General features: G+C 36.1%; 4 protein-coding genes across 6 annotated transcripts; 2 read left to right on the top strand and 2 right to left on the bottom strand.

Annotated features, from left to right (window-relative positions):
• Positions 1 to 10,652: 10,652 nt before the first annotated feature.
• Positions 10,653 to 24,911, bottom strand: RpL14 (ribosomal protein L14). Its single transcript, XM_081765389.1, has 4 exons — positions 24,766 to 24,911; positions 18,497 to 18,598; positions 16,179 to 16,373; positions 10,653 to 10,879 (listed from the first exon to the last, which is right to left on the bottom strand). The coding sequence occupies exons 1-4, from the start codon at positions 24,766 to 24,768 to the stop codon at positions 10,718 to 10,720; spliced, it is 462 nt and encodes a 153-aa protein (XP_081621515.1). The 5' UTR covers positions 24,769 to 24,911; the 3' UTR covers positions 10,653 to 10,717.
• Positions 24,912 to 44,474: 19,563 nt separating this feature from the next.
• On the top strand, positions 44,475 to 93,232 carry smid (nuclear valosin-containing protein-like smid). Of its 2 annotated transcripts, none has more exons than XM_081765387.1 (15): positions 44,475 to 44,571; positions 51,629 to 51,752; positions 53,359 to 53,468; positions 56,148 to 56,224; positions 62,055 to 62,265; positions 68,297 to 68,449; positions 71,008 to 71,142; positions 72,830 to 73,049; positions 74,796 to 75,078; positions 76,224 to 76,995; positions 79,130 to 79,297; positions 83,875 to 83,997; positions 85,782 to 85,988; positions 86,909 to 87,136; positions 91,459 to 93,232. In XM_081765387.1, the coding sequence occupies exons 2-15, from the start codon at positions 51,674 to 51,676 to the stop codon at positions 91,519 to 91,521; spliced, it is 2,829 nt and encodes a 942-aa protein (XP_081621513.1). In that variant the 5' UTR covers positions 44,475 to 44,571; positions 51,629 to 51,673; the 3' UTR covers positions 91,522 to 93,232. The 2 variants fall into 2 exon arrangements, with proteins under 2 accessions (XP_081621513.1, XP_081621512.1); XM_081765386.1 differs by lacking the exon at positions 44,475 to 44,571 and adding an exon at positions 44,578 to 45,030.
• A 7,998-nt stretch (positions 93,233 to 101,230) lies between these two features.
• Positions 101,231 to 102,586, top strand: LOC145689364 (uncharacterized). The gene has a single exon (XM_081763517.1). It carries the CDS (start codon positions 101,231 to 101,233, stop codon positions 102,584 to 102,586), a length of 1,356 nt encoding a protein of 451 aa, XP_081619643.1.
• A 2,658-nt stretch (positions 102,587 to 105,244) lies between these two features.
• Positions 105,245 to 135,742, bottom strand: LOC145690471 (LETM1 domain-containing protein 1). 2 transcript variants are annotated; one of them, XM_081765384.1, is made up of 5 exons: positions 135,434 to 135,737; positions 125,639 to 125,995; positions 122,883 to 123,171; positions 115,328 to 115,471; positions 105,245 to 105,657 (listed from the first exon to the last, which is right to left on the bottom strand). In XM_081765384.1, exons 1-5 carry the CDS (start codon positions 135,520 to 135,522, stop codon positions 105,481 to 105,483), a joined length of 1,056 nt encoding a protein of 351 aa, XP_081621510.1. In that variant the 5' UTR covers positions 135,523 to 135,737; the 3' UTR covers positions 105,245 to 105,480. The 2 variants fall into 2 exon arrangements, with proteins under 2 accessions (XP_081621510.1, XP_081621511.1); XM_081765385.1 differs by lacking the exon at positions 115,328 to 115,471 and having other exon boundaries at positions 135,434 to 135,742.
• Between the last annotated feature and the right edge of the window lie 8,437 nt (positions 135,743 to 144,179).

Raw genomic sequence — 144,179 nt, 5'->3', positions numbered from 1 at the left:
TATATTCCTTATAACGTACGGTAGAATACTTCCTACATAAAACGTTAGTGGAACGCTTTCGTTTAAAATGTGGGTAGTAGAGTTTTAAATCTGCATAAATAGTTCCCCGCAAAGTATTATAAAAAGTTTTTTTTTTAAAGTTCAGACGTTTAGAACATTTTGTACTTAACACCTTTTAAGCAACAAACACAGGTATGTTATTTTTTGATGATGAATTGTTCCCAGTGAGCTCCGGGTATAACCCCTGCCTCTGCATCATGAAGGAAAAGTCTTATATAGAAATTATTTCTATATAAGAAATACAATCTTTTTACGTGCAAACATATTCGTCAATTACTGTATATAAAAATGGAGTTATTAAAGATATTTATTTAGCATCTACTCTCCAGTGAGGGTATGTCTTGATCATTGAAAAACCAGAAGTAGTATGCCTTCATCACTGAGAAACCAGAGGCGGTATGGCATACCACCGCATACCGTCTCACTTCGACCACTGTTCAAGTGGTACCTGCTTCGCACATAGAATCCTCTCGAAAAATAATGGATACGCCCAGTAATACGAGAAGCGAGATCCATTTCCTAGTTACACCGCTGGTGGAAAGTACTCTCCTAGCGAGAAGGAGTATATGAATATATCCAGTATCAATGTTGGAGCATTAAGGTAAGTTCACTTTCCCTTTTGGTGCCGAAGCTCCTAAAGATATCCCGCCTTACGCAGAGTCGTTTTGACCTATGATTAACGTAATACTAAAGGCCTGAATACTGCAGGAAACATGTTAGTCGAACTTTAGTACGGCACTAATCACACGTCAGAACGACTCTGCATAAGGCCCATCAAGTCTCACCATGTTAATCACAACCCGGCAGTGTCTAACACATTTCTGGGAAGACCTACCTACCTCAACTTGATACACGTATACTCCCAGGCGAAACATGTGTTAGTCACCCATTTGAGACATGGGATAAGCCTCTCTTCCCTCGTAAGGCCCTGAAATGATTATATAGATAGCACGAGTCTCTACAGCACCCTCTTTATAATTAAATGTTCTGCCTTTTGGGAAGTCTGGGACTATTTTTTTTTTTTTTTTTTTTTTTTGCCTGGAAATATTTCCTCCACGTTTCTCGTTCTTCAGCTTCCTTTTAACTCCCAATATTTCCGTGTAATTTTCAAAAAATCAATTAGTTGTGTTCTTCCTACTCGCTTTCCCTCTATGGCAAAATGTGTTCAATTCAATTGGCCTTCCTACGAAGGATGCTAGCTGAAAGCGTTCTCTTCTCCCCTATCCGTTTTAAAACATCTTTGTTTGTTACTCTTTGTCAATTTTATCTTCTCCATCTTCCTCCAATACCACGTTTCGAAGCTTTTTAAATATTTCTTCCCTAACTTCAGTAATGTCCTAGTCTCTGAACCATACAGCCCAATGCTCCATACATAAAACTTAACCAACTTCTTCCTTAGTCCAATATTAAGCAGCTACTTAAGGGTGATTATTTCTTGTTGAATGCTTCTTTGGTTATGATAATTCTTGACCTGATCTCTTTGGTGCAGCAAGCGTCTTTCGTCAAAGTACTTCCCAGATGCTTGAACTAATCGACGACTTTTTCAAATTAATTCTCTTTGTTCTACTCTGACCCGTAAGGGCACGTTTCCACGGGATATTCTCATGACTCGATTTTTTGATGTTGATTACCATTCCATATAGTTTCCCAGTGTCAACTATTTTGTCAATTATCTCTCGCAATCTTTCTTCGGTTCTAGCTATAATAACCGTATCATCTGCATACTTGACCTTGTAAATGATCTGTCCTCCAATCTCGAAATCTCTAATTCCCTTTAATGCTTCCTTCATTAAATACTAACCGTAAATGTTAAATAATTGCGACGAACTACTACATCCTTGTCTGACTCCTCTTTCAATCTCCACACTATTGTCTCCTAATTCCTTAAAGGAGCAGTTCGAGTTAAAAACAAGTTTGGTGCAATAGAAAGAGTAACAAAAAATAAGAGACCCGTATTTTTTTATATCTTGATAGGCCGTCTCGTTCAGCTTCTACAGACATGTGTTTTTGATGAATCGTAAATAGTGACGTCATTGGTGGGATACACGAGAAACTCAATGTGAGTCAGCAACCACTCCCTTGTACGCAGCTGATAAACCTTTAATAGTGCATTGGATTTAATAGATTGTGTTTTGGATTTGTTAGTAGTCTTGCTCTGTTGAATTCTTGAGGGAAGTTTTTGTTAGTTGTTTTTCCTATAGCATTAGTATAAAAAAGAGTAGAAAGAGAGCAGTAATTACGTTTGTTGTGCGAAACAGTGTTTCTTCCAGACATGTTTTTAGGGTGGCACTGTCTCCCGGAGCTCTGAGAGATTCCCCCGGAGGAGACCAAAATATTACGTCTATAATGTAATAAATATAATAGTACTGTGTAAAAATAATGTGCCTCGCCGAATACTAAGTGTCCCTTCCCCCCCCTCCGGATTTTTTTCTGAAAGAAACACTAGTGTGAAGTAGAAAATACGTGTTAGTACAGCGCGTGCTGTGTCTATGAAGTAAAGTAGAAATGCCTAACACCTGCTGTGTTTTCGGTTGTAATTCTTGTGCAATTGAAGCTGAGGACGTAAAGTATCTTTTCTTACGTTTCTAAATCGTGAGAAATCACCAGATCGATATAAATTATGGCTCAAGAAAATCAATGGGGAAAAAATGCACCAAATAAAATCACTCGTGTTCCAAACATCTTGAAGAGCTTGCCTTCGAGAAGTCAAATCTACTGAAAGAAAAGTTAATGCCAGTAGCGGATCTAGGCTGGGGCCTAGGCCCCCCAGTTTTTGAGTGACAGAATTGATTTAAGCTATTGTTTAGATATTTTTGAAAGTTTTTAGTAAACATGATATACACATCATAGTCTGGGTTCTGACTCCCCCCCCCCACCTGAGTTTTTACTGTCTAGATCCACTTCTGGCTAATGCCAGGAGAATTATTTACACGCAAACTGAGAAAGAATGCTGTTCCAAGTATATTATTGAAAGGTTTAAAATCCGAGCCATTGAACAAACACCGATCTATGTCCAGTTACCAACGTACAAATATCGTACAAGACGCAATTGACGGTTGTAGTCAAGACGAGGCATTAGAGGGTAATAGAGACGATGTCACTCATGATTCTGAAGATATTGCTTTAAAAATAAGCTATACAATGTGAATTAGGGAGTGAAATATACCGGCTTGTAGAAGGAATCAGTGACGATGACTGTTCCTCAAAACATTGATTCATCGTTTAATTTCTCTGTATCATGTGATAATGATGAAACGGGTGATGAGAGTTGTTCCGCGGACAGCTATGAGAATAAAAGAAATTTAACCGGTGAAGTGTTTTTCGTATTCTGGCAAACTTTACAGATGTTATTTCATTTTTGCCTCATATGTTGCGCTCCTGTACATACCTTGAAGCACAAAATTATAGGATCAGCGTTAAAAATTGCAACAAAACGTGAAAATGAACATACTTATGTTCGGGAATCGGAAGAATGCTTAAAGAAAAGGTACTTAGGTGTTGCAGCAATCTCGTCCGCCATCTATTTACATATTGGTTTCGATTTTTTTTTTTTTTAACGCTGAACTCATGCTTTATAGGATACGTTTTATATTATAAAAACGTTTGTACAGCCCACCATCAGATATCATTTTCTACATGCAGATGATATTTGTAAGTCTTTGCAATCAGTTCTGGAAAAGGAAATCGCACTTAGAACGTACCACCGCACCTCTCACAAACGAAATGCTTGGCACTGTGTAAGCCTGCTCTCGCTACTTGCCCACCTATGACGTCATCACAAAATCTTTCTTCCTCTGTTACTTGCTAACGACTGAACGTATCGCGATCAAACAAACACCATTCCTTTTAGAATTTTCAACTCTACAAATGGAAATAAATTGTAAAAAATGCATTTCTAAGTCGAACTGCTCCTTTAAGCAAATCCAGCTGGCATGTCGTCGTCTCCAGTAGCCTTCCTTCTTCGCATGTCTTTGATGTCTTGTACTACTTCATTTTTTAATATACTGGGTCCTTTTTCTTCATCATCCACCTCTTCCTCTGATTCGATCGCAATACCTTTGAGATGGTTCTTCTGATCATAAAGATTTTTATGTATTCCAGTGATTATATGACCTTGTTGATCTTCGATTCCAAACGTTGGTATGCTTTTGTTAGCTTTCCCTCCTAATTCTTCTGCTTTCTGATACATCAGATTATATCTGCCGCACCGTTGAAGTTTCATTATTTCTTCACATATCTGTTCCATATACTTTTCTTTGGCTTTGTCTGCCTTTCTTCTCAATTCATTATTCAGCCTTCTATATTCTTTGTCGTCTATGCTTCTCGTCCTTCTGCGTTCCTCGAAGCATCGCTTCAGTTATCCATGGTTTTCTCAGTGCATCCTGCCAATGGTTATTGTGGCGTGTGTCTAGGGAATGTTTTAACTTTTCTCCAGTTATTTCCTACATTGCCTGCCATATCACACAAGGCACATGATTTTTCTTCAATTTCTTCTTTCACATCACTGTCCATACTCCTTACTCTCTGTCCATATTCCGCTTTTGATTTCTCCTGCCATTTTTCTTGATTGACTTTAATCAGGTTTGCACTTCCGCCACTAGCAGATTGGAATCCGATCTTATTACTTATGGCTGGTCAATTAATCCAGGAGAAAGCAATGTAAACTTCCCTATATCGTAAAATGTAGTAGTATAATGTTTTTCTTTGCTTTTTCTTATGAATTGGAATGTCCTCTTTCAAATTCTGCGTGATACCACCTTGGCATCTTACTATGACGTCTGTTTTTTTTTTTTTTTTTTAACCCTTTACCTACGTATTAAACGGCGACGGATATGTTAAAATCCTGTAACTCAGCAACCATACACCAGTAGGAAGACAATTTTTGCCAGGCTACATGTAATGAGATCTTTCCACAATTCGGTAGCCATTACTGGAAAGATGATGATGTAGTGATGTCATAATTTAAAAAATAAATAAACAAACATGCACTTTAATGATTCGCTATTAACAAACTATTGAAACAAATTGGATCAAACTGAAAGAGAGAGATAAATAATGTTCCCTCATCATGAAAGCATTGCAGCAAAACCTTTACAAGATAAATTGAGGATAAGGACATTTACGTTACGATGACATGTAGTTTTCTTTTTAAGCGATTAAAAAAAAAATCACAATTCGAATCATATTATATATACATATATACCTATCGAGGTGTGACATTATTTAGCTCCAAAGACTCTCGTTACGTCCTAATGATATGCAAATGGAACCACCAGGAAAGCATACTATTTCAAACAAAAGAATCATCAAAATCGGTACACCAATATCGAAGTTATGCGTGAACATAACATATATACAGTGTGTGTGTTATCTGTACGTTCACATATAACTGATTTTGATGATTTTTTCTTTTGTTTCAATCATTAGGATGTAGGAGTCTTCGGAGCTAAACTATATCTCAACGGGTACATTGTTAAAACCGCAATTGTCCGACTTCAAATACATTTGTTTGCATGCAGCTTCAACATAGGTGCATCGATTTTGATATGTTTTTCTTTGTTTAAAAGATTATACTTTCCCGGGTGCGCTATAGAAATTTCATTAGGATCCACTGAGAGTCTTTGGAGTTAGCCCATGAACATCTTAAAGGGTGTAATGTGGAAACCGTAATAACTGGCTTCAATATGTTTATGTTCACGCATAACTTCGACACAGACACAGGTGTACAGACTTTGATTGCTCTGTTTTTGTTTGATGATGTATACTTTTTCAATGCTCCTATATAAATATCGTTAGAATATAATCAAGGTCTTTCCAAGTAGACCAAGAAAACATGTCAACAGGTGCAGTTTGACAACCGTAATTCACAGATTTCAATATGTGTATGTTCACGCATAACTTCACCATTTTTTTTTTTTCATTCTGTAAAAAGTTATACTTCTCCGATGGTCTTACATAAATGTCAGTACTATATAGTGAGTGTCTTTGGAGCTAGATTATAAAACATGTCAGCCGATGCAATGTGAATACCCTATAACAGACTTCAATACATGTATATTCATGCATAACTTCGACACAGGTATACTGATATTTTTTTTTTTTTTTTGGGATACATTTCTGGTGCTCCCACGTATTGGTCTATATGTATAATTAGAATGTAATAAGAATCTTTGAAGCTAGAGCATGAAACACTTCAATTTGTGTAGTGTGTAAACACTAATTTAATGACTTCAATGTGTACATCCACGTGTAACAGATACAAATGATTTTATTTTTATGATTCTTTTCTGTTTAAGAGAGTATACATTTCCGATAGTTCTACATAAATATAATCAGTATGTAATGAAACTCAATGGAGCTACCACATGAAATACCCTAACGAATGCAGTGTGAAAACTGTAATTAACAAACTTCAATGTACGTATGTCCACGCGTTTCTTCAACATAGATGCATCAATTTTGATTATTCTTTTTAGTGTAAGAGAGTATACAACAATAAATAACATCAGGATGTGATGATAATCTTTGAAGCTACAGCAAGAAATGCTTCAACGGTGCAGTGCAGTGAAAGCCGTATTTACCAACTTAAGTATGTCTACATACACGCATAACTTCGACACAAAACACGAGTTTGACGATTCTTTCTTTATTCAAGACACTCTTGGTGACCTCACATAAATTTCACTTATAGGATTTAATGAAATGATGAAGTTAGATTATAAGAGATACAGTGTGAAAAAAGCAATTAACTGACATTTATATGTGTATGTTCACGCATAACTTCCACATAGATGCACTCATTTCAATGTTTTTGCTTTTGTTTGAAATTTATCTTCTAGATCAGCGTTTCCCAACCTTTTTCAACTTGCGGCACACTTCAGGGTAACTTGAATTCTCGCGGCACATATATTATTATTATTATTTGAATATATAAAATACTGTAGTATTTTTTTCTGATTACTGACATCCTTCTCACAGAGAAGAAAGCTAGACCACTGTTTTTCCCCCGTGGTAAATTATTATGCTTATTTTTCATTTTAATTTAAAAATAGAAAACAATTACAATCAGATATAGGGCTCAAGTTGTTAAAAATACACTTTTTTATCGAAAACTGTATCCAACCTTTCATTAAGAAGGAGGATCACTAAATAACGAACGAACAAACGAATCTCTTTTATTTTTAAAACACAAATATAGGTAATTCGTATGCATGTTTACTTTGCCGGAAGGATTGAATAATATTTTAAAATTTCAAGTTACGAAATAGTCTGCAACAATCAAGAAGCAATAATGGTCATAACAATGATAACAAATACTTTTTTTCAAAATTAGAAATGTACAGAAAAATGTTCTACAGAAAAGTAACACAGTATGAAACTTTAAATTTTAGATTCATAGTAGTAATTTGAAATACAAATATACCTTTTTCTGTATGTCTTGCAATTTGATTTTTATAGAATTAATAATTTTGTTCCGATTTCCTCGCGGCACACCAGCGACCCATTCGCGGCACACCACTGTGCCGCGGCACACCGGTTGGGAAACGCTGTTCTAGATGGTTCCATGTAAATTTTGTGGGAATCGAACCATAATCTCGGGAGCTTTTCAATAGGAAACAGAGCTAATATTGTAATTAACAATTTCATTGCGTACCTGTTCACGCATAACTTTAACACAGATGTATCGATTTTGTTTTTACAGGATATGGTGAGTCCTTGCAGCTAGACCATGAAACTTCGTAACAACCGATAAGTGTTAATACTGTGTGTATGTTCACGTATAATTTCGTAACGCGTAGAACTCTCGCAATAGCTACCAAAATGTTCCAAATTGTGGAAACGTCACAATACATATAGCTTGGCGGAAAAAAAAAACTCCTGTGTACGGTTGTTGAATTAAAGATTTTAACTTATCCATCACTACTAAATACGTAAATTAGATAGGTGAAATCGTGACGTCATGCTAAAAATTGCCCAAAAATGCCAAGGTGGCTCACCGGCAATCGGAAAGAGGACATTTCATTCCATAACAAAAAACAAAGAAAAAAAACTTTATACCATCTGTTACAGTTCCCCTCGAAATTTGCTAGACTAAATGATTGCTAGAACTTCTTGCTCCCGCCTCACAATACGATTGGGTTAACCAACCAATCAGCCTAGATTTGAACCCTCTTTGAAAAGAGGGTAATCGGTTCTGCCCATTGAATTTGATGGCCCTAGTGTCCCAACCAGCAAGCTCTACACTTGCCTTAGTATCTCCCAGCTGTGTACACTAGTTGAAGAAGCCTCTCTAGCGAGTAGAGGCCTCCAATATAAGCCGCTCATAGTCAGGTGTTAGTTCTTGACAGCCTACCTATTGGTCGTTCAACCTGCGCCTAACTTTCACCTACCGCATCCAAGAGCACGCATTATCCACTTATGTGGGAAGTACCTCCAAGACTTCCCAGTATGAGCTACAGGGTGTAATGTTCTGTTACTGGAACTAATGGTTGATGTAGACTATTTGTACCTGTCGGGTATTGCCATTTGGGAAGCACTTATCTCTTTTCCTCGGTAGGGGCGCCAACAATAGTCTACCTCACAACCATCAAAGGTATCGTGTGAGGTACCACTCCCAGACCCAATGATCCGTCTTAATGACCCGTTTGGGAAGCCAGTGACCACCCTAATACATCACCTCTCCTGGTAGGAGTTGTTCTTTATCACCATCTTCACCTATATCCTATTACCCTATAACGGAACACTGAGGAAATACCGTCTTTGTAAAGTGATGATTTATTTCTCCGAAGACGTCTGATAAATAATGTAATGTAACGGAAAGCATTACATTAACGAAGTGGGCCCCTCGCCCTTTCTAAGCACGGGCCTGGGACCGTACATGGCACGGTTACTGACCTGGTGACAGTTGAACATTTTTCAGGCTTGTATCCCTTTATTTTATTCTCAGTGTATATTAAACGCCAGTTGTTAATCGTATTCTTTTACTATTGAAATAATGGTTTATACGCACATTCATTTTGCACACGTTTATTAATATTCCTTCGATATACGGTACGTTGGCCTCTTGTAGTGACAGAATAAAGATGTAAAGAATAACGAACCCAAAGAAAAATTCGTCAGAAATTCTAAGTAGATTTACACCCCTGATATTTCCTGTCCAACGCAAGTGAAAAAAAAAATCATTAGAAGGGACCGACATTCTGGAGATGATATCCTCTGATATCCTCTCCTATTGGGAAGTATGCTATGCTTTAGTTCAAGCTACAACTACAGTATCTACCACTGAGGTATTTACGTTTTATCAACTTTCCTCTCTTCGATCCGTCTTTCATGCTTAATTCGTGTAAGTTACCCATATTCCTACTCTGCATCCCAAAAAGCCCCATGAACCGAAGTTCGTGCTTGTACGCCTCGTTTCGAAACATTTAATCTTATTTATAAACTAGGATTTACGGAGAACTTCCTTCAAAATGTCAGTCCTACACTCAGAGGTTTCGGAAATTGGTGGGGTCGGATAGAATTTTATCCTCGCTTCTCCCACACTTAAGGACAAACTTCCGTAAAACATCATATAATAGGGTTTGAGACCACCACCACCTTAAAACCACTTGCAAAAATTTCAGATGTTACACTCAACCGTTACCGAAATCCGTTGATGAGTGACTGAGGCAATGTGTTTACTCTAGACTATCTTCAGGTAATGTTGAGTATTTTGTTCTAATAATGTTGAGTATTTTGTTTACTGATGTACTTCGCACAGACACTAATTCTGTTAGATTTAAAAATGTTTTAATTAAAGTGATGTGGGCAACTATTACCATCTTATACACAACTGTTATCAAAATAATGGAAACATATTAGTTGGCAGCGCGTTAAGATGTGTGAGATGGTAACACTGACGACGTGCGGACAGCGCTTCGCCGTTGATAATCTTAGATAATGGTTTGCTAGTAAGTACGTCAGGCGGGGAAGAACGAATGTATGTTGAAGCAGGTAGCCGGTGGTTACGAAAAATTGAACAACCTGTTGGGACAAATACAGATGTGAATTGCATCAGTAGCTGGATTGCAATTTCCAACCGCTGATCATTGCTAACAACACTAGCTCAAAGATAGTATCAAAAAAATGCGAGATGGACCGTAGATGATCGAAAACTCTTACAGGGTCCGATAAGTCCTCTTTCACCTATTTCCAACAGGTCGTGATTAAATATGGCGGACATGCGAAGTTTATATACCGAACGTCTCATACCTACTGTGAAATATGGCGTCCTACCATAGCCCTGTGGGCCGCACCTTCCTGGTATTGCATGATTCCTGTAATTACATTCACAGGACGCATTATTGTCAATAACTATATAGGTGATCACGTGCATCGTATGGTTCCGATATTGGTCCGGCCAAGGACTCAATTTTTCGAGATGACAATGCGCCGATTCGGATTACTGGATTTGTTAAGTCGTGATTTCAGGAACATTGGGATGAACTACAAATCCCTAGGTCTGGCCAAACCTCAGAACTCAACACTGAACACCTGTGACTGACACTGGAAGTATTTCCGTAGGGAATCAGCACAACACATTGACAGAACTGTTGAAAATTTAGAGATTTTTTTATTTACGTTTTTTGCATTTTTATACATCGGTTGGTCACTTGCTTCAAGCTATGGACTTTCTTGGTTTTGGATTCTCGTTCCACTTCAATGTCCCAGCCTTTTTGGCCGCCTTTCTGAGTTTAAAGAAGGCATCTCTTCGGAGTCGGTTTCTTGCTCTGCGGGCTCTTCTTAGCTTGTATCTATCAAAATCGGTCATTGCATCCCGCTGAAAAGACAACAAAGGGTGGGCTAATTAATGCAATACTTCGAAACTATATTACTTTATTGCTAAGTTATTCTCGAAAAGTAGCAAATAAAGGAGTCATTTATATTAGAAGTCATTATTATATAGGAAAACAAGAACATTTAAATGGACGTAAAATGCATAAACACAGGAAAAATACATTTTGTGATGGAAATACATGTACAGAATAACCAATTTACGACGGTGGTTTGATAAGTAACTTGGTTCGCATACTAATAGATGGCACGAACATCATTCTGTATATGTAGTCATAAAGTTTTCTTTCTATGAATAAATAATTACTATGGTCTCACGTAATTTTGACAGTAATTCTTGTTTAACAGTTGCTGAGACAGAAGTGTTTCGATTAACAGTGAAACGTGGAATTCGTGATGATCCAATTACTTCTTCTGGAAGAAAAAAGAGAAAAGGAAATTCATGGGAGGATTTTTTTACCTATATTGGATGATCCCTAACTGTTCGACTATGGGTAAATGAATTTCAACATGACAGAAGCGTTAAAGATGGATTGGAGCCGCAAAATCAGCTATGACATCCGAAATCATAGATAAAATCCATGATTCGATTTTAGCAGACAGAAGAGTGGATGTGCGCGAGTTAGCAGACGCCACAATCATATCAACTGAACGAGTTTTTACTTTTGCACAATGAATTACACATGAAAAACTTAATGCAAGATGGGTGCCGCGTTAACTCAGTCCAGAGTACAGAAAGCCGTGTCGAAGAGCAAAAAGTGCCTAAGCTACGAACTGCTTTCGCATTCTTTTTATTTACCAGTTCTTGCTTCCTCGGACTGTTTTGAGTCAAATCAAGGGGTCATAACAGAAGGTAAACGAGTATTTTGAAAGCTTGAAAAAACTCGCGAAGCTGGGCTATGAGATTCCGGAGGATATAAGAACATCGCAGTAACGTGAAATGGCTCGCCTTTCAGTGAACTTACGTTCCGCACCATTGCAATACTCAATCATTGAAAGAAAGAAAGAAAGAAAAAAAAAAAACTTTTCAATGATGTCGCATCGGTCCCGAACAAATGCCGTTACCACAGTGTTGCTTATACTAGATTCAAAATTTTTCATTTCCGTGCGCCACCCTTACCTCAAGCAAGATAAAGGTCTTCTACTGCTAATGACTTATTTATTTAAAGAATTATTTCAATTTGTTCTGAGACTTATACTAGTATATTTTAGTCTAAAATTTACAAAAATACTACTGAAGAAAATTGAACAAAATTATTTCTGAAACAAGACATTGTTCTACACATTCACGAACAATGAACTTTTATTATTCTTTAGATATGCTATTGCGATACAACAGTAAAGAATTTAAGTTCTGATTATTGCATAGGCTGTACCAAACTTATTACACACCATTAATTTTCCTACATTTAGAATGGAACAAAAAGTCAGATACAGTGATCAATGTTTTATAGACTGGAACAAGAAGTCCTCCATAAAATGTTCGAACACCTCCACTGTCCTATTTCCAATACTATATCAATCTCAGAAAAGAAGACATGCCTCCTTCACACCGCAAAAAAGAAAACTGTCAAATATCCTCTTCTCTGCACCAGTCACGTTCACAGTAAAAAATAAGTAAAAAAATTGTGGTATTAAAACAACTTTCTGAGGATACCACTTGATTGTGTTATTTTAATACTTTTATGTATATATAGAAATCTAATAACTGATAGTGAGAATTTGTATTAGTTTCTACTTTCTGCAACGAGCAAAGCTTTATGGGATGTATTTGACATCTATACCAAGTAACATACAACGTATTATGTAGGATGGGCCAAAAGTAGGTATACAGTCCCGTACTGATCAACTCATTACATTTTATCATTTCTTATTACTATTTATCAGGTAGACTTAGTTTCTTTATTATTTGTTCTTAATGTCTTTTTACTTATATCTTAAGCTCGGAATGGCCAAAGCAAATAAACCTATAAGCTAGAATGTTATCTTTGATCAATGCAGGGATGTATACCGACTTTTGGGCCACCCTGTATTTCCTGTAACCTTTCATGAAAATGTTGCGAGGATATGAAGTTTCTAACAACAATTATACATGAGCAGCAGTGCTACCATCTTAAGTCCAATATGTTCTCAGAACAAATAAAAGCAAGTGATGGTGGCATTGTTATCCACGAAAATGCTGTCAGAAAATTCATACACAACACTATTTCCATGAATGATTGCAGGAAACAGAACACGATGTATGTTACTTGGTATAAATGTCAAATATACGCGCAAAGCTTCGCTTATATATACATATATAAAACCTCACTGTCGGTTACAAAATATTTCTGATATGGGGAGTTGTTTTTAACACCACCTTTTTTATATTTATTTATTTATTTTTTGCTGTCTATGTCTATATATTTTATTTTATTTATTTCTTTATTATCATTTCCTAATACGGTTTGTTTGTCTTTTTGGCACTGAAGTGGGATAAATCTCCCTTGTACGCTAGAGATACAGTTTACGCACTTTCAAAACCCATGTCATGTTACCATTTTTGGAAATCAATAGATCACATATTGTTATTTATTATTCGAATTCGACACATCTCTGTTTAAGTTATAGTACACATTTTCAATTGGTATCTGACTTGGCAAGCTTTATTACCATGTACAACGAAAAGATATACCAATGTTAAATCCGTAATCAACGTCAGAGACTATTTAGTTTACACGTATTCCTTCGGTCTGTTCTGAGCGGGATCAATGTCATCAGTTCTCAGTTTCCAACTACTTTTCTGTAACTACTTTCATCGGAGAAGGAAAATCTAATAAAAGAAAAGGGATACACGACAAACATTGATCGCTGTTCCAAAAATTTGTTCGCTAACAACTAATCCGCTGAAATAATACCAGATACTCTTGATAGCATCAACATCCATAATATATTAAATTTGTGTTTTACCACAAACAGAATAAGACCATACTTACAGAAATATTACTGCTAATTAAACTTACAACTATTTTCCCGACACTTAATTTTTACTATACATGAATTACATTGAATGAGAGAAAAAAGAAAGAAAAAAAATGTTCCCTTCATTTCTCAAATATACGTACTTTAGCTGAGATATTCATTCAGAATAGTCACTAGGTTCGTTCAAGCACAAGAAAGCATGCAGCTGGTTTAGGAAGAGTTGGGCTGCCTTACAAGAATCACTCAATATTGCTCCACGGATTAATTATATATCATATAATATGTTGGGCAACGTCACGTGCTATTCTCAGCTTACATTGAGTTTAACATTCCTTTTCATCATCTAAACTATACGAGATGGGACTTACTATCGCGAGATCCCGAACCTATGTAGCAAAAAGCACACACGTTTGCCACGCATTCATTTTCGCTTTAGATCTGCATAATTCAACAACAAGTAACTTTCACAGTGTACAGCTTATTTGGTTCCTTTAATAAACATTTTGTTTTCCCATCAGCTCTTTGATACAGCAGCTTAGGATGTTTGTCATTTACACAACTAAATACGGATTGGAAGGTAATGAAATTGGAGACGAAAATTATTCATCCGAGACTTAGCTGTTCCTACTATCATGTCTCACAAAACACACGAAATATACGAAAAGACATCAGAGCGGCTTTATCTGAAATACTTGGGAAATGAACCCGTTTTCAAGTTAGTGTCGATTTCAGATTTCTCCCGGCTGAGACTTTCAATACACAATGGGTGAAAATAGTACTCCTAAAATACTGGTAAACCACGTTGAGTACGATCAGAGATATGCCCCGGGACCCTCTGAAGAACCCACCTCCCCGTCTGATGGCCAACCCCTAAAATCAATGTTCATGCGATGGAGAACTGTTTTTGCAAATGGAAATTAAAATGTTTTCTGTTTACAAGGAGAGTCGACAAAACTCAGAAATTTCAACTGATATGACGCAAGTGGCTGTGTAGAGACCACAGAAAGTGTTCAAAGACGATTAAAAAAAAAAAAAAAAAAAAAAAAAAAAAAAAAAAAAAGAAAAATCCTGTTTTTGAACATTCTGTACATCAGATAAACTTCGGCTCCTTCTATTAGATGCTCAAGGCCAGAGGCGGCTCTTGACGGGAGCTAAATCGGTTTTAAAAAATATCGTTACAAGCTAAGGCGAGAAATCTTAAAAGCTTATTTAATCTTGTATGCGGCTTGTAGCGATTAAAAAAAAAAAAAAATCCCTTAGATTGTAGCAATAAAGTTAATTTCCAGCTATGTGACTTTCATTAACAGCAGCCACTTTCGGCAGTGACTTTCATTAAAATAATGTATGTTGTACACTCCAAATTACATAAACGAACATACAATTTCTAATCAAGCAACCCAATAAAAGTGCTTAGAAACCAGTTTCAAATGGGTTCACTTAGGTCCTCCACTACTCTGCTGTTCGCGTAACTTTTAGGGTTTGGCCGCAGAAGAGTTAAACAACAAGACACGATTGCATCCTGAAAGCTAATTACAAATTTTCACGAGTATTTGTCTGTCATTAATATTTTTCCCTGACCTGTAGCCACAGAATATTCTACTGTGCTATCGATTATGACAAATCAAATGATTTAATACAATTTGAATTAGGACCATTGGCTTCAGGAGTAGGTCTTAATGCAACACAATCAGTTAAAAATAATTTTAAATGTGCTAATTTAGATCCATAAGAAGAAATGTTAAATGAGTTTATAAAAGATTTTCGCCGATTCTCTTGTAATTAGGAGAATTTCCATTAACTTACTAACTCTACTATGACGATTGTAGTGACTTTATACTAAAGGTCTCAATAATAATAATAATAATAATAATAATAGGCAATTATAAATGAAATGAAATCTTTTAAGTTTTACGTCCCACAGTTATGCCGGTTAGGCTACAGGAGACTGTGATGATGAGAGAGGAATGAAGAAAGTGGGAGGAAACGGGAGAACCCCGGGAAAACCCATGAGCACGGTGTTTGTCCACCACAAAGTCCACACAACGCGAGCTGGGATCGAACCAGGGACCCCAAGCACCGGAGGTGAACGCTCTACCACTGAGCCACCGTGCCCCCACAATAATGGACAATTAGTTTTCTCCTTTGCAACTAAGTAACTAACAAGACAAGATTCTCATCAGTCTCACCAGCAGAATACTGAGGATTTCTTAAAATATAGGTCATGATCCTTTTACTTTAAAACTTCCCACGTTTATTTTATTTGTGTCAATGTAAAATTCATGTACAACAGTATCTGGAAATATATTAAAATATTAATAACTTACCTTTTCTCTGTCTTGGATGCTTTTGGACCATCTGCTCTCAGCCCACTTCTCGTCTATCTTTTCATCTACCCATGCCTTTCTCACTGTGCGAGTGGAGCCAGTGAAAGGAAACTTTATACGGAATTTTGTCAGAAATAGCTGGTTTATCCTAATCTGCATTCGAGGGACTCCAGTCACTGGACCATCTACAAGAGCCTAGAAGGTGAAAAGTAGTTACTTATGTGACTGTCTCTTTCCTCCGGTAGATCACCTTTAGTAAATATACAAATTATTAGAAATTTATGAAACAAGTCCCATTACATATCAATAACAAGTCTCATTTGCTTTCTATCTGCAAGACAAATAAAATGTTGAATTCAGAAACAATCAACCTGAAAAAGTTCCCTCAAGTAATCTTTTATTCCTTTGCTTTTTCAAAATTTCCAAATATGAAAAACGCTTATTCAGTATTAATAATAACTCAAAAAAGCATCCGAACGATAAAAGTGTTTCTCTTGATTATAGAGGATTCAGTAACTATTTGTTGCCATTATCAGAACAGGTCCTTTAAGGAATATTACGTTGGTTCTAGAATCATTATCGGTAATATTTTTGCACTATAGACAAAAACAACTGAGATATCTCCTTATTAACTATGTATGTCTTCTGTACTTTAGAAACAATACTTAAAGGATTAATGAAACACTATTCTGAGTCTTTCGTTCTACATATTTGTTGCTTTTCCTTTACCAGGTTCCAACTCGGGGATGAGAAACCAAGGTCCTGTTAAACTTTAAAGTTATTTGGCATAATTGTTGATTATATCGGTTTTTCATCCCTGAAGTTGAAACACAGGTAAAGGGAAAGTAACACATACGTAGAACGAAGGAAAATCAGAAGTTTCATTAGCCCTTCAAGTGTTGCTTCTGAAGTAGACATGCACAATGGCTAACAGAGGGAATGAAATATATATTACAAATAAAATAGGTGCGATACTTTTTTGGATTCCTAAAGAAATAATAATATCCAATATTTCGGAAACTTTTTCCAGCGTCCATTTTCAAGGAACGTTAAGGTTCTTAAAATATTCAGCAGTAAGATATTCACATGCCCAATGCGAAATGGAAATCTTCAATTTTACAAAAGTAACGTATATTTAGCCTAGTAACATTTTTCGTAGCTCACTTTATTTCTGGCTATTGCATTAGGACGAAAAATCCGAACTTATTCCGAAAAACGGAATTTGGTTAGAAGATTAGCTTTAATTACATCAACAAACATTAAACACTCGAGTTTTCTTTCACATAATTTTTCTTATTTTTAATATAAAGCAAGTATATATATATATATATATATATATATAATTTGAAATTTCTGTACACGAATTCTGACATTTAGTGTAATTACAAATTATTTTGGTGATGGATACAGGATATGGAAACATCGTACTTTGGATTTCATGATAGTGTATATACGTGGCAGATGGAAGATTACATCAAAGAGTGGATAAAAGTTATCGAGTTACTAACTAATAATAATTCTATGGCCTACGGGACAGGAGGTTCGCTGCTGCGTTTATAAAAGCTCTCTATTGACTTCTGTTCCTAGCCAAACGGATCCAGTTTCTACTTTGTATTCTTATTTCTGCGAGATCCATCTTCATATTGTCCTCCCATCTGTGCCTAGGTTGTTTCTGCACAAGTCTTCAGTGATGACAAAACGTCGTCCACTTCGTTCCTCATCATGAACATTCGTGTAGTCATCTTGAAAGGCTCTAACCTATTTCCGTACTATTCCATCGCTAATAATGTTTTCTCCACGTACATCAATAATCTTGCGATGAATTTCAGCCACTTTCACGGGCTTCCGGGCTTACGCCCCCCCCCCCGAAACAAAATCGTGAATACGCCACTGTATATATATATATATATATATATATATATATAAAACTGCTCAGAGAAGTTATATCAAATCAATGCGTTTCTTACGTTCTTAATTAGATAGTGAACTCTGTCGTAGTTATATGATTAGCGTAAGCGCCCTTGGTATGGGTGACCCGAATCTAATTCCCAGTGGAGCTCGTGCGATTCGGATCTTACGTTAAACTATAAGTCAACATCTCATATAGCTTCGGAGCTGCAAAAGAGGTAAACTCCAAATCAACCAAAAATTAGGTAGTTTTGTTGTCTACATGGATTTCTCTATATACTGCAAGACCATAATTGAGGAACAAAGATGATTTCGGCTTTTCTTCACGTAACAGTTTAAAAAAAAAATAGAATCGACTTCCAAATGTTGCAGTTAAGTAGTTCATATACAGACACAAGAAAGATACTCACCCTAGTTTGATCAATTACGTCCACAATAACACATAGTTTGCCTTGGTATGGTCCATTAGCAATATAGGCTACGCGCCCACACTGTACAAACCTCGTGAAAGGCTGTGGAAGAAAAAGGTTTATTAGTTATTGACTCATTTTTCATTTCTATAATTCATTTATTTATTTTTCGTTGGAACAGAATATGAAAGACCACACACTAAAGTTACAGTCGACGCTTAAGCAAAAGGAAGTTACTGATGACGTTCACTTATAAAATTAATATTGAACTGATACATACTTAATGACATGTAATTGATCTTGGTCTTTCATTAGCGCAAACCACTAATAATGCTTCTTTCTCGTGTTAAGAGATTTTCCGAAATCTATCTAGGTACGTAGTTTCATTCTACTTTATTATTTCACCAATAATTTCAAACCGAAATGATTTAATTGCTTCGATACCATAGTTTGTTAGCCTGTAAGTAAATCACGTGCTTACGAATCAAAATTCTTAGGATACTACTCCGGCTTCACTAACTTGGACTGAGAACAACACTGGAACATACCAACTACCAGTGAAGCATTTGGATTAGTAAAATATTTCGTAACTTATTACATTCATTTTGATATTTTGCCTTTCTTTGAACTTCGTTTCATTGTGCATAAAAGAGGATGTTAAAAAAAAAAAGAAGAAAAAAGATACATTATGCATGATATAAGGACTACAGAAAAATTCGTAGTCCAACCCAGGAGAAATGCAGGTAGAATGACGAAACTGTACAGTTTTAAAGAACACGTCTCTGTATGTCTATGCACGTTTCTAACTTTCACTTTGTGGTATACGTTTATGGAACATCAGAAAATACAAAACATAATTAACCTGTAAACATTGTATGTTAAAAACTGGCTCATGATGTAAACACACTGTTATACAACCTTGTTTGTGAATTCGTCTTATGCGCTGATGACAGCTTCCCTTACATAATTAAAACTCATTACAAAAAGCTGACACAGACTTCCTAGATTCTGACTTCCTCAATTCCACGTGGCTTTACGTTACGCCCACGAGCTTATAAATTACCAACTTCAGAAAAGAACCTGATATAAAATCTTAAGTAATTTAAAAAAATGGGATCTAGTGGTATTTAGAGTAAACGACGCAAGAACTTTGATTGAAACAGTATTCATTTCAAGTTTAAAGCCGTCGTAACGGAGGGTGTTCGGCATAACCGTTACAAAACTAGTAAAATAATAATAATCCATCATCGATCAAGACTATACCAAGATTGGAGATAAAAACAACAATCAAAAGAACGGAAATGAAATATTCACCATCATCAGAATCTACCAGATATGTGTCACAGAAATCTGCTTATGCTAAGCTTTTCCCAGTGCATAAGACTGTGCACTAACAATCACAAACTCTTAAATTGACTCTAAAATAACTCTATTAAAACTCATTTAAGAAATGTCATTGTTGTACCTCTCGCAAATACTCCCAACGTAAAACCTAGAATTAGTACAAATCTCATATCTCCGCAATATTAAAATTCTCACTGTGTTGTTTAGGCCCCTGAAGTGATCATGTGTGTCCAACCAGCAAATTTCACGAACATCGAGATCAGAGCTATCATCAAATTTTTGTTCCACCACAGAAAGCAAACGAAGCAAATCACTGAAACACTACGGGACTATCCTGTCATATGCAGTGGTGGGTAGCAGAGTTAACGTGACGATTTCTCAACAGATGATGCTCCATGTGCACCCAAAACAGTGACTGACCCCGAAATCGTGGATGAAATTCATGACATTATCCTTGAAAATCGCAGCAAAATATATGGCAGAGATTGTGGGTATTTTTCGGGAACGAGTCAGTAGTATAATTCATAATGACTTGGACATGCGCAAGCTCTAGGTAAAAAAGGTTCCTAAAAACCTGTCAGCAGATCAAATGCTTGAAAGAGTGTAGACATTAAGGAAGTCATCTCTCCCATTTTGATCGCAATGCCGACCAATTTCTGTCATGAATAGTAACCATGGACGAAACACCTGTCAACGGAGTGGCGGTATTGAGATTTCCCTCGCTCTAAGAAGTTCAAAGAGTTCTGGAAAGTGTTTGCAACACTCTTCTGGGATAAGAATGGAGTTACACTCATAGATTTCTGCCCAAAGGCCAGTTATTTATTGCAAAGTATTACTCTTCATTACTCAAAATTTAAAGACAAATTGAAAGTACAATGGCGCAGAATACTGAAAAAGGAAGTCTGCTCCTTTAAAACAATGCCCTTGTCTATCGAGCACTGCACACAACTGACATTAAATGATTTAAATGTCTAGATCATCCTCCTTATTCACCACACCTAGCTCCGTCAGACTATTACTTATTCCCCAAACTCAACGCTTGAAAGGAACGTCATTATGAATCTGATAAGGAGCTGATTAACGCTACGGGACAGTCTTCAGAATTTCTTTTAACTGGTTTGCAAATATTGAAGCACAGTACAAGGAAGTATACTGAACTTCGACAGGGGTATGTAGAATTACTATAAAATTTTCTCTCTCCACATGGGTACTTCTGGGTTGGGCTACGAACTATTCAGCAGCCCCTCGCAACAACTGTAAAATTTTCAAAGTACAAAAATACGAAGTTTCTTTCGTCCAGACATGATATTTTTATAAGCTCTAAAGTGTAGGCTAAAGAAGATGGTGATTGACAAATGGATGAAATTAAGAAAGTAGGAGGAAACGGGAGAACCCATGCACACTGTTTGTCTACCATTAAAGCCACTTGACACAAGCTGGGATAGAACTCGAAATCCCATCTACCAGAGTGAACACACTACCATTGAGTCACCAGGGTCTCTTTCCTGCGACAGAAATAGATGCACTTTGCTCACCCTATAGTTCACTATTTACCGTTTTTTTTTTTTTTTTTTTTTTTTTTTTTTTTTTTTAATTGCGTTCCGCAATATTACTTACAAATGTTCGGGAAACAATAAAAAATCGCTGACCACATGGTCTCTTCATACGGATGCACATGGAGACGTATTCTTTTAACTTCACTATTTAGAACCATGTCAAAAAAATTTTAAAAAAATGTTCTTGTGCGTATGGAACATATAATAATACACAACTCATCTTCATAGTGTTCATGTACTTTTTTCTAGCCTATTATTTCACGTACTTAGGATTAAGTTTTCTTTTATACAGGTCTTCACGCAGATTTTGCAAATCTGTTAGGGAACTAACTTTTTTTTTTTTTAAATATATATATATATATATATTTTTTAAATACACTTAAGCAGCCGCACTTCCCGTTTAGGGAAGGAAGAGAAACGCCATAATTTTAGGAATTATTCATTGACTATCTAGCATGTTAAAAAGTAGGTAATAGAGTGAGTTTAACTAGTTAACGAGTCATGGAAGAAGAAAAGAAGACGTGTGTGTATTCCGCTCTCGTTGGGTTTCGAAGTTTTTTATTTACTTTGAAATGTTCGATACCACGTCACTGAGTGCATGCAGGTGCGTCTGCGCAGATTGATATAGATGGCGGAGAGTGAACAAGAGGCAGAGAAAGATGTCGACGGACAAGTTTGTTTGCACGTGTGTCGTGGTGTTTGAGTTGTGGAATTGTGTTTGTGTTCTATATATTATTAGATCTTTTTCATGTGTCCTGAGCCTCTAACTCCGAATACAAATAGTGTGAAAACAAATCTACTTAGAACAGGCGAAGAGAACATGGTATGTCCGTGGCTTGGATCGTCCGAATAGTCGTAGAGGGTACGTATTTTTGTCTCGGCTCCTGGGTTCCTTCGTATGGGTCCCAGTTGTCGGAGCATATGTATTAGAAGGTCCGAGTGTAGGCCGTTGACATAGCCGAAAGTTGCTAAGACCATTCGGTCGTGGTAGTTAAGATTGCTTATGCAGAAGGCAGTTCGGATGAATTGCGGAAGTTTCCGTGCGGGTCCGATGACGTGCCATTGCTTCTGAATAGTGTCGGCGAATGGAACTTGTACATGGGTCTGCCTACATTGACGTAGTTGCCCTTGTACTTAAGGTGTTTTTCTAGGAATATCTTTTTATATCGTATGGGAAGAATAATAATGTGCCCTTGTACTTAGTGTATGACTATATGGATTTGAATACACATATCGCATGTTCCGTGCACGTGAATACTTTTTACTGTTGCACTACTTAGAAAAATGATTCTATTTGATGTAGAAGTGGTAATACAACACATAAGAAACGCAGATCACAGTGTATTCTCACTCCATGTTGGAGTGTGAATACAACATGATCTGGGTTTGTTCTGTGTTCCATTACCACTTGTACATGATATAGAATCATTTCTGTAGGTAGTGCAACAGTAAGAAGTATCCTCGTGCACGGGAGATGAGAAGTAGCTGTTCTTAAGTTTTTTTTATTTATTTATTTTTATAAAGAAATCTTATCCTGTAGATTTCTACGTTGCATATTATTATGACTTCCGGGCGATAGATGTTCAAATTCAATCCTTAATCGCAATCTGTAATTTTTTGTAGGCCTATGACATAAAAAATTTATGATAAAGTATTTTGATCTCAAATTTTGTTTTCATAATACGGAAAAAATCTTAAGCATAGATCCTGATGGAAGGCGACCGCGGGAAGCACTTGAAATATAGGTTTTAAAAAAGCACATGAAAGAAACAATCTGAAGGTGAGATATTAATTATTATATAGGACATTTCCAAACTAGTCAACCTGTTAGAAAAAAATGAAACTGCTGGCATCCACATGTGCAATACACCATTTGAAAGCTAAACTCATCGCACAAAAATTACATATGTTTGAGTACGTGTAATAATTTCACACTTACTACTCTATGCTTGTAAACATAAAATACAGGTGTACTATATTTTGCAGAAATAGCATGAACACTTCTGCCGATGGAAATTAGTATGTTACAGTAGTCTTTGATATGCATTCATCATTTTAACCCCAGTATAGTTCTTGTTTCACACTTGTAAATATGAAATAGGCCTACTGATTTCCTATTTTATGAAAAATTGCCCCAACAGTTCAATTTAATATTCTACATAATCTTTCATAAGCACGCACTCATTTTAACCGGAAAATTACTACTCTTATGACAGACTATTCTCGATTATACCAATTAAATAAGTTCAATTTTGCAACTTTCAAGGAAAATTTACACGCTCCCCCTTCCAAAGCGAAAAAAAAAATCTGGGCATAACCTGCGAACTAAAATCCGATTATTGCATCTCTCGTCAAGAGTAAAATATCAAATTATCAGCAATTAATTCTGGAGTAGATTTTCCTCCACGGAAACATTTTAGAATGCGGGTCCGTCCTACATATAGGTAAAGGTTAGTAGCCAGGTTAGTTCCTTTTTCAAAGTTTATTAATCAATTCACAGAGGCCTAGGAATGCCGGATTTAGCGGCTAGTTTGATTGCTTTCTATATTATGACTCAATTGGTATGCAGACCACTCTTCTAAAACCATGCCTACCTACCTGCAAGTGGTGTATGTACGAATGCGGCAACAAAGGAGTAAACTTACTACGTATTAGGATGGAGTTTGTACGAGGAAACAGAAGTTCCATTGAATGTGTTTAAGGCAAGTCTTTACTTTAGGCAAGGCAGTGACAATAATCAATTCATCTGAACCACTTCCCAAGGAAAGAGAGAAAACAACGTGCTCTGCGGAACCCGCCTTCACTCGCCAACGCTCACTCGGCAATACTATGTACTGACACGATACCACTGCTTAACCAAAGTAAAGAGTTACCGGGATGAATCCCGACTTCTTAATCTGCATAATTGTCTCGCACCTTTAACCTACATTACGTCTTTCTTAGACATGCGCTAGGCACAGCTTGACCAAGTGCCTTTTATCCTCAACATATACTATACTCAGACGTCAATAAGTATGGGTCATTGTAATTTCAAACATGCAAAACATATGTTAGAACATTTATCTTGTAACCTCAGTTGTCACTGGAACTCACAGTACTGTAATTATAACTTAAATCCACACTATATGTTTCGAATAGTATGAAAAAAAAGAATATGATCTTCCGAAACCAGTTGATACACGTGCATCTTAATTTCCAGCTGCGTGATATTAACCCATACTGTAACTGTATTGATAAATTTCAGTTTCTTATTCTCTCTAACAAAAATAAGATCTATATTACTTTTAGTTACAATGAAATTTATCATAATTAAATAATTATTATGACAAACACATTATTTATCTCAAACATAGTACTAACGCAACTTACCATCGTGAGCTCATGTAACAGGAAGTGAACAGCTTATAGGAAGTACTGCTGGAGATAGATCAAAAAAATTACTAATAGTAAATAACTATAGCAATCATCTAAATAATAAAAATATATACAACTGAAATAACAGAAATATTTTATAAAAAGTACTCCGGCAAAATTATATTCTTATAGTATGTTAGCTTAAGTATTTTCAAAACCAACAATATTAACGTAGTAACTAAAACATCTAGGAATAAAAATCCTTCTTCTTCTTCTTCTTCAATTACAAAGGTCTTCTCGTTATTCCCTCTCGCGCTCTTCTATCTTCTATTTTACCCTTCTTTCGCCGACATTTCATACCTCCACTCACAAGATTATGGAAACACACAAAATACTCAAAAACTGTTTTATAACTGCTTATCCGTTACCACAATATAAAAACGAAAATTTGCTTTGCGTTAACGCAAAGTGTTAAGGAAAGTACCCACAAACATGACAAATACCTTGTATAAATAATAATAATTATTATTACGGTTATTATAGGAAACCTCTGTGGTTATACTTAGGGGTTCTTTGAGATACTTATCTCAAGCCGGACAATGAAGATAAATTGGCGAAAAGAAAATCGTTGAAAAATAGAAGAGAATATACAAAAATCGAAGGAAAATATAAAATTTGAGATGCAGAGAAATAGCAGGTTTTCAATTCACAGCTATTTGAGTCTGAATACACATAATTTCTGATTTAGAATTGAATATCCCATATTGTATACTGATTTTTCAATGTAACACAATCGACCCAGTGCTGTCAATGACGTTTAACCCTTTCGGATCCTTGTCGTTTTGGGCGTTTTCCTACATTTTCGTTTAGTGATTTATTGCTCAAAAACTATTCATCCGATTGATATGGTTAAGGTCTTGCTTTTTTAAAGAGGGATGTGGCTATTTTTGTGTTACATTGCAGTGTTGCCGACAGGAGGGATATGATTGAGGAAAATGTAGGGAGCTGGCTTCACTGTTGCCACATGGGTCCAAGTTACCTAAAAATATTCTTTCGTGTGTTGACAAGCTACATTGAAAACTTGAAGTCGCTGGCTGCCATCCGGAGAGAGACAAAAAAAAAATTCTGTCATCATACACATGAAATTTGACTCTTTGTATTCCTCAGAAGCAGAGATCAACAGATATGCCGCTGCTACAACTTTCCTAATTATCCTATTGAAACTTTTAATGGTGCGTGGTGCGTTGTGTACGCCAATGAGGTGATAGTGGTACGTTTGTTCCAGTGTAGAAAGCAATAGAGAAAGAATAGAGGGGAAAAGGGAAATTTTCTGAATTTTTCACTTAAAATCAGGAATTATTTTTTGGCTGGAAACACTGCCACCAGACAAAGGCAAACTGTCTGAAAAAAAAACCTAGGTATCCACTAATACAGGGATGCAAATAACCAACAAACTTGTACTAGCCCAATAATAAAGCTACTAGCGCACATCTTACAATAGAAATCATTTACCTATCTTCGGTATTTTAATAGTGATATTTAAAACTCGCCCTCACCGATGAACCACTTACCCGGGCGAGTGGTTATTTGCTTCCCTGCACTAATATATCCTACAAGTATCAAGGCGATATAAAACGAAGAAAGCATGGAATTTTAAAAAAAATACCTCATTGTACCTCAGAAATTTACCAATTTCTTACAATTTACAGAACATGGTTTATTATAAGCCTCAACTGTACTTCCTCTAATTATCCTACTGAAACATTTTATGGTTTGTTGTGTAGGCTAAGGAAGAGGATTTCAAATAGTGGTGAGTTTCAAAAAGAGGGAAACAAGAGACAAAAAAGGATTTTTTCGAAATTTCCCCCTAAAATCGATAATTAAATTTTTCTGTAGCTGTCAACCCTGCTACCAGACAGACACAAACAATCTTAAAATAAACATTGGTACACCTAATCCTAAAAGTATCATGATATTTAAGAAATAAAGCTTCTAATTACAAAAAAAAAAAAAAAAAAAAAAAAAAAAAAAGATTACTTTAAACAGAAAAGTAGGGAAAAACTAGAAAAATCGTGAATTAGAACCCCAATTCGAATTTTTCGTGCTTCCCGTAATTACCCCATTGTAACGATTTGTATGCGCTTTTGTTCAGCAAGGACCAATGTTCGAATGATGTAAGTTGACTTGTGCTCGGACATATAGGTACGGATTTATGCAGCGGTAAAAGTAGATCTGAAAAGGTAGGGGATGGTAGGTAGCGGCAAGACGTCTCGCCGTCCCCCTACCTATCTTTGCCCATAGTATTCTTTTAGGAACTGTGGGGACGCCCTACATATTTTTGGAGGTGGGGCACGACATCGCCTGCGTTCCCCTCTCATTTATCCCTGGATTTATGAACAAAAATTTGGAAAATTTCGAGTCTTTCTGCCCAAATATAGGGAAATTTTAATTTCCCTCGTTGACAATCACTGAGCGCGGTCCGGTCCAATTGATGTCAACAATTAGGTTCTCATCCGAAGTATCTACCTGACAAGTCTTAAAGGGACCTCTTTACAACGAAGGAACCTACAATGAAAAAAGAAAAATGAAAAATCGAAATTCGAAAATTCTCGATTTTTTATTTTGGGCTGAAATTTGAGAAGGAAATTCGACACCCAGAAGAAATTAATATGATAAAACTATGGTCCAACCATATTTGGCCCCAAAAATATCCCGATATCTTAGTGTCCACACAAGAGCGGATTAAAAAAGTGAAACACCCGTGTGTACCACTTTGGCCATCTGGGGTCCAAAAGGGTTAACAATCACTTATCAGAAGCAAATCTTTTCAGAGAGCACCACCAACGCATATAAATGCACATTCGTAACGAATTGCGTCATCGAAACACGATATTTGCAATTTAGCAATCAGGAACTTGGAAAGACAGATCCCCAAATGATCTAAACAGATATTTTATCTTCTTTTTTCAGTCCGCAAATTTTGCATTGTTAGATACGAAATAATGGCTCTCGTTCTGTACAAATTCTCAAGTTTTTCGGTCCGTTGCACAACGCAAAAGCCAAAGCAAGTAATTAAAAAAAATGCTATTTCGATTTTCGCAAACTATCACTCATATTTTCTATATCCGTAAAGAGAAAACCACGAAGACAGTTGCTATAAAGATAGGTTGGAAGTATGAAAGCAGTTGAAATGAATGTGTAGAAGAGAGTGGAAAATGGAATATTGAAATTCTTTGCTGCACTACTACGAAAATTTTTCCTTCACTGTTATTATGTTCTGGTTCCTCGTACTATAACGACCTTGCTCAATTGCCTTAAAAGGTAAAGTTCATATCATTTTACACTTGATTTTATTAAACATGAATAACTCGAGAACCAATTTTGATAGAATCGTCAGATTTTGCTTTTCTGAAAGAGGTAAGGATAAAGTTTTATATCCACGACAAGAAAAGTCATTCAAATCACCTCAGTGCACCTTAACGTTTGCCCTTTTGTTGTTCGGCAAACATCAAGACGGTGCTCAACTTCCCTCAGGTGTTGCGTAATATTTGAGGTGTCACGGATTCAGAAGCATCGGGAATTTTTTGTCTTAGAAAAAAAATAGGTCATTCAATCTTGAACTTGGGTCTGGTACACAAAGTCTCCACTTAATCGCAACGAAGTCAGACGATCTCAGGGGTTATTGAATGGAATCCTTCATATCCTCCATTTATGTTCTTTTCTATTGCCTTCCTTCCTCAATATCTTGCTACTTTCCATAAATTTTTTGTGCTAACTAACAATGCAATGACGGTCTGGTGGTTTCCTGTCCCTATGGTTGTTTAAATCTTCTCGTGGGATTACAGGGGACTTTAACTCTGCAAACCAAAATAAGCTCTCCACTACTTACGAACATTGGCGAAGGGTGGTAGTTTCAACAAGTTATGTCCAATGTTATAATAATAATAATAATAATAATAATAATAATAATAATAATAATAATAATAATAATAATAATAATAATAATAATAATATCACCCAGATTACACACATCAATCTGTAAATTAATTGCAAGTGTCCGATTTTCTTTTCATCAAACGTATCTATTAGTTTCTCCTTTAAACTGGATCTATGGCTAATATACTTAAGCGTTCATTTCTATGGCAATTGAGCTAGCGCACTAAATCTGCCGTTATTGATTATATTCTTCAGGAATGCATTTATTCCAGGGAATGCAAATAAATACTCGCCCGGGGCGAGTGGTTCATCGGTGCGGGCGAGTCACTATTATTTATTTCAAACTGTAAAGACTGGAATCAGAGCTAGTAGTTTTTTCCTTGGGCGAATAAAATTTTTTTGCTTATTTGCATCCCTAATTTATTCTATTCAGGGCATCCATGCTTGTCTCACATGCTGCGTGGTTAACTGGAATACTTAAGCTTACATGTAACAAGTAAAGACATTTTGTGTACATTTCTTGCAGGGCGTTTGAAGTGATGTATTGATTTAATTAAATAGGTCTAAGAGGTCGTAGTAAATGACTGTCAACTCATTCTGCAAATTATTACCGTCGAAAATGATATAGAGTTAAGAAGATTCTCTAATTTCTTCCTAAGAAATCACTCTTGTAATCCCCAAACTGTTCAAAGTCAACTAGTCTTACAAATTTCACAGAGAACAAATTTCTAAAGCTCATTTTCTTCTCAATTGCAAGTACCTAGGTATATCCAATGTTTCGTAGGAGAGTACTTTGAAGCTTTGCTTTTTCTTATTACCGAACTGCAACAAACTAATATCTTAACAATTCATGCACAGTTCCTTCTGAACACAGACAATGCTCTACTTGTCTTGCTTGTCTCCTTTGCAACACAAGGTGACTAGTACAATTCCTTTGCAAAATATGAAACATTTTATGTAGACACAAATATATTGCTACAAAAACACAACAGAAAAATAAATTCACTTGAATTTGAACGTAATTGTAGACCACCGACAGCATTTGCTGAATCCGGAATCAAGTTCACGAATGTGAATTTTACTAGGGATGTCCTTGAACCTGAACCAACAAAGTGGAAGTGATGTATATATTTCCTGAAAATTTGGGTCAAGGTAAGATCACAGTTACAAATTTTGGGGAGGTCAAGCATTTCGCTTGAGGGCAGCACGTTACTTATTTTTATTAAAATCTTTAAGCGTGTCCATAAAGTACGTTGCAACCCCGAAAAATCTGAAACGTTGAGACAGATTGAAAACACAAATTCATGTCTTTCATCCAGGGCCGTGCCGTGGAAAATCAGCGCCCTGGGCGAGAGTATACGACGGTGCCCCCATGCATATATTCCAAGTAATTTTTAAATCTTGTTTCGTTTTTTCTCCCGAATTTTTCGCCCCCCTTGCTTCAGCGCCCGGGTCCGTCGCCATGCTCGCCCTCCCACGGCATGGCCCTGCTTTCATCCTTTCAAACGTACAGCGTATTAAAGTAAAATAAATTGTCCCATGGTTTCTTGCAGGGCCCCAGAAGAAAAACTCAAAATTTTTAAATGGAAAGGAGGGTCAACTTGCATATCGTGTGAAAGTTGGTGTTAAATAAAAGAAGATAAATCAAGTCGCGACTCTCTACGATAAGCCTGTGCAAAATATCAACACAACCTTCATTGCAAAGTCTATGTGGCCAGTCGTATGAATCTGTAATGGTGGGATAGGTGTAGAAACAAAAACATTGTAGAGATATCTCATTATTTCAAAAGTATAAGGATTCAAAAAAAAAGTTCCATGGCTCTCGAAAGGTCACAGACGGGGCTCAACTCAAAATGTTGAAGTGGGAAAGGGGTTAAAGTTGAGTATCGTATGAAAGCTTATGTTAAGTGAAATAAGGGGAAACAAATCTCGACTCTTGATGATAAGCCTGTGCAAAATGGCGGTGGGTCACAATGTCAATAGAAGTATCATTGAAAAGTCTATGGCCACTCCTATTAATCTGAAATGGTGAGACAGGTGTAAAAAAAGAATAGAATGTAGCAAAGGTAAAACGAAATATCCCAGTTTCAACCACAGGATCCCAAGACGGGTCCAACTCAAAAGTTTCAAATGCCAAGAGGAATAAACAAGCACATCATGTGAAAGTTCGTGTTAAATGATAAAGAATTGGACATTGGACAAGTCTCGACTGTCGATAAGCATATCAAAATGGCAGCTGGTCATGTCTTTTGATACATAGTAGTTTTTTTTTGTTTGTTTGTTTTGTTTTTACACCTATCTCAACGTTTCAGAATAATAGGAGTGGCCATAGACTTTTCCATCAAGAGTCGAGACTTGTTTCCTCCTCTTTCATTTCATACATAAGCTTTCATAAGATACTCAACTTGAACCACTTTCCATTTCAACATTTTGAGTTGGACCCCGTCTGTGACCCTGCGAGGGTCCATGAAACATTTTATTTTTACTTTGAATCATTATGCTTTTGAAATAATGACATATCCCCGTTTTTGTTTCTACAAATATCCCACAGTTTCAGATTCATACGAGAGGCCTTAGACTTTGCAATGAAGATTGTGTTGATATTTTGACCCACCACTATTTTGCACAGGCTTATCGTAGAGAGTCGCGGCTTGATTTATCTTCTTTTACTTAACACCAACTTTCACACGATATGCAAGTTGATTCCCCTTTCCATTTAAAAATTTTGAGTTGGAGCCCGTCAGGGACCCTGCGGGGAACCCTGGGACAATTTATTTTACTTCCATACGTTGTACTTTTTTCGGGGCCGCAACGTACTTTATGGACACGCTTAAAGATTTTGATAAAAATGAGTAACGTGCTGCCCTCAAGCGAAATGCTTGAGACCTCCCCAATTTTGATAACAGGTTTTGATCTTACCTTGGCCCAAGCTTTCAGGAAATATATACATTTACCCCACTTTGTGGGTTCAGGTCCAAATACATCCCGGGTTAGTTGATCTTATTTCGCCGTAAAGTGATTTAATTCTTTCAATTGTGCCCAATCGGTTGAGAAATATGGAAATCTTGTTCTTCCAATAGTTCAATTTTCTTTGTTGATCGTTAAAAAAAGGAATAGATCGCAATAAAGACACAAATAAACGTTTTATTTTTTTTTCACTGTGTGTTCGTAATACAAGGAGTGAAAGTAAGATTACAAAGCCTGCAGTGAAATGTGTGTGGTATCTTATTCCATACAACCAATACAACCTACAGATAGTACATAGCCTACGTTAGGTGATTTGTTGACATAGTTTCTATATCGGTTGACGCACTTATCGCATCATAAGATGAGTTTAAGGATTCCCTTCTGCTAAAAATCCTGTCCTTACGTGTTCAGCCACGTTGTAACGAAGTGCCTCATCTCATCTTCTCAAGCAAGGCGACAGCCTCCGAGTTGCTCCTTCAAGTGCGGGAACAGGTGAAAGTCCCTTGGAGCGAAGTCTGGGCTGTATGAAAGGTGGTTGATAATGTTTCAGCGACACTGCTTTAACAACGTGATGGTCTTCTGGGCTGCATGCGGACGCGCGTTGTCCTGAAGCAAAATGAGCCCTCGGTGAGAAGTCCTGGCAGCTTCCTGCTGATTGCTTCTCGTAATCTTGTCAAGGAGTAATAAATGGAACACTTCCTCGAACTTTTATCTAATTGGCTGAGGAATATCATGTGACCTGATCACGTGCTATGACTAGGGAGGGGCACGTGTCGAGCTAAAACTCGGACTCGAATTCCAGTCGAGCCAAAGGTAATTTTGTCTAGTCGAGTTCCGAGCCGAGTTTCTTTTTTTGAGGTCAAGTTTCGAGCCGAGTCGAGTTTGATAAATGGCTCGTTCGTTCAGTTCGTTTTAGCTCGTGTTGAAATCATAGCCTGATTAAGAGATTAGACTGGAAAGCGAAAACTATGAGAATGTCGAATGTAAGTAGTAATGTCGAATAGTTTTAGTATTGTTCACAAAAGTGGACTCTGCTCGCATCTCCTCTCATTTCGATAACGAGACGACAATAGATTTTATGACGAGACATTCTCAAATATCGTGAGCAACAATATAAGTATATACTGTAGTTCTTACAAACAAGGCTGAGACCCAAAAGTATTTGTTTTATATTTTCCTGTAATCAACTCGAGCGCCGATTGGCTATTGAACGCTCTTGAATCGGAATATTTAGAACAAAACCGAAAAGAAATCTCTTGAACGAAACTATTAAATTCAAGACAAAATGGCGTCAGTGCTGACGTCTTTTTCATCAAATAGTCTAGAATGGTCTTGAATAAAAGTATTGTTCAAGCAGTGGCGTATTTACGATTTTGTTTCGGGGAGGGCTTTGCTAACTTTCGGGGGGGGGGGGGGCTTTGCCTGAAAATGTGAAAATTTTGCAAGATATTTCATATACTTTACTATAGTAAGCAGTGGCGTATTTACGAATTTGTTTCGGGAGGGGCTTCGCTAACTTTCGGGGGGAGCTTTGCCTAGAAATGTGAAAATTCTGCAAGATATTTCATTTACTTTTCTATACTAAGTAAGATTTCAGGGGGGCTTAAGCCCGGAAGCCACCCCCCTAAATACGCCACTGATAGTAAGTAACATTTCGGGGGGGGCTTAAGCCCGGAAGCCACCCCCCTAAATACGCCACTGTGTTCAAGCTTTACTCGACCTTATGTGGAGATACACAAATGACCGTATATGGAGTTTGAACATCAATTTCAGTGTGGGGCTGAGGGGTAAGTTACGCACTCAGAATACTTTTCGCTTTCTATCTGATAAGTCGGCGTTACCATGTTCTCACCCTACCCTCCTTGTCAGTTCCATCCCTCTTCCGGTTACCAAAACGTCAAAAAGTTAAGGACGAACGAGTCTTTTTACTGAGGACAATTTAATATTGTGTTGGTAGTGGGTACAAAATTCAATTTTAGTTTATTTTGTAAATCCATTTTCAGACTTCTACGTGTCAGTTAGTATCTAGGTTCCGTGTAGATATTTTTATGAGTTATTTACTTTTTATATATATACGGGCATGTTTAAGTATGCATTCTACTGTTCCATTTTTGTAATAATTAATTTAAATTCTCTTTACTTCGTTAAAACGTTGACCACAAAAGATAAAAGACTAGGAAAGATATACTAATGATCAAGTTCTTACAAACTAGGCTTCCTCAATGTATTTTATATCACATCTCCCTTTTATCACACCCTGTTGTCTGCGACTCCCACAATTAATTTCCAGTTTGTCATTAGTTTTTTATTATTGCTGCCCATCGCTTTCAGTTGTATGTTATATCTGTATGAGTATTTTTATTAAAAAATAATTAAAACTTCTGACCAGAGTATATACCATATTTATTAAAACTAAATTACAGTGTAACGGTTTCGACATCTTAACGTTATCTTTATCAGACACTAACCTCTCAGAGTTGGTGTCTGATGAAGATAACGTTAATTGTCGAAACCGTTGCATTGTAATTTAGTTATAATAAATAAGTGTATATACTCTGGTCAGAAGTGATAATTATTCCTTTAGAGTGTTCCAGAGTTGTGAGTGATAGAGTTGTATTTTTCTTGTATTTCAATCTGCAGATTTTAACGAGTTTCATTACTCTTTTATCCAATTTTTTTAAAACCATTTTCTAATTTCTTTGTATTCTTTTTTGTATTTGGCGACCAGTGTACAAATAAAACTACGTCTATCAAAAGAAATTCAAAATATTTTTTCTGATACTAGACACTAATTACATTATCTTTTTCATCTCCTTCCCCAAGCTTTGTATTCTTCTCGCAAGTTCTAGGTTGAGAAACTTTGCATTAACCAAAGTGGACAACTTATTATGAAAAATGATGTCCCACTACTATGAGACATTCCATTTTCCTTTAGGCTTAGGGAGATGGATAATTGATGAAAGTGAATTATTATCAAATTATTTTTGTTCTCTCACTGTAAATCGAACCATGGATTATGTGCACCAAAGCCATACGCTCTGCCTACTAGACCAGTGGGAAGGGCTATTTTACTACTGAATAATGTTACAGCCGTACAGTCGGTTAACTGAACAAAATGTCGGTTCCGGCAGCGATGTACGTTATCTTATAAAAAGTTTTATCGGTTTACAGGACTTTCGGTTAGCACGAATTACGAACTCAATTTTGGTCCGTTGCGTCATTAGAGATTTTAATTTAACACGAACTTTCAACATTTCTTTCATTTTTCTCCAGCTCTGTTTTTTCAGATTTTACTCCAGATCAGTGTTTGCAATACAGTATTTATACAGAAGAAAATCGCCTAGTAAATAAGAAAGAAACCAGAAGTGCATGCATATTTTTTATTTATGAGCTGTCAACTCTTTCCTCCTCAAGTGCTGAACATTACAGTTGCTTGGCAGACGAGCTGGCGACAGCATAATGCAAAACAACTCCTGTACTCACCCCTGTGATTTCAAACTGGTGACAGAGTAGTGAATAATTCACTTGGGTCGGGCGTGGGAAAATTTTCAAAAAATTTCCCGTGGGAACGTTCCCTGGGCGCTGTTGCTAAGATGGTATACGTATGCTCATAGTCTTGGACGCCTACCAGATGTAGAAACAAGATGAAACATGCCTTTTTCGTGTTCTTGTCGTGTATTGGCTATTTATTTGAACCCCAAACCCCACCCCCTCCTACAAAGAGCGTAAGCGGGACGTATGTGCTTGTGTAGATCATTCTATTATCAGCTGCTGCAAAGGAAGAAACGTCAAATTTAAAGACGTCATCGTCAATGAGTTATTAGATAAGCTTAATAAGCCATCAATGGTACCCTTTACAAAAATGCGAGATTTGGAAATTGGAGTACCATTTCGTATTGTAAACTGTGAGATAATTACAACGGTATATGGTAGGAAGGCATGTGTGCCATTTCCAGAAGGCGAAAAAGTGATTTTACCAGGACGTTGTGCTGAAACATTGGAAGCAGATAATGGTGCATTATTAACGTATTTACAAAGTGGAAATGTCTGTTTAATATATATAAAGGAATGAAGATTAATGTATCTTGGCGTAACATGCACGATCTTGAATTTACTGAACTGGTATACTCATCGTAAGTGTATGGTGACATGTACAAACAAGATGAAATATGAATTTTCCTCTTCGCCCCCTCCTCTTCATGCATGCGCAGTCATCTGTATGCATAGTGCCGTTATTCTGCGTTCACCAGCTACTGGAGTAACATGTCTTTGAGTGATTGTGCATCAACTATGGATACCAAGAAAGAGTACTTGTTAAATGTGGAATATGGCCTTAATTCAATGAAAACCAAATTAATTTGTATTGGACTGGATAGTGATACATTTGAGCCAGTGATTCGTGTTCGTAAAGGACTTTGGAGTGGAGTTAAATTTGGCAGAGTGGGAGAAACTTTTACATTTGACCCGTTTGTTACGGACTATTTAAATTCCCAAGTGGAAATTACATTTATAAAATTTCTTGGCCGAAAAAAACGAACTGGTAGTGAGAAAAGTAATGAGTGAAAAATTAGTGATGTTAGAGAAGAAAGGAACACTTCATGCTCCTCGAAACACTGTGTACTTAACTTCAAGTGATTGGCTTTATTTCTTGGAAATATTACCGTGTATTGAACATGCTGTGAAAAACAATAAAGTTTGTAGTGTTGTGCTACGTGAATATTTTGATTTATGTACAGATACTATTCGCAATCATGTACAATCGCAGTGTCTTACATGCAGAGGACTTGCCGGAATCCATACCTGTGTAGATGAACTGAGTATTATTAATGGTATGAACATTAGTTTTCCAAGTGTCTCTCTTAGTAAGAACAGTGATGTAAACATTGATGGTGAAAGATTAAAATTGGAAATGAAAGTATTTTGCAAACAAAAACTCATAAATTAAATTATGGATGATTTATTTGATAGTGTACCGACACAGCCATGGTGGGGAAACCGATACTCAATCTTCGGAGGGTATTAATGAAGTGAACGTCTCTTCATAAAGAAGAAAACTGATTTGTTTTTTCATGTATACTAAACAACGTAATAACAAATGTAATAAAAATATAAGTGAAAGTGAAATGTTTTATTTACGTGTGTTTGTGTTCGTTTCATACACCTCAATACGATAGGATTTTTAATTTGTGTACTAATTTTTTTATGATAAGAAAAAACATTTTCCCTCGTATACTATAAGTGATATGTATAATAATGATAATAATGAATTCAAATTCTTGAAATGAATGTTAAAATAAAAGTTAGTATTTGAAATTATTATTATTATTATTATTATACAATTGTCTTAAGTATGACAGGACTTTTTTATTTTAAAAAACGGAACTAAAATAATTAATATTAAATTTTTAAAAACAAAGTCCTATCATAATATTGAATTCACATACTTGGTTTAATTTACGAAAGAATAACTGATTAAGTATTTGAATTCATTGTTATTATTATTATGTAGTTATGTGATTACAACATTGAATTAAAAATCAGTTTTAGATTCTTTTTTAAAAACTATAAAATTCTTTAATTCAATGAGTTTAAAAATATGTTTTATGATATATATTTATTTAATTACACAATTGACCATAAAACATATTTATTTATTAGGAAATGGAAAAATAAGAAATAAAACATTTGTTTTCAAAGAGAAAAAGAAGAATACAAAGTTTTTATTGATGATGATACTATTTACACAATTAAAACGACGGTAAGTATAGTGCATTTTTTTTAAAAAAGGATTTCATCAATTCTTTCTCTTCGTACTCACTGTGCAAATGATTTTTAAAAAGTCACTTTTTTACACAATGCACAGGTTCTTGAAGTCTGTTTTTTTTACCACTTGCTGATGACTCTACAGATGACATATATGACGATGCTGCTGCTGCTGATGATGATGGAATGTAGATAGAAGTCATACTGTACAATGATGCTGCCCATACACCCTTTGACGATCTTTTACTCTCTCAAATAAAAAAATTGAAAACCATAACTTAAAATTTATTTTATCTATAATCATGAACAAATAAAACAACAAATGATAATATATACAAACACATTATAATAAAGAAAAAGAAGAAGAAGAAATTACTACCTACAATAATAATAGCTAGAATTTTATCTATAATAAAAAAGTATTCAAAACAAACGAAGAAGAATGAAGACATGGTGATATGTATACAGGAGAAATGATTACCTGTAAAAGTAAATACAGCAAGCGGCGATCATTTTTTTCTGGAGTTGATGAGAAAGTGTAATGAAAATCATTTAAGGACTTTCCTTTAGCTTTGAAGCAAAAGAAAATGTATGAATAATGCCCACATAGGGACGATTTCACACTTTGAATTTGTTTATTATGAAATGTATAAGAAATGGAATTACTACGTAGAAATTGAATATGTTGCATTACATATGGATGAAATCCAAATGTGTCGAAGTAGTGGGCACGTCCATCAGTATGAATATATACGGAAATCCAGTGTGTGCCAAGTTTGTTCGAGGGATCTGTATTTATAATGATAGCTGCAGGTAGTGGAACATGTGTTGGTAATTGATTGGCTACATATACGCCAACGAAATGATTGTGAAATAAAAAATTTGTTTGCAAAGCATTCAATAAATCTATTGTAAAGGACATCATGTATAAAAATGCAGACATGTACATATATGATACGGTATTTAAATAATAATAATAATAATAATAATAATAATAATAATAATAATAATAATAATAATAATAATAATAATAATAATAATAATAATAATAACGTACCTTTAAAAATCCATGATGATGTTCCTCTGATGAACCACTTCTAAGAGAGATTAGAACTTGTCATATGTGATGCATGAGACAGGTGCTGGTAGACGATTCTCAAAATGAACTTCCAGACGAACTCATCCATGTTTGATGAGATTCCAATGCTGCACAGCGCTGGCTTCTCCATCTTGGGTAATGTGGAAAACGAAAGCCATGAAAAAAATGTAAGCTAAACAGTAATATGGAATACTTTTAGTGTTGCTCACGGGAGAGGACACTCCTCGCAGCTCGTCTCATTTCGATAATGAAACTACAAGAGATTTTTTTAATAACAAGCTCAGCTCGGCTCGGCTCAACTAAGAAGATGACTCGAGCCGGCTCACTTGGGGTGAACCATCGGCTCGAGCTGGCTTGGTAGGGATGAGCCATCTGCTCGGTTCCCTTCAACTGAGCCGAGGGCTCTAGCCGAGTCGGTTGGGTGAGCTGTTGGCTCGGATCACTTCTCGGTTCGGGTCGATAGTGAATGAGCTGTGAGCCGAGTTGCTCGAGTCGTTGACAATTCTAAACCCGGGCCGAGCAGTTTTGAAGATATTTAGCCAGTGCCCTATAACTTTTAACAGTGTTTGGCTCGAGCCCAAATACTCAACTTAGACCCTCAACCCAAATTCACAAGCTCGTGTTGAACAATGTCTTTGACTCCTAGACTTCACGACTACCGAGGTTGGCAATCAACTACTTTTTAGTATTCAAATACAAACCGCCTATTTTTCTTTTTTATATACAGTCTTGTTATAATAAATAAATAAATAAATAAATAAATAATAATAATAATAATAATAATAATAATAATAATAATAATAATAAAAGTTGTAGTAGTGTCATTGATAATAATTATACTATGTAATATACTTGAAGAATGTACTCGAAACTGCACACCGGATTTGGTTCAACTCGACTCGTAACTCTACCCTAATTCGAGTCGAGTTGGAGGAAATTTTTCGAGTCGAGTTCTCGGGTCGAGCTCAAAGATGTCTGTTTCTAGTCGAATCGAGTTTCATTTTAAGAGAAAGTAAAGTAACTTGTAACGCGTTACATTTTTACAAGTAACTTACCCAACACTGCTTCAAAGAATATCAGTGGTGTTCTTCTTCCAAAACTATGTAGTATTCAACATCGGTAATTTCGTACACCATAGGTGCCAACTACATGGGTATGGCCTTGGCTCCGAGACTCAAGCATACGTTGCAAATTTTTAATGTGTGCTCATAAAATTAATATTGAAATAACATTTTCATGACATTGACAAAAACTTAGTGCAAGTGACCGCAAGTTTGATTTCATGGGCGGATGCTTATACGCTGAATAATTATTTATCAATATAACTTTTAGCCTCCTTAGGTAGGGGACGCGGTGGCTCAGTGGTAGAGTATTCACCTCTGGTGCTTGGGGTCCCGGGTTCGATCCCAGCCCTCGCCAAGTGATCTTTGTGGTGGACAAACACCGTGCTCGTGGGTTCTCCCGTTTTCTCCCACTTTCTTCATTCCACCATTTTCACTCATCTCTCATCATCACCGTCTCCTTTAGCCTAACCGGCATAAGCGTGGGACGTAAAACTTAAAGATTTCATTTTCATTTTCCTCCTTAGGTATACGGCACATCGAGAATTGAGCGATACAACATTATCCTACAGCAGTAAATCTATATTATAAAATTGAAAGTGACTATGTTTGTGACTCCTAACCTCTTGAACCACGTTTTCAACATAGATGAGGTTCAAGCCTGGAATGTTATTTCTCAGTTCACTTTGACGGAGCAACATAGGGTTTGAGGAGGAGGGGGAGATATACGAAAATCAATATAAATAAAAATAAAAGTACTAAATTTGTGACTTAATAATTCTTGAACCGCCCAACCGATCTTATTGAAATTTTAAACGTGTATGAGGTTGGGGACTGGAAAGTCTTTTATAGTTTCACTTTATGGTAGAACCTAGGGGAGGTATATATAAAACTAAATAAAACTTAACTCTTGAAACACCCGACCGATCTCGATCACATTTTCAACATAGATGTGGTTCGGACCTGAGATGGTTTTTGTCATATCACTTTGACGGTGCAGTTTAGGGGAGGGGGAGGTGAGAGATATTTAAAAATGATCGAAAACGACCGATATTAGCGTGGAATCAATAGCTTTGGAGGTCGCTGAGATAAACAGTGACACTTCCGATGCTGTTTAAATCAAAATTCAGCCCCGTAGCTTGGCGGACGAGAGGGGAGATATATAAAAATGATCGAAAATGACAAATATTAGTGTCGAATTCATAGTTTTTGAGGTTCCTTAGTTGAGTACTCACACTTCCGTTACTATTTACGACCAAATTTAGCCTCGTAACTTGCGGGAGGGGAAGGAAGGAGATATATATAAAAATTATCAAAAATGACCATTATCAATGTCGAATTCATGCTTTTCGAGGTCATTGAGATGAACAGTGGCACTTCCGATGCTGTGCCTTGCAACATGGGAGAGGAGAAGATATATAAATTTATTGAAAATGACCGATATTAGTGACAAATCCATAGTTTTCGGGTTCTCTAAGATGAACAGTGACATTTTGATGCTGTTAAAATCCAATTCAGCCCCGCAACTTGGGGAGAGAAATAAAAAAATCACCGAAAATGACCCATATCAGAGAGCGCTTTAGTAATAGTAAAAAGTGACTGACTAACGAAACCTATTTTTTAAAAATTTAACCCAACGTAGTGGGTAATCCATATTGAGAAGTGAGACTGATTTTGTACAGTTATTTCAAATAACTTGTAGTTTGATGCCGTTATTTTGTATTTCTAATGTTGATCAAAAGTATTTATATAAATTGAGTTTACAGCAAAGACATAGACAGTTGAGTCGTTTTCAGTTTTCACTCAAATTATTCTAAAATATTAAGAGTTTTGATTATAATAATTATTTTATTTTTTCTCCTATTTTGGTCAATATTGTTAAACATATCATCATCATCATCATCATCATCATCATCATCATCATAGCTATTCTGCCATTATTGGCTGGTTACTTGCTGCAACTGAGAAACTTCGATGTACGGTGGTTCTCAGATAGTCTCTTTGCTTTGACGTAGCAATTTTCTGTTTTAATACCTTACTTCAACTACAATCTCCTTCGCTCTCTCCCTCTCTTTCCTTCCACCATACCCTCTAGCACGTCTTCCTCAGCCAATATCCCAACCAGTTTCTCTTTCTCCTCTTATCGATATCTAAAAGTCTTTTGTTTTTCCCTACTGTTAATATTTCTAACACCTTCTCATTCGTTTTCCGTTCAACACAGTTAATTCTCTCATTTTTTTTCTCCATGCTCACGTTTTGAAAGTCTGAAATTTTATCATCGCTTTTGTGTAATGTCCATGTTTCTGCTCTATAATGAATATACTGGATACAGTAAAGAAAATCTCAATATTTAATTGGAAGTTTGATTAATACAAGGATTAGCTAATCGTGGTTAAAAAGAAAAAAAGGACGCCTTTCGAGTATAAAAATAAGTTTACAATTCATGATAATCTGTGCCGTCTTGATTTTCTTTCATGCGTTTCACGGGTAGTCTCCCCAGTTTGGGAACCAGTGGAGTGTTGGATCTGTTAAAAAATATAAAAAGTTTACAAAACGTTGTGATTTATCTTATAAGTAGTGAAGCGTGGACACCCATTAAAAAATAATGATCATCACCTATGTTGTACACTATCATCATACACGAAGTTAAACTATATTACATTTAGAAACATTGTATTTCCGATACTATTGGCGGATTGTAGAATTTATTATCCCTTATATCCAGAGTAAAATTTACCTATGAAAAGCATAAGATTTCTTAAAAACAAGACTTGCAAGACTCTTGCAAGCAAGACCAAGACCAAGACAAAAACTGGGTGTGCAAGAACAAAACCAAGACCAAGACCAAGTATTCGAGTGCAAGACCAAGACCAAGACCAAGATCAAGACCAAGACCAAGACCAAGACCAAGACCACCCCGGTCTTGGTCTTGCATTTGCTCATCACTAGTTCCTTGGGTTTCGTGTTGATACGTGGGTGTGCTGTAATAACTAATTGAAACAAGAACATTTTAAGTTCTTCGTTGTGAAGAAAGTTTAAAATGCGTTTTTTTCTAAAGAATTCTTTTTCAAGTTTACCGTTACTTCCCGGAATGTTTTATGTTTTTAAAAATACTGTACATTGAGTTTGTATTGAACTCTAATATTATTTATTTATTTTAACAAACTTCCTGATACAGCCTGAGACGCCAATTTATACTGATAACAGAAACAATCTACAACAATATAAGACAAAGTTGAAGGAAGTTGGCCAGTGGCTACCCTGAAAATTATAATTTATTTGCTTGATGGAAAAAGATCTGGAGTAGCCTCAGACAGGATAAATAGTCTTTGGATTTGAACCTGGAATCATCACATGAAGACAGAAGATCGCTAACCAGTAGCCTACACTTTTGATTTTTTTTAAATTAATGTTTAGCGTCCCTTTTAGCAGGCAATGTAGGACGTAGACTTAGAGGTTAATGAGGAATCCGAACCACATGAGCTTGCGTTGCTAGCCGCTTATCTACGAGGGAGCTACTGCCCTACATTTGTTTGATAATCATTTCGTTTTTAAAATCTCGGGTATCTTTCGCATTCCTGCAAGTAACATGTATCAAGCAGGTTTTCTAATGGGAATTCGAAGGAACGAACAAAATATCTATATTTACCACAATTCTATTTTGAAATAACTATCCGTATGCACTGATATAAATATATAGGCCTACATATTTTTATTTCTTGTTTTTTTTTTTTAATGAAAAATCATATTTTCGTTGTGAATGAAGATTGTGGATAATCTTTTATCATGTAGGACGTTGTTTCATTTTATCTTTAAAAACCAATCAAACACATAGTGGAAGATACGTAGCTACGCAGAAAATCAAAATTCAAGTAAGGGAAGCAATATACTCTATCGTTGCTATATGTTTTTCCTTCCACATTGTTTTTGTATGTAATGGGTTGACTCCCTGTGGGAGCTGGTTTTCGAATACTAAGTTAAACTGCCTCATGATACTTGATTACGTCGCTTAGTTTCTTCTCTGGCTAGAAAGCAAATCTTATTGAAACATACGAAGTGAAAACAACACGTTAGCTATAGGATGATAGAGTTTTCAAGTTTAGAACAGCCTGGCGGCTATATGGATAGCGCACGCGTCTTTAGCGCTGGCGATCCCGACTCGATTCCCGGCAGGAGCTCATGTGGTTTGAATCCCATGTTAAGCTGTAGGTCCGCGTCTCACATAATCTTGCTGCTGAAACGGACGCTAAACACAAATCAACACAAAACCATATCATAACCAACTGTATTTATATTCATTATATATAGACCTCTTCATAGACAAAATATTTTTCGAGTACGACTCGACAATGAAAGGAAAGGGTAAACATGGCACAAGAAAATTAATTATTTTTCTTTCTGCATTAATAGCACAATATAGTGCTTATTACAACAGAAACCACCAGGGTTCACAAATTTGCATCCTTGTTTTAGTTCGCATATTTTTCGTCGATCAAGTCATCTGTGACACTCTGTAGAAACAAAATTAAACTATTTTCAGACATTTGGAGTCTCATCCTGTAACGATTCCCATCAACAGAACACCTTGCTTTTTGATTTGCGAAAGCGTCATAGCAGTTATAATTATTGTTTCATTTTTTTTCGTTGGGGTACTGTAAACAGAAGTTTGAGAACACTTTGTACGGGAAGCCTTACACAATCCAAATTAAGTGATGTGTTGGTCGGAATGAGGCCATGAATGATGTGTTTTAAGTATATAAAACTTAATTTGAAACATTTATTCTCAAGCACTTTGTAATGTGATTTTTTTGAGTATGTGGACTATTAATTTTAATTTGTAAAACCCTTCATGTGAGCTACATATTTCACAATCCTGATTTTGTAGTAGCCTCCTTGATACATGTCTGAGGCATTTTAAAAATAAAAACCGTTAGTGCTTTAGGAGAAGAAGAAGAAGTATGTCGATCTATTTCTCTAACAGGGTTTTCAACTGCTGTAAGTTTCTAATGTGTGAAATAAGAAATTAGGTGTTCTTTGAACATGCGATTATTTGTGTGATTTGTTCATTTATTTGACTTGTGAGAATTTTGTAGTGAAAGGTGACTGTTAAGAATATATTGGTTTTGCAATAATATTGATTTAGTGAATAGTATTCGGAGTTCTTTTCATGGATTGAACCTCGGATTGTGAGTTTCTGCTATTTCTCATAGTGTGTAAATGTTATAAGAAATCCTAATGTGGCTTTGTAATTTAATGTAAAATATTATATTTAGAAAAGTAGCGTTCATGGGAAAGCCAGAAGATATGACAGCGAATATGCGTTTTCCTGGAGGAAGCAATCAATTTGGCGGTCGAAGGAATGACTTCAAATTTAAAACAAATATGCAATTTAAAAAGAAGTTCAAACGATATCCTTACTTTGCAGATCCTCAAATGGTACCAAGAGTTCATCAGGTAAGAATTGTTGAAGGATGATTTTAAGTAACTTTTTTTTTGGTGTAGGTTTATGTTAGGTTCTGTGTGTTCATAACCAAGGAATAATGATAATGTCTGGTAAGATTTCAAGTAGAGAATTAATATACACCCATAGAAAAGGATACCATATTATAAGAGAGTGAAATCGGAACATTTTTTCTGATGCTTTCCAACTGAATAATAGGAAGGTAAGAACACAGGTAATTATTTGCTCTTCGTTTAACGTGAAACTTGGGCTTATAGTGGACCGGAACATCGTGCTAGGATATCTGTGTTCTACCTGAACTATGTTTATGTAGTAGCAGCATATGAATTCTTTTCATTTATGCAATGTTTTACTGCTATTTATATGTTATTTTGGGTTAACTGCCGAAGATGGCGGTCCCAAAATAAAAAAATTTAGGGAAACAAAAATGAACAGAATCAGACGAAATTCAGTGAGAGTAAGAAAGGTTAGCTTGAGGGGAAGGTTCCACGACACAGGTCCCCCGATATAGTTGAGTTGATTTTGAGTTTTAACGTCCCGTTCAGCAGCGAGGCTATATGAGACGTGGACCTACTGATTAACGTGGAATCCGAACCACATGAGCTCCCGCCGGGTCCTCTGATATAGATTAGTAGCTAGGTTGGTTCCTTTCTGTACCAAATTTTAATATTTAATTCACATAGTACCGCCGAGCGAGCGTCAGCGAGTACAGGCGGGTTAGAGCCACGCAAGACACGTTTTTTTCTGTCTTCGTTATGAATAGTTTACTTTCTTATCGTACATAAGTCGCTATAAAGTTCAAGTTGGGCAACTGTTTGTAAAAGTGTAAGTATTCGTAAAATCTTGATGAGCTCACATTTGTGGATTATCGCGTGTCACTCCCGCATATTATTCGTATATTCAGACCTAAATTTCCCATTCATTACTGAAAGAGATTATACTACAAAAACAACTTTTTTTTTTTTTTTTTTTAGATATATAAGTTTATGAATGTTTCTTTTTTGATTTTTTAGAGTTTGTTATTATTGTTATGCAATTGCAATCAAAGAAAAGTTCTAAATATTGTTTCGTTGTAATAATGTTTACTATTGTTAAAATACATCGAGATACCGTCCTTTTTTTTGGGGGGGGGAGGTCATACAAACCCCACGAGAAACATTTACTGAAATCAGAAGTATCTTTGGTATCTATTCATGGGGAAGTTTCTAGAACACAGATCCCCCCATATAGGTTAGTAGCTAGGTTGGTTCCTTTCTGTACCAACGTTTAATATTTAATTCATACAGTATTGCCGAGCGAGCGTCTGCGAGTGAAGGCGGGTTAGAGCCCCGCAGGGCACGGTTGTTTTCTGCCTTTATTACAGCTAAATGGGAAGGGGGACCTGTGTTCTAGAACCTTGCCCTATTCAGGTATAAGTGGGTCAGAGCCAAAGTGTACTCAAATAATTCTTTATTCACTTTTGTTATTAATAAGCAAATTAAGTCGTTTAACTTGGACTAATAAAAGTCGTAGTGAACTAACTTAAACTTAATTACAGTGTAGTTGTTCTGTACTCTGCAGTATTTTGAGGCTTGTGTATAGCCCGCTCCCCCCAGTTCTTTGTCACCGGAACTGGAAGAGTCAGTACTACTACTACTTATATCGAGAACAGAACCAAACCAACCCCTGCGGGGCTTCTAACCCGTTCCTACTACTATTGGTACTAACTACCACCGCCACTACTACTATTGCTACTAACTACTACTACTACTGCTACTATTACTACTACCGCTACTAAAGCTACTACTACTACTTATACTAAAGCTTCCTTACCGCAAGATTTACATCTTAAATCTTTATAACATGCGATTCCGATTCATTATGAACTAGTATGAATCGTTAGAATCACTATGATTCGTTAAAATCACTGGGGGGAGCGGGCTATACTAAATCCTATTTTGAAATTGTCCATATGTAATTCTGTATAATGGTTTCACTTGTGCAACTTTTTATCTTTTTGTCCTTCTCAAATGACTCTTGACAGTTAGACAATTATATTAAATATATGTAAAGAGCAGTACAACGTATGAGTCGTCTTCGTGAATGAGTCGACAGGCGTATCGCATTTGTGGTCAGTTAGTCCCGGTTTCGAGTTCAAATTGAGGATAATTTGTTTCGGATATAATTCGAGAAACAGTTTGGACTCCGCTTTAAACTTATGCGCTCCCTTCCAGCATAGCCCAGTTGTTGCATAATAACGCCAAGGTGGAGCAAACTTATTTCTGTCCATATGTGATATAAATACATAGAGCAAATTATTTAAACAAAAAAAAAAAAAAAAAAAAGTTTTTTTTTTCCCCAATAAAAACCATGGTTTTTGCCAACCCTGCAGTGTACTCAAACATCGATTGCCAGTCTCCACTATCAACTTATTTCTACTGTAAATCACTCTGTTTTTTGCCAGCTATATCCCCTCTTCACTAAACTGTTACCAGGATGTGTATGGTATTGTAATAGAGGGAAATCCATAAATGTAGAGCGGAAACTACTAACATGTGAATTGCATCTGAGATAAATGTAGTGAAATAGGGCAAAATTTCGGGTTAATCAAATAATATGGAGAAATAAATGTTGAAAGTACACGGAAGAAGTTTTGTATTTTATTTATTAGAATTAAAGAAGTAAAAATATCAGGATGTTATATATTAAATAGCTATATAATAAGGTAGAAGTAGGAAATGGAAAGTGTGCTCTGCACCTTGTAATGCTCAATAAGAAAGACATGCTGAAAGGAAGTGCTATGAGAAGGCAGTATGCGAATGGATAATGCAGCTATTGTTAAGCTTTGCGACACACGATCCACATGTTTTACACCGTATGAAGTGTCAAGTGTTTTTCCACAATCCTCATTTATGTGTATACCCACCGTCGCTCGCTACGACGCACCCTCTCGCTTCTGCGCTCTTAACCTGACTCGGTAAGGTGTCATTCGTACTTTTTAGTGGCCACTTGGCACATGCTGTATTTATACTCAGCCCCCGTGAAGTCAATCTGCACATTCTGTTAATATAGCTCTTCTTTTAAGAAACACTTTCTAAGGCAGTAAGAGTACATGTGATGCTGAAAGAAGTTCATTTTTCACGAATGTAAATGTTCAACCATTGAATGATTAGCACGTAAAGAAGTACTTCCCTCTGTGTTCCGTAACTTTTAAAGTCCTGGCAACATGTCTTTGATAAGGGACTCCACACCCAAGTGTCCGTAATAAATTTATTTACGTAATACTTAGTAATTTCTGAGTTCGAGGGTACTGATTTTACGCAGTAATACTATGTGGATGTAGGGAAGAGCAATGGAAGAATGAAATTAAGAAATATTATTGATTGGCAGCGAATAGGGAAGGACTGAAATGAAGCAGGGGTAATTGTAGTTAGGTGCAATAAAGTACTAACAAATAGTACAGTAATACAATGTTGAAAAGAGGCTCAGGGTATTGTACGGGCCGCCATCTGCTGCAGTTTAGACGTTATTTTAATATACCTTACATAGGTTTGCTCCTGTTTCATTTTTAACTTTTAAATCAAGTATTTCTTACTTTTATGTTTTCTTTGCTCATCACTAGATATATACTCATCTGTATTGTTTTCCTACATAAGATTAGTACTTTCTAATTGTTAGGTGTTGCAAACCACGCACTATTCAGAAGTACGGAAAAACTCAATTTTCAGCTTTTCTTGTTTCTAACTGCAGCATTATAAACAACACTCTTGTATAGCTTTATGTAAATAAACTTTATAAAAGGGGGGCGGTGATAGCGGAGTCCCGTATCAAATGTATGTCCTGGTGGGGTGAAGCGTTGTGGCATCACAAATATTTTTCATGATTATTATGGATCCTGGTGAGAAGAACAGGGTACAACATATTTTATGATCCAACTTTTGGAACTTCAGACAATCACAATTCCTTGGTACTTTAACTTCCACTTTTACTTGATAAGCGTTGTAACATCAAAAAAGTATTTCGCGAATACCATAAATCTCTATGAGAGGAACTCACTGATTACAAATAGTTTATGACTCGACTTTCGGAACTACATATAATCACAGTTCTTTGGGTGTTTCTTTTATTTTCACATAGAAGTTTTATAGCATCAAAATTATGTTTCACCGTGCAGGTCAGGTCATACCACTCGAAATAATAGTTGAAAATTACAATCAACTGACCATAGTTTGGGTATAATAAAGCGTCCAAACTTATGCCATAAAACCACAGTACGAAAAGCATATGCCAAACTGTGCTAAGTGGCCATTAAAAACACGAATGCTATCTAACGGAGTGAGGGCAGGACGAAGCTGGCGGGCCAACGTGGTATCACGGGTTTGCGTCAAGGAATATGGGTATACACTTAAGCGAGGGTAAGAAAACATGATTTTTCGCAGTGGTACGAGAAAACAATAATACAAAGAAAAAAATCTGATCCCACTTTCGGAACTTATACTTCCAGTTCTTGAGTGTTTTCACTTTACTTTAACTTGAGAAACATCATGACATCAGAATATTTTCCATAGTTATTATAGAACTCGTTGAGAGGAACACAAAAGGATAAAAGTTTTAAAAAATCGGTCCGATTTTCTGATCTTGAAATTATCATAATTTTACTGTAATTTCACTGACACTTGAGAAGGGATTATATGAAGTTCAGGAAGTTGGATCATGAAAATTGGGTCCGTTGTGTTTCTTTCATCGAGAACTAGGTTAGTTGTGATGTCACAACGCTTAGGCCAGAACCTTGTGTCCTCGGTATATCGACACAAAATGTGCAGGGTACAAAAATAATTCTTTCCTCTACTACGTTGCCACACAAGTGGATGTTTATCTTTATGAAATATGAACTTCTCTTAGCAGGAAATGCATTCTTACTGCCTTACGAAGCGTTTGTTAAGGGAGAGTGGAGATTGACTTTAAAAGGTCTGAGTATAACTATAACGTTGTATATATGGCATAAAAACTGCAATGCATATGGGTCTAACAATTAACTTAAAACACAATCTAACTTATGCTAGGTGACCACCACAAATCACGAATGATATCTAACCCAGTCAGGATAGTATTAGAACAAGGGAGCCGAGCGTTAACGAGAGCGTGCGTCTGTAAGGAAGGGACGCATCATGGGTATACGCATGGACGAGAAAAAAAAAACTTGATATGGCATAAAACACATGCCATGTGTGTGGTGCAGCTTTCCTACACTTCGTGTTTACTTTGTACACTCCCTTCATATATCATTTTATTTTATTATGTCTTTCTTATGGAGTACTACGGGGTAAGCAGCACAATTTCCATTTCGTATTTCTACCTTGTTATACATGTAAGATCCCGATATATTTTAATTATTTGTTCAGTCCTATTGTGAAATCAAGTATTTGATTTTTTCCATAGATTTTACTTATACTCCTGTTAAATTTGATAGCATCCAATACTTTGCTCCGTTTCACCACATTTAGTTCATATGAAACTCTCCTCTTTGTACTTTACGCTCTATATTTCTGTATTTCCCTCCATTACTGCAGTATATACGTCCTTGATTAGCGAATACGGAGGAGTCCCAACAGTAAAACCTTTCTTTTCTTAACTACACGATACGTTTGCTTACCTTTTGTATCTAACCTTTTGATTAGTAACAGTTAATTAGGTTTCGCTTCGCTTTGCTCCAACATACCGCACACATTGCTCGGATGTCCAGGACGCGTCCAGGTAAAGCAACAATATATGACACCCAATGACCTCTTACCTGTAGGATGCTATACAAGGAGTGCGTATCTCGTCTCATGGTTAGAGGCTTGCGCGGGGAAATAGAGTGCGTACCGTGCATCGCAAGCAACTGACGGACCTTCGGTATTGCCGGTTTACCACCAAGCCACGTAGTCAGTGGAGAAACTTTGCAAGAAGTCAAATAATTTCAGGACACTTCCGTCCTTAAGGATCCCAACTGGCATTCCTAAGACGTCCAAGAGATGTTATGTTACGTGTAATGGATATCCCTGTGGACATTATCTGGATATCCATACGTCAGATTGTTTGCAGAAGATGTAATTTCCAGGGATTTCTATGGGATGTCTCTTGGTTCATGGTGGAATAATCAAACGCTGGCTTTCTGGCATTAAAATATTGTCCCATCTCAGCCACAACACACTGAATTCAATTAAAGTAAATCTGTACAAGTGTTGGATTGACGTAGTGAGTGTTTTCAGAATACTTGGAGCTATTTTCTTTTACAGAACTAGGAACGAAAGAACAAAATGTAACAACAGTGGTATTCCGGCTTACATTTTATAGGTCGCTTACGTGGCCACAGAGAAGTCCGAAAAGTGAAATCCTAACAGGGACCACCGGTTCGGTTACAAGGAAAGATTTCAATTTTAATAAATATTTCCTATGGTGTCTTACTACCTTTAACAGATCATATTATGATGCCCGGATATTGTGTAAAGTCTTTTTATGTCGTGGATTTGTGGTCACGAAATTGATATAAGTTTAGCTTTTAAATATTTATTGTCCTTTCTGGTTTGCATTCAGTTGCCATTTAAGATTCTATTTTTCTTCTATTTTTAGTATTTGGAGGACAATAAGGATAAGGTATACATTGATATTGATACTATGGTCGATTCTCTTCAGAGAAGGTACAGAGATTATAGCAAGAAAAAGAGAGGCCCATTCAAAAAGTGTGTTGAAAAAGGTAGGCTTTCATATTTAACTCGTCACTTAGGATTGCAAATAAGTGAGTTTTGTTGAAATACCTAATATAAGCCTTCATGCCTTTGTGCTACATGTGAGATCAATACAATTGGATTGAAAGAACCTTTTATTTTTTCCCATAGAGAGCTCTTTTATTTCATATACGGACGAAATTTGTTCCAGGTTCAAAGAATACAATATTTAACTTTTGTTGTGATAGAAAGTACTGTTAAATTTGAAATCGTTTTAGCACAGTTATGATAGGGCTTAGAAGTAAAGTCCATTGACTGCATCATATATATATATAAACTACACTTTGTTTATCTTACAAGAAAAATGTACCATTTTGAAAGCATTGTGTTAAGATTAAGGGAATGTGAGTTAAAGAACAAAGTAATAAATAACTTACTGTTGTATATTTGCATTAATCTTTGAAGAATTTGATAGGACCATAGGATCGTATCTCAACTCGATTTCGTTTGCGGAACGAGTACGATGAGCTTTAAAACTGAAGATCATTCGAACGTTATATCAGAATCAGAGTTGATTAATTTAAATCAAATTGATTTTGCTTAAAACAAATAAATGCAGTTTTTCCGATCAATTTTGGACCTAATCGACCTGGAACTGTTAGCTTATTCCGTATTATATGATGGTCGGATCTTAATAATGCAAGTATTTAATTTTTTTAGATTAAATTTAATGCCATATGAATTTTTGACAATGTACTTAATAATTTAACCGTTTCACATTGCACAAGAGACTTGAGGAGAAAACTTGAATCCATTTAACATTCAGTGCTCACAGTCTTTTTAGTTTAGAATTTTATATATCACAGGAATATATATGTTAGTCTTTTTACATATATATAACGGCGTAAACAGTTTGAAATTAATTTTTGAACAATGTTAGTACCAACCTTTAAGCTGTTTTTTTTTAATCGTATCATTTTAATTAAAATGCGTATCCTAAGTGGGGAAGGGTGTTTAATATTTATGCCGAAAATAGAGGGTCTCAGGAGGCTCTTAGATTAGGAAGATGAAGCTCGGCGTGTAAGATAACATTAAAGATAATTTTACATGTGTCCTAACACTTTCGCAAATTCCAATTCTAAGAGGTGAAAGGGGAAATTCAAATCGATATTGTTTGTCTCAGAAAACAGCAGAACCATTTGAAAGACATTTTTGAACATAAAACTTGACTTGAGCCATATATAGTCATGTCACTTTCATAAGTGCTTATTATAAGCTGAATGAATAATATATGCCAAAATAGAGATCTCACGAGTCTCTCACGTTCGGAAGATGAGATTTCGTATATTAACTCTTATTGCAATTAAATGGACACATTTTAGAAAATTCTTTTTGTCTTAGGTGAGAGGGAGAAGGCAATTTATATAATGCTTTTCTTAATTTTGCACGATTAGCTCATAGAATATGATAAAACATTTTGGACTAAAATATGGATGACTTGGCTGTGAACAGGAAATTAAATTAATTATCGTATCAAAATTGAAATCAAATGTGTCGTTAGAATAATAGAATGCGTTTTGAAAAGCAACAGGTTTTGGTTTTTCTTGTTTTATTATTATTACTTTTTCTTTATAGCATTCTCTGTGGTACTTCAGAATTTCGGCTTTCCGCACCAAGGAGGAGGGCATGAATCTTCGGAATTAAGTGATTATGCAGAGGATGAGGAAATCCCAGAAGTATATGAGGTATTTTTATTCTATTGATTGGAGTTTTTAATATTTAAAAATGAAAATAATCTTTCTCGTTTGTTACTATTGGGGAGGAATTGAAGTAACAAGATTGCAGCTTTTGTAGTAGTCAAAGATAAAAGCTTCGCTTAACATCGTAGATGTGCGATGCCAACCTTCATCTTTGACATATAATATTCCTCTGGACTAACGAAAACTTAAAATGTTTGAAATCAGCCGAATTGCGAAATTACTGAGATTCTTTTTTAAACAACAATTGCATCGATGCATTCAACAATGCACATTCGTATAAAAAATTGAAACAGGATTTCTTTTGTACTTAGTTAAATAGAAAATAACAAATTCTGCATCCAGTTTCTAGTATATACATTGCTTACTTATTTTAGGTAAAAGCGAATGTATAGAAGAGTTGTTTTTATGGAGTTTTTAATGTGAAACCATTAGAGGAGCGAGCTCATTTGCTGAAAATTGACGAGTAAATGAGTAGCGCAAGGAGAAAACACTGGCAACCTAGTTTTAAAAAAGCGTTGAAATGCTCTCTGTATAAATAATAATAATAATAATATAGTAATGAACGTGGGTAGGAGGACGCGCCTAGTGAGCTTTGTGTTGGACAAACAGGGTATACGTGGGTTTTCTTGGGGTTCTCCCATTTCTGTCATTCCGCCACATCCATCTCATCGACTCCCTTAAAATCGATGCATAATCGTGGAACGTTAAACTGATAGTAATAGTAATAAAAATACGCTAAATGGGTAGGTATACTTAATCATTACAGAATTACCCTAAGTTAGAATACATCAATGAAAGAAATGGAATATCATACAGATATGTCAAACTTCCTTTGTATGGTAATTAGTTGCTTTGTTCGACTTTCCTCCTGGATTGCTGGCAGATTTTTTATATTACCACTCGTTTCATACAAAACTGATCATTAGTCACAATGTCTTGTATCTTACATCTTCAGAAATCAACTTCGAGTTTTAAAATTTCGTGAGATCCTTTGGGAAAAGTGTTTTCATTTATTTGAAGTGCAAGTTAACTTAAGGTTTTTTTTTTTTTTTCAGTTACTATTGTTTATGTCTGTTTTGTTTCATGATTTTGCCCTAAATTAGAGAAGACGAAAAGAAAGTAGGGGTTGGTGTAGCAAATTTTCCTAATATTAAGTTCGCGTTTAGCATTTTTATGTAAAGAAAAAATATAGGTTAAAAGATGTGTACAATTGTCTTTATGCACTGGTAGAAACGCATTTAAGAATACCGGTAGAATTCATAGATCTGGCACAAAGTTGGTTCACAAGAGGATGACGACGGTAGGTAGTGATCCCAACATGGCGTCCGTGAGACATCTAAATATGTTACAATGTTTTCAAAATCATACAGTACTTAATACTGTAGCACTTATAACCACATCAAACGCGTATACAAGTAGATGTTTGGGCAGATAGCTGGTTTTACAGATATGGGCAGATAACCGATATTACAGATACTGAATCTGTGTTTGGTGTGTGGTATTAGACATTTGCGTGAATCTTGGTGTAGCTGGGCAATAGTAGTTGACCAAATGCAGCTGGTGGTCCGACGCTGTCCCACCATTTTCCACACTTGCTTGATTGAGCTTTATGTCTTAGGGACCTAGTAGATTAGGTGGAAGACATATGCCTAGCACATTAGGTAGACTTGGTGGTATGGTGACGCTTCTTACCTTGCTAAGAAGTCACGAATGTACGATGTACTAGTCAATAACCCCCTAAGTGAAGACTAGAGGAGGGAGAAATGTTTGAGTTATTGCTTCCCTTACATCATGATGATAGGTGTGGTTCCTGTATGGTGTGTGGGAACACACGCTTGATTTTCCCTTTTAACTGTACGTCAACGGATACGCCGTCATAGTATCCAAGATAGCTGTCGTAGCCGTCATAGTATCCAAGATAGAAACTACTCTTATTGTTGAATACCACTGCAGTGTCTTTCGAGACCACCAAAGACATGTTTTCGACGGTGAGCAGGTATCAGAGGAAATTCTGCGAGAGGAACGTGAGAACGTAGCCCTGCCTCACACAATGGGCCATGACTACTGATTGCAATATTGATTGCCGTTCTGTCAGTCCAGGCAATCCTGTTTAGGCACTCCCTTGTGCTTTGCATAGGCACTGGTGATCAGGGCCACTATGGGAACCTTTTACCTCCTGACGTGTGCACCACAGATGAACCACTGACACCTTACGACCTATGCGGGCGTAAATTTCGTAGAAATATCACCTCACAGCGTCCCTATGCTGCCTCTCTCGAGATTACTTAATTGTGTACTAGGAGTGCGCTTGCGCCGACTTGGCATTACATACTCAGATAATGATTCAACACAACAGAGTCTCATGCACATCTGTAGTTGTCATGTGTCCGACCTCCAAACAATTATTAGCTGTATACCGTTTACTGGCAGTTCGATCAGCTTGTTCTCTTCGATGTTAGGTGTGTATAGAATATCAAACTAAGATCGATCAGCATTCCTTCTACAGACATTCTATGGTGTGAATTTCATTCGAATCGGGCAGTATACAGAGATGTTCTTAAATATGTTTCCACCAGTATGAATAGTGTTCAGAAATGTAATTTCATGGTAAATTACGTTACTTACCATATTTATTGCTATTAATGTGATTATTTTTCCCTACAGGAAGGAACGCCAATGAATAATAGACTGGTAAACATGTATAAGAAAAACACAGGGAACTCATCAAGTAGTAGACCAAGGTATGTTAGTCTAACGCAAACTTAATTAAAAACGTATCCCAATGTTGATTAGTTTCGCTTTCGTGGTTAAGTGGGTTAAGGAATAACGCTTCAGTAAATACGTGGCTGATAGCGTTGTTTAGGCTGCTTTTCCATTTTAGCGTTGTTCTTAAATCGCTCATTGATTGTGATTTCCGTGGCTGCTTGAAATTTATATCTTTATATACGGTACACCTGTAATCTAAAGGGAACAGGTCCTAAATGGGAATCAGTCAGTTGGTAGAATAATTACGAACTGAGAGCAAATCGATGTTCCGGAAAAAACCGTGAATAAAATAGTCAAATTTAAAATTCTCTGTTTGGATAAAACTGACACGGCTGATTTTTTTCCCGTGGAATCAAACTAGTTGTTACGTTGCATTTGGTCTTACCTACGAGGATGTCCCAAAAGTTACCCGACCTAACAAAGAAAACACAAAAAGTGTGGGACAAACTATTTTTTTTATTTCTCAATATAGTCTTCTTTTAGCACGATACACTATTCCCAGCGGTATTCAATAGTTTCGATACCCTGTTCATAGTGTGAACCGTCGAGCTCTTCAAGATAGCCGTTAACTACCGACTCCACCTCTTCATTGTTGGCAAATATTTTACATCCGAGCCAATTTTTTTTTTTTTTCACTTTTTGAAAAAGAATAATTCGAGGGGGCTAAATCTGGCGAGTAGGGTGCCTGAGGAAGCAGTTCGAACTTTAACTCAGTGCCTTTGCCCATCTCCATGACCTTGCCAGCAGATGGAACTCTTCGCCTTCTTGGGAGCGGATTCTCCCATTCAGTCCATTGTTTTGACTGTTCCTTCGTCTCAGGTGTGAAGTGATAGACCCATGTTTCATTCATGGTAATGAATTGACGCGAAACTCGCTTTATTGTCGTAAAACACTCGATTGAAACATCCTCATGACGCTGTTTATGTTCCATTGTGAGCAAACGGGGCGCCCATCTCGCGCACAGCTTTTTCATCTCCAAATTTTCAGTCAAAATGCGATGTACAGCGCATTCAGAAATTCCTATCATATCTGTTAGTCTGTGCACTTTCCGTCGACGGTCACCCAATACCATTTGTGGATTTTCTTCACCATATTTCGCTTGGGTACTTTTTTTAACCATTGCGATGTTCGTCTTTGCAGCTCGTACGACCTTGTTTAAACTCTTACACCCAATATTTTACTGTTGCAAACGAAGCAGCGGACTTCCCCGGAGTAGAATCTAGTTCGACTTTGATATTGAACCCGGGTCTCCCACGCCAGACTTTGATATTGATTGGACTGAGATTTTTCCAAGGAAAGTACTGTATCACGTAACGATAACCTATTTTTCCTATGTTTACAAATTTACTGAGTGTTCACTATTGATGGCTGCCAAACAAATACTAAAAAACGTAGTGTCTTCAAACTGCAAACTTAAACTTTATAAGGTTGGTACTTTTAACTGTAGTAGTGTTTTTCAAACAATCGCCGTCGATACGTCAGGTCGGGTACTTCTGGGATTACCCATGTATTCGAGACCTTTTGTTTTGTGTAAGAGTTTAACTTGCTAGTTTACCTTTCTATAGACATCCGAGGTGCTGCATGCCAATATTTAAACGTATTAATATTGTTTTTAAGTTAGGGTAAGCTGACGGATATGATATGATAATAATATATTAAGATATTCGCATGCAGTAGCTTGGAGTTTTAGGAAAAATGAAATTAGTCAGAACCAGGTTCTGACTCAGGACAAAAATAGTATTCATAAGGGCTTAATAAAAATTTAGATGAAAGAAAATCGTTTGTTTGAAGTTTCTATTTTAAACCATGTTTAAAACCTATTGATACTGAAAAAGAAATACTTAATTATAAACAGTATTTTGTTAAACAAGAAATTTTTTCAACTGGTTATGAAGTTAGATGCGAATACATCAGTTCCTATATAGAAATGACTAAACAAACATAAAAACAATTAAAGAGCGTATTAGAGATTCCAAGGAAGAAAAGTCAGCCATGTCAGGTGTATCTAAGCATTTTTTTGTTTCCCCAAAAGCATAATGTAAATAATATGCTTATCAATTTAATGGAAACAGCTAGAAATTGCAACTACCAAATTAGGATTTAGGATTGAGATTTCTGGGCTTCCAGCATCTATGGCCATTTAGCCCGTCACGTATGAGGGATGACATCTCTTGGCAATCACACTATCCAAGGAAAGGGAAGGAAAGGAGGTGCCTGAGACCTGTATGTTAGGTACCATCCGACATTACGTGGTGTGAATGAGGAAAACCCAGGATGGCAGGCCTGAAAAAGCTTTTTACACTTTTTCGACCGAGTGTCCCCACCGGAGTTCGAACCCGGAAGCGCTCGCACCGAAGGCGAGAGCGTTAGCGACTAAACTACCAAATTAATTTGACGTTGGATCATCTTTCGCTCTCAGAACATCTCTGGTGCAACTTGGAATGGAGTTGTTGATTTTGAGTTTAACGTTCCTTTCAACAGCGAGGCTATATGAGACGGGACCTACTGATTAACGTGGAATCCGAACATGAGCTCCCGCCGGGAATCGAACCCGGATCTCCCAGTCCAAAGGCGCGTACGTTAACCGCTTAGCCACGAAGGAGCTCAACTTGTAATGGAGTCGTAAAGAGTGGTTACAAGTGAAATATTACATCGTTCCACGTGTAGTGCATCACTCAGTTCCATTAGAGAGGATGAAAGCAGAAATCTGCAACGGATTGTCTCTCCAAAGTGGATCACAGATGTTCAATTATGTTCAGGTCCGGGTATTGGACGGGCCAGGGGAGGTGTTCAACTTCATTCCAACGTACCTCAAACCACGCGCAACAGCTCCAGTTGTATGAATGGGAGCGTTGTCATCCTGGAATATGGTGTCACTGCCGGGAAACTGCATTTGGACAATAGGATGTACATGGTCCCCTCAAATGGCGACACAATCACAGGCAGTGGTGCGACCGATAACTGTAGCACAGGACCCACTGAAAATCAGGATATTGTAACTCACAGCATCACAAAGCTGCAGCAGTGTTTCACGATTGGACGAAAATACTGCGGATCACACACTTCTTTTTCTATCCGCCACACACAAACGCAGCCCATGGTTTGAAATAAGGTAAACAATGACTCATCCGACTATATCACACGCTTCCAGTCATTAGCGGTCCATGTTGCATGTTCGTGGCACCATTGGCGTCTTCCTAAAGCGTTATGGTTCCGTATCAGTAATTTCCTTCGTGTAGTCCAGCCCTGTATGTCCATGTCATGTAACTCGCGCCAAAGTATGATTGTTGATACAGGCTGTAGGATGTCCTGCTTGAGTTCCTCTGTCACTTGCACCACAGTCGCATAATAACGGTTATGAGTGATAATTTGTTTTAATGGTCGGCAGGACTTGTCACTATCATCTACTCACTATCACCCAAGAGGTCGTCCATTTTACAATATCATCTAGTCAGTTCACTGGACATGCCGTTCTAATACCCTTCACGTAGTACGGAGTTCGCCCTTACACACCACCACCAAAAACCCGGCACTGGGTCGCCGACCGACCGTTGCTAACGTAGACATCTGATGTGTTACCGTTATATTGATAAGTATCTGTATTTTTTCACATAAATCGTCGTCGGAGATTGAAAAATACAGTTGAATTGTTTTTATACTAAATATTCAAATCTCGATAGATAAATGAAATTTAAGATTGGAATACTATCATAAATAGTTGCATTATTGAAAATTAACATCACAAACGGCATTGGTTCCCCTAAGTAAATTACGTGCAGTTTTGAGTCAGTGACGTGTTATGTGCTTAAACTGAACTAAGACACTACACTAAACTATATCAAGATTTGGTGATATTGAAGTTAATTTTAAATAATCTAATAAAGGAGACCTCTTTATTTTTTGAACCGTTTGTAGTTTCTAAATTCCAAAGGTGCCCCATAGAACCCAATATAAGCAGTCGAAATTGCTAGCTACTTTTACAAGATTGAGTACTACTAAGCTAGTAGACATTCATATTGAACACTTCCCTTTATACCATGATGACATATTAAGTACAATAATTTTCACGATAATGTGAACTAAAGTTATGTACTGTATAATAACATAGTGATACAGAGGTAGTAGTTATGGATATTTTTTTATGAATTGCAGTAATATGTTATTTATTAAAGTTAGAGAGTAATCAGACCCCCCCCCCCAAAAAAAAAAACCTCCCAATCACTTTATTATTATTATTATTATTATTATTATTATTATTATTATTATTATTATTATTATTATTATTATTATTATTATTATTATTATTATTATTATTATTGAAATGCTTGCTATTGGTTCAAACTCTGTTTCTTTAAATTATGGTAGCACACTAGAACCGAGGACTATTTGAGCGTGACCTCCTTGTAGAAACCATTTGTTTTTGAAAGTTACTTCTATATAGGAATGAGTGATGTTTTTATCTTTAGTTCTATTTACCTCTCTCTTTTTCTGTATACCTGAAAACCAATCTCGCGTAGCCATACAATTACCTTCAAAAACATGAGTGATATGAGGAAGGTTTCTCTTTTAGTTAATCGTAACTAGTTAAATTGAATGGCATTCTAAAGGGAGGATAGGGAGCAAGAATTTATTAATTAATAAAGCTCAGTTATCGTATTATATTCAATGGCTTTGCAGTTTTGTATATATAGAAATAAAACTAGAAAAACATATTTTCGACAAGTTACTGTGAAGTGGTAACTGAAAGAAATAACCAATTTTATAACTCAAGAATTCCTCTTGAGATGTGAATTCAATAATATTACAATATACAAAAAGTGAAAAATGCACGACTAGACCAGGAACGGAGTCCGTCTCTGGTTTACCGTTCCGATCATTACACTACTCAGTCCATTTGATTCTTGTTTTAGTCGTTCATTTTTTTATTTTTTTTTTTTATTTTTTTGGTATATATTGAATTCACATTTAAAAAGGAATTGGTGTGATATGAAATGATTTTTTTTTTCTCCAATTATCACATCGCATTGCAGGAGAACAGCTGAACCATTTAAAATGATTTTTTTTAAAATTTAGTTGATACATAGCTTGAGCTGGGCTTTCATCATGTTACTTCGATTAAAGTGTTTATCCTAAGTGGGGAAGAGGGGTTTAAACTTTCTGCCAAAAATACAGTAGCCCCTCAAATTAGAAACAAAACTCGACTCCCCACACGTGCCCCGGCGTTTTCAAAATTATTAATTTATTCGTATTCATAAAATGGTGGCAGTGAGGAAACGGTTGAACCACTTAAAATGAATTATTGAACACATTTTGCACTTGAATTTACGTAGGTTTTTATAATTACACTTTGATTGAAATACGTATCCTGAAGGTTAGGACGGGGTTCAAATGTTGCTTTTCAAATATTTTCCATAAACCTATTCTTCCTGTGTGAAGACCAGACATTTCAGCCATTATAACTTAACTACTAAATTGTCCAAACGTAACAGGAGGTATACAGTCCCAGGAGTGGAATGAAAAGCAGAGCACTGACCTCAAGAGTGATAGACTTTTGGCTGTTCAGGGGGTGGACTGAATAGCGTATTAATTTACGCATCGGCACGGCAAGAAGGCGGAAATCTGGGCTCGATTAACGGTTCAGTCGCGGATGTTTTTATTCTTTGTATATTTCTAAGTGGTTCATTTTTCTAGTAGTTGATTCATATTATGGTTGTATTTTTCAATCTTTAAACATGCATCTTTATTGAAGAAAAAGAATAATCAGATGTGAAAGAGTATTGATTTATTTTTTTTAAATCCTTGAAGAAATAATGCATCAAATGGAAGACCTGATGACAATGAAGATGAAGAGCTAATCGATATAAGCAGTGATGAGGAAGAAGAAATAAATGTAGACAAGATGGATGTACAAGATGATTTGCAGTCTGTGAAAGAGGACAATTCAAGCAAACAAGAACTTCCCAACTTAGTCAATAACAAGGAGAATGCTGCTCCTTCAGAAAATGTAAATGATCAGGTATGTACAGCTTAAGATGTTGCTTTAAGTATGCATGTACCCAAATTAGAAACGAATTGACAGTTTAAAGCCACGGGGAAATTTGTGTTGAGAAGGGAATTTCAACACGAGGTTATTAAGGTCATCAAGAGAGAAACTAATCATAAACGTCGTAGTCGTATCATTCTACTTACAGATTTCTGTGATTCCTGAATTTTTTAGGGTTCCAAGCTTTCCGACTCTAAAGAATGGAAACATCAAGGAATAAAAAAGGAACGGATTTACCAAGGGGAGAACTGTGTTGTACAAAAAACACATTGTCAAGTGCGTCAGCGATCTCTAGATGAGGTTGATGCGAACTAAAGTATGGCGGAGTCAATTTGTGTGCCTTATTCCTTGTTGGAAGGTTGCCAACTTATTACAAAATTTTCACAGCATTGGCATGACCATAAAAACAATATGACAATAAAATAATAACTTGACAATTCAATTTAATATCTCACAGTTTGGCCCGTAGGCTAAAGGAAACGGATGATTAATATAAGTGTTAGTGGACGCTTGCTCAACCTGTTTCATATTAGACCTCCCTTGTACTTCATCATGTCAGTGACCTCCATAAATAATTTCCGGTATGCAATAAGCTTTTCGATTATTGCGTTTTCTTTATTGTATTCGCATTTTTCTTGTATTTCAATGACGTGCCTGAAGTTGGCCCCCCCGCCTCTCCCAAATTACACCAAACGTTGCACATCGTTAGTGCATCGTTAGTGCACGTTAGTGCATTTAGAACTAACGTTAGTGCTATCAGCGTTTACGAGATATTGAAAATTTTTGGTGGGGGGGCCTACTTCATATGAAGTTAGCCCCCCCACCCATCTTTATGCAGACAGATTTTCACAAAACTTGGCGCATCGTTAGTGCATCGTTAGTGCACTTAAACGCACTAAGCACTAACGTTAGTGCTACCCTATTTTGGGATTTATTCAAGATTTTTGGTGGGGGGGCCAACTTCAGAAATATCAAATTCTATGCAAATTGACGTAGAAACATGCGGTTAACGGCAATCGTTAGTGCATCGTTAGTGCACTTAAACGCAATAAACAGCACCGTTAGTGCTACCATATTTTGGGATTTATTCAAGATTTTTGGTGGGGGGGCCAACTTCAGAAATATCAAATTCTATGCAAATTGACGTAGAAACATGCGGTTAACGGCAATCGTTAGTGCACTTAAACGCAATAAACAGCACCGTTAGTGCTATCATATTTTGGGATTTATTCAAGATTTTTGGTGGGGGGGCCAACTTCAGAAATATCAAATTCTATGCAAATTGACGTAGAAACATGCGGTTAACAGCAATCGTTAGTGCATCGTTAGTGCACTTAAACGCAATAAACAGCACCATTAGTGCTATCATATTTTGGGATTTATTCAAGATTTTTGGTGGGGGGCCAACTTCAGAAATATCAAATTTCATACAAATTGATGTAGAAACATGCGGTTAACGGCAATCGTTAGTGCATCGTTAGTGCACTTAAACGCAATAAACAGCACCGTTAGTGCTATCATATTTTGGGATTTATTCAAGATTTTTGGTGGGGGCCTACTTCAGAAATATCAAATTCTATACAAATTGACGTAGAAACATGCGGTTAACGGCAATCATTAGTTTATCGTTAGTGCACTTAAATGCACTAAGCACTAACGTTAGTGCTACCATATTTTGGGATTTATTCCAGATCTTTGGTGGGGGGCAACTTCAAAAATATCAAATTTTATACAAATAGAAGTTGAAACATAGGGATAACGGCAATCGTTAGAGCGTGATTAGTGCACTTAAATGCACTAAGCACTAACGTTAGTGCTACCACATTTTGAGATTTATTCAAAATTTTTGATGGATCCAACTTCAGAAATATCAAATTCCATACAAAGTGTCAGTATTTTCAGGAAGCACTAACGAATGCACTAATTACTTTGTTAGTGCTTGAAGAGGGCGCAAATTCACGCTGAGCACCAAAGATATTTTACTTGTAGTACCCACACTAATTAAGCACTAACGATGCACTAAGGATTGTACTAGAAGTGATCATTAGTGCTTTTTTAATTTGGCAGAAATTTGACACAGTGAAAAACTCCCCTTAAATTTCTTATATGATTTTCCTGAGATGTAACTGGCCATAACTACACTAATATTGAAGCACTAACGAAACTGAAAGTATTTTCTAGAACCACGAACAATGCACTAACGAACGGTTCTAATTTTTTCGTTATTGGTTGAAGTGGGGCGCCAAGTTCATGAAAGCTTCCGAAGGTTTTTTTTACTTGTAGGACCTACATTAATGAAGAACTAACGTTACGTGTTAATGCACTATGAAGCACTAACGATTTCAGAAGAAGAGGTCATTAGTGATTTTGATTTTGGCGAAAATTTGACGCAATGAAAAATTCTCCATGAATGTCTTATGGGATTTTTCTGGCATATAATTGCCCATATCTACATCAATAGTTAAGCATTAACGGAACTATGAGTGTTTTGCAGAAGCGCTGATACATTAACGACTGAACTTATTTTTCGTTACTGCTTGAAGTGGGAACCAAGTTCACGCTGGCCAGCAAATGTTTTTTATTTCTAGCACCTACACTAATGAAGCACTAAACTTAGGTGTTGGTGCACTAGGAAGCACTAATGTTACAAGTAAAGAAAACTTTCGAAATTAGCGTGAACTTAGCCCCCACTACAAGCACTAACGAAAAAATTAGTTTTATACGTTAGTGCATTGTTAGTACTTCTAGAAGATACAAATAGTTTCGTTAGTGTTTCACCATTAGTGTAGAAATGGCCAATAATAAGTCTCAAAACTCCCATAAGAAACATATGAGGAATTATTCATTGTATACAATTACCATCACATTCAAAAGCACTAATTACGTCTGTTAGTGCAATTGTTAGTGCATCGTAAGTGCTTCTTAGAGCACAAACACCTAACGTTAGTGCTTCATTAGTGTAGGTGTTACAAGTAAAAAATCTTTGGGTAAGTCAGCGTGAATTTCGCACCCACATTTTACGCACTAACGGAAAAATAGTGCAATTCGTTAGTGCATTGTTAGTGCTTCTAGAAAACACAGTTTAGTTAGTGCTTCAATATTAGTTTAGTTATAGCCAATTACATGTCACGAAACTCATAATAAATTTATTGGGAATTTTTAATTGTATCAAATTTCCGCCAAATTCAAAAGCACTAATGATATCTTCTAGTGCAATTGTTAGTGTTTCTTAGTGCACCAACCCCTAACGTTAGTACTTCATTAGTGTAAGTGCTACAAGTACAATATCTTTGGAGGGCACGGTGAACTTGCCCCAAATTCAAGCACTAACAAAAAATTAATGCCATTCATTAGTGGATCGTTAGTGCTTGTAGAAATTACTAAATGTTTGTATGGACTTTAATATTTCTGAAGTTAGCCCCACCGAAAATCTTGAATAAATTCCAAAATATGGTAATGCTAACGTTAATGCTTAGTGCAGTTAAATGCACTAACGATGCAATAACGATTGTCGTTAACTGCATGTTTCTACCTCTATTTGTATAGAATTTGATATTTCTGAAGTTGGCCCCCATCTAAAATCTTGAACAAATCCCAAAATATGGTAGCACTAACGTCAGTGTTTAGTGTTTTTAAGTGCACTAACGATGCACTAACGATTGCCTTAACCGCATGTTTCTACGTCAATTTGTATAGAATTTGATATTTCTGAAGTTGCCCACCCCACCGAAAATCTTGAATAAATCCCAAAATATGGTAATGCTAACGTTAATCCATAGTGCATTTAAGTGCACTAACGATGCAATAACGATTATCATTAACTGCATGTTTCTGTCTCTATTTGTAAAGAATTTGATATTTCTGAAGTTGGCCCCCATCTAAAATCTTGAATAAATCCCAAAATATGGTAGCACTAAGGTCAGTGTTTAGTGTATTTAAGTGCACTAACGATGCACTAACGATTGCCTTAACCGCATGTTTCTACATCAATTTGCATAGAATTTGATATTTCTGAAGTTGGCCCCCCCACCAAAAATCTTGAATAAATCCCAAAATATGGTAGCAATAACGATAAAGCTTAGTGCGTTTAAGTGCACTAACGATGCACTAACGATTGCCGTTAACCGCATGTTTCTACGTCAATTTGCATAGAATTTGAAATTTCTGAAGTTGGCCCCCCACCAAAAATCTTGAATAAATCCCAAAATATGATAGCACTAACGGTGCTGTTTATTGCGTTTAAATGCACTAACGATGCACTAACGATTGCCGTTAACCGCATGTTTCTACGTCAATTTGCATAGAATTTGATATTTCTGAAGTTGGCCCCCCCACCAAAAATCTTGAATAAATCCCAAAATAGGGTAGCACTAACGTTAGTGCTTAGTGCGTTTAAGTGCACTAACGATGCACTAACGATTGCCGTTAACCGCATGTTTCTACGTCAATTTGCATAGAATTTGATATTTCTGAAGTTGGCCCCCCCACCAAAAATCTTGAATAAATCCCAAAATATGGTAGCACTAACGGTGCTGTTTATTGCGTTTAAGTGCACTAACGATGCACTAACGATTGCCGTTAACCGCATGTTTCTACGTCAATTTGCATAGAATTTGATATTTTTGAAGTTGGCCCCCCACCAAAAATCTTGAATAAATCCCAAAATAGGGTAGCACTAACGTTAGTGCTTAGTGCGTTTAAGTGCACTAACGATGCACTAGCGATGCGCCAAGTTTTGTGAAAATCTGTCTGCATAAAGATGGGTGGGGGGCTAACATCATATGAAGTTGCCCCCCCCCACCAAAAATTTTCAATATCTCGTAAACGCTGATAGCACTAACGTTAGTTCTAAATGCACTAACGTGCACTAACGATGCACTAACGATGTGCAACGTTTGGTGTAATTTGGGAGAGGTGGGGGGGCCAACTTCAGGCACGTATTTCAATGTGCAGTTTATCACTATTTAATTCATCTGTATAATTGTTTAATATTCTTTGTTGTGTTTGACAATAAGTATGAAAAAAAGTCTATATAAAAAATAAATTGAGCCTAATTACAGTTATCTTTATCTCCCATCGCAACCCTCAGTTGAGAAACGCTGAGTTAGTGGAATGAAAAGTGTGGGAGAAAACTGGAGAACCGAGAAAATGTACGAACACAATGTTGTCCACCAGTCTCATGCCCCGGCTACCTTCGCACCAGGGGTGAGCGTCCCAGCACTGAGCCACTGGCCTTCCCCCCCACCGCTGGAAAGGAGCCGTTCCAAACTATTAATTGAATATCTGGTAGGAAATATTAAAGGGCAATTTACATTGATATCTTTTCCCTATCCACTGCTACCTAGATACGAATGAAATTACTTGAAATTTCTGGTTTACATCTCGCAGTTACGTTATTTAGGCTAAAGGAGGAATGATTAATGAAAGTGAATGATTATGAAATTATTTGATTGACTGAGGTTGTGTGAGGAAAGGAGAGAATTTGGAGAAAACACAGGTACACGACTTCTAAGTATGGTCTGATCAACCACACGATATAAAACTCCCTTACGCACCTTTAGTATTTCAAGTATTGTAAGAAATACATACATCCCCTATTTGTACGTATTTTCTTATATACTTCAAGGTTGTGTTTCGCTACTTTCTAGGTATTCTCTTATGTACTTCAACCTTGTGTCTGCATAAACAATGCAATTCTAAATCTAAGGTGTTATGGATATTTTTAGTGGGTGCATGTTACGGAATTTTCAGAGTGCATTACTTCATTTATTAGTACGTGTACAGGAGATGAAGTATAGCGTTCATCTATTCCAATTTTTACGAAATAAGATAAAAGACAAAATGGAAATACTTATTCATGTAAACGAAAAAGAAAAATGGATTAACACATTATCATACTTCAGAATTTTTAAATAGAGAAAATGTGCGACTAAGCGATCTGTCATGTTTCTTGTTACTTTTTTCTTTAATTGTCTGCATACTTATGTAAATCGTACATTTTTAGAGAGAGGCTAACCAAGAGAAGCCGCGAAAAGTAAATCGTAAAAGGAAGGCAGCTACTAGTGGTGGCTCTGCCAGTAAGAAGAGAAAGGAGATTCCTCTGACTATCTCAACAGAGACGTTTGCAGACATTGGAGGAAATGAAAAGTGTTTGGAGGTAAGTATGTACTTAGCTTAAACTTAAGGACTATACTTTAGATTAACAGCATTGAGGTTTAAATAAAGATTCACCTATAACAGCTTTTTTTATGGACCTGATTAGTGTGGCCACGCTGCATCGAGTGATTGATTATATTTTAATATTGTCATAAATGTGAAGTGTGTTTTGGAGACTGAAAGATAATAGTTGAATGCCAAAAGTACCTTGTTCTCAAGTTTGGTAAAGAAGGAATGGTGATGGAAATGAAATATATTAAAGGCTGTGACAGCATCGCGTTGTTTTACTTTCTTTGATGGTTTAGGTATACTTAGTTATATTTTGTTTGAAACTAATATTAAGTTTTTTTTTTTTTTTAATTTTTATTTTTATTTATTTATTTATTTTTTTTAGCGGAAATATTCAGATGTTTAATATGTTTCTTTTTTAATTACTCTTATCTTTAATAATGCTTTTCGAATGAATAAGGTAACTTCCAGCATATGAAATTTGTAAAGTACAGTTTGTGTAATATAATCTGAATGCCACTCACTCTAGTTTTGGAACTTCTTGTATCAAAGAAGGGTAGAGGACGTGTCTGATGAAGGCAAAGATATTTTGCCGAAACTGTAGCCCTATTATTTGTTAGGTAGTATGTACTTAGATTAGAATTTTTTTTATTTAATATAATCTGGTATATAATGTAAAACACAACCCTCTTTGCCGTATAACGGTTCTAAGTATTACGAACGGCTAAGAACACTAGGAAAACAGAGGTCATATGATTCCTCTCTCAAAGGTAGAGAAATATTGCACGATTCATTAAGTATTTGTGTCGTTCTGTCAGAATACATGTGACGACAGAAAAAAGAAATCACAAGTTCACTGGTGTTGCTTAGCGGCAATTACGGATGACCTCTCGACTATTTGAGGCAGATAGCAACTTTTTTGTAGTAGATGTTTTTCGAAATCGTGTCTTGTCCCTCGTTGTGCGGCTTGAGAAGAAATATCTCTCGGATGATCACTTTCAGCTAGAATTGTAACTGAAACGAAGTGGTTTTTGTCAGACAAATGGGTGCTGTCTTTGAAAATATGAGTGCAGTCGTTGTTTATCGTCTGCTGGGAACTAGTCATTACCTATCATAGACTTCAGTTTGTTGTTTGTCAGCGTTAGGTGGATCTCTGTAACATCCAAGGACCTGAGTGTAGTCTATAAGATAGAGAAACATCTAACGGATGTGCAGTATTTTCACATTGTCAAAATGTCACGCTGCCAGCTGTTCGATAACTTTATTCTCATGCGGTATTATATTGACGGCACCATTCTATATGTTGACAGGTCTCACTTCAGAGTTGCGTACTGCAATAGGATGATTCCCATGTTTTAGATTGCATCTGCGTATGCCAACATAAGCCTAAGAAAACAGTTTCCTACTACGCAGACTGTCTTATGGGGCTTAGTGAAAGAGATGTGGAAGGAAGATGCTCAGAACGATCGTTACCTTGATCGTCTCATTGAATGGATGCCGCGATGAATACAAGCGGTAATTGATTCTGAAAGACAGTAGATCTTTTAGTTTCGGACATATTTTGTACCAGACTGCTTTTTTGATTGTTATTTAGTCAATTCGAAACTTTGCAACTTCTAGTTTGTTGCAAATTGTGTCGATACGTTTGTAGAAATATCCGGTAAAACGCAGATAATGCTAGCAAGTTATGGGATTGCGTCCAAAAGCCCGTAATCTAAAGGTCAGCACACTTTCTTTGCTCTGTGATGTCCTTTAAGTGTTTGTGCGCAGAATGTATTCTAAAAGTTTAAGCTTTGGAACAAAAATCGCGAATAATTTAGAAGTAGCCTTAATGGAAGATATATTTGTCACATATATATGTATGAAGGTACACAGAATATACAGTGATTGCCGTAAGGAGTGAAATCTGACATTTGCATAATCACTGTAATAAAATCGTAATGTTATCTGCCTGGGATTTTTTGTTGTAATAAAAGTGATGACCAAGTTCGCATTTTCGTAAGTTTTAAATATTGGAAGATAACTCTGGCAGTTGGCATATTTAGGATTGTCTCCGAGGTCTGTATTACCAAACGACCCTACACGCACATTTCAGTGCTGACTGACATTTCTGAAGAACTAACATTTAGTTAGCTATCCTTCCTACAGTTCAGATCTTGTCCGTGTGATTTGCTTTGTACTTAAAAGTGAATGAAAATCTTCGAAGTCGACGATCTGACAGTATTGAAGAGGCAGTTGAAGCGTATTGCCAAGAAGATGCAAACATTCGAAGTTGCATGGGTGTTTCCAGAAATGGTTTCAAAGAATACATGGACTAGGAAATATTTCGTAAAGAATTAATAGTCATTTGAATTTTCCACACATAATTTTCCTGTATCTGGAAATAATAATAGTGACTTCACTCTGTGTCGTACTGAAATTTGTCCGTTTTTTCTGAAGTTTGAATGAAACACGGGGAGAAAGTACACTTTTGGTAGTGGTTGTATAACTGAAAAATCTTTTGATATTCAAGTAGAATTTAATTTCATTTACATAATGTTCTTATTTCAGGAAATCTGCAAACTCTTGATGCATATTCGGCACCCAGAAGTCTACAGGCAGATAGGTGTTAGTCCTCCTCGTGGATTTCTTCTTCACGGACCTCCGGGTTGTGGGAAAACGTTGCTTGCACATGCCATTGCCGGTGTAAGTTAGAATTTTCAGTTATCTCTTTTATACGTTTCTGTAGTTCTAATACAGAAAGTTATTGTAAATTACACAGATTTTTCCATTTTCCTTCTACTTGGAAATAATTATGAGAATATAAGAAACAATTTTATTTTGCTTACGAAGTATGAGAGTACTCATTTAAAAATACTAACGATGTTTGCTTTCCATTACTCATTTCTATTTCCTGTGCGAATAACTTGCTCACGTAGTAAAAATAATACTTGGTAAACTAAAACAATTGCAGAAACCGAACACAACGCATTAATCGATAGAGGACTTTTAAAAAATCAAAGGGAAATAGCTATTGAAATTATTAATGAATCTCTTTGTCGTAATCTAAGGTATGTAATAACGTTATGCATCAGTATTTACCCTTACTTTCATTATATTTCTTTACGGAGAGGACTCTTGCTTGTGATTTTCAATAAGAAGAAAACATAGTCCAAGTAAGAAGAAACACTTCTTACTCTCTTAAATAGGGCGCGCGTGTCCCGAATTTACTTAGTATTTTCACTTATCGTATATTGGGTTCACCTTTATTTGTACTTGGACAAAACTGGTTATTAAATACATTTTTTTAAATCCCTAATATGCTTTTTCATTCTATTATGCATCTAGAGCTTTACCAATAACTCTAGTCTAGTATGTATCTAGACTAGAATGCAAGTACATAGAATTGAATCACTGCTATTGGTGAATAAAGTATTACTCTGTATTAGAATTTGGGGGAGGGAGTAACTTCACCTAGTATTAATAAAGATAATATTGATGGATATTTAAACATAGTCCAAGTAAGGTCCAAAATCTCATCAATTAGAAATGTTAATAGAAGCAGGGGTATCTACTAAAGCATTATTAGCGATGTTGTAAATCTGGTCTGGTCCAACTGCTTCAAAATTCTATATCGCAGACTACCAAACCTGCATGACCTGATTACAAGAATTGAACCCTCGAAACTTACCTACGCTCCGAATTATTGCTAAAATCCTGTTGTTTTGATGATTAAAAAAAAAAAAAAAAAAAAAAAAAAAAAAAAAAAAAAAAAAAAAAAATCCTACAAATTCACGGACTGTTTTGCATTCTATGTCGGAAAAAACTACTTTTCTATTTGCATGCATCAATGAATATCGTTACATCTGTAACCTTTACACCTCAATACAAGGCATTCAACTTTCAACCGAAGTTCGATGTTGATATTTTAAAAATTCTTCTTCCTAATTGTCCTTCTCCACAAAGAAAAAAAGAAAGAGGAGCATACAAATATTTTCATTCTGTCTGCCAATCATAAGTGTGGACTAACTTCCTCTCCTCTCATTATTTCGTATTCGCCTGTTCCTCTTTAAATGGGTATAATAATAACGATGGTTACTGATCTAATGATAACGGGATTTCGAATACATATGCAACACACTGATTCCAAGTTTGTGCCTACCCGGAATTTCACAGTTATTTTTTTGTTCTGTAATTTATCTTTTTTTTTCTTCCTACTTCTTCCGCTCCCAATTAAATGAAATGTTTAGCAAAATTGCATACATAGTTTTTAATAAATGTTTCTCTTTATTTCCGTTTCGAGATTCCTGTTCCACTAAATAGAGTTTTATTTATTTATTTATTTATTATTATATTTTTTATTTATTTATTTATTATTATTTATTTTTTTAAGGAGCTACAAGTTCCTTTATTAAAAGTAGCGGCTCCTGAGTTGGTAGCTGGAATATCTGGAGAATCAGAGGAAAGAATTCGTGACATGTTTGAACAAGCTGTAGCGAGCTCACCATGTGTTCTTTTCCTCGATGAGATAGATGCCATAACGCCTAATCGACAGACAGCGCAACGAGAAATGGAGCGCCGTATTGTAGCCCAACTATTATCATGCTTGGATGGTGAGTTATTCTGTTTTAAGTGTTTGTCATCCCTCAAATAAATGTAGCCTTATTTATTCTTTTGCCCATTTAATTCAGTAAGGTATGGTACTAATAAAATTTACTCGTTAGTTACACGTGTTACTTAAAATTCAGGCCATTATTATATAGAGTGTAGTCTGGGTAAAAAAAGAGACTGATGCTAAACAAAACAAAATATTACTTGTTTTGTTTCTATGATTGATAATTCAGATTAATGCTCTTCTAACACTGAGCTACCGCGCTCCCAGCGTGCACAAACTTGTTGACCTTTAACTGTTCTAAATGAAATCCTGATGTGTTCTTTTTCTTGGCCAATTGCAATTTCGAAATAATCATAAATCAGCAGTGGTAGGACATATGCACAAAAAAATCTTACTTTCTAGCAAGGAAAGTATGGTGGTTGTGAAAAAAAAAATCAAAATTCTAGTTTTTCTAGTAAGGATGAAGTTTTGTATAAAACATTAATATGTTTTATCGTGTGGTTAGATTCTTTTTAAGTGTTTGGATAATCCTGTGACTGCTGGGTTTTCATCTTTGAAACTTCTTGTATGCTCTTTAGTTCTGGTGTCGATTATTCTTTCAGCCCATCCCTATGAAGGTTGGACACAGTTGCGTACCACCTCATAAATTTTCATATTCACTTTCCATCCACATAAGAACTTTTGTATTCTGGAGGATTCATCTACTGTTATGAATCGAGTGCAAAAGGCATGTAGATTTGTCCGGAAGAGATGAAGATTGTCCCTTGAAATATTGAGTTGGTGAGGTTTTGACCAGATGTCAAAAGTTTTAACACCCATCTCGCGGAAACCTTGCTTATTCCCAGATTCAGGGTAATAATTCGGTCAACGTTTGCAATAGAGAAGTCCACTATTTCAGCAATCTGTCTGATGGTCATTCGCCGATCATTCATAAATGTTTCATGCACTTTGTCAATGTTTTCCTGAGTTAGTGCTTCTACGAGCCTTCCTAATCCAGTGTCATATTCAATGAAGATTCTTCCCCTCTTAAATTCGGCTGCCCAATTCTTCACTGTGGCATCTGAAGGGGCACTATCACCTAAAGTATTAACATGTCGGTGTGGATCTCTTACGGCTTTAAACCTTTCTTGTAGAGATACTCAGTAACAGCTCGCGCCTTCAATTTCTCCATTTGGTCACACTTTGCTTACTCTTCTGTCTTCCTCGACCTGTAACAACAGAATAAAAGTCGTATTAATGCCAAATTTGGTATGACATCATAGGAAGGTTCAATAAATACGATCTAAAAATATTACATGTCTAGTTCTAATGTTTCTTGAATGACTTAGAATTTATTTAACAACTCTCGTATGTGCTTTTTATATATTGCTAAAGCTTGTTTGTTCCACTTTTAGCATGTGTTCATTATAGCTATTTTAGCACCTTAAAAGTTTGTCAACGAAATCTAATTGCGTATGTATATTTTTCTTTTTTTTTAATTTTGTTTTCGTATTCATTTTCAACTTGTCATTGCACTCAGTGGTAATAACGGCTTTGATATTTATTATAAATTAGTTTGTTAAAATCTAAATTTTAACATTTTATTTTTCTTGTTAAAATCTAAATTTTCTTTTTATTTTTCTTTGTTTTTTTTTTTCAAATTTATATTTTGTCTTTTTCCTTTGGTTGATTCCTTTATTTGAACTATTTCGAGTATTTTTTCATTTAAAAAAATGATTGTCTTAATTTGTGGTGTAATTTTCAGAGTTAAGTAAGAAGGATGGAGGTGATCATGTTCTTGTGATTGGAGCCACAAATCGTCCAGACTCACTTGATCCTGCTCTCCGTCGCGCTGGAAGATTTGACCGTGAAGTATGTTTAGGGATTCCCGATGAAAAGAACAGAAATAATATATTACAAGTACTCTGCAGGAATTTAAAGCTGGCCAATGATGTGGATTTTCATTATTTGGCAAGACATACTCCTGGTTATGTAGGGGCTGATTTGATGGCGTTGACACGGGAGGCAGCTTTGTCAGCAGTTAACAGGTTAGAATCCATTTGTAATATATGAAAATAAATTTTTCATATATATATGAGAAATATAACTAGGTAAGATGATTTATTATCGTTCACTCTTTGTTAAAAAAAAAAAAAAGCTTGAAAAAAAATCCGAGTGACCATAAAATAAATGAAGTCTCGAATAGCAAATGTAATGTATAACAAGACGTAAGTATGTTTCATGATTAAGTGATTTACAGATATTCAACGAATATTTAGATCCAGCGTTCCAACTGATCAAAACCTATTTAAATTTATTGCTTTAACAGAGATTTCCCACTCTACATTTAAGTATTTTTTTCTTTCTTTAAATTCAATAAAGATAGACCATGGATAGGATTGAGCTACGTTCGTTCGATTTTCTCGCAGAAAAAAAAAAAGCGCTTTCATTCAAATTTTATAGACAGATATGCCGTTATTATTCCTGTGGTGTCGCTGTTCATCTTTCTCGAAATATATAAATAGTTTATTTGGCGATCTGGAATAACTTTAAACTTAAAGCTAGAAGATTTAGTCTGATAAAAATTAATCTGAAGATCGAAAATGGTAGGTTTTTTCTTTGATTGGAAAGGCTGAATCATTACACTTAAAGCTTGTCTGATACGTATATATAATATGTATAAGAAAACTCACTTGTATATATATATATATAAACAGATAAGGGCCTATGACTTCTACAAAACGTATATAAAAAAGTACAACTTGTTTAAATTCTCTTCTTCAATTACAAGAATATTCTACTCTGCTGTGTATATATTTGTTTAGTATTAATCGGCTTAAATATTTTGTTTGAATATTGTAATTGAAAAGAAAGATAATATATTAAATGCTTGAGATCTGAGACTGAATGCTTTTGTTGAGACTGGAGATTACGAGAATAAACGTGACACTTCGGAAAGTCACGTAGTGTAGGTTAGATTCCATTTTAAAGTTTTAAGTTAAATATCAAGAAGGGCGACTCTTAGTATCTGTTATTCAATTGTTAGTACCTTTCCTAATGTTACGCTTATTTTAAAAGTTGCTGATGAAATTGAATTCCCTGATATTCTTTGTCCGTGATAACTAGATAGAAGCAAGTGTATAGTTTCTATATTATAATTGTTATCTTTTAAATGAACGCTTTATACATGCAGGATATTTGCTGAATTTGAGTACAATCATCAGGCTGCTGAACAACAGGCAACAACGTGTGAGGCTGAAAGTAGTGACAAAGAAACTGAAATTGAAGTGGTGAAATTAAACTGTGATAGTGCTGATAAGAGACCGTGTTCACCAGACATTGAAATATGTGATAGTCAGGATAGTCAAGGCAACGGACAAAACAATAGCTCTGAAAAAATGCAGTGTGATTCCACAGTAGTCAAAGAAACATGCAAGTCAGATCAAAATAAAATTTCACCTGATTCTAAAGAAGATAAAGACTTGGCCAACTCAGAAGAAAACTCTAAAGGTAACGAGAAGGATAACTTAGACTCCGGTATAGGCGAAAATGAATCAAATACCACAAGTGATACGGTTTGTGATTCTAAAGATAATACAGACAATAAAAATGATGAAGGTGTTTCGGATGAAACCAAAAATGCTGGTGTATCTGAAGAAACCTCATCACCGGTCATTAACGTATGTGATGAAGGAGAGAAAATGGATATTGACGGTGAGGTCAGCAAGAAGGAGGCAACTCGATGTCTTAGTTTACAAGAACTTATTGCTTGGCTTCGTGAACAAGCACCGCTTTCAGAAGAACAGCTTGAGAATCTGTTCATTACCATGGCGGACTTTCAGTCTGCTTTGAAATGTGTCCAGCCATCGGCGAAGAGAGAAGGCTTTGCTACTGTACCCGACGTAACGTGGGATGACATAGGAGCATTACAGGATATCAGAGAAGATTTGAAACTGGCTGTTTTGGTAAGTATTTGTTTTTCCCATTATATATATATATTCTTGAAAAAAGCAAGCTCCTTTTTGGTTAAATCATTAGTGTTCCCATCTTCTTCGTGGGAGACCCGAGTTTGATTCTCCGTACGGCTAAATGTAGTTTTCGTATCCCGTGTTAGATTATAAATCCACGTCTCATATGGCGGCAGTGATGAAAAAGTACGTTCAACTCCAAATAGCCAAGAAAATTGGTAGATGATTTTATGTCTGGTTATTAAGACTGGATGGAAAGAGGGTGAATCGGATGGACGTGTGAACATTCCATTCCTTTCTCAAGGACATCGAATGTTCACAAACAAAACTCGCGATCTCATCTCTCGTTCTCAACGACTTTGAGTTCAGTAACTGAGCACGAATAAGAACGAGTGCGATTCCCATTGTCGATAGCGAGCCCGAGCCTCTAGCTTGCGCGATCCCAATGGGGGAATGGATGCGAGATAGAGTTACTGCGAACCCAATGGAGGATAGCGAGCCTGAGCCCGAGTGAGACCCTATTGCAAAGTGGCCTCTCTTCGGGAAAGAGTCCGGGGAAATGATTTTAAGAATATTTATTTAAGCGGAAGATTTGGTCAAATGTACTTTGCATTAGGTTGCTCTGGGAGAGGTAGAAGCAGAATTTCAGCGTTGCAGAAGTATCGGTGATTGTTATCGCGAATCGAAAGGAGAGTTAGAATTACGCTAACAGAGAAGATTGATCAGTGGATACATTTAAAGACGTACATGAGGCTGGAAGAATCGCAGCTACTGGAATGGGGGGAAGTGTGTGCTAGGTTCCTGATGGGATGTTGGGAAGATCAATCTGTATCGAGTATAGGACTTGGGTTTCTGGCATTTCTTGGGTAAAGATGCAGGTCTTTCACGGGATCAGTTGCTTTAATAAGTCTGTGGAAATTGTTGGCAAATGATTTGAGGGGTATTGCGTAGTTAAGTATGCTCTCCATTTGTTGATTGCTGTGAGAATAAGTAAAACAAGTAGGAGTGTCTCGTGCACACCACGTAAAGGAGTTTGGTTTATATGGTAATGTTTTCTCAATTCAATTTTAATTTCTACCACTTCCAGTTTTAATAGAGAGATTAATCCATAAAATCGTTTATTGTTTTACTGCATTGTGATCAGCTTTAAGCCGGAAGTGGTTGATTTCTGCCATTTCCGGTTTAAATAGAGGTTTAAAAATGATGATACATATTCTTAGAACGCTGAATCGATTCTAGTAAACCGCTTTTCACTATCTATTGTAGTTTTCGCTCTAAATGTATATTGAAACCGGAAGGTAGTGGATTTCTATCTTTTCCGGTTTTAATAGAGAGGACGGTGACTAAATGTATTCTTGGAACGCTTAATCGATTGTAGGAAACCATTTCTCGCTATCTATAACTGTACTCATATGAGCAAACGTTAGGCAGGATGCTACCGATACTATCAGCTCAGATGAATGTTATAAAGAAAATGTACAACCTGTGTATGATTTAAGGAAACAATCACTTGTTATTTTTTCAGGTATTTTTGATCAAAGGTCGTATGAGGATACTTTGAAATGAAAACTTCAACACTTTAATGTAAATTTATTTCTTAGTAATAAATAAGAGTAAATGGTTATTTTGTTTCAAAACAAGCCTAAGATAAATAGTCTTTCACAATTCTAAGCAAGTTAAAGAATACGAGGGGTTATTCGTATTTTCTTTCTAGTTCTGCTGAAAAATTAAACTTCGTTTTTTAGTATATTGGTAATTCTGCAATATAGATACTCTCATTGAATTTTACGTATAATATTAGTTCACATTGTTTGAAAGCAGAATATTTCCTGAAAAATTAAGGAAAATTCCATTCCCGTGTTGATTTGGAAGTACTTTGATAATAATAAAAATAAAAAATGAAAAGTTCGTGTAGTTAATGCATGAGTAAATTTGACAGAAAGTAAATTATTCAAGATGTATGTGAGGTGGAAATTTTGTTTGAAAGCTGGAAGGAGTGCTTTATAACGACTGTTTTAAATTATACTTGAAAGTGTGGTACAGTCGAAGAAAATGAACTTTAGAACTTTTCTGATTTATAACTGCATACTGTAATCACTGTGATGCAAAGTAATTGCTTTTCTATTTATAGGCTCCTGTACGATATCCAGAACAATTCGAGCAGCTTGGCTTGACGTCTCCAACAGGCGTACTACTCTGTGGTCCACCAGGCTGTGGTAAAACTTTATTAGCCAAAGCTGTTGCAAATGAAGCGGGTATTAACTTTATATCTGTCAAAGGACCTGAACTACTGAGTATGGTTAGTTTTCGGAACTTATACTATATTTGTATGTGGAATAGATGGATAGCTGTAGCTGTGGTTAATCTTGAAATCTGCTATTATAAAGGAAACTAAAAATGCACGTGATTGAAAAGGAAATCAATGTCCGGTTTATTTTTTTCTGTGTAAAATCTTCCTTTTTTATTCCGTTCAAGCTGGTGGATGTGTTGCAATCATGATGATGATCTTGCAACTGTCCTTGTTTTCTCAGTATATGTAAAATTTCATGTATGATTTGTTTAATGGAATATCAGAGTTAAGTTTAGTTCTATCATAACACATTACACGATTAGACATTCAGCAAGTTGAAGGGAAGCTATTTAGAAGCTTAACTCAATTTCTGGAGGAAGATTTTTGTTATAAAGTAAACTGTTGCTAGAATATATTAATTTTTTTTTTAACGTAGCTTATGTCTCTGTTGTTTTAATACAATTCAGTAGCAAGTTAAGCATAAGGAAAACGTCGATTTGGGAAGGAAAGTTTAAAAGAAGTATTCATTTGTATGTAGTATCTGTAATATTTGAGTACTAACAAATGTTGTTTTATAAATGACAGATGCATAATCAACCTTTATTATGATGATCGGAAATTCCGTAGCATGTATTCTAACGAGATGACCTCATTTAACACATTCAGCCCGACATCTGACATTAATGAAGAAACTATGCTTTTCGACAATCTCGACGTGAGCCACCGGTGGCGCATGCCATTCTTCCTTCAGCGTATTCAAAATATCGTATTCAATGTATACACTTAACACAGTGCAATAACAGAAAGTCCGTAACACTATATATATATATATATATATATATATAAAACTAAAAACCCAAAGGCAACTTATAGCCACGAATAAAGATCCTGTATCACCGGTGGCGCACGTCGGGATGAACGTGTTAAGAGGGGCTTATCACTTTATATATTCTTAATCAAACTCCTCTTATGAAAATTAGTACAAACTAAACTAGCTTTTATTACTAAGAACCTTACCCATAATTAAAATTAATAATACTATTTTACATGAACTCAATGGAATAATTTGGGCCACGGTAACCCAGTAGTAGAGTGTTCGCCTCTGGCGCATGAGGTCCTTGGTTCGATCCCACCTCGCTGGCCAAGTGAGCTTTGTGGTGGACAAACACCGTGTGCGTCGGTTTTTACGGGGTTATCCCGTTTCCTCCCTCTCTTCCTTCCACCATCTCATTCATGTCTCATCATCACCTTCACTTTTAGCCTAGCCGGAATAACTGTGGGACGTAAACTTCAAGATTTCATTTAATTTCATTTTCAATCGAATAATTTACAAGAGACCGTAATACATTTTCAAAACCAGAATACATAACAGACAAATCAATAACTGATCTCCTTCCCTTTTATTTTTGTCTTTTCTTCTGTTACCTAACATTGTGATAAAAAAAAAACTGTTTTACGGTAGTTGTATTATAGTTTATTTAGCTTATATTTCTATTAAAGTCTACTTCCTAACATTTATAAGGGTAAATAGTCCAGCTTTATGGCTCTATGTGGCAAACTACAACGAAACAACGTATAGTGGGATACTGAATCAGAAAATTGATTCCGTTGTTATGCTTTGAAGATGGCAATAAGGAAAAGTAAAATACAGGCACTGGCAACACCCGTTGACTCACATTCGGTGGAACTTAATGTGTAAAAAAATATATTTTACTAATTCCGTGAAGAAAATTGAAAAATTGAAAACTTAAGTAATAATTTGAATTCTGAGCCTCAGTATTCGAGTTCATTCCACAAGGAGACTGTTGAGTTAGATTAGTATTAATAATTTTCCTTATTTTTTTTACTTGTTATGGAATTATTTTAACGTGTAAAGCCCTTTATGCTACAGAAGATAATAAAATGAGAGAATGATAAGAAAATAATGAAGTACAGTAGAACCCCTCTAATCCGTCGCCTTTGGGACTGGAGGTATGGTCGGAACGCAAAGAAGGTCGGATTATCAGAAAATACAGAAAAATACAATTTACAGTAAAAATAAACAAATAGTAAAGGCTAAAAAGTGCACAATACAGTACAGAAAACACACAGACCAAAAGAAACGATACAAGAGACGACGGAACACTAAAGCGGATATGCGGTAACAGCAAGTAAACAACAATGCCGCGACGGCAGTAAACGACAATGGGCCTTGTTAGTCACCGACGAGTCGGGACAAGTTCGGCTCGAGAATGGTCGGATCAACCGGAATGGCGGACCACCCAAGGGCGGACGAGGGGGGTTCTACTGTACGTATAAATGAGACTTCATCCTGCATAATATTTGTCCTCAGCAAAACCCAGAGACACGACCAATTGAAATACGCGAACGTACCACTTTATATACGAGTTTTTAACTGCTGAGTCATTATGTAGCTTGTTGGTCGTGGTTTGTTGTATCTTGTTGACAAGAGTGACAAGTCAACCTTATGATGTGTAGGAAACTCTTTTCTTACAATTAACGCTGCTTTACTTAAGTAAATGAAGATGACTTCAAGATTGAAATGGAGTGGATATTTATGAATTTAGAAAAAAAACTATAATGAATAATGAATTGAGAGGCACGAACCAACTCTTAATAGTTCAAAACTCGTAGAATAAGGCTTAGCAGTTACATTCCTTTGATTGAAGTGTTTGCGGGAATAGACTCTTTCCTTTGTGAAATGAAATGAAATAGGATTACACATGAGGTGCTTCTAAACCCAAGTGTTTAAGGAAAAAGATAATTATCTTCTGAGGGAATATGTATATGTTATGATGCGAAACAACACTTCACATGCGGTAATAGCTCCACAAATGTATATTTGATTGGAGCGTGGAGGATGAAATAAACGCATGCTTATAGGACTCATTACAATAAACTTCCAAAAGGATCTTTCCAATATTGTGCGCTTTATGCAAGTTATATTTTTTGTACATTGATAAAATTTATATTTTCAAACTAAAATGTTGAATATATTTCTCCTAATTATAGGATGATTTTCAAAACAGTGAAAATGTTTTCTGCCTACTGATTATAATGCAGTTTTTTCAAAAAGTGTTGTTTTCTTTTTCACGCGCTTGTGTCTCCCAAACGAATGATTTGTTTGTTCCATTTGGTATTAGGAATATACTTGAAAGTTTGAACCTTCTATTTATTTAGTAAATTCTCCACATATAACCTTACTAGCTTCGTTAAAAGTTAATAGCAAAGTAATTTGTTAGTAACTGGGTAGATCTGTTAATATAAATTTCCGTACACAGTTGTACTAGAATTCTAAAACATAGAAACGGAATAAAATAACTAAAGGAAATGAGGCAAGTATACAGGAAGGGCGGAAATTAACTCGCTATTGAAAGTTGTTTATTCAATTTTCAGGAAACAGAAAGCATTTTGTTCCTTATAATTGTAGTATTTATGGCATATCATCTCAAGTATGTTATTACAGATATCAGTAGCGTACCATGGCGCAACGTTTAACCTTGCGTGAGTGGCTCAGCTAGCATTCCGGTACAAAGTATGGCAGTACGTGGTACAAGAACAGAGATGGTGGTGAAGTGTGAAAGGGCCTCGGTAGATGCAAAGACCATAAGGAATTACCATTTGAAGGTAGTGAACATAGGTTCTGTAACATATATTAGGAGACGTAGTCGCCCCTCAGCATCCACGGAGGAGAAAAATGTGCAAGTGGTTCAGGAAATGTTCACTTGAAGTCCTCAGAAATCACAAAGACAAACACATCTCGTGAACCCGACACAATCCTAACTGTTCTGAAGGAAGAGTTGAATTTTCATCCGGGTTTGGTATGAAGAATTGTCCGATCTTTTCGGTAATATCCTATAATCAGGTGAAGCCGTGTTTCATGTTGGAGGGGTTTGTTAACCGGCACATTTGTTAGTATTGGGCAGGAGAGAATCCGAAGGTGGTTGTTGAGAAAAGCCAACATCGCCCAAAGGCCACAGTGTGGTGCGGCATGACATCCACAAAGTTGTGGGTCCATATGCCGAATATATATTCGGGACACAGTGAACGCAGAACAATACTTTGCAATGCTTGAAGATTATGTTCACGGTATTGTATCCACGTGGGACAATTACAACGACGTAATTTTTATGCAAGGTGGGGCCCCACTTCATTTCACACGTTTCCCAGGACGCTGTTTGGATCGTAGTGGCTCCCTTGAATGGACAGCAAGGAGTCCTGAGCTAACGCCTTGCGACTCTTCCTCAGGGGGTGGACGAAAGAGAGAGTTTATTCCACAAAACCAAAAACTTTTGATAAATTGGAGGAGCTAATACGCCAAGTTCTTCCAAACGAACCGCTGGACTATCTGTCGCAAACATCCTCAACCGTTTACAAAAACTGGTGGATAATGGTGGTACTTACATGGAATTTTAGCAATACATGACAATTCTACCATTGTAAAGAACAGAATTATTTTTGTTTCATGAAAATTCGTTAAATAGTTAAAAAGTTGCGAACAATTTTCAATAGGGCGTTAATTCCTGCCCACCCTGCATACATATAAAGTTACAATATCTATATTTAGTATTAATGTTTGTTTTCAGTACGTAGGTGAAAGTGAGCGTGCAGTGAGACAATGTTTTCAAAGGGCGAAGAATTCAGCTCCATGCGTCATTTTCTTTGACGAAATTGACGCTTTGTGTCCAAAGAGGTCTGAAGCAGCAGAGGTAAGTATCTTATCTTTTTAAGGCGATCTCTCATTCTTGTCAGCATTGTCCAGTAGATGTTATTGTACAGTATATACTGTGTTTGGGAGGGGTGTCAGATTCATGTTACGTTTTTATATAATTCAACAGTATAATGCTCAGATGCTGGACTATGAAGGTCTTTCTAGAAATATTAATACTAGAATTAATACAAAGAATTTCTTCCATGTTTCTTTATCGTAGCAAATGGATAATGACAGAATTATTAGTTCATTAAAATAATGTAGTTTTGAGTCTTAACATTTTGACAACAGGTATTTTTATCACTATTATTAACGAAGATGACAAAATTATCCCGATTTTTTGTTTGTTTTGTTTTCATTTCTTTTCTCAGGACACCTTCTCAGTCTCTTTGATTCTGTTGCACGAAGATTTTAGATTCTGAATTTGTCCCTAGGTGATGCCTATATATGCATTTAAATCAAGAAATTACCTTTTTTTTTTTAGTTTTGGAAAATAAAATTATGTTCATCAATGGTCCTTGCAAGGATACTCGATACACGATGGTGAGGTTGTTAATGCTAAATTGAAAAGATGATTACATAGAATTAGTTGCCTAGGGACACTGTGATGTGGTATGGTCATTGTTGTAAAGGAACGAAAAAATGAAAAAAAAAAGTTTACCGTGTTTTCCAGGGCCAGGAAAAACCGGAAAATAATGGAAAAAACTTGTTAGTTGTTCATTTTTTAAAGGTTTTTTTAAGCAGTTCTTTTGTTACACAGTCGTTCTAAATGGTAGCAAATTTTATACAATACCCTGCTGTTTTTGTTGTGTATAGTTGCGTATTTACTCTTATTACTGCTCGCGACAGAATTCACTCTCAGCCATCCTTCTTCGAGAAAGTGCACAAATAAACATACTTAAACAAAGTAAGAACCTGTTCTTATAGTCAAAGATGCGTATATTCATTAACTGATGCCTTAATTATTTAAGAATTAGAGCTTAAATATTTCCTTTTCACATGGAAATTGATTAACTATTATTAACTTATTTGCTTTTGCTAATGCACTATAAGAGCCATTGTATGTACAATTTAAAATATTTTAACAGAATTGAAAGATTTTTATGTATCTTATGGATAGTACACGTGAAAATCATTCGATTTCGTTCACACTCGAAAGTTATATCAAATAACATTTTACTGCGAAATAACACTAGAATTACTTAATTTTAGAAGTGTAATCTTGTTCAAGAAAATCCTAGCCACCCACCTCTCGTTAAAAAAACTTACTCTTATCCTTATTTCAAACAAAAATTGCCATAATAATTATATACATGACTCTGAAAATATTGCTTTAAAAAGAAAGTGTATGAACAGGTTTCTTTGAAGAAGCTTGTACATAATATTCTTCGGATATATATATATATATATATATATATATATATATATATATATATATATAGTGTGTGTTTCCCCTGGTGGCACAAAAAGCAGTGTGTTGAGTTTAATATATTTTAAGTATAGGAAATAACTTACCTGAGAAAGTTTCATCTTGCGGTTTTGTCCAGGTGAAAGCAAAATTTAATGCGAAAGCTCCATTTGACACGTATTCTGCCGTGACGAAAACTAAAAAGCAACTTTTGCGTTACGCGTCACCGTCACTGGGTGACCATTATTAAAATAATTTCAAGTAGGTAACGAGATGGATAAATGTAACTCGTAGAAGTGTATTCATTAGTGCATTCAAAAAATGTCTTTAATTTGTCTTATTTTCTACTATGTTTTATTTATTTGTATTCCCAGGGAAGTGCAAGCATGCGTGTAGTGAACCAATTATTAACAGAAATGGATGGGATTGAAGGAAGGAAAGGCGTGTTCTTGATGGCTGCAACGAATAGACCTGACATTGTGGATCCTGCTGTGTTAAGACCTGGTCGCTTTGATAAGATTTTGTACGTGGGGTTACCAACGCCAGAAGATCGTGTAGATATTTTGAAAGCTTTAACAAAGGTAAGGGCTAGGGAGGCATATATAAACAATTAAAATAATTTGGATCATATTCATAAGACTCCGAAATGTAGGTTATTTTACCGGTTTTTGATATTTAATATATATATATATATATTGCATTGTATATCAATATATAAAATGAGACTGATTTTATGTGAGATCGAATCACTGAAAAGGGGCTAAAACATTTGAAGTAAATTTTTGAGTGTAGTTATCATCAATCTCGAACTGGATTTTTATCATGTTGCTTTGATGAGAAGGGGTAGGCGAGGTGATTATACGAAAAATTAAGTCACGAGCCCGTCAATTCTATTCTAGATCAAACGTTAAAACACTCTGAAACAAGTATTTACTTATTTTAAATGAAAAGTCAAAATACCAAATTTCATATCTTTAGCCTGTAAGGTATTCCGAGATATAGACATCTGATTATAATACTTCCAACCCCAATTTCCTCCTTCCTCTTCCACGTCGAATTTCCAAAACTCCTTCTGTAGTGTTACCTTTTTCACCAATGCAAATATCAAATTTCTAGTTCAAAAAGTTTAGCGTAAGCGTTGATCAGTCAATCAGATATACGAGTATATTCATTATGCTATAGTCTTTCGATATTAAAGGTATCAAACAGGGATTATATGAATGATAAAATTATTTTAATAATACGTTTTGTAGATTTTAGTCTTTAAAGTTTTCCTTGTTCTTCCTATGAGTTTTTTTCACTTTCACTATTTCGGGTTTTCTTTAATTTTTCTATAACGCAAGCTTGAAAATAAAAGCAGTTTCGAAATTATCCATAAAATTTCTTGAATAATCCTATTATCATCAGTTACCGTTATTAGTATTTATGTTCGTCTAAGTAGTTGTTGTAAGGCTTGTTAATTTCTAATTTTTGATCACATTTAATACTTTTTTGCTTATAGTGTGGGCAAAGACCATACCTTTCCGAAGATGTTGACTTGGAAGCAATAGGTAAAAGTGAAAGGTGCAATGGATATACGGGCGCCGACTTAGCAGCTTTAATTAGAGAAGCAGGCATTCAAGCACTGAAGGAGCACATGAGTCAGTTTGCCGAGAAATCGAGGATTGTAGTATCTGAAAGGCATTTTAGCAAAGCATTCAATAAGATCAGGCCATCTGTAACTGAAAAGGTAGGAAATTTCGTGGAAACAACTAAAACTAGTATATGTAATACATATACCTATGTTATCTAAGATAAAAGAGTTTGAATTGTTTACTATGTTTAAGAGAGCATAGTTTTGGTCATAGTTTCTCTTGTTCTTCGTTGAGGTTTCTACTATTTTTTTCTAATTACGTCGTATCGAAAAACAAAGGCAATAAAAATGTCTGAGATTTGGAAAGTAAACATTTGTTTACTTTACAAGACCCTACTGAGTGAATTATATATTCTATATAACATTATTAATGTTTAACGGAAGAAACATGTCCAGAGATGAGACGTATACCAATTGATAGATCTCATTGAGCTGAATAAAATATGATGCTTGTGCGTAGTTTTTCGAGGAAAACTAATTTTTATGGCACTAAAAATACGTTGTTTGTTGGCGATAATATGTGGCTTTTATCCTGCTGGATTTTTTTTTTAATGTATGGCTTTTATCCTGCTGGAACTTTTTAAAAATTAATAATATATAGCTTTTATCCTGCTGGAACTTTTTAAAAATTAATAATATATGGCTTTTATCCTGCTGGAACTTTTTTAAAATTAATAATATATGGCTTTTATCCTGCTGGAACTTTTTTTAAATATATGGCTTTTATCCTGCTGGAACTTTTAAAAAATATATGGCTTTTATCCTGCTGGAGCTTTTTTAAATTCATAATATATGGTTTTTATCCTGCTGGAACTTTTTAAAATTAATAATATATGGCTTTTACCTTGCTGGAACTTTTTTTTTTTTTAAATATATGGCTTTTATCCTGCTGGAACTTTTTAAAAAGTAATATATGGCTTTTATCCAGCTGGAACTTTTTAAAAATTAATAATATATGGCTTTTATCTTGCTGGAACTTTTTTTTTTTTTTTTAAAAATATGTGTGTACTGTATATGTAGAACTGGAAATTTGTGAATAATTAACATCATAATTGTCGGGGTTTGAAATTTGTGTACTACATGGAAGTCTTTTAAGTCTCCTATTAGTACGTTTGTTTGCGTTTTGTTAAGTATCAAACGACCTATTCTCCAAAATTGTCATATTGGGTACTGGATCATTTACAAAAATTGAGAAAAAGAGTTGAGAAGGGTATCGAAGTACCTTCGCCGAAAATCGAAGCCAGAGCCATGCACACACAGAGCATATGCATTATCCATGTGACCACAATTGCTGTATATAGTATATTATCTGAACAGTCTCTTGTTGTACACTACGCATAAGGAAGAAGCCAACAGTGTTGTAAAAGAAAATTTCAGCTTACCTAGTGTTACGGAGTCGAAAGCTTTATCGCTGATCAACATACAATAATTAAAATGTGAAGACTTTGAGAAAAAAAAATGTTGGTAAAGTTGAGACACCATAATACTTGCAGATCAAATATCAGTGTGTCACCATAAATTAAATTGTTGTTATGGAAGCAAGACTGTTAAACGTTTAGACAGCTATATCTGCTTTAAGTGATATCCGTTGTGAAGAGAAAGACTCAGTGGGATGAATGTTAAAATGATAATTATTTAATACTGCTATTTTATTGCGGGCAGAATTGTAGTATTGGTAATTTTGTGTCGAGATTTTATTTTTCATATGTATACTTTGGATTTACCAGTAATCAAAGAATTAACACATTTGCGTTTAGTGCACATGGTTCCAAATTTGATTTCCGACCTGAAGGATGGAGTGGGACTCATTTATTTGTGTATAAGGTGTAATTTGGACAAAAATTTAAAACAAGAAATGTTACTTAATCTACAAGGTGCCCGTGGAGAAGAGGCATTGATACGTAATTTAAGTACGTTTTAGTGGATTTGGAGGTCATTAATAGTTTTTTTGAGTGTATTAATTTGCTTATGGCGGTTTCAACAAGGAAAATAATGATCATTATTCAAGATAAACTCTGTATTTGCTCAGTTCTGCGTCTTAACTTATTTAATGTAAATAGAGCATAACAAACATATTCTATTTGTGTGCAATATTCTGTGTAACTATTTATATTATGGCAAGGAATGAACACTGCTTTAAAGAAGAAAAGAAGTACTTACCTGCTACCGTCGAGTTTTGTTTCACAGAAAACAATTAATTGCCTGCAACATGTTCAAATTGTTGTCATACATTTCAAACTCAGCATCTTGTTTTGATTTGTATTGTACATTTTTAAACTTACAAAATTTTATACTTTATTTTAATATAAATACCTTACCCATGATTCCCCAAAATTATTATAAAACAGTGCAGTTTCATCGGAAACTAAGTACATTATCATTTGTTTTTTCTTATTGTTTGAAACCCAGAAAAAGTAGAGGCAATCCAATACTTTTCTTTACATTTTACCTAAGCATACCAGTGATTTGTAAAACAAAATAAATGAATGATAATCTCTTATATTTTGAAATTAATAACCAGCTGCCGTGCTTTGGACCTTGGTATACTAGGTTATATCACCTTGCTTTGCATTCTCTCGTATACAACAGGAAAGTTAGCTTTGGTAGATCATCAAAAATTTTTATTTATTACTTTCATAAAATAAATAAATTAATTTATTAAATTAAATTTAAAAAAAATGTCTTGCGTTTATGCTAATCGGTATTTTCAGCAATATCCGTGCAATGTATATCTCAACCTCGGTAAGTTAATTTTCAGTAACCAGTTCGTATTTGTTCCCCGATTATTCGTTGTTACTTACCGAATTTGCCATATGTTCGATACATATGATTAGAGATTACAATGTCGTGTAAATGTTGAATAAAGGAATATTCTTCAGGAATAACTGTTCATTTATATTCCAAAGTATGAGATTCTGTGTTTGAAGATATAAGTTGTTAGTTAAGGTTCTGATTTTAGTAAATACAATTAGAATGGAGTAAGAGGTTCGATATTTTACCTTAGAAAAAGTTGAAAACTATCCTTAAATTTTTCTTCACCTGTACAACTGTGTTTCATATAGGATCGTAACACTGTTGAAAAGAACGTTGTTTCAAATAAACACAAATAGAAAGCATATCCAAATAAAACCTGCCCGAGTAACAGTGCGCACTGTACTGAGTATAGAGGGAAGTGTGTGTTGGGGAAGTGACACAACAGTTAGTAATAGACACCTACTACTATACTGGACCAGCTGCTAATGCAAGGCGCGGCGATTACAAACCCATCCCATGTTGATCAGCACGCTGTGATTCAGTTCATCTCAGCAGAGAGATGTCAACCAAGTCGCGGGAATGAGTGTAATTTATAGGGAGGAGTACGTATCGAAGGCAGCTGTAAAGAATTGGACATGAATGATCTGGGAAGGTCGGAACCACACGACACACTCCGCGTCCAGATCAGGTATATATCATCGGTGATGACTTCGTAGCGAGAGTTGGTATTGCCATATGCGAGGATCGGTGGAATAGAGTACGTACTATGGAGCTTGGTTTTCGCGTGGTACAGTGCACAGTATCGTGCGGAAGCTGTTGTATCGTAAAAGTGTGTACACAATGGGTCCCGAGAATTCTTACTGCAGACTAAAAGCTCTCCATACGGATGCGTGCCTGTAGTACCTATGTCGATATACCGAAGATGGCGACAACTTTCTTCTGCGCACTGTGGCAGGGGTCGAGAGGTGGTGCCATCATTTCGAACACGTGCAGTGGAGGCATCCGTCATCCCCAGAAGCGAAGAAAATGAAAACCCAACCGTCCACCGGAAAGATGATGGCACTTTCCAGCCATCAAGGACCGTTGTTTTAAAGTTCAAGGAACTCGGCATTACTGAAAATGCAGAGCGCTACACCGCTACGCTCAACAAATTGCGTGCATCCATACGAAGGAAACGTCCTGGAATGTTGACGTCTGGTGTCATCATTCTTCATGGCAATGATCGCCCGCATGTGGTGAGTATTGTGCATGATCTATTAAGGAAGAAACGATAGGAGGTTCTGCTTTACCCACCTTACAGCCTGGACTTGTCAACCATGCAATTTCCACTTGTTCGGGTCTTTAAAAATAATTTCAAGGAAAAAGGTGCAGTGATGGAATAGTCAGCCGATCCTCCTCCTCCTCGGGTGGAATTCCAACTCCTGGTGAAAGCAGCGGAATGATTATCTCAACCATTACGGTAACTAATAACCTCCAACATCTGTTACACTTTTGACACTTAGGTATTGTGCTTTCTTTTATGCATATATCGTGATCCGTTTCCCATCGCGGGCAAGTTTCATTTGGATACTTGTTAAATATCTAATAATAATTAGTTAAATAGCTAATTAACTGCATGTGTCGACAAACATAAATTTAATTATATTTATTTTCTGTTTTTATAGGACCAAAAGCATTATGACAAGTTTAAGGAAATGTATGCTATACCAGCTGCCTTACCTGATTGAAGAGGAGTGCCTTTCCTTCATTTATTCATTCTCTATTATCATAGAATTGGCTCTTCTTTTTGTTTTATTTGTTTTAAAGTAATACATAAACGTTGCTATATTTGATACGAGCGTATTGGTATTGTACTAAGTAACGAAGGAATCTTCAGTAATGTATGTGTACACCTCACTTGAAATAGTTTCATACAATAAATAGAAATATGTTTTCTAGTTTGAAATATTACAAAATAGAATTGTGTTTTTGGTAATTATCTCTTTAAGATTATGTTGTTTTATTACTGTGTATTTATATTAGTGTTTGCACAACATTTTCATGTTTGTACAGTGACGTCTAAAGTATTTACCTACTTCTATAATCTTTATAATAGTTTGAAGTAATTATTATTTAGGCAAACCCAGTAACAAAAGGAAAGTTCTGAAAAATAATGTAATGAAAAGTATAACTCATTTTGCTTGAGTATTTAGCAGTTTGTTAATAAAAGATTCAGTTTCTCGGTAGAATGAAACGTCTGTGGATGTTAGAGATATTGTTCAGTATGTAGAACTGTCAACTAGTGATGGAAATTTTTCTAGGTTTCTGTTTTAAGTATATCGTTGCTTTCTGTTAGTTAACCAAATGTAAAATTCGTTTGTACATAGAATGTTTAATTTATCAGTTTTCTTTAATATTAGAGAAATGGTAATGTCAGTTATCATTCCATTAATTTCAAGAAAACGAGAGACAAGGCACTGTGTATGAATTACCTGTTTCTTATAATAAAATAGTAGCATACAATTCATTTTTATATATTTTCTTCAGATTTTTTATATATTTCTTTAAGAATAGGATTAAAGAATTGATTTACTTTTAAGTGCAGTTTTCAAAAGAATCTGATCACTCAGCCCGTTAGAAAAGCTGTATATTTATAAATAGAATTAAATCAAACAAATCTGACCCCTCTTTTGTAAATTGAATTAATTAATTCAAGCCTAAGTATCTACATACAGTTGCAAACGATCCCTCTTTACAGAGAATATATATCAAGGATACTAAAGTGTTTCTTTGAGTGAACTGATATTGAGTTTTCAGTTGTTACGAAACACAACAAATGAAGGGTACAAGGGAAAAACACGCTAAGTCCAAATTACATGATTTTGAGATATTTGTCCTTTCAGACAGCTAAAGGCGGCATCTTACCAATAGTATAACAACACTGCGAAAATAACAGCTTGATCCAATTTTCTAAACGATTAAAGAAATCCCATATAAGGAAGAACCTGCCATGCTTCTAAACCGTTCTTCTAAAAATTTACGAAATGTGACATAGCGTGTTTTTCCGCTGTACTCTTCAAATACAATATGTAAATTTTGGACAGAAAGGATGTGCTTTAGTGAAAGTATTATGAAATTCGGTGTATATATATATACTCAAGAAGTGTGTTACAACTATTTCATAGTGAGGGTGTAAAACTGAAGAGGTAAAATTTGATAAATTTCTTTTCATTTCCTTCGTTTCATTTAAAAAATATATTTTATAAATCTTTATAACTAAGAGGTATTAGCAATTTGTGCTACAAAATCGAAATAATTAGAACTGATATTTATGTTGTAAATGTTGATTTTCCTTTATATTGCATTCTTCTAAATTTTTCATCCAATGCATTTATTGTAATTGAAGTTCCATTGTAATGCAGCGCATTGAATATATATAAAATAGTGAAAAGTTGATAATTTTCAAAGTTTCATTAATCCACTTAAATGTTATTGGTCTAATAGTTTCCATAGTCTAGGATTGTTGTAATATCTGTATAACTAGTGAAGTTAACAATTCTGTGAAGAATCCAATCCTTCAACACAAAATCCGCAATTCAAATATACACTCAAGTCTAACTGAATCTAATACGAAACTTCTGAATGAAGTATATTTAACAACAACGTAACGAACTTCAAGAAGTAGTAACATTTCAGATCTCAGAAGTTTTGCATCGACTCCAATACCCCTCTATATTGGAATAAAGTTGTAACTCTGGACTGTTTACGTTTACTACCGACACCAAGCGGCGCAGCTGTGTAAATTGTTTCCCCACCAGCATCGATGGCTACATGACTAGCAACAGTGTGCGGTACACTTGTCTACCATATATAGTTACTACCAAGCAAATGAAGTTGTACGAGTAGTGAAAACACATTCTCCAGTCAAGAATGGAGGGTTAAGGAAGAATACTGAAACGCTAGAACATGACCATTTTGGAGTATCTAGGAATTGTTTTCGGACATCCTTATTGGCTAATCGTTTGTCATTACAATTTATTCTGAGTTACTTACCTAGGGTAACGAAAGAAAAAGATTATGAAGTGAAAATTCGGCCTTCTTTAGCCCAGTGGTAGCCAACTGGTATGTTTCGAAGTCCCATAGTGTGTGTCACGAAATTTTAAAATTTAATGAACCAATTAATCGATTTTAAGACAGATTGAACCACTTAACACCTCCATCGGCAGCATAGTCTTACACTGCTATCAGTGACATACAGAAGGTTTTAACGTCCTTTAGCAAGATATTGCTTAAAAAAAAAAAAAAGATTGGATTACGAATTACGAACTTACTTCGTTCCGTAACGTTGTTCGTAAATCAAAATTATTTGCTCATTGAAATCAATGTAAATAGAATTAATCCGTTCTAGCCATAGAAACATGGTATTGTGTATTCTTTATAGTTGAAGTGTGTTTCTGTGGTGATGAACATAGAATGCAAATAATAATATAATTTTTAAAGACATTAAATACATTAAGTAACAGTACAAGCATAAATGCAAATTAGAACAGAAAGTAGTTTTTCAACACAGTACCCATGACGAAAATATTTACAACGAAGTGCAAAAGTACTTCTAGACGCGTGGAACTTCCATACAAGGGTGTATGAGCCGTTCTGTCCCAAAATATTGTTTGTAAGCCGAAGGAAAATTGTTTCTAAACTCGGGTCCTTACCCCCTCCTTGAAGAAGTTCTACGTACGCCACTGACATATAATTTATATTATTTTAATTTATAAAAATAGTGTATCAACGTCGTAGGTGCATAGTAAAGTGGGTTATCGGTCAAGAAAAGGAACGACTGCTTTAGCCGGTTCCATTTATTTCCTTAATAAAATGCAAAATTTCGGAAATTTAAATTAATTATGGAGTTCACTTAAATAAATAAACAAACTAACTCTGAGCCTTAGAGTATTGAAATATGAAATGTGTCTATCTTTAGCAGTTCTGTCTATACAGACTGACACGATATGATTGTACTGAGGGCTGTTCAATAGAATGATAATCTTTTGTGTGTGTGTGTGTGTGACACATTTCTAAAAATTTACCGTTTTATATCCTATGTACAGAGTTAAAATACAAGTACCTGCCACAATTCAATTTATTATACCTTTGTAACGAGCAGATATATTTCAATGAAGTACATTGTGTATTGCACAGCAGTCTTGAAAATTTTGTTTGGCAACACCGAACACTACGAGAATCACGTGTGGTTCAAAAATTGGATCAATTCAGGAGAATGCGCAGTGCTGGTATGCAGACCTGAAATCGTGTGTTCAGTAGCGTGTACCAAAATTAGGTCCCGACGTATAAAGCATCAAGAAATGGCATGCTGATTTTTTGGAGAGAGAAAGTGCTGCGGATTTACTGCAAAGTGGCCGGCCGAGAACAAGCGAAGAACAGTTGACCGAATGAGGAAGAGCTTTGCGAGAAGCCTGACGAAGCGCGTTTCGTCCCGAAGGCCCTTGGAGCTGCATATACCACAATCTTCATGACTAGAATTTATACGAAGCCCCACAAACTGAGAATTGTCCACCACCTGAGTGAAGATGATCTGGACATCAGATCTGAATCCTATTAATTGGTCCTCAACCAGCTTCAGGGTGAGGATGCACTACAGTCGAACATGTTCTTCGACACTTTCCATGTGTCAAACCGACCGACACAACTGCCCAGTCGTAAAGAGAGAATCCACGTGCAAATATGCGCATTCATCATAGGCATTTCGCATGATCAGTGCCAGAGCCATTCAGGGTTTCAGGGCATGAATGCATCTATGTGAATGGCGCACATTTCGGAAGTAAGGACGACAGACATACAATATTGCTAGGCAAAGGTTTAAAGACTTGTGCAGTACCAACTTTATTTCACTGAAATATTCTCTTCGTTACAAAGTTATAATAAACAGAAATGTGGGGAAAACTTCCATAAAATTCTGTATAGCCGATGGTAAAATTCGCCAATCTCTCAGACGTTTGATTGGACACACACGCTGACCCGCGTAGGGAAAAGAATGTAATCAGGGATGAAAATATGCAGTATAGAAATTTCGTTTTCGTTTCAGGAAAACAACACCTGAGGCACATGAAATAACTTAAAATGTCTATGGAGCAAATGCGCACCCTACACAGCGCAGGTCTTTGGTGTGTTTTTTTTTTTTTTTTTTTTTTTTCAAGGAACGGTGGACCTGGGCTTTACTAACTGTTGTTACGGAAGAAAAAAATCAACACGACTGTCATAATTGTGAGATATCTTCGAATAACGTAACAGACATATTGATCATTTAGGTGCCACACACAATTACAGACGAACTGAACATAAGACGTGTTTATATTCTTTGGATTCCTAGACTACTCACTCTGGATCAAATGGACGTTCGTGTGCAGGTTTTTAACCGAAAAAATTACAGAAAGGAAATGAGGATTATCATAAAGATGTAATGTGACTATTCATCATTTTGACCCTAGGAGGAAACACGCGCACACTAAAACTTGCGTTCCCATTTTGTTATACCAGAGTTACGTTTACTTTACATTTAAATTCGTACTTAACCGTTTCGTGTAATACTGTTACCTAATGTACTGCAGAAATGTCTGCAAGCAGGAATGGGACAATATACTCATGTGGAGCTGTAACAAACTTTCCTGCACTGAAACTGCGATATAATGCAATCGTCCATACCTGTAGCTATCACATCGTGCACGACTGATAATCATTATCGTAAATATTATTGACAGGTCACTGACCACAACTGAAAAGCATCCACCATCTTTCGCTAACCTCTTCGTCTTCACGTATTATTTTTGATTTGATATCGTTTATCAATTGTAACCCTTCGCCCGCTCCCTCTCTTTCCTGCCATCATACCTTCTAGCACGTCCCTCATGATATAGTTCCTTAGCCCAAGTTAACCAATTTTTCTTCCTCCTCTTAATATCTAATTTTTCTTATCCTCTCATTTGTTTTGCGCTCAACTCAACTAATTCTCTCCATTCTTCTCCACAGCCACAATTCGGAACCTTCCAATCATTATTCATCACTTTCGCGTGAAGTCCATATTTCTGTCACATACAGTACACACACACACACACACGAAGCATTTTATGAATTTTTTTTTCTTAACTCTTTGTTCAAGGTCCAACAAAAAAACTTTTCTTCCTCCTAAAGGCTTCTTTTCCCTTTTCTACCCTTGCTTTTATTTTACGTTCGCACTTCATATCATCATCAATAATACTACCCGAGTATAGAAAACTAGTTACCTGTTCTATTTTCTCCCCTCTTATTTTCTATATTTGACATCGAGAGCATCGTTCCAATCTCCATGGTTTTTATCTTTCTAACATATATTTTCATCCCACATTCTTCACAGCCCCTCCTCAAGTTTTCTAATATCTTATTGATTTTCTTTTCAGATTCCGCCACAAGTGCCATATCATCTGAAAACCATATACATTTAATCATTCTACGTCCTACCGAAATGGCGTCTTCATTACTTAAGTTGTTTTTTCGCTATATCTTCTAGACTGATATTGGCGAGAGATAGCATTCCTGTCGAACTCCCTTTTCAATTACACTCTTCTCTATTATTTCCTCCCCTATTCTAACACTTACTTGTAGGTTTATATATAAGTTCGATCTTTGCATTTCAACCCAAGCTTCTTTAGAACTCCCAACAGCAATTCCCAATTCACACGGTCAAAAGCCTTTTTTTGGCTCAATAAATACAACCTACAAGTCTTTCCCTTTTCATGTAAACGTTTCACCGATCACCCTTAATAATCAATGCATCTCTAGTGCCCTTACCTCTCCTGAATCTGAATTGCTACTCCTCAACTTTTCCATTTGTTCTTCCATACAATCATGTGTTCAGTATTCGAAGCAAAATTTTTGCTGCATGCAAAATGAGACTAATAATTCTATAATCCTCACATCTCTCTAGGTTCGATTTTGTAGCCAACGCTACCATGAACATCTTCAGGAAATCTTTTGGCCCCCTCCTGTTTCATATATTTCACTGCAGCGTCGGAACAATTCTTTCTTCCCCTTGTCTTCCATATTTTTAATGAATTCGATTGATATATTATCTATCTCGGTTGGTTATCAATTCCTAATCGCGGATATATCTTTTTGAACTCATCCCGAAGAATATTATTTGGTCTAGGAATTAATTCGTGCGGTTGGTACGCACACATTGAAGCTGTAGTACAAACACAAAATACATAAATACCTTAAGAAAAATATTGTCCATCGCTAGCCACCACTTTCGCCCATCTGTCAGGCAATGTACGGATTCCGTGGCGAAAGAAGTCCTCATCCTTGGAAGCGACCCAGTCAGAGACCCATGTTTCGATATCTTCTGAAGAAGTAAACCGCTGTCCAATCAAATCGTTGTTCATGCAATCGAACAAGTAGTAGTCCGAAGGAGCAACGTCTGGTGAATACGGCGGGTGGGGTAAAACTTCCCATCCGACATTTTCTAAATAGGTTTTGACCGGTTTTGCGACATGTGGGCGAGCGTTATCATGTTGAACAATAAGTTTATCATGTCTGTTCTCCCATTCTGGTCGTGTTCTGGCCAGAGCTTGCTTCAAACGCATTAATTGTCGTCGATAACGTTCTCCATTCATAGTTTCACCCGGTTGCAGCAGCTCATAGTACACCACACCTTTCATATCCCACCATATGCACAGCATAACCTTTGCACAGTGAATATCTCGTTTTGGTTGTGATGGACCTGGTTCACCTGGTTTCACCCAGGCCTTTTTTCGTTTAGTGTTCCGTAATGGATCCACTTCTCATCACCCATAATAATTCGATGCAGAAACCCCTTTCTGCTCTGTCGTTGAAGCAGCAATTCGCAAATGGTTTTTCGTCTTTCAACGTCTCTGTCTTTCAATTCATGTGGAACCCAATGTGACATCTTTTGAATCATTCCCATGGCTTTCAAGCGTTTGGAGACTGTTGTTTGATCAACGCCTAATGCTGCTGCAAGTTGTTCCTGCGTTTGACACGAATCCTGCTCGAGCAATGCTGTCAATTCTTCGTCTTGAAATTTTTTTGGCTGTCCAGCTCGCTCTTGGTCTGCCAAGCCGAAATCACCACTTCTAAACCGTGCAAACCACTTCTGACACGTTCGCTCAGCTAGAGCATGGTCACCATACACTTCCACCAAAATACGATGACTTTCAGTCGCACTTTTCTGCATGTTAAAGTAATGCAGCAGGACACCCCGCAAAAACACTTTATCAGGCACAAATTGCGCCATGTTCACTTAACTACAAACTGGTGTTGTTGACGCTTTAATCCACTGCCCTATACTACGAACGATACGCGATGACAGGGGTTTGCAACACATGTGTGGATACACGGAACTGTGGGACGCTCCGTTCGTTGCGCCATCTCTTGTCCACCCGCACGAATTAATTCCTAGACCAAATAAACCTTTCATCATTCTTGTGTACATTTTCTACTTCAGTATCTACATCACGGGTCTATTCTTACTCTCATATAAGTTCTCAACATTATTCTTTCCATCTTCCTAAGACTTCACTCGTCTCGCTGATTACCCTTTGCAGGATGAACGGCTCAAGGGTTGAGCCAGCAGGTTAAACCTCCATCGCTTCGCTCCTTATTAACCTACAGAGATGATTTAGGTGTCTATCTCTTAAGGAAGGATGAAACTTTCCAACGGTGTGCATTTCGTCCACATCGGGGGTACAGCAGCGGAAGGGTAGTGGAGGAAAGTTTCATGTTTTTAGTTCCCCCTCCCTGTATTTGAGAGAGGGATACTCTCCCCCCAAAGGAGCTACAAGCATAAAAAGTGTTATCAATAAAGATAAATTAACATCCTAACTAATGATACCTTGTGTATGGCCATTCTTGCGCACGACAAATAACAGTGCTGCCAACTTCGAGAAAATATATTTATTTTCTTCTTCTCTTACGGGTTGGGCACGGAGGGCACAAAAGTTACCTCGTTGGAAGAATCTGTTTCTCATAAGGTTTCCAATGAGGTATAGCTTGTATTTCTGTGCCAATTAGGGGCGTCAGAGTAGACCAAAACTTTTCGAAAAACATGTACAGGGTGATTCTCATAGGAAACACGTTCGGAATTTTTTCTCACTTGGTATTGAACTTTCGCCCCTTTTTTTTATTTTTTTTATTTTTTTTAATACATGATTGCACCCAATGTCTGGCGTACACGTCAAAATATTTTTTTCCTGCGTACAAGTGTTTCCAGCTTCTCTCAAATTCCAAAAACAAAAAATGTATTTTTTTTTTTTACAATAATTCGTTTTTTTTTCTTCTACGGGTTTGACACGGGGGACACAAAAATTAGCTCGTTGGAATCAGTGTTCCATAACCTGTACAGCGAAGTATCGTTCATGTCCCTCTGACAATTAGAAGGGGTATTGGGGCCGCCAACGTAAAGGTCTACGATTTTCTTGAAATCCCTATCCGTTCTGTAAAGGTTATCTTCCCATTCTTATTTTCTACTACCATCGTAATACCTTCCTGCTTCCTCCGCAGTTTCATAGATTTCACCTCCTCATACATTTCCCCGTATTTCCCACTTTCTAATGCTTCTGTCTCTTCTCATTTATTTTGTAAAACTGTTCCCTTGCTTTGTGCTTTGATACCTGTTTCCATCCATCCTGTCTTCTTTTCATCATTTTCTGCAACGTTTGTTCTGTATCCCATAGTTCTCAGCTGCTTTGTATTCGCGGTAACCTACTATTATTTTTGCAGCTGCTTTATGCAAAGTTTAATATGCTCCCACCGTGTTACTACCTGGACGTATCCTTTCCTCGTTTGAGGTAATTTTCTTCGAATTTCTCAATGAGAAGATTTCTTACTTTATCGTTTCTCAACTTTTCAGTTTTCAACATGTTGTTGCCTACTTTTCTTCTGTCTATATTTTTCAGTTGAATATCCACTTCGGCCAGCACAAGGTTATAATCACAGAAAATGTCGGCCCCAAGGAGGGTCTTCGTGTTCTTCAAATTATTCTGATTCCTGTCCTGAACATAGTCTACCTGGCATCTTCGGCTGCGTATTGCGGATTTCCAGGTATAAATTATTCTGTTGTGCTGATTGAACCAAGTGTTCCCAATTACTATTATCCATTTACTGAAAGGTGGCTTCTAACAGCTGCACATGTTGTAAACAAAACAAGAGGGAGGACTGTTCGCCAATCGCAGCAGTATTCTTTCACGCCGTTGCTAGGCAACGAAGGTCACTGACCGCGCTGTTGCCGGTAGTTGAGGGTTAAATCTTCTGTGGAATAGTTGTCTTAGTGTGCGTTTAAATAGTTTCTTTTGGTTTGTTTCTCTGTTTGTGTGGTGTGTTCTTTTCAAATTAGTGAATAGTATGTGTTGTGATTACAAAATAAATATGACGACTGAAAATGCTGAAACAATAATGAAAAACAAACGTGGTTCAACATATAGAAGTCAGTCACGGGAAATGATATATAACGCTCGGTGCTACTTCGAAGACGAAAAAAATAATAAAGGACCTCTTTTCCCCGTAGAACAGGTAGTTAAACGCACTTCCAATTGTTTGAAAATCAGTGAACGAACTGTTATACGCGTAACTGCAGAGAAATTCGGGGGCACTAACGATAATCCTTCGGTATCCCTTACAAAACCTGGGAAAAAGAGATCAAGAGGAAGTCCAAAGTCAACCGTAGATGATTTCACGGAAGATGCAATTCGACGTCACATATATAGATACTACGAACAGAAGAAGTATCCCACTTTAAATTCTCTCCTTGAATCATTGCGGAAAGATAGTTTATTTACGGGTGGGAGGTCAACTCTGTGGAAATTACTTAAAAAGATGGGGTTTCGATACAAGACATTTTCAGGAAGGAAAGTTTTATTAGAGAGGGAGGATATAGTAGTTATGCGTTGTCGTTTTTTGAGGGAAATGGCAAATGTCGAACCCGAGAAAATAGTATGGCTGGACGAAACATGGGTCAATGCTAACCATTCAAATAGCAAATGCTGGACTCATTCAACACCAAAGAGTACAATGCCTGTCCCAATTGGTAAAGGCGAGAGATTGATTTTGTTACATGCAGGTACGTGTGAGGGCTTCATACCGAACAGTCTTCTTCTGTTTAGATCACGTAAGACGACAGATTACCACGAGGAAATGACAGGTGATAAATTCAAAGACTGGTTCCAGAATGCATTGCTACCAAATATAAGAGCAAATTCGATTATAGTGATGGACAATGCTCCTCCTCATTCTGTCGTTTGGGAAAGAGCCCCTACATCTAAAAGCACAAAATCTGAACTTCTGGCTTGGCTTAAAAATAAAAATGTGCAGGGGTTATCTGATAGTATGTACAGAGCCAAACTACTGGAATTAGTAAATTCTATGAAACCCCGTTTCCACAAATACGAGGTAAACGAAATAGCACGAAGGCATGGGCACAAAGTAGTTCGGCTGCCCCCGTATCATTGTCAATTTAATGCGATTGAATTAATATGTGCTCAAATTAAGAAATACATTGCGAGCAAAAATTCTACATTTAAACTGACAGATGTTGAAGTTTTAATTAGGGAAGCAATTCAGAAAGTTACTCCACAGAAATGGGCTGATGTTGTCACTCACACATTAAAGTTAATTAATGATGCACGTCAACTTGAGGGAATACTGGAGGAACGTGTCCAAGAGTTGGTCATAAACTTAGGCGAAGATAGTAGCAGTGAGTCCACTGATTCAGACAGTAACGATGATTTTGTATCACCTCTATCCAAACGGTAAGAACTTTAGTGTGTGTTTTTTTTTTTTTTTTTTTTTTTTTAATTTTTGCAATATCTGAATAATAATTCATTTGGTTTTTGTTTGTCATGGTTTAATAGAAACAGGTATTTTGTGCGAACAGACCTGTAGCCATGAGAAGTGTAGGGGCTTGTCTTCCACAATTTTTCTTATTCTCTTAGTACGGAAAACATCTTAATAATATTGTTCAATCAGGCTACTTCGAATTTTCTTCCCTATCCCTTCCTATTTAATGTTACTAACGAAACGAGAAATGTATCGTCTCGTTTTCGAGACAAGACAAGAAATTCCATGAGTCTGGTGAACAACACTAGTTCACTTAATTATTATATCTGAAGCATTGTGAATCGAGCCGAGAAAAAATTATGTGAGATCGGTACGAGACGAGATTTTTATAATGTTTACGAGACGACACGAGAAATATCATATTTATCGTCTCATCTCGTGGGCAAGACTATTCCCCTTCAAACTTCAAGATTTTGTTTGGCTATTGGTCTGTGCGCGAAAGACAATAACGAGAGTGATTAAATAACATAGTTGATTAATTTTTTAAAAGTATAATATGAAACCAAGACCAGTAAATCATTTGCTCTTGATAATTTTCTGTCCTGATGCCTACATTCCAGTTATTCTAAAGCAAGAAAAACGAAATCTTTTAGTTGCCTGTTAGCACGAGAATTTGTATTCGAAATACACGGAAGCAGTAACCTATTATTATTTTAGGAAAGCTTTTGAGTAATTAGTTTACCTTTGTAAAAGTTTAAAGACAGAAGCTTAATGAACATACGTTTTGGTAGGATTTTATTTATTTTACTTTTTTTTTTTTTTTTTTTTAAAAAAAAAAAAGGATTTCGAATGAAAACTTCGATTCAATATTAGAAGATTGCGGAGTCTCTCCATTAGACGAATAAAAATTATTGAGGCTGCTTAAGTTTCGAAGTCGGTGTAAACTCAAGGTAAAAACAGTTCATTAATATATTCCTTATTTTTCTTGTAGAATATCAATATTCCAAGTACTATTATTGTTCTTGTTTGGTATCATATATTCCTGTTACGACTTGTTAAAGGCCTTAAGTTTGTCGCCAGAGCTGCTGTCTCTGTTGCGGAGCCTCTGGCAACAGCGCCTCCAATACTCCACGTGCTTTACCCAACTGTCAGAAGTCACCTTTCAGTAAATCGAGAATAGTGAATTCTGTATTTCTTTCGCCTAAACCACATTTGTCTGCGACATTACCTTTCTGTTTTTCTTCCACAACGGCATTGTAATCTCCCATTACAATTACGCCTCCCACCCCTCTTCTCCCTGTCTATGATTTCTTCTATTTTCTCATAATTTTCCTCTACTTCTTTAGATATGTGCGAAGTCGTCGATGCGCATGTCTGTATAACCACTAGTCTTAGCATCATATTTCTATCATCAACAAATTCTTTCACTACCTTCTCTTTTTAAGTGCTTACCAAGAATTATTCCTACACCATTATGAACACCCTTTTCATTATCCGAGTAAAACATTCTATATCCTTCGCTGTTCAACACCCCATTACCTTCCCATATAAACTTCACAAATTTCTACCAAATCTGGATTATTTTGTTTCATTTTTTCTTTAAGATTTTCTATCTTTCCTCCCTGTACCATAGTACGTACGTTCCACGTACCTTTTGCTCTTGCTTATCTTTTTTTCTTTATCTATCTTCCCCACATTAGTACTTTCTCGTCCAATAATCCTTCCCAAGACATCTCCCATCCGGAGATCCGAATGGGGAAATATTTTACCTCCGGAACTATATTTTGACCTGCGAAAGACCATTGCACATGTTCTCTTTTTGCTGTCAGAAAACTAGGGAAAAATAAAGAGGTTGTTTTCTGTTGCCTTCCACCCCGCAATATCCAACCGTTAGTCAGTCTGACCACGCCTGGGACTAATGTCCAAATTACTGTACCAATCACTATTATTTCGCCAACTTGGCTAGTGGAAAACTGACTTCTCCCAGGATACAATATCTGCGGTAAGCATCAATTTGTTCGGATGAAAACCGATCAGTCTCTGTATTGTTAGGTATTTTATAAAGAAAATGTGATAATCTAATGAGTTGAGTTGATTTTCCGTCCCGTTCAGCAACGAGGCTATATGAGATGTGGACCTATTGATTAACGAACCCACCGAAAGACACGAGCTCCTACCGGGAATCGAACCCGGGTCTCCCACGCCAAAGGCGAGCACGCTAACCGCTTAGCCACGAAGGATCTCGTGGTCATCTAATGAGAACAAAATGAGGACGAGGAAATATTCTTTAACACTACACCGAAGTAAAATGAGATTAAAATTTAACAATCAGTCTTCAGAATGATTGTCAGCCTGTTAGTAACAAAAACTTAAAAGAAATAAATTTGCTTAATTGTGTTGGATTTTTAAAATCGAACAGTCAAGTATCAGTGTTAACGGTGTCAGGTCAGAAAGGCGAGGACATAGGCTCGATTGATCTGGCCCTTCTTGACATAGGTCTTTTTTTTTAGACTCGGGTCCTTTCGACTGCAGCCTTTCTGTGTTCGTCCTTTTGTTTGGATCCTTACATAACACCAACATTAGGTCTTCTGAAACCTCTGAAACGGACGGTTTCGTGCACTACAAATAAAAATATTATCGATATTCTCAACATTTTAATTCAATATTGAGATTTTAAAATTCAAACAACGAAAAAAGAAAATACAAACAAAACATTAAATACAAACAATATTTACATAAATATTCTACAAGAAAACTTATACTGCATAGACTAGCTCTGTTTTACAGCTAAAAAAACTATCACAATCTGATTCATAGAAAATCCACCTTTTCTTTATTTCATTCTGGCACTTCTGAGTCGTTGAAAATGTTCAGTGAATGAGCACCCAATTGCTCGGATGGTTGTAGGCTAGAAGAATTGGACAATGAAGCAGCAACGAGATACAACTTTCATCTAATTCTTGAGACACAGCCACCCAATCTGACAGCCACTTCTGAAGATCTTCAGTCTTCATGTTCACTGGGTTAAGTCCACGAAAGAAACATACCTATCGAACAAAATTACAGTAATTATATAAGTGTTCACATAATTAAAGTACAGATACAGATTTTACAGTTCCCAGCAACACAAAAGCTTTACAGTGGACTGGGCAGATCTAAATACAGCTTAAAAGAGAGAACTAGACACATATTTGAATTGTCAAAAGTTTTAACTTATTAAGCGTAACGAAAATTATGTAAACTGTATAGTTTCAACGGACCACCTCCGTCTACAGCAGTAGTTGAAAAAAGGTGCAAAATATTTTATATTATGGAAAGCTATTTTAAATTTCTTTGGACTAAAAATATACTGTTGATATTTATGAAAAATTTGGGTTCCTGAATTACTTATTACCAGGGCCCGGATCTTGTTGACCTAAAATTTTTTAAAAAGTGACCTATAAAATGACACTAAAATTCCTGTAAAATGACCCTAAAAATCACAAAAATTGACCTTAAAACTTACGTTTTCTCAAACTTTTATCTCGTTAAACATTGACATTTTTAAATATCCATTGGATTTTTAATTAACATTTCTCACTCATATTCAAAAAGTTTTGTTTCAGTTAGTTGCAGTCCATTGATCATTTATTTCTATTGATCAGTCCATTGTACGGAATTGTAAGTATTGAAAGCGTCAATTCACTTCCGAGTTGAAACTAGGAAGCACTCTTAAACAATAAAAGTTAGCAAGTGTAGACTATATGAAAATAAATAGATAAAAACCTGTTTAAAACCCTTGTACGCCTTCTAATCCATTTTTAGTTAATCACGTGATCACACTCTTTGTGGTCAATATTCCAAAACTATCTGTTTGGCCACCTACCAACCCCATCTTTCGTTAACCAGCTACAGTTTAGTTTTCATTAGCTTGTTAAGAATGCAGTTTTTCCACTCCAATAGTCAGGAAGTAAGAAAAGAGATTACTCAACTTCGTCTTTTCCACATCCGTAAACCGTGTTCATTTAAAGATTTCCTTATGTAGAAAAAAGAATAAAAAGACCATAAGTGACCTAAAAGTTACCTTAAAATATTAAAAAATGACCTGAAATTTCAAAACGGCAAAAAGTGACCAAAAGTTGACCCTAAAAAACTATATTTTTAGAACATAGAGTTGATGGATAACGTTTTTATTTGAACTTGCCTTGTCTTATGCGTAACAGAAAAAAGTTGACTTGTCAACAAGATCCGGGCCCTGCTTATTACAGTTGAAGAAAACAAAATCTTTTAAACTTATAAGCGATAAAATATGAATTGACAACTTCAGAGAGCAAAAATACAAACAGAAGATTAGTACAACATTGATTTGCGGTACTACATCTACAAAGACGTTTGATATTAAAATTAAAGAACTGACTTTTAAATAAAGGACCTCGCACTTTTCTTATGGAAAGTGGCTTTCGGCTAATGTTGTTGAAACTTCGCTGGTTGATAGTTCTTAACATGTGGATCAAAAGTCTCAATAGGCACAAAGACCGAAATCCACTCCTTCCCCCCCTAAATACCGCCTCCAAGTAGCTGGGGGGGGGGATTGAACTGATTTCAGCATGTAAAACAATTTGTTGTTTTAATCAACTCAACAAGGACCCCAAACAAGCACATGTTAGACTATCAAACTACCCCACTTGACACCGCCCTTTGCCCACCACATATCCCCCCTCCGCGAATTACCTTACGGATGTTCCATATTACTGTAGTTTATAGTTGCGCGTATGTGTTGAAATATCTACAGTTTTGGTCTCACCGACGATATAATGGGTTTCACGTATCGCTGATTACGAATCTGAGGTGTGAGTTCTAGAATTCAAGATGGAGGATCAATATGGCGGATCAAAAACACGAAACTCCTGAATGTAGCCACAAATAGCTGTTTACTAGGGTATTTTGGGTCGTTGGTTACGAATCTGAGGTCAAAATTCTTGAATTCAAGATTGCAGATCCAAGATGGTGGATAAAAACGTCGAAGCCACAAATCGTAGTAGGCTAGAGTGTTTTTAGATCGCTGTTTAAGTACGCAACATTACTTGATACTTCAGCCACCATGTAGAATTATTCTGCACCCTTGCCCTTTACCAAAACCCACCACAGATATTTTAATGCTGAACGGTGTTAAAATAATTCATCAATTATCTGTTCATTATTTTCATCATTTCGGTTTGCAGCATCTAATTTATTTAGCAATGTATTTAGCAATGAGTCATCGGGATATCTAATATTCTGTAAATGTCGTGCATGGCCTAAATACCACAAGACACTTGCAACGTGCGCACACGTACCTAATGTACGAGCACCGTTTTGACGTGTACAGTAGTAACCTTGAATAACATTTTGATCATAATCCTTGTCATCATCATCATTGACTACATATGCTATGAAAACTTGATGCTTAGTTGCATTGCGGAACCTTGAGTAGAGACGTATGCGCAGGAATCCCGGTTACTCAATGTTAAACTTCGGTGGAGTTTTAAAGCAAACACATTGACTTTTCGAACAAAACCCACAAGAATAGTTTTTTTTTCGATTTCATTGAAATAAACAACACTTTTACTCGAACCTTTTTTGCATAAAACGTCTTTCTACAGTTATCTAGACAATTAATTAATAAACATTTTCCTGCCCTTTCGTAAAACTGAGTTGCAGATTCGACTAACCGCAGATTTGTAATCAGCAATACGCGAAACCCATTATATCGGTGATACCAAAACTGTAGGTATTTCAACACATACATGCGACTATAAAATACATAAATATGAAAAATCCGTAGGGTAACTCGTGGGGGGGGGGGGGGGGGTGTGTCAAATGGAGAAGTTTGATAGTGAAAACTGTTCTTGTTTGGGGTCCTTGTTGGGTTGATTAAAACAATCAATTGTTTAACATGCTGAAATCAGTTCAATCCCCCCCAGCTACTTGGAGGCGGTTTTTTTTTTGGGGGGGGGGGGGAAGGAGTGGATTTCGGTCTTTGTGCCCATTGAGACTTTTGATCCGCATGTTAAGAACTATCAACCAGCGAAGTTTCAACAACATTAGCCGAAAGCCACTTTCCATAAGAAAAGTGCGAGGTCCTTTATTATCTTCTTAATGTCTTACTGCTGGAAGAAATCAGTGTTACAGTTAACAGTTGTTTTGTTAAAAAAGTGCGTACATTCCTCACGCTTTTAAGTTTTCATCAATATCAACAGTATATTTTTAATCCAGAGAAGTTGAAGATGATAGCCACTGATGTGAGATGTTGTTGCAGCTTTTTTCACCAATACTAAAAATGAGGAGATTGTCCTTCAAACCGTATGGTCTACATAATGTTAGAGGCGCGGACATGGAAATACGCACCATGTTACAAGGAGGAAAATTAGAAAATCTTAAACCAGAAATGAAACAAATAATCTTGACTTGGTAAGAGTTCGTGAAATTAAGTGGGAAGGTAATGGGGAACTGAGAAGCGCAGGATATAAGATGTTTTACTCAGGTAATGAAAAGGGTGGTTATAATATGTGGGAATGACTTCATGAGAGCTTTAAAAAGAAAGTAATGAAAATAGAATTTGTTGATGACAAGGTTATGATGTTAAGGAAAAACGAAGAATCTAGTGATGACACATATACGCAACGAGCACTTTGCATATACAGATGTGTTTCAAATTATTAGACTCACCCTCGAAAAATGCGAAATTGATGTTGCAGTCCTAATTTCGGATTCCTATATCATGTAATTTAATGGTTTAAACCACCAATACAGGATCCTTCATTTGTTTACTGTACACTTGAAGTGGTGATATCACCGTTGAACAGCAGATGGAATTAGTAGAGGGGATGGAGTTCTGAAAGTGGTATTTCAGTTGTAGACAGCTATTGTGGTTTCTAATAACAAGTTACAATCTGAAGTATTGTGGTTGCAGTCGTAAGCAGTTACGACATTCAAAGCATTCAACAGTTCGAATGGGCCAGTTTAAAGTGATCTTGACGTGTTTTGTGTATTAATCTTTTATTCTATGAAGTCCTGTAATCGCAGCATAATTTGAAAAGCCAGAGATCTTTCTTCGAATAAAGTGGAAGTTGTCAAAACCCTTTTGGCGGAAGGAAGATATACACAACGACAAATTGTTACTAGAGTTCGGGTAGGGCAAAAATCTGAGTAAAATCTCCGTTGCGATGAGCAACAAGCAAATGTATCAGCAAAACAGGCTTGGGAAGTGTGGGCGAAATCCAAAGCTATCGCTAAGAGGTATCAAAAAATAAAAAGATTAGATCTGGGAAACAGAAACGCAACTTTTAGAGACTTAAGCATAAAAATGGCTGAGTATGGTGTAGACATTTCGCCTGAAAATGTTCGAAGAATTCTTTGTGCTGAGGAAATAAAGGCACTCAGGCCAAAAAAGAAAGCAAAAATTACTCCAATCATGGCAAAGAAGCGCCTCGAATAGGCACGAGGCCTAGAACATTGGACTGCTGATGATTGGAGAATAGGTGTTTCAGTAGTGAATTAAGTGTCTTTGTGTTTGATGAACGTTCACAATATGTGCGACATCGACCTGGTGAGGAATTCAAGTTGGAATGCCTTCAACAAACAGTGAAGCATCCTACTTCAGTCATGGTCTGGGGTGTGATGTTTGTCTTCGGGCCTGGGAAACTGCATACAATAGAGGGTACAATGAAGCACGGCCAATACCTACAAGTTCTTCAAGAAGAACTGTTTCTCCAGACTGCAATTTGGTTTGGTGACTCACACTTCATCTTTATGCATGACGGAGCCCCATGCCACCGGGGTAAAACTGTGACAAAATTCTTCGAAAACAACGAAATTAGTGTTCTTCCTAAGCCGGGCAATTGTCCTGATATGAACCCGATTGAAAACTCCTGGAGCTTCATGAAGGAAAAGCTAAAGAAGAAACATATTACAACCAAACACCAATTGATCGAGGAGATCAACAATTTGTGGTATCATGATGTTGAATTGAAGTCAAAATGTGCTAAACTCGTATATAGCATGCCACAAAGAATAAAAGACTTAATAAAGAATAACGGATTTCATACGAAATAGTAATCTTTGTGTGAGATCATTTTTCTTGTAAGTATTCCATTTCATTTTTTGTTTCCAATTTAGATACACACACTGTATAGTATTTATATTTAAATGTCACGTACGCATTTGTTTAATTGATAGTGAAAAGCATGTGCCATGGTCACAAGAAATTAGAACAGAGTTACAGAACAATAATTTGGACTAAGTTCAAACGCGTTTTCTGACGTAATATTTTAAGAACAGTAAAATATTCACAAACAATGTTGAGTCTAATAATTTTAACTCGTCTGTAATTGAAGCAGCAGAGAAAAATTATGAGAAAATAGGTATTATAAACTGGGAGAAGAAGGGTGCGTGTGTAATTGTAATAGGAGATTTCAATACAGTTGTGGGAGAAAAACAGGAAGGTAGTGGCAAAAATGGTTTAGGAGAAAGAAATGTAAGGGGAGAGGAACTGGTTAATTTCTGTAGACAGAATTCACTAGTAATTGGGAAAACTTGCTTCAATCACTACAAGAGAAGAAGATATGTATGGAAATCCTCAATAAGACTATGTTAAGGTCAGGTATCAGAATAGCTTGAAGAACATGATGACACTTCCCGAGTTCAGCATTTTCTCTGATCATAACCTTGAGTTGGCCGAAATGTATATTCAACTGAAAAATGTAGCCAGAAGAAAAGTAGGCAATAAGAAGTTGAATACTGAAAGACTAAGAAATGAGAAAGTAAGGAATCTTTTTGTAGAAAACTTCGAAGAAAGTACTTAAACGAGGAAAAGATAGGTGCACATACTAACAGACGGTGAGAATATATTAAATTTTGGATACAATAGCTGCAGATGAAATAGTAGGTTACCGCAAACACACAACGGCTAAGAAACCATGGGTCAAAGATCAGATGTTGCAGGAAATGTGGGAAAGGAGGACGCGGAAACAGGTTAAAATAGAAGAGGTCAGAAAGATATACAGAAAGTTAACAGAGTTACGAACGAAAACAGATAAAGCAAGGGAACAGTTTTATAAAAGAAAATGTGGAGACATAGAAGTATAGAATGAGCTGGGAAATATGAGAAAATGTACAAGGAGGTCAAATCTATGGAAGTGCGGAGGAAACAGGAAGGTATTACGATGGTAGTAGAAGATAATGGGAAGGTAATCAGCGAGTGAAGTCTTAGGAAGATGGAAGAATAATATTAAGAACTTATATGAGAGTAGGGATAGACCGCGTGATGTAGATGTCGAAGTAGAAAATGAAGTACGCAAGGATGATAATTTTTTAATATTCTTTAAGGTGTTTAATATTCTTCGGGATGAGTTTCAAAAAGCTATATTTCAATAAATTGAAGGATAAAAATCACTGATATCAGAAATTAAGAGAAGCATTAGAAATAAAATTATGTGACAGAACATTTAATAGTGTGGAAACTTTAAAATTAAATGATATTTGAAGTAATTTATTAAAATAATAATAAAAAAGAGGAAAATGAAAATAATAACGATTATGAAAACCCTTATTATAAATTTAAAATAAAACAGTAAATTATAGCAATACCTGTTTTGTTTCATATTGAAATTTAAAAGTATAAAATGCACCAGTTAGAATTATATTTGGTCTAGGAATTAATTCGTGCGGGTGGACAAGAGATGGCGCAACGAACGGAGCGTCCCACAGTTCCGTGTATCCACACATGTGTTGCAAACCCCTGTCATCGCGTATCGTTCGTAGTATAGGGCAGTGGATTAAAGCGTCAACAACACCAGTTTGTAGTTAAGTGAACATGGCGCAATTTGTGCCTGATAAAGTGTTTTTGCGGGGTGTCCTGCTGCATTACTTTAACATGCAGAAAAGTGCGACTGAAAGTCATCGTATTTTGGTGGAAGTGTATGGTGACCATGCTCTAGCTGAGCGAACGTGTCAGAAGTGGTTTGCACGGTTTAGAAGTGGTGATTTCGGCTTGGCAGACCAAGAGCGAGCTGGACAGCCAAAAAAATTTCAAGACGAAGAATTGACAGCATTGCTCGAGCAGGATTCGTGTCAAACGCAGGAACAACTTGCAGCAGCATTAGGCGTTGATCAAACAACAGTCTCCAAACGCTTGAAAGCCATGGGAATGATTCAAAAGATGTCACATTGGGTTCCACATGAATTGAAAGACAGAGACGTTGAAAGACGAAAAACCATTTGCGAATTGCTGCTTCAACGACAGAGCAGAAAGGGGTTTCTGCATCGAATTATTACGGGTGATGAGAAGTGGATCCATTACGAGAACCCTAAACGAAAAAAGGCCTGGGTGAAACCAGGTGAACCAGGTCCATCACAACCAAAACGAGATATTCACTGTGCATATGGTGGGATATGAAAGGTGTGGTGTACTATGAGCTGCTGCAACCGGGTGAAACTATGAATGGAGAACGTTATCGACGACAATTAATGCGTTTGAAGCAAGCTCTGGCCAGAACACGACCAGAATGGGAGAACAGACATGATAAACTTATTGTTCAACATGATAACGCTCGCCCACATGTCGCAAAACCGGTCAAAACCTATTTAGAAAATGTCGGATGGGAAGTTTTACCCCACCCGCCGTATTCACACGACGTTGCTCCTTCGGACTACTACTTGTTCGATTGCATGAACAACGATTTGATTGGACAGCGGTTTACTTCTTCAGAAGATATCGAAACATGGGTCTCTGACTGGGTCGCTTCCAAGGATGAGGACTTCTTTCGCCACGGAATCCGTACATTGCCTGACAGATGGGCGAAAGTGGTGGCTAGCGATGGACAATATTTTTCTTAAGGTATTTATGTATTTTGTGTTTGTACTAGAGCTTCAATGTGTGCGTACCAACCGCACGAATTAATTCCTAGACCAAATATAACAATAATAATTTAATGTTATGAAGAGATCTCTTCCAGTTAACGTCTGATGAAGATAAGATTAAGTTATTGAAACTGTTACGTCTTATTTTAATTTTAATAAATAAGTATATAGTCCGGTCAGAAAAGTATTAATTTATTATATTATTTGAATGCAAGCCTTCCTTTGAATAAAACACTAACCTCAACGGCAGATACACATTTTGTCGGTTGATATTCTTTCGAAAATTTGTTATTTATCTTGTCAAAGAAATGTCTGAATTTCCACAACTGGTCATACGTTGTGGAATCACGATCCGGGCTCTTGGTGTTATTCTCAGAGTGTATGCGATTCCGAATAAAAAGGAATTCATTCACTGTTATGGTATTATGGTACCACGGAGTGAAATTAAATCCCTTCGTATTCCAATGGCTTTTCAATTTGTTCCGCTTACACAAACCCATTGTCAGCCATACAGCGAGGAAGACACACACTTCCTCTAAAGAGAGAGGTCTCATGTTGCAACCTTGCACGGCTACCAGATTTTTGGAAAAGCTGGTCTACGTACAAGTTTGTCTTTTTCACCACCTGTCTAAGAATTTCCGTGGACAAAGAAGGAAGAACAGATCAATCGGTCACACATTTGCCTGACTGAGACCATTCTTCATCCTTGGTGTTCCAGTCAAGATTGGAACCTGAGAATTAACCACATTCTGGCGACTCCCCTGATCAACCTTTATCCAAGGTGCAGGCTGGGTGGGCAGTGTACTGATTGAAGGCTAATCCGCAGAATCGTCAGAAGATTCATCACCGTCCTCTTCCTCACTCCCATCCAAATCTTCTGCCCCTTGCAAACTTTCCCCCTCTCTTTTCTCTGCATCACTTTCTCCCTCATCAAAACCAAATTCATCCCCCACTCTCTTTTCGTCCGTGTCAAAGCCCGCAAGAACATAACGAATTTCGGATTCGAATAGAGACACTATGATGAGTTTTGGAAACTACTCTAACTGCAACTCAAACCAATGATCCACACCTCTCTTACTATAGTTCAAACCTTGCAAATCCTGCAATACAAAGTACAACGAATCCAAGCAGCCACTGAAGAAAGTCAGGAACGAAATAGAAAGTCACTCACTTAATATCTCACAAAAGCAACAGAACACAAGTCTCATCAGCAGCAACTGAGCTAAACTGAACTTAACGCCGAGAAAAAAGTAAAAGGGGATGGAATGTGCGGTAAGGGAAAGAGTTCGTTGTAAACCTATTTCATTATTTGCTGTGAATGCAAAAACAACAAGCCGCACTGTTTTATTTTTTGCCTCTTTGTTCATCAAACCAGAAAAGAAAGCCTACTGCCCTTCGACATGACAAGTTTTGATACCAAAAGGTTTCTCACGCGGTAGACCCTTGTGGTGGTGACTAAAATAAAAGATAAAAGCTTTTTCTTCATCATTTACATTTTATCACCAACAGAAAATGCTTTGTTCTAAACAGAATCAGTTGAACCTTCTTCCTTTCTATAAGTAGGTATTTCTACAGAGAGTGGATTTTAAACTGAAGACCAGTCCTTTTAACTCAAAGTAAACAATGATAAGGAAATTACAGAGGGGGAGGGGAGAGGAGGAGGAAAAACGAATTATAGACACTTTCTTCAGTCGCTTAAAAGGAAATATATTGCATGACATGCAACATTATATTTACAATAACAATACATTATTTTTACTGTTACTGAAGGTAAATCTATTCATGAAAGCTTAGCATAGTAAACCTATTACAAGTATAATGTTTTTATTCCACACTTACCGATCGCAAATCATCTTTTGGAATAGAGAGAACTCCTTCTCGAAGTATCGCATTATCCATTTCTTTCATAATCATTGCTCTATCTCGAAGTCTTGAGCGACGACGCCATCCCACGTGCATCCCATGCATACGAAGCAACGCAGTCTTCAATGAAATGAAAACGAAACGTCAACGTGACAAGTCAGCTTGAGACGTCTGAGTAAATATCAAAAATCAAGAAATATGTAATCAATAAACAATCCGAAAGAAGAGTGTATCCTAAAGCTTCTATGTTTTGTAGTAATTTAAACACGGGTTATTTCGTCGGACTTTGCTTCTCTGATTGTTTGTAATATATCATTCGAAACACATTTTGTTTGTTTGTTTGTTTGTTTCTTTATTTATTTATTTTATTTTATTTTTTGGTCGCATACAGAAATACCTTGCATAACGCTATAAACAACCACGTTGTTCGAGATCTGTTTACAACGGGTTTATATTGAATTTATTCACCAGAAAAATTTAGGATAGAAAACAAGTTTTACAATAATATACAGGGTGTTTCAAAACAACACCGTCAATGTTTAGGAGGTGATTTCTGACACCAAGATAAGACAAGAAGTATAGACCAACCTGGGTGTACATATTCTTCCTTTCGGAGTTATAGGCTGCCGAAAATATGAAAAAATAAACTTTAAAGGTCCATAGCTCAAAAACTATGGAAACTACCGTCCAAAAATACATGTTTCAGAATCCTAAGGTGCTCAGACATTATTTATAGAGGGAGTTTGGCTACAGGCATATAATTTGAAGTACTCACCACCTACCTCTACAAAAATTGTTGCGCAAGTGCCGCAGAATTCTGAAACTTGTATATTTGGACAGGGTGCATACTAGTTCCTAAGTGAAGTCTTGACCCGACTACGATAGATCCCACAGTTTTGGTGCTATAGACCTTTAAAGTTCATTTTTTCATGTTTTCGGCAGCCTATAACTCCGAAAGGAAGTATTTGTGCAACCAGGTTGGTCTATACTTTTTGTCTTATCTTCGTGTCAGAAATCACCTCCTAAACGTTGTCGGTGTTGGCTTCAGGATGTTATCACGGAATAAAAATACAAACAGAAGTGCAATGAATGATTTAATTGATTGAAACTGAAAGGCCCTTATACACAATTACACATGAAAGAATATGCTATTAAAATTTCCTCCCCGGCTACGGTGGCAGCAATCAACACAAACCCGTACACCATAATTATATATGACATTTTCAATCGTCGGTACTATAATCTCTCGTATGACAGCTCTGATGTTTTCTCCTAAGGTCGGAATGTTGGTGGTTTGTTGGCGTACACTTTTGCTTTTCAAATAGCTGCAAAGAAGAAAGTTGAACGGTGTCGGCACAAGATCTCGGCGGCTAATTCACATCAACATTTCTTGAAATCACACGTCTAGGAAATTTAGTGGGTAATAACACAATGTTAGCTCATGTGGTATGACTTGTAGCCCCATCCAGTCGAAATAAACATCAGAAATGTCGACTCCGTAAAGCTGAGGCCACAGAAATCTGTAATCATCTCTATGTAACGTTCTGCATTACATCGCCATTGTCATTTTCACAGAGAAAGGGATCGATGATTCCTCTAGATTACAAAACTCATCAAAACGCAAGCGTGAAGTGTTTCTGAGTAAATAACGCAAAGGTTTTCATCGCTTCAAATGCGGCAATTGTGTCTGCTGGCATGACCTTTTAAAGTGAAATGGGTTTCATCGCTGAAGATAATTTGATGGAAAACCTCGGGATTTGTTGCCTTCTGTTCTAACATCCAACTTACAAAATTTCTGCGTTGCAAATGGTCTCATTTCTTCAGTTCTTGCGTTAATTGAATGTTTGCTTTATGGAACATCTATTTTTATAATAAGATTTTATGATCAGAATTCGTTGATCTTGTGACAATGGTACCATTATAACACTTCTATACTTCTCAACTTGGGTATATGCAGTTTCACCTTAAAACAAACACGCTTTTATCACATATAAGCATTTAAAATCCTGAAGTATTTATACATTTTCGATGATCCATATATATACACACTAAATAGCAGAGATAACTCCTCTAAACATAAAAATGTTGCAAAAAAGTATTCTCCCGTTGTAAATGAAAAATGAAATCTTACAGTTTTACGTCCCACAGTGTACTTTATACGCTAAAAGAAATGGATAATTAATGAAAAGTGAATGTATGAAAGGAATTAATGGAATGATAATGTAGGAGAAAACTGAAGAACCCCAAGAAAACCCACAGATTCATTGAAAACTCATATGACCATGGATTGAGCTAGGGTTTCTCACACCAAAGATAACCACTTTATCACTGAGCTACCGTGCCCTTATTCTTCAATTGTAGTAAATATCGTCATATTATAAGCCAATACTGGACTCTACTTATACAGTAATTCTGTCTATGCATGCATACGTGCTATACTGCTTTTAATTGGGTTATTTTTAAAAGTCTGTGTTGGCGAACCTATTGCTAATTTGTAAGTATGCGACAATGAAATCAGCGTTAGAGCAAACTGGCGTCGTTCAAAACTCTGTTATGCATGGTATTCGTATATATACTCTTTGGACTATTGAAACTCATTGAAGAAAAATACGTAATTGCGAAGAAAAAAAAAACTTTTCGCATTATAATGTTAAAAGAATAATATTGATAAATGGTTGGATATTTAATGAGTTCGTCAGCAGTGGGGTTATTTGTCCCAGTCACGATTTATAAATAATTTGAGCACCTTGCAAAAATATAAATTGGGTAAATGAAACTATAAACGTAGGCCTAATTGTTTAATCTTCAATGTCGAACAGTATTCAAACATTCTGGTTATATGAACGATAGACTTTTCCTGTAGAAATAACACAAGTATTTTCACAAAATTATTTTTATCATTTCCTGAGTTTTCCCTGATTTTCCTGAAGACCAACTATTTTCCTTGACCCGCGACATTTAAATAAGATAATGGTGTACTGATGATAAATGCCTGTAAAAGCTAAATAAAGACTTGGGTCAGTGATTCTCAACCTGTGTTCTGCAAAAGATCAGCAACTTTCCGTTTGCAACACTAAACAGTAGACACAAAGCCATACAAAAGGCTAATAATAGTAGACAAGCAAACCAGTGTAAGCTAACCAAAGAATTGCTATTTGAGCTAGTGAAGAAACTTTATAAGACATCTTCAAATAATATTACACATTAACGTTAAATTTCTTTATATATTTATTTATTTATTTATAAACTAAGAAATTGGCCACCCTTCTCCCCAATGAGCAGCTTTAACTTAAGAATTCTTTAAAAAATGTCAACAAACTGCTTCTATAAATTTCGAAGAAAATAAGATGCGCTCCTAAAAATAAACTAGAAAACAATACTTTAATGGAATTTCTCAATATTTCTTCGAATTTAATAAAATGAGAAAATGAAACAATGAGTTAAATTTTTTCAAAATAATGTGTAAATGTATCTGCAACTGTGAGAATGCAAACTGGGATTTTTTTTCCCCCTCAAACGCAAAAACATTTGAAAGTTTAACATAATTAAAGTTATAGGGAGCGAACATTACAACTGCCCATGCCAATTCCTTAACCTCTATTTTCTTGTACCGATTCCTTTGTTATTGCAATAGATCCTAATTGTTATTACAATAAAACATAAATTTCTTACGAGTATGTTATACACATTAGAAAACATATTAAAAGGTAACAAGAATTTTAGGAATGATCCAAAAAAATGGATCAAAAGATTGCAATCTTGGTCGATAATTAGTTTTTGGATCAGGAGCTACGAAATTTTTCAACGGCCCCTAAATCATCATCATCTCTCTTTTTTTTTTTTTTTTTTAATTACGGAGTAAGCATATCATACTGAGTTAAGTGATAGTTTGGGGTTAGCTGCACCATATGTAGTTCTCCTGATATAAGACCTACAAGAAAATTTTTGCCTGAAATATATTGGATCTTTTGATCCAAAAACAACTTAAATGATATTAAGTATGTAGGAACATTACTTACAAGTTTTTAACAATAATAGATAAGTATGATTACTTGTTTCAGTTACTTTTATTTGACTGCTTTAAAATTCTTGATCTCACTTTCAATTTCTTCTGATTCCAATCGCTGTTTTTGCCCAAGTCATCTCTTTCTTTCTATTTCTTTTAACTTAACCATTTTCCTCCGTTTAAGTACTGGCTGAGACCTCTATTTTCTCTTTCTTTTCTTTTTTCTTCCAAAGCCCAATCGTATCTTGTTCTCGCACCTTTCACAAGAAGTTAAGAGTTCTGAATCTGAAACACTGAGACATCTAATTCCACATATGTAGGCCAAACAATCTACCAGTTGTCGTTGGGATACTGAAGAAGCCTCTTGCAAATTTTCTACCAATAAACTTTTGTTAATAGAAATACCAGACACTACACTTGCATTTCCATGTGAAATAATCCATGTCATTTTCACAAGACTCCACAAGTGTTTGAATTCACTTTTGCCACTTAGAACTGATTTATAGAACTCATCAAGATTTGTTTTGCTTCCATCTGAATTAAAATAAGACGCCAACACACTTTTAGACGGCAAGACGAAACGACTGATGGAGTATTTCCAAGCACTTCGTCATCCTTATCCGGACAATTTTAGGTTTATGCAAGAAAACCTTAGGATCAAGGCATGAAATGGCACGAGTAAGAGGATATCAAAGAGGAAATTTTTCGAGTATTTTTTTCAGTAGTGCCTATCAAAAATTTTTGACAATCACTGAAGAAACTGCACTTGTCTACTTTCTTGACATCTTTAACCTTCCCAATGTATTTTTTTTTTTCTGCCCTGAATCTTATACCTACATTCTTTGGGGCTTTCAGATTACTTTTAACTTCTAGAGCTTGCCCTCAGTCTTCTTCATTGGACATCGGCATTTAAATTTTATCATATACTCTAAAAAAAAGTTTCAGTCTATTACGGTGTGAAAAAACATTGAGTAGTACCCTCATTTACTTAACAGTACTTCTACACTATTATGTTCCCAACAGAAAGAAATGCCACTATTTATAACGTGAACTGTAAAAAATCAAAATATCTTCATAAATTACATTCTTAATATTAGAAATAATGTTGTGTACAACTGTACACGAAGTAGTAACTACTTTAATTAACAAGTTTACATACCGTACTACAAATACAACTCCTAAAACTCAACGAAAATAATTTATTTGTAGTGCTTCTTTCAATAAATAATGACTGAATTATTGGCTTATCTTAACAAATAGGTAAGATGGACAATAGTTTCATTTCCTAAGAAAAATCCCCAATTTTCCCTGACTTCCCAGATTAAGCACCATTTTCCCTGACATTTGACCTTTGTTTCATTTTCCCTGACTTTTCCCTGTTTTCCAGATTTGTAAGAACCCTGAACACATTTCAGATTCTAAGTGTGAAAATTTTGATTCCCAAAAAAGTAACACCAAGGACGGCCCGTCATAAGGGGCCCGGCCTTCCCATCGTTTTTGTATTTACATAGAAAAATGTATGTATCTTAAGTTATCCTGCTAGTATTGTTCCTCTGTACTAAAAACAGTAGTTCTGCCTCCTTCAAATCAGTTTTTCGATGTCCTACTTATGCTTATGGGCACGCTATTCATGCGGTCAGTATAAAACAAAGGGGAAAAAGGGCCTGAGCTGTTTCAGTCTGGACTTGGTATCGTCTTGCACTGACTCGTGTGGCGAACAACGTGAAAACCAAGCTTAAATATAGGACCTCATCACACGATTGCACCCGACCCCTTCCGAACGAAAAGGTTTGAAGCTTGCTTGTCGCCAAAACTCGCTTTGTCTGTAGAGGTTGTTGATTCCGCATTTTCAGTTGTTTTGTCCCTTGACCTTGCTCTTTTGTCTTAATTCTGCTGAAGGGATTCAAAATCAACCGTGAGTTCACCCCTCAGTTTAAACGTGCATCATATTAAGGTTTTTTGAGCTATTTTCCCCCCTTTCCCTGTGGTTTCGTGAGGTTGTGCAAAAATGAATAAAGTAAGCGTGTTGTTTGAAAGTATTACGCGCGTTTTCAATAGGTGAATCCTCAGAACTTTTCCACTTTTAAACATTCCTTTCCGGAAAATGACTTAACAGTTGTATCTTGTTCCTATCCGATGCTGAACAAAGCTCAAATCCGAACTATCGGATGCATACAATAACGATATTCTTTGCGCAATTAATAACACCAGTGATTTATTACTATTTCTGCGTGACAATGTCTTAACAGATACATTTTCTGAGGTGTCAAAACAGGTGGGCATAGTGTTGTCAACGCCTGTAGCTACAGCAGAATCAGAACGTTATTTCAGTACATTAAAAAGGTCAAAACTTGTCTAAGGAATTGGATGAGCCAAGACAGACTAAATGCATTAACAATGTTGTCTACGCACAAAGACTTTATTACCACAATAAAGGAATTTAACACAGTTATAATAAGTTAGTATGATAAGTTGTGTGTTAGTATGATAAGTTCTACTCACTACAATTTCGAGTTTTTTAAGCAATTCACTTAATAATCAAATAATAATAATATCTTGGTAGTAATAGTAGTAGCAGTAACCATAAAGTCTTGGGGCTTGGCCCACCCTACCTTTTATTCCACGAACCACCACTGAGTAACAAATATATATACTGACGGGAATTCCCTGTAACTATTTGATCATCTTCCTTGTAAAAATAAGGATCATAACCATCACAATTCCAAATGTGCATAGGCAGTAACATGAAGACTATATAGAGATCTTTCCTGATGCTAGCAAGAATTTGTTTATAAGCTGAAAGTTTGGGAGGTTGTCCAATTGACTATTTATGACAGCAAAAGTTTCTGGTGTCCGAGTAGTGATGTCTATTTTCCTTTTAATATACTCCTGTAGCTTGTAATATTTCCAGTCATAGTAGTATGGTTTTACTTTCCGGGACAGCAACAAGTTGTTTAAACTCGACCTATTCGAAAAGCCCTTTCCATGGCGATCACACATTCGTTATTTCAATAAATGATTAAGGCACAATATACATAAGTTCTGGCAAGATGGCAAATAAATGACAGATCTACATAACCGAAAAACCTAACCTTCCCTAATTTACGATGCCGGTGTAATGATTCAATACACTTAAACGTTACACTTACCTCTATGTTCCTTGAAATCAGGTAGATTAAATGTAGTTTCTGGATATTTCGATAAACAAATGAATTTTTATTTTCAAAGAAATTCATGATTTTGTAGTCATCAAAGTCTCTTATAAAAAATTTACTCTGGACCACAGTTAAAATATGTAAGAAATTATCAATATGCAATTAAGTAGAAGCCTTGTCTGTTCAAAAAATCTCGAAATATTAAGAAGCTAAAATTCGCCTACCTGACTTCAAGAAACACAAGAGTAGGTTTAATTTAAATCAGTACTGCTTACGTTCATTGAGTAATTAAACTACAAAATTTTCTGCTGTACTCTCTATTATTATAAATATGTAAAATCAAATACTTAGGACGCTTCAATTCACTTACCACATGATAGGAGTACATGTACGTGAAATCGAAAGGTTCGCCAGCGAAAAATTCTTTGCAAGCCACAATTTGTTCCACAGTAGGATGAAGTCCACTACCAAGAAGCGACAATGTGCGGGACAGAGTCTTATGTAAATGGTGGCCTTTCACCTGTCTCAATCGCTCCTGAAGGCAACGAAACACTGGCCGATTGTTATACAATCGTTTGCGGAGATTTTGTACTGCGAAATCCGTTCGCTGTTGCAACGACCAAAAATGGCTGCACAGTAGCTGTTTTGGAAACATATACCTACGAAGAGAGAAAAAAGAAAGATAAAACTGCTGTTCTCAGCATCATCTATAAAATACCAACAATCATTGGAATAGTTAAGAAATAGTGTGTGTAACAATTTTACATTGAAATACAAATTTTCCCTTTTGGATATTCTTTATTGTGAATAGACGCTTGTTCAAAGTGATGTAAACTTAACTTAAATAATACATGATTTCTCGTTTTAAGATTGGCCGTATATTGATCAAAGGAGAGGAAAGCCGAGTCGAGTTTCGTTACTGTGAGCAATGAGCATATTTATTCAAGTGCGTATTGGACAAAGGCTTCTCCAACGTTACGACCCAGACACACAGACAATGTACTCACGCCTCTCTCTCTCTCTCTTCACATCATCATCTACCTCCCTCTGCCTCAGTTTGGCTGGCCTTCCTCTGGTCAATATACGCCCTACTTAAATAATAAAAAGTGTTAACATCTGTCTGGTGTTGCAGATGGTTTTGTAAGTTCCGACACAAAGTCTGCAATGGTTATTATCCACAGTTACAATACGAAAGTATACCTCAAGAAATCGTCGGTAGTGCATTTAAAAAAGGTTCGATTTCGATTGCGCTTGACGGCACAGAAGATCATGGCAGTGACAAAGAAATAAATAACAATCAATCTGAATCTTCTGACGGTGATAACTGACTGAACAATTAAATCGCTTATTTCACAAATAAATGTATTTGTATCTTTTTTTTCTATTTCCGGAAGAAGAAGATTGATTCATAATCGAATAAATACGGTAAACACTTAAGAAGAAATCTTTCAGGTTTACGCCCCACAGTATGCCGCCTAGGCTAAAGGAGATGATGATTATGATAAATTATGTTACATCTGTTACGGTAAAAGTATAGTTTTCTTTTTCAATATAAAGCTGTTTCAATGCGAATTGCAACATAACACTTGTGTTATTTGTTCATTTCTATCAACTCCAAAAGTGAGTTTAAACTTTTGACCGGTACTGTAATTAGGGGAAAAAGGAATTATATTACAAATTTTTCAACGGAGTATGGAGTTGTGTGATTTTCTCATCTATAGACATAAGACATGATTGCTAATTAAACTCCAACTGACCCAAGCAGTATATATATTTGTAACGTTTAATTCTTCCGTTACATTCCCTAGTTCCAAATATATTGAATATTTATAAAGTACACGAGAGTACAATGAATTACACAACACAGTTATGCACTTTTGGATATACAGTGCGCGCGGAAAGTTTTGACGCCTAAAGCTTAGTGTAAATATATTTTTCGCGTTTTTACACACCATCTGCGTACTTCCTTAATGACACCGCGTAAAGTTTTGTCGCTCGCTGGCAGGAAACACCCGCCTGTGTTACTTGCTGTAGAGTAACAAGCCGAAACTGTAACATAAATATATAATCTTAAAATATATATACTGCTTTGGTCAGTTAGAGTTTTATTAGCAATTTTGAATTTTCCAAAGCTGCAATGAGTAATTTACAAGACATAAGACAAATAACCTTCATATGAAATTTTACTGAAGAGTAAGTACCATTGCGAAAATAGATTGATTATGGAGATTTGATACTGGACAAAGCACAGTTTCTGGAAGATAGTGCTAGTGAAGACAGCATTCAAGAATGGGTTGACACACTAGTGAATGAAAGAAGAAGAGAGAGGTTCTCCCAGCCAATCACCCTGTTGGGAGAAAGAAACCAGCCACATGCAGAAGCATGACAACTTATTATTCAGCACAAAAACAGGAATAGCAAACAAAAATAGCAATCAATTAAAATCTTCATTATAATTATGAAAAATCTGACATACAGTATTTCTGTAAATTTCAAGGACAGAAATGCATTTACATGGACATTTACAGGACAAAATCAACTCACGGACATTTCTAGGTTTTCCAGGACGAGTAAAAACCCTGATTAATGGAATGGTGGAACGAAGGAAGTAGGAGGAAACGGGAGAACCCCGAGGAAACTCATGCACATGGTGTTAGTCCACAACAAAGCTGATCTGATGCGAGCTGGGATCGAACCAAGGACTCCATGCACCAGAGGCGAACGCTCTACACTGAGCCACCGCGGCCAACACTTAAGCAAAGATACCTGAAAATGTCAATATGAAGTTAACACAACGGACTATACATTTTTCTTTTCCAGAAGTTCCATTATTTTAAACACGTGGCTTAAACCAGTCAACTCTAGTTAAACAACATCGAACAATAACCAATATTATCCACACTCGGTCACCATATTGGACAAGATTTTGCAAGAAGATACTATATTTTCATTTGATAAACACTCTTAACTAATTTTATCTCTGTGTTCCTATATAATACTTTTATGTGTGTGTTTTTTAACTTTCTTCCCGATATATATATATATATATATATATATATTTTGTGGAAAATTCACAAGATAACACGTTACTCCTACAATAAAGGAAGTTCCTTGATCAATACTTACGCTAATGGAAATATCACGTAGTTGGTAAATGGTAATGCGGATAGTAAAATAACTGGGGCTACTTTAAACATATCTTTCGGCATCCGGAAGTATATTTCAATTTCACGCCGAGTGAGGACACTGTATCCTTTTCTTGGATTGTGAACTATTCTGGCAATTCTTACAAACTGCTTGAGGTCATTGTAGAAGTCTCTGGTGCCCACTGAGAAGACTCGATATACCCGCATAGCAGACGGGAATTTGACTTCCAAGGCCTTCTGGTACTTCTCAACATATTCGATGTAACGTTGAACGATATACCGTCGAATTCGCAACTTCCTCTTTTCATTTTTCGTGATCTCTGTGCCGTTCAGGAGCCTGAAAGAAGAAGAAAATACTTAAGTTCTCTCTGCATTTTGCTACTACAAACATCCGTTTACTATAATTTAAAACAAAAGCAAGAATTATAAATCAAATTTTGTACTAACCTTGATGCTCTATAATCCATAAGTTGATTTTTTACCGCAATAGAATTCGAAACGTGGCTTCTATCTTCTAGTGAAGAGTGATAACGATTGCTACTTGATTCATGTGCCTATAGTCAGCATTTGGTTAAACAGAATCATTTCTACGAACTAAATACTGTAAATCATTATGTTGGTAAGCACTTTGTAGATATAGTTTGTCAGATTGGCATAAAAGGTGTTGAGTTTTATAATGGTGCTAATACTAGAAGAAGAAAGAATTTAGGATTTTAGATTTCTGTGCTTTCGGCATCTATGACCATTTAGCCCGCCACGTATGAAAGATGATACAATATCATCCGGGGAAACGAAAGGAAGAAGGGACTGGGGAAAGAAGGAAGCAACCCGGGACCTGTAAGTTAGGTGCCATTCCGGCATTTGCCTGGTATGAATGAGGAAAATCCAGGAAAACCTCATTCAGGATCGCTGACCTGAAAAAGCTTTTCGAACTTTTCAGACCGAGTGCCCCCACCGAAAATCGAACCCAGGACCGCTCGCACCGAAGGCGAGAGCGTTAGCGACTACGCTACGCAGGGCCACTAGAAGAAAAAAGACACAATTGATAATTTGTTGAATTTTTTGTAACTTTGTTCTATGTATCGGGGAATGGAAGAAATATAATGATTCGGTATATTTATATTGTATAATGTTTATATCTGTTGAATATTTAGTTATTGTTTGAGTAATTAAGCAGTATTGATCTCTTCCTGGTCTTCGTGGTTTTGGCCGTGTCTTCCAATAGTTTGTCTGCTGACCTAAAGATGGGGACACTGTCTCATGCACCATCTCAAAGCCTACCAGGGTGGAAAAAATAATGATTTAAAAAAATCATTTTTGTTGATTTTTTATTTAAATCAAATCTTTCTCCTCGTAAAATACAAGTCGTGAACTGAAGAAAAAACATTACAACTTAGTATTCAATGTTAATTATGCCATTTACGTGAAAGTATTGGGGTTTAATTTTGAATTCATCCCAATCTTTAACCTATTTCAATTCCAATGTTTCTTATGCATTATGGACAAAGTACAGCAACGTTTATCAACATGACTTTTTTTTTTTCACAAAAGTTACTGATATTTGGCAGGGGCATATTAAAAAAAAAAATCTGACCTTGCTAGCGGCATGAAATACATATAAAGTACGTACATAAATTTCGACTAAAATTAATTAACTAACTCCATAGCCTATAGAAGCCGGAGGTTCAATGCCGCGCTCACAAAAGCTCTCCATTGACTTCTATCCTTAGCCAACTGAATCCAGTTTCTACTTTGTATTCCTATTTCTACGAGATGCATTTTAATATTGTTCTCCCATTTGCGCCTAGTCTTCCTAATGGTCGTTTTCCGATTGGTCTTTCAGTTAAGACTTTGAAAGTGTTCCTAATTTCTTCCATCCTGCCTACATGACCTGCCCACCTGAGTCTCCTAGACTTGATGACCCTAACAATATTTGGTAAACCGTATAAATTATGAAGTTCCTCGTTATGAAGTTTCCGCCATTCCCCATTCTCGTTCCTCTTGGGTCCAAATATTCGTCTTAGGATCTTGTTCTCAAATACTTTCAGTCTATGCTCTTCCCTCATCGTAAGCGACCATGTTTCACAACCATACAGAACAACAGGCATGATTATCGTTTTATACATTTTAAGCTTCAAATTCCTCGACATAATTCGCGACAAGAAGAGATTTTGAACTGAATAATAAGACGAATTCCTTGCTTTTAGTGGACACTTAATTTCTTCGTGAATATCGTTTTCGTCTGTTAATATTGATCCTAGATATTTGAAAGTATCCACTTTATCAAAAGTATTATTCGACATTTTAACGCATCCAAAATTTCCTGTCTTACAATCCCGAGGAACTTCTATGTAGGGGAGAGTTCCCGATATCGCACCGGGTTCTAAATCGCACCACCCCTAGTTTAAAAAGAACCGTAGTACTAACAAGCCATTTAATAGTTAAATTAAGTACTTAAACATATTTCCATAATTACAGAGTAAACTGACGACGTTCGGTAAGTTATGTGTGTGTGCAATTGCAGCACAATATAATTGGAGTATTCCTTACTATTTTTCGGGGTATTTCAGAGTAGAATATGGATTAAGGTAAAAGAATTAGCTTATGTTTCAATAAGTAGTAATAAACAATATACCATTAATATTATAGTGACAAACTCAAGTTGTTATTTTTTTTTTAATTTGTGAGAGATGTAAAGAATAATTTTTAAAAAATGATGTAGTTTCCCAAATCGCACTACTACCGTGTGTCCGAAATCGCACCAGTGCGATTTTGGCTCCCATGATGAATTGTTTTTCGGTTACAATTCACACAAGGTGGGCGCATGGCAATATGGAAAATGGTCTCCAGAGCCTATGAATCGTGCTTTGAATAAATATATAGAAAATAAAGTGACGTTGCCCAGCCCAATAGTAGGAGGAAATAGAACTACCAACATGCAACCACAAAGAACAGAAGTACTCTCATCAAGTCCTTAAAATAAATAAATAAATAAATAAATAAAATAAAAATAAATAAATAAAATAAAAATAAATAAATAAAATAAAATAAAAATAAATAAATAACGGCAAAGGCAATCAAGAGTATCCAAACGTGTGAAGAGATCTAATCTTTCTGAACCGTCACCTAGGTCTGTACGGGACAGGACGTTTGGGCGCCGCCATTTGGGCGCGGACGTTTTGGCGCTGCCGTTTGGGCGCCGGACGTTTGGGCGCAAAGTCGTTTAGGCGCCAGACGTTTGGGCGCGAGGTACATAGTAAAAATCACAATTTACGACATATAAAGTAAGCTAGGCACTGAAAACTAAGCGCCAATCAAGATATATACATTTCCTACACTTCTATCTTTATCTCACCTCATTTATCTGTATATTTTCTATCTCTATCTTATTTATTCATCTAAATTAAATAGTTTAATGCGTTTGTGGCATTTGTTGCCTAACCTCGTCATGGATTGATTTTTCGCTTGTTCACGATTCTTGTACTTCTGATCTAATTTTTGTATTATATAAGAAAGCTAGAAAATAAAGGAATCAGACGAACTGTTAATTTTCTTAATGTTAATTAAAACATATTGATTTATTTTTTGTATTTTTTTAAAGAAAGTTAATAATTACATATTTATGAATATTAAAATTTGTTTTCTTTCGTATTACGTTTGCCAAACTCTTCTCTTCCTTAAGTCCAATAAAGAACTACCAATAAAAGATTGCAGCGTAGTCGCTAACACTCTCGCCTTCGGTGTGATCGGTCCCGGGTTCGATTCCCGGTGGGGGCACTCGGTCGAAAAAGTGTAACACGCTCTTTCAGGCCAGCCACCCTGAATGAGGTTTTCCTGGGTTTTCTTCATTCACATCAGGCAAATGCCGGGGTGGTACCTATTTTATAGGTCCAGGCCGCTTCCTTCCTTCCCCAATCCTTTCTTCCTTCCCTTTCCCTGGATAGTGTGCTCCCTCAAACGTGACGGGCTAAATGGCCTTAGATGCCGAGAGCCCAGAAATCTAAAAATCCTATATCCTAATCGAGTTGAGGGAAAGATATTTTGCATACATGGTGTCTAAGACATATTTTGCATACAGGATGTCTAACACATTGAGTTTAGGAACTGTAGTATGCCGTATTTCTGGTATCACTTTTTTTTTATTAACATTCCAATATAAAAATAAAAACTTAACACACATTTTTTTCGTCCCATTGTAAGCATTTAATCTGCATTAAAGAAAGTGGCGAAAGAAAAAAAAGCAACGATTTCAAAGTGAAAAATAATAGTTAAGTGTACATATATTGGTCATTTAGCCACTAGAAATGTGTTTGACATTCACACTTATTGCGTAACTACAGTAGAAGGCCTGCTTTAAGTTTTTTAATGGAATAGGCTCACTATGTATGTAACAGGGTGGAAAAAAATCATGATTTTTTTAATAAAAATCATTTTTGTTGATTTTTTTGATTTAAATCGATTTTTTTGATTTAAATCAAATCTTTCTCCTGGTATAATACAAGTCGCGAATTGAAGATAAAGCATTAGGAATTAGTATTAAATGCTAATTATGCCATTTAAGTGAAAGTATTGGGGTTGAATTTTGAATTATCCCCAATCGTTAACCTATATCAATCCCAAACAATGTTTCTTAACCCTTTTAAATTATGGCTCTTTTTAAAGGTAAATTATAGACTTTCAGTCAAGCAGCTACATCACCATCCCTATTTATCCTGGGATCATGGTACATGCATCACTCTCTTTAGAATAGAACAGCTTTTGAAACGGTAACATTCATATTTCCTTATCATGTCCCTGAAGCGGGAAATTTTGAGAGTAATCGGCATTTTTTTAAACTTTTTATTTTTAATTTGGTCTCCTCTGGATACTCCTGTGTTACAGCACGGATCTCAAAATCAACTGGGAAATGCTAAGGGGTGTACTAAATGTGTGTACAAAATTTCAAGCTTCTCTTTTGAGTAGTAAGAGTGAGGAAACTATTTAACAATGAGCTAAGAACATTCCCACAATGCCCCAGATGACCCGGATTTAATATAAAAATTTCCTCAGACATCCCTATTTATTCTAAAATCATGATTTGTACATTATTCTCTTCAGAATAAAACAAATTTTCAAACAGCCCTTCAAATGTCTCCATCGTGTATCTGGGGCGGGTAAATCACAAAAAAAGGAATTTTCTGTTAAAAATGTCTTTTTTTTTAATTACCTCTGTGGACCCCTTCCCCTGTTTTAAGGCAGAGATCTGAAACAAATCTGAAAAATACTGAGGGGTGCATTGAGTAAATGTGCAAAATTTCAATCTTGTAGGTGCAAAAGTAAGCCCGTGAAAAATAATATTCCCCAAATACCCCAGATTCCCGTATAAAACAGGATCTCAGGTAACAGTTTCCTGAGACATCCCTATTTATCCTAGGAGCATAGTATGTACATCATTTTCTTCAGAACAGAACAGCCTTTCAAACGGTACCATTCATATGTCTTCATCTGAGACGGGAAAATCACGAAAAAAGCTATTTTTTGTTAAAAATATCCTTTTTTAAACATTTTTGCCCCTCTGGACCCCGCTGTTTCCACGCAGAGATCTGAAAACATCTGAAAATTATTAAGGGGTACACTGAACGAGTGTGCAAAATTTCAGTCTTCTGAATGCAAAATGTAACCCGCCAAATAATAATAATAATAATACCCATAACAAAAAATATCTTTTTAAATTTATGACGTCATCACACACTATGCCTCAACGCAGAAAGGCGTGGCAGGGTAGGCAAAAACCATGGTTTTTATTGAAAAAAAAAACAACAAAAAATCAGTTTTTTTTGTTTAAACCTGTTTTTTTGGTTTAAACCAGTTTTTTTTAATTAAATAATTTACTCTATGTATTTATATCACATATGAACAGAAATAAGTTTGTTTCACTTTGGTGTTATTATGCAACAACCGGGTTGTGCTGGAACGGATCACATAAGCTTAAAGCGGAGTCCAAACCGTTTCTCGTCTCTTACATCCGAAACAAATTGTCCTCCATTTGAACTTGAAAACTGGACTAATTGGCCACAAATGCGATACGTCTGCCGACTCACTCACGAAGGACTCCTGATACGTTGTACTGATCTTTACATACTTTTAATATAATTGTCTAATTGTCAAGAGTCATTTCAGAAGGACAAAAAGATAAACAGTTGCACAATTGAAACCATTATACAGAATTACATATGAACAGTTTCAAAATACTGCAGAGTACAGAACTAATTTAGTCCAAATTAGTTCACTACGACTTTAATTAGTCCAAGTTAAAGAAATACAACGACGTAATTTTCATATCAGTAAGAAAAGTGAATAAAAATAAGAATTATTTGAGTCGACTTTGGCTCTGACCCATTTATACACAAATAGATACCAAAGATGTTTCTGATTTCAGTATATGCCTCTCGGGGGGTTTGTATGACCCCCCTTCCCCGAAGTACGATATTTTGATGTATATTATCAATAGTAAACATTACTAAAACAATACAATATTTAGAATCTTCCTTTGATTGCAATTGCATAACAATAATAACAAACTATTAAAAAAAATCACAAAAGAAACATTCATAACCTTACAAAAAAGTTGCTTTTGTAGTATAGGGCTAATTTCTTTGAGTAATGAATGGGGAATTTAAATTTGAATATAATAGGAATAATATGCGGGAGTGACATCCGATAACCCACTAATATGTGTGTTGAAGATTTTACGAAAACTTACACTTTTACAAACATTTTTCGTTTTTTGCATGGTTTAAACCAGCCAACCCTGCGTGAAAGCATATGTAACGTTTTCTAAAATGCCTCCAGCCTTACAGAAAACGAAGTAAAATGCCTTATTGGTACTTTTTAAATTGAATAATGAAGATTCTACCATATCTTAAAATAGGTGATATAATTTAAAAGGTCAAGCATTAAGGAAAAAGTACAGCAACGTTTATCAAAAAGACACTTTTTTTGATTGAGACACAGGGGCCTATTTTTAAAAACTCAGAATCAGCTTGCGGCATGAAATACATAAACTTCGCCTAAAGTTATAAAATTAACAAAAAAAGGGGGGACAGGATCCCTCTAAATACGCCCTATTATCTGAGGACAAACAAACAGACACGCACAAAAAAGAATTTTCGTCTTAAATGTCAATGGTGATTTCCCCGTTGGAATAGTTAACGATTTTAAAACCCAAACCCAATGTTACGAAAAGAAGAAAGAAGGATTGCTCCGTTACCTGTTTAAAACGGGATTTTCCCTAATCATCCTCTGCATGACACTTCTTTTCATACTATACTGTACATTTGAGTCTCATTGTATTATGATTATTAACTTCCATAATCGAAATAAGAGAACAGAAACGGGATTTTACTTATTTTCATTTTAAATTAATTTATTTAGGAATTCGATTTAAATCAAGGATTTTTATTAAAAAAATCAAGTGATTTAAATCTTGATTTAAATCGTGATTTAAATCAGACTGATTTAAATCAATCCACCCTGGTATGTAATGCAGTCAATCATATGTAGTCTGGTCGACTTACATTTGGCTTGAAAAGTTATCAAATAAAAAGCACACTTAACTTTCGTTGAAACTTAAATTTACAAAATTTAATTGTTAATTCAGTTTTTATAATTTTGAAATTCCAGTATTTCTAGTATGTAAAACAAAATCCAGTATAATTCAAGGACTTCCACTACAGTAGACACCTTGTGATATCTTGATTCGAACTTAGTACTCAGCGCCTAACATAACGACTTTTTAACTCGCGCCCAAACGTCTGGCGCCCAAACGTCCAGTGCCCAAACGGCGGGGCCCAAACGTCCGCGCCCAAACGTCACGTACCGGGTCTGTATGTGCTTCAGGAAACCTTAATACCATAAAATGTATACGAAAAGTAGATAAATCCAAATCACGATGCTCCGAGCTACTTATTCACAGTGTTTCAAATGTGCCTTTTGAAATCAACGAACAAGATTGGTTTTGCGTCCTTTGTCTGCAAAATTTAGTCGAAGATATGGTACACAGTGTTTTGTGTAAAGTCTGGATACATGAGTCTTGTGCGGGTGTTTCAGGAGATGAACGTGTATTCCAATATGATTTTTGTGCACATAAGTTGTAGCTGTCTGTTTTCCATAAATATACATACTTTACGTTTCATAGGATTATGAACAATATTGCTCATTGGATCAACAATATGGATATTTTTTTCTTTAATGATATGTTCTTCCTCGTATTAATAACACTGAGATAAAAGAATGTGATATATGATAGATATATTAATTTGTTTTACTTCTAGGTTGCATTTCTACTTAGCTTATTTCTAAGGTGTTATTTCTGTGCTCGGTTATTTACATTGCAGTATTTTTTCTTTTTAAAGATGTATTATACCTCATCTTAATATAACATAAACAAAATAATCCGATATTCCATGGAAATGATTTGTTTTACCCATATGCATTACTGTAAGATTTGCATATATTCAAATGGCGGTGCGATTTTGGCTTCACATGGTGCGATCACATGGTGCGATTTGGGAAACCTGTTACGTAAATCGCACCAATCAAAGGCTTCTAAAATACCATTTTTATCATGATAATGATAAGATATTGTTATGAAATCACTGTAAAAGAATTGGAAAACTATAAAGTTCAATATGATCAAAAAATCATTTTAAATTTCTTCAAAAGTTTCGAATTAAAACAATTTATGGAAAAAGTGGTGCGATTTTGGCTACTCTCCCCCATTTAGTACATAAATTTCGCCTAAAAGTTTTAATTTTTTTTTTCGGAGAGGGGATCGGACCCTCTAAAATATGCCACTATTATCTGGAAACACAAATAGACGTGGACACAAAAGAATTTTCGTCTTAAATGTCCATGGTGATTTCCCCGTTGGAATAGTAAACGGTTTAAAAACCCTATGTTAATAAGAGAAGAAAGCAGGATTCACTCGTTACCCGTTCAAAACGGGATTTTCCCTAATCATTCTCTGCATGATAATCGTTTTCATACTGTGCTTACATACATTTCAGTCTCATTGCATTATTATTATTATCTTCCATAATCGAAATAACCGAACAGGGTTATAGTTAAGGAGCCGTACTTCCCATTTAGGGAAGGACGAGAAACGCCATACTTTCAGGAATTATTCATTGACTATCTAGGATGTTAAAAAGTAGGTAATAGACTGAGTTCTTGCCCTTGTACTTAGGGTGTTTAGGTAGTGCAACAGTAAGATGTATCCTCGTGCACGGGAGATGAGAAGTAGCTGTTCTTAGCTATTACCCAGAACAGACACGAGCTTTTACTTCTTTTCTCTTTAAATTAATTTATTTCGGAATTGATTTAAATCAATTTTTATTTAAAAAATCAAGTGATTTAAATCAATCCACCCTGCTGCAAACTATTTGAAGACAAGGCTAAAATCGCCAAGAGATTTATATAATAGGAGGGGGGTTCCTTAATCTATAGTAAGACAACATTGGAAACAGATTCATGTATACCGCATCCGGGGCAGCCATCATCGGAACATTATCCATAAAATTTGACCCTTGCACTGTTGATGTACTCCAATACTAGGGTAATTTTCAGACAATATGTGCTTCAAGTTTAGCCCTCTTATATCAAAGCCAGATTTAAAATAAAAGAAATAGTTCAACTTGCATGCAGCACAAACAGCTAAAAGCAGATGGCCTCAAATTATATATAGAATGATGATATTAACTTATTCGAAACTTTACACTAAAAATTATATACATACCTACGTTTGGTAACATCGCATCTATTGATACTCGTAGTGAAAAGTGCTCGTTGGTATAAATGGTTAAAAAACAGGCGCATGTTATTCATGTTATAAGATCACAGAAACTTATATCCGCTCGCCACGACTTTCTAATACGCATTATCTATTACATTCTCATTGCTTGATGTTATATGAAATAAGATCCCTATTGGGATTTTACAATAGCTATTCGAAATTTTAGCCCCATAATCAAACAAATTAAATTTTAGAGCGCCGCACAAATCGGGCAATTCAAGGACAGTAAAACTTCTTCTTCTTTTCCAAATCAACTATCACATAATTGGGGGACTCGTACATAAATCATGTAGGCTACGAATATAGGGTTGTCTTAAATGTACCCTACAAGTAGAATTTTTGAAATGAAAGCTAAATTGTCCAAAAGTAAAGGTCACAATCAGGAAAAGAGAACATCAAAATCAGGAGAGAAATTCAGACTATGAAAGAGGGTCAAGTACTCAGAAGGACGAAGATAGAAAGGTGGGGAAAAGTGATAAATGTATAATGAAGAAAGGAAAAAGCGTACAGGAAGAAGGGGATATAGAACGAGTAAATCTACAAAAAAAGAAATGTTCATGTAGTGTATATATAAAAGAAAGATCCACTTGATCCCTTCCTCCAAACTATATCAGAGGAACACGAATCACACTCGAAGACTGTCACTAACGAAACTCTTCATCTTTCCCAACTTGGATTTTGTAACCATATGGTTCAGCTCATCGAATATTAGTGAAGAAAATTTTAACTTTTTAAGTGAACCTCGTATAAAAGCACTCTTTAGAATTTTTCTCTTAGCACACAGACGAATATTCATATATGTGTGTGCGTCGCGTCTGCGACGGAAGTCTTAGTGGACTCTATCGTCTCTCCAAATAAAGTGCTAAAATTCAGCACACGGAGCAAACTTCGTCTCCAAAAATTCCTTCCTATAGGTTGTCATATTTATTTTTAGCTCTGACATCAACAGTTTGCATTGCAAGCCTCTCTGTTGGGTAGAAACGCGGAGAGGCAGGAAGAAAAGCCAAGTCAGTTTGACAATTGTTTCTGGTGCGATAACAGATTGTAACCTCGCAGTATGCAAAAAAAAAAAAAAAAAAAAGTGAATTCACAAAAGCCAATCAAAACAAAATAGAATGGCATTTACATACGCTTGCATAATTTAGTGTAACGTAAAATATCGTTAGTTCAACATATTATTCGAAATAACAAAAAATGTAAAGCAACGCAGTCCAAAGCCTTCGGACAACTCGCAAAAGTTAAATCCAAAAGAGTCTAAAAAGAAGATAAGATGGAGAGTAAGGGAATTCATCCCCCTAACCTTAAGGACATCCCTCTGGGACCGCCAAAGATTACCTTTCCTCAGCATCAAAGTGAGTGAAAAGTGAAAGTGCAAAATAATTTTTAAAAAACACACACAGAATGTAGTAAAGTTCAACCGGTAACTTGCTACTTCCCGCTCAGAGTGAAGATATTTGGACCAAATGTCAAATTGCATTATCATATCCATTATTTAAATTAAAGTGCCAAAGTGTAATTTATCTTGTATTAGTAAAGTTTCATTGTTATTGGTTAAAGTGAAGAAAATATAATTACACATATCCTTTCATCATAATTTATTAAAATTATCATTATGATTTAAATTCATATGTTAAAGTTTAAGGTAACCTAATTTTTTTTTCTTTCCAGCATAAATAATTAATGCCCATGCAACGTAATAATTTTTGCATTATTAAAATGTATTGGCATTAGAAATACAATTGAAATCAGTCTTTATGTCAGTTTCCCAAAATGTTCTGACCCAAACTCTAAATCGTGTTGTCAAGTGGTTATATGGTCGGCATTGGTAGAAAGTCCGAACTGCTATTAAAGTCTAAAGGAGACGTCCAAAACATAGAGGATCGAATCCCGGACTGTTATGAATGCCTAAACCCTCCTAGGAAATTGCAGAACACGAACCAAATACAGTAATAATTTATTGATGTTCTTTCATAACGATTTTCTAAGCAAAATAATCCAACTAATGAAAATGTTCATTCATTCATTCAGTAACGATATGAATTTTAAAATTACAGTCTCAGTACTTTGGCCTAAGTCGACTATTACACTATTATGGTCCCAAACTTTAGAAATTGTATTAAATTACATCGTATTAACCATTCGTAGGTCACAGCACTAGATGCATCCGAAGTGGCACGGGCATAAGTGTGAATTTGCTTGCAGTAAGTGGTAGATTGCTACAACGTAAATAAATTGAAGATGATAAATACATTGATGCCAAGTATATCTACACAATAAAATTGAATAGATAAGAAACTGGGGATACCTTAGTCTAGAATGGGGTTGGAGCATTCGACTCTTGTCCACGTGGTCCCGGGTTCAATTCCCGGCCGACTCTTTCCAATTTTCGGCGTCTATTCATCGTAGCGAGGCAAACTGGGGAGTCACGTGAATAGAAGACGTGACGACCACTAGGTCAAAAAAGCTCTTGATACGCCTATTAGAGACCAGCCGACGCAGTACATTGACCACGTGTTCGTCGCTAGGATAGACGTAGTTCAATCGATTGCTAACAGATGGTGTTGGAGTGGTTTAGGCCCACAAAGAGTGCTGTTTCGCCAAGTGGTTTGGTTTTTAGAATAGAAAATGAAAGTTAAATATCAATTGTAAGAAATAAAATAATTTCACAAAATGGGAGTTCGAAACAGGCCTTATAATCAATCTTGCCTGTAACCTCTATGAAAATTCAAATACGGTATACGAGAAGATTAATCTATATTAGCACAATCCATTTTTCCAGAGACTAATTTCGTAAAATGATATTAGATGCTTACGAAATCTCTTAGGTCTAACATATTTTTCTTTGATTTTTTTTGGGGGGGGGGGCACAGACAAACTTGGACTTATTTAGTTAAATTTGAGTTTAACGTCCCGTTTAGAACTGAGGCTATATGAAACATATATGAAACGTTTGGGTTAAGTTTAGAGTTACCCCTCCGCTTTTTATAAAAATCAGAAAAATTTACAAGAGAAATGAGGTTAGAAATGATAATTTGAAGTTTTTATTTGACGTTTAGGAATGTAAGTTCGGCAGGAGAGTTATGTTTAATACGAGAAAAGATATGTGGTAGTTAGTACTATTTGCCGGATGCGGAAGCATTCGCGGAACGTTTCAGCAGCATGTTAGTTGCAAAATATGGCGAATATGGCGAACAGGTGTAACGGATACTCAAAAATAATGAAGAAAATCTTTTAAATTTTTGTGAAGCCCACGGAGTACTGAAGTTAAGTGAAATGTAACAATTTTTAACACTTTAAGCACTGTTTTTTGTATGTTGCAAAGTCCAAGGGCACCTTCAGACTGGAGGGGCAACTCTAAACTTAAGCCAAACGTTTTTTTGCCGCACAAGTATAAAGACTCTTTATTGCTGCCGTCAATGTAGTCACTGATATTAAAGAAAAAATCAACCTCTAAGAGTAGTTGTGGAACCAAGCTCATCCAGATTACCAGAAACGACACGTCGTGAACAAATTATAAATAGATGTAAGCAAAGAACTTGGAGGGGAAGGTATGTACATTTTTCTTTGTTTTGTCTTTAAAATATGAAGATTTTATTAATACACGAATCACAACTTTTTATTCAATTTATATTTCCATTTTGTTCCTCAAATAATTATTTTACGAATGATAATGATTGATAACAATGTCATTTATCTACATTCGTCTTCTTCGTGCTCTCAAGACTTTAAGGTGCGAATTTTAAAGCAAAAATATTTCACATTGAAGTTTTGAAAGAGACATTGCAATTTAATTAAGCTTGTCTCAGACGGGACTGAAGTAAGGCTGCGATTCATGATCTAAAATTCACGATCTTACTTAACGATCGGGTGAGAGGTAACTTGCCCCTAGTTCAGGGTGAAATTTTCTGCTGTCCTTATTTGGATCCTGACTTGGAAGAAATAGAAACAGTTTCTATTTTCTTCTGGACTTGCATACAACTACCAATCAGAAAAGAGTTGCGCCTAACGATGTTCAACTTTATTTCTCGCTGTAATTTCAAAACAATGCTGCCTGGACAAGGGAAACATTAGTAGTATTAATATAATCATACGAAAAATATGATCTTTTGTAGCACGATTTATATTATTTAAAAAAAATGCAAGAACAAAGACATTAGAGGAGGTATGCAGTGAAGGTATCAGCCCGAACGCTATAGGTGTGAACAAATGTAATTACATCTTTTAAAAGAATAAAAATAGGTGATTCAAGTATATTGTGTAATTTGTATACTAAAAAATGTTACAAACGTGCAGGTTTACTTTTGGCGCACCACTCGAAAAATTGTACAAAAATTAGAATGCTTTCACTAATTACCTTCTTATTCTTTTCTAAATGATTTATGCTGGGCGACATGAAAATATCCACATGGCATAGTTAAAATTCAAGGGGGTCTCATGTATAAATACAGCGTCCGGGTGCGTGCATTAAAATTACAGCCCAAAAAACACAAAACAACCTGCGCTAGGTCGCCACTAAAAAGCACTAATGCAATCTAACCGAGTCATAGCAGAGCTGTAGGGCCCGAGAGTTAGTGAGGTAATGCGTCTAAAGGGAACAGGTGCGCCAGCGAAGTTGGGTATCCGCATAAGCGAGGGTACTGAAAACGAGTGGGTTTTAACAATGATACAAGTTTCAATAGCATTTGTCGTGGTTTTATACTAGTAGCGTTCCACTTGTAAACAAAATACAACTTCTGTAAACTGTGCAGAAATTCACCGCCGGTAGAAAATAGTTGCTATACAGGCATCTTTCATATCAACTCACTTATTTTATCCGTCGTAAAGCACCTGTAATAAGTAATCCTAGACTTGTAAACATAAAATTCAGATATGATGAGCCAAAAACAGAAACAATGAGAGTTTATTGTCATCAGTGTTATGTGGCTTTCTTGAAATTTGAGGGAACAGTTCTGCAATGCTGGCACAATACAAGAATTCCGGGTGTAGTGCATGAGATAGGTTCCCGGGGCGGTATAAGTTTACTTTAGGGGCTATGTGGGCATCTTTTGTGGGTACTGAGCTGAGCGGATGCACTCAGTAGCTATACAAGAAAATGGCTATTTCTTCTTTATTTTAGCTTTTTGCGTCTGATAACTACCCTCATTTACATATTTGGACAAGTCATTTGATTTTCAGTTCTACAATCTCGTAGATCCAAGGATCTACAGACCATTTTTCAGCTGATACAGACTCCTCCATGTTCGTATCTCGCTGCTGAATTTTCGGAGTTACTAATTTCAATAGCGTATGGAATTCTAAATAATCCATTCTGTAGATTTTTTTTTTTTTTATATAGGAACGGGGATCTTCTGTAAGTATTTCATTATTCACCATTGAAAATATGGTGATTTCCTGTGCATTATTGCGGAGAAGAATTTACTCCCTGGTCCACCACCTGCTTTACTCTTTTTCTCTTTGTTTTTTTTTTTTGTGTGTGGGGAGGGGATGGCGGATTTTGTCAGCAACAGAGCAAATATCGCTGCTATGTCTATTTCATCCTCTTCGGATGAACTCATATTGTGAAATAGAAAAACAATAATATTTACGATTACGACAGTTGAGTGCCCTGTGCGTAACACGTTTTTCGTCTGTTTAATACAGCGACTACGAGAGGCTCTGCTGGTAAAACCTACATAGTTTTAAGGATCGGCTGAGACCCCTACATCACCTCAGGATAAAAGAAATTGCATGGAAGTTTGAGTTCAGCAGCACTGTTAAGTTGTAGCCTGGGTTGAGGCCTTAGTTCAGTTCCGTGTGAGACAGGCTTTAGGATTCGCAAAACTTCGGATCTAGTAGAAGCACATGAATTCGCAGTCGCAATCGCATTCGGAAGCAATGGAGGTGCGGCCTTACTCCTACCCATGGGATGACTCGCACTAGCAACTTTTATTTTTCCAACACACATATTCATAAAAGAATTGGCAATATAAACTGGAAAGTATGGCTTACGTTTTTTTTTTTTAATATTAAAACATTTTATGAAAGAATCTTATTTGTAGAGATACAATTATGCCATCTATAAAAAGAGAAGTTGGAGTCAATGTAACTTCTATATTATTAAGATCCACGTGGAGACAAAGTACAATGTCACAATAACATTGAACGTGAAGTGTACCGCATTGAAAATTTCCGAGGTTGGTATGCTCATATAACATTATGCTCCCCACACATGAACATTGGACCACTACATGATCCTGTTCGACAATGTTCCCACCTGTCACCAGATGAATGTACAAACAAACCTGCTCTCATCAGAGTAGAAGACGTGACTTCACTACTTCTAGGTTCAGTCTTGATGTTCTTGGTACCAGGCACTTAGCCAAAATTTCACTTTGGAGAGGGACAAAAACATGAAAATCTTTTGAGCTTTCTGCTTCAGGAACTTCCATTAGTCTATAGTTTTGCACGTTGTGACTGCGAAGCACATACCCCTAAATTCATTAAATTTGAATTTATTAACTATCTACTGGTGAAGAAAAATAAACCTCTCATTTCTCTTTAAGGTGTAGGCATACACATACTACAGGACACAATACTAATACTACTACTACTACTAATAATAATAATAAAGAGTTCATCTGTCCGTTCACAGAAGCAATTTTCTTTGTCCGCTATCAGCTATGAATTCAATCACTTTCTTCACATTAGATGATAAGTGGGAATGGATTGATAGGAGAGCAAGTCCAATCCTTACATATTCTATTCCGAAGAATTGATTTTGTGTATGTGAAGAAAATGATCTCTCCATCGACGTGGTTAAAACAGGCAAAACAAGCTAAGATATTGAGTAACTTTCTGATTGTTGGAAAGAGGACTGGATTACAGACATCGAGCACATCCATAACTTCCACAGGTTTATTTTGGTTTGATGCCATTTTTCACACCACATACTCAGCCTTGAGGATGAATTCTGAAGCAAAATCAGTTCAATAGTTCTGAATATTTCCGAGATCTCTTAGTTTTCCTTTCTCAGCATGTCTTCGAAAAAGTATTTTTAGAAAACATAACACTACAGAACCTTGTTTAAAGACAGCAAATTAAAACATCTAAGCACGGTACAAAGACTGCTTTTCTGAAATACTCCTCCGGGAAATGGATTGCTGGATTTGATCTTTTCGTTTGTTTATCTGTCACTTGAGGGGGATGAATTTCACTCTCAAGAACTTCTTTGGCTAGCTAGAGCAAGTTCTGAAAATATTACCAAAAGCGTTTCAGATAGAGGAAGCTCGTTCCATCTGAAAATGGCCCTCCTCTTGTTTAAACTATCAACGCTATTGGCGCAAGAAATTCGTTTTTGAATACGAGTTTGTCCGGAAAATGCGTATAAATGTTGAATAATAACTTTATTTTACAGGTTGTAGTCACCGCCAGGTGGGACTACTGCTGTAGCCAATCCCATCAACGCTCAGTTCGAGTCAGAGCGCTCTGCGTGTCAGTAGGAGTGTTGGCTGCTTGTTGAAAGGTACCCTGTTTCACCTGTCGTCGGCATGGAGCTCTCTCTGATTGAGGAACAGCGCATCAACACCAAGTTTCTTGCAAAGCTAGGTAAGAATGACCGTGAGATTTTTGAGTGTTTGAAACAAGTGTACGGAGACAATTCTCTGAAGGAACCAACCGTGAACAAGTGGTTCAAAAGGTTTCGGGAAGGCCGAGAAAACGTGAAAGGAGATCCTCGCCCAGGACGCCTGTCGACATCGAGTTCTGATGAAAATGTTGAATGAATTCGGACTTGTGTTCTTAAAGACCGTAGATTGACAGTCAGAATGATTGCTGACGAGCTGTCAATTCCCAAAACAATCGTTCACGAAATTCTGACACAAAAACTTGAAATGAAGAAATTGTGTGCGAAAATCGTACCGAAGCTCTTGACTCCAGAACAGAAAGCAAAGAAGGTTGAGTGCTGTGAGGATTGGTTAGAAGCAGAGGAAAGAGGGGACTTTCTCAACCGAGTCATCACTGGAGACGAGTCCTGGTTTTACGAATTCGATGTGGAGCTCAAATCTCAAAGCAAGGAATAGAAGCTACCAGGAGAACCGAGAACAAAAAAAGTCGCGAAAAACAAGATCAAATGTGAAGACAATGTTGATTGTTTTCTTTGATTCTAGGGGCATTGTTCACAAGGAATTTGTCCCTCCCGGCCACAGTGTAAACGGACAGTTTTACGTGGAAGTTTTGAGACGTCTCAGAGCTCGTGGGGCCCGAGTTGGACCGGATTTGACACAAGGGGACAGGTGGATCCTTCATCACGACAATGTGCCCGCTCACACGTCGCTCGTTGTGAGTTTTTGGCCCGAAGCTCAATCACCGTGACAGACCACCTGCCTTATTCACCCGATTTAGCCCCTTGACTTCTTCATGTTCCCGAAATACAAAATGGTGCTTCGGGGGCGGCACTTGGAAGATGTGGAAGCCATCAAGGCAGACACGGCAACTGAACAGCATCCCAACTGAAGACTTTCAGCAATGTTATCAACAATGGAAACGGCGTTGGCAGAAGTGTATCTTGTCTAAGAGAGAGTACTTTGAAGGAGACCATATCGTAATACCTGAATAATTATAAAATAAAGTTCTTATTCAACTTTTATACGTATTTACCGGACAAACCTCGTACAGATGTAGATATTGGTATTTGTCACTCGCTTAATACAGC

Source organism: Thermobia domestica, chromosome 7, assembly GCF_964235325.1.
Source record: "Thermobia domestica chromosome 7, izTheDome1.hap1.1, whole genome shotgun sequence".
Classification (NCBI taxonomy): Eukaryota; Metazoa; Arthropoda; class Insecta; order Zygentoma; family Lepismatidae; genus Thermobia; species Thermobia domestica.
This window is presented reverse-complemented; position numbering and strand designations above follow the sequence as displayed.

Coding starts and splice junctions, on each gene's coding strand:
- RpL14 (XM_081765389.1), bottom strand. Junction 16,374..18,496: donor ACGTAATTGATCAAACTAGG/GTGAGTATCTTT, acceptor TTCACCTTCTAG/GCTCTTGTAGATGGTCCAGT. Junction 10,880..16,178: donor GCATCCAAGACAGAGAAAAG/GTAAGTTATTAA, acceptor TTGTCTTTTCAG/CGGGATGCAATGACCGATTT.
- smid (XM_081765386.1), top strand. CDS start 44,863: ATGGGAAAGCCAGAAGATATGACAGCGAATATGCGTTTTCCTGGAGGA. Junction 68,450..71,007: donor GAAATGAAAAGTGTTTGGAG/GTAAGTATGTAC, acceptor TTCTTATTTCAG/GAAATCTGCAAACTCTTGAT. Junction 85,989..86,908: donor TTTTGAAAGCTTTAACAAAG/GTAAGGGCTAGG, acceptor TTTTGCTTATAG/TGTGGGCAAAGACCATACCT.
- LOC145689364 (XM_081763517.1), top strand. CDS start 101,231: ATGAAAAACAAACGTGGTTCAACATATAGAAGTCAGTCACGGGAAATG.
- LOC145690471 (XM_081765384.1), bottom strand. CDS start 135,522: ATGAATAACATGCGCCTGTTTTTTAACCATTTATACCAACGAGCACTT. Junction 115,472..122,882: donor ACATGTACTCCTATCATGTG/GTAAGTGAATTG, acceptor ATTTCATTGAAG/ACTGCGTTGCTTCGTATGCA. Junction 105,658..115,327: donor CAAAAGATGATTTGCGATCG/GTAAGTGTGGAA, acceptor TTTGTTCGATAG/GTATGTTTCTTTCGTGGACT.